Source organism: Petromyzon marinus, chromosome 28, assembly GCF_048934315.1.
Source record: "Petromyzon marinus isolate PM22_M1 ecotype Great Lakes invasive population chromosome 28, UKy_Petmar_22M1.pri1.0, whole genome shotgun sequence".
NCBI classification, from domain to species: Eukaryota; Metazoa; Chordata; class Hyperoartia; order Petromyzontiformes; family Petromyzontidae; genus Petromyzon; species Petromyzon marinus.
In genome coordinates, this window is record NC_133694.1 from 2,644,973 (window position 1) to 2,789,151 (window position 144,179).

At 48.9% G+C, this 144,179-nt stretch overlaps 3 protein-coding genes and 1 long non-coding RNA gene across 7 annotated transcripts; 2 read left to right on the top strand and 2 right to left on the bottom strand.

The window, feature by feature from the left end:
- The first annotated feature begins 1,856 nt into the window (after positions 1–1,856).
- P3H1 (prolyl 3-hydroxylase 1) lies at positions 1,857–26,696 on the top strand. The gene is made up of 16 exons (XM_032962143.2): positions 1,857–2,510; positions 7,238–7,440; positions 15,711–15,863; positions 16,212–16,401; positions 17,103–17,234; positions 17,786–17,925; positions 18,257–18,346; positions 19,053–19,105; positions 19,416–19,537; positions 19,929–20,056; positions 20,377–20,472; positions 21,404–21,554; positions 22,056–22,173; positions 22,652–22,727; positions 23,186–23,326; positions 23,807–26,696. The coding sequence occupies exons 1-16, from the start codon at positions 2,180–2,182 to the stop codon at positions 23,897–23,899; spliced, it is 2,217 nt and encodes a 738-aa protein (XP_032818034.2). The 5' UTR covers positions 1,857–2,179; the 3' UTR covers positions 23,900–26,696.
- A 2,191-nt stretch (positions 26,697–28,887) lies between these two features.
- LOC116946895 (myeloid leukemia factor 2-like) lies at positions 28,888–53,908 on the top strand. 4 transcript variants are annotated; one of them, XR_004403611.2, is made up of 8 exons: positions 28,888–29,133; positions 35,552–35,675; positions 39,387–39,434; positions 41,188–41,277; positions 42,173–42,319; positions 44,463–44,622; positions 46,509–46,812; positions 47,699–53,908. XR_004403611.2 is itself a non-coding variant. In XM_032962144.2 (8 exons), the coding sequence occupies exons 1-8, from the start codon at positions 29,093–29,095 to the stop codon at positions 47,715–47,717; spliced, it is 783 nt and encodes a 260-aa protein (XP_032818035.1). In that variant the 5' UTR covers positions 28,888–29,092; the 3' UTR covers positions 47,718–53,908. The 4 variants fall into 4 exon arrangements, 2 of the variants coding, with proteins under 2 accessions (XP_032818035.1, XP_032818036.1); XM_032962144.2 differs by having other exon boundaries at positions 46,509–46,662; XR_004403612.2 differs by having other exon boundaries at positions 28,890–29,133; positions 42,191–42,319.
- A 3,640-nt stretch (positions 53,909–57,548) lies between these two features.
- Positions 57,549–97,230, bottom strand: LOC116946896 (putative G-protein coupled receptor 162). The gene is made up of 5 exons (XM_032962146.2): positions 96,679–97,230; positions 87,481–88,453; positions 69,746–69,935; positions 63,048–63,208; positions 57,549–62,149 (listed from the first exon to the last, which is right to left on the bottom strand). Exons 2-5 carry the CDS (start codon positions 88,279–88,281, stop codon positions 61,439–61,441), a joined length of 1,863 nt encoding a protein of 620 aa, XP_032818037.2. The 5' UTR covers positions 88,282–88,453; positions 96,679–97,230; the 3' UTR covers positions 57,549–61,438.
- Positions 97,231–138,474: 41,244 nt separating this feature from the next.
- Positions 138,475–142,691, bottom strand: LOC116946825 (uncharacterized). Its single transcript, XR_004403607.2, has 3 exons — positions 142,236–142,691; positions 140,087–140,141; positions 138,475–138,780 (listed from the first exon to the last, which is right to left on the bottom strand). It is a non-coding gene; the product is annotated as an uncharacterized LOC116946825 (long non-coding RNA).
- Between the last annotated feature and the right edge of the window lie 1,488 nt (positions 142,692–144,179).

Consider the following 144,179-nt stretch of genomic DNA (forward strand, 5'->3'; position numbering starts at 1 on the left):
ACTGTCAGGCTTCCCGGCAAAGGGTCCTGAAGCGACCTTGTATCGAGAACTACTCCTTCCGAACACATATGCCCAAGTCCTACCCCCGTGGCACTGGCTCCCGGTAAGACACAGCTTCGATTTAAATATTTACTGAGTGAACCTTTAAAGAATTAAGAGGGCTCACACCGACCAATATTCGTGACCTATTGAAACTAAGATATTTTAAATAATATGTTATATTTTATCAGACAAGGCCCACTGAGCTGTATAGCTCTTTTCAAGAAGCGACCTGACCACAAATGATAGCTCAACGAAGTGGCGCATCACGTTGACATTTATAGCAGCCAAATACTCTCAACCCATTTTGCTAAATGTGGAGGTTAAAAACCCGAGGACCGAGAAAAATCCAAGTGACCACGGGGAGACACGCAAACTCGAAATATACAGGAGGCGTCTGGGTCGGGATCGAACCCACGACCATCCTGTATACCAGGCGAGGTAGTTAACGTCTCACCACGGTGAGAGAGGCACGCAAACTCCACATATACAGCGAGCGTCAGGGTCAGGATCGAACCCACGAGTTAATCTATTCTATACCGTGGCTCGCCGCCTGTGGGAAGCACTGATCTCACCCTCCGCTACTCGGGGGCCGTCCATAAATGACGTCACGCACCTTGGTTGGGGGGGGGGGTTATACATTTGTGACGATGTGTGACGAAGGGGGGGGGGGTTGAGAAATGTGACGTCACATCAAACTTCGCAACTTTAAATAAATATGAACACGTTCTACTTAATTAAACAGACTTTTTTAAAATAAATATTTTCTCCTACAACAGCAGAATTCAGCGCCACATTAAATACGCACTACAATGACAATAGTTTAAAGCGATTTGAAGCATGTTTTTTTTTTGGGGGGGCAGAGCTTTGTGACGTCATATTTGAGGGGGGGGGGGCTGACTCTTTGTGACGCCGTGTGACTGGGGGGGGGGGGTCAAAAATTGTCCAAAATCGCGTGACGTCATTTATGGACGGCCCCTAGGCCTTTATTGATACTTTCCAGGTATGCCTCAAAACTAATCATTTATCTTACTTTAGCCATGCTTTGGGGGGGTGGGGGGGGGCGCATTGACCTCACGGTGTGAGATGATTTGGCCCCGGAGCCCCGCACCCTCCCTATGGACGGGCCTGCTCGTACACTAAACGATGGCAGTCTGCACCCAAGCAGTGTAGGAGGAGGGACAGTGAAACTACACGAACTCTCTCTGCTGAAGCCCTCTGAGTTCGTGGCTGGCAAGACCTCGACATTGGCATTTGGCTCTTGAACCATATTGCTGCTGCTGCTGCCATCGCACACAGGAATGGAATACCCCTCATGTTTGTTATCGCTCCTACAAGTCTTTCTCTCTCTGACTGTCTGTCTGGCCAGGACAGCATTTCGTGTGGCCATAAATATTCCCGGGTCATTGTTCAGAGCTTTGTGCATTTGTCTTTGAAAGGCGCTTCATGAAAACAAATGTATTCTTAATTCGCTATTCTTATTAAACTAAGCCTCGGCGTGTCCACATCTCATCGGTCACAGCTCTTCCACACACAGTTCAGCATCCCCACGTCTTCACATCCTCCAGCCCACCGCGCCCAATTTTTTTTTTTAATGTGGGAGTCGCCCGTAGCAAAGAGGTCCATGGAAGGTTATGGAAAGCCGTGGAAAGTTCACAGCTTGCGTGGAACTTCTGTCGAATATTTTTGGTGTGGAGGGGAAGCGAAGGGCGGACGCGGAGGGGAGGAGCTGAGAGGAGTTTGTTGGGGTGGAAGTGGGAGGAGGAAGGGAGGCGGAGAGGGGTGTGGGGTGCACAGCAAGACGTAGATTGGGTAGTGGAGAAAGTGGGCGCACAAGGAGAGAGGAGAGAAGGGAACCGGAGGAGAGAGTGGGAGGAGGAGGAGTGGGAGGAGTACTGTATAGGAGGGGAGAGGGGGAGGCGGAGTGCACATTCTGTGGGACAGATCCAAGACCCCCTCCCCAACCCAGCCAATACCGCTCAGCCACCCGGCTAATTTTTAAGCAACGGGATTCCGAGGCGGGCAGTCCAGAAACGAGAAGCCGGAGCTAAGAAGCGGCCTTGGGGTCAGCCACCTCGTCCTCCCGGCTCGTCTCGCCGTCTCGCACGCTCGAGTGACTCGGGCCAGCCAAGCCCAGACCATGACCCGGACGGACAGCGCAAGCGCTCGGCGCTCGCCCCTGCTGCTTTTCACGACAACGACGACGACGATGGTGATGATGGTGGTGGTGGTGATGGTGGTGGTGACGCTGGCGCCGGTCTCCACCGTGGAAGTTGCGTCGACGGAGGACGCCAGAGCGTCCACCCTGCAGCCCTACGACCTGCTGTTCGACAGCGGCGTGGAGGCGTACCACAGGGGCGATTGGCGGGCCGTGGTGTCCACCATGGAGCAGGCGCTGCGCAACCACGCCGAGCGGCGCCGCCTCACTGTCGTCTGCGGGCAGCGCTGCACCAACCACAGCGCCTTCCATGGTACAGCTTTGTTGTTGTTGTCGCTGCTACAAGCGCGACCAGCTGAGGTTTTGTTGTTGTTATGTGATGGTGGTCGCGACACCAGGTGATTGATTGGCGGTGGTGATAGCGGTGTTGGATCATGATACTGCTGCTTTTGGCGATGGTGATGTTGATAGCGGTGTTGATGATGATGGTAGTGGCAATCCCAGGTGATGATTGCGGTGAAGATATCGATGGTGGTGACAGTTTTGGTGATGTTAATGGTAGAATGGTGATAGTGACTATGGTGGTCATAGTATTGATGGTGGCCGTGGTGACACCAATTTGTGGTGAAGATGGCCATGGCGATAACAGTTGTGAATGATAACGATGGCGCGATAGTGATATTGGTGGTTAGTGGTGATTATAACGGTAATATGAGTGAGGGTGGTGGTGATATCGCAATTGCGACGTTAGTGATGTTGACTGATGATGGTGGTCATGGCGAAGTGATGATGGCAGCGGTGATGATAACGGTGATGTGGATAATCCTTCGTGGCAATTGTGGTAATGACGGTGATGGTGATTGTGGAAGTGGCGGTGGTGGTGGTGATGGTGAGAGCCAACTTGTTGTTCCCGGAGCGAGGCGAACATTCGAGTGAAACTTTGGCGGGCGACGATGACGACTTTCTGTTGTGTCAACTCTGCCAAGTCGCCCTAAGGTCGCCCTCAACAGCAGTCCTGTACTAAGTGCACACAGTACACATATACCGTTGTTGTTGTTTGTTGTTGTGGTGTGTGTACTGTGTTGGTGTGGGGAGCGCCACGAACTCGGCGATCCCAAAGTTCGATTCCAGCTCACGGCCACCAACACCAGTGATAGATCACCTGAACCGGTGCTGGGCCTCCCCTGGGTCGACTCGGCCACAAATGAATACCTGGTGCGGTGTGTAGTATAAACGTCGCCACTGGGGGAGACAAAGGCGGCCGGGCGTGGTGTTGGCCTGCTACAAGCTGCTCGCTAACAGCACTTGCCCCGACAGTCTGTTCAGGCTACACGGGGGATCTTTGTCGTGTGCTTGTAACAGTGCGCACGTGCAGAGTGTAGTGTGCACAGTACAGTATATACTGTACGCGCGCAGGGTGTACAGTATGCTCGTGCAGTATGCTGACGTGCATACTGTACGCGCAAAGTACAGTCGCACACAGTGCGCCTGCATACAGTGCGTGTACAGTTTGCGCGTGCAGTATGCAGAGGGTGTACACGTGTGCGTACAGTATTGTACGTGCATACAGTGCGCACACGTGTGCATATTTGTAGCATATGAAGGCATGTTAAAAATACATAATTTATTTTGCGTTAGCGTGCAATTAACTGTATAACATAGAAATCTATGGCAATCACGACAACACAATGAGCAATCGCAATCAACCGTTTTTGTCACGATCGTAAGAAACCAAATTACGCGATTGTAGGAATCGAATAAATCGCAGGTTTCCGAAACCCCCAGGATATCGATCGGTTCCTTGTCTTCGAACACGACCACCGTGAAACCTCCCTCCCCGTGAGGCACTCGGCCAGAACTACTACCACCGACACCACCACCACCGCCACCACTACCACAACTACCGCCACCACCACCACCGCAACTACCGCCACCACCACCACCGCCACCACTACCACCACAACTACCGCCACCACCACAACTACCGCCACCACTACCGCCACAACTACCGCCACCACTACCACCACAACTACCGCCACCACCACCACCACAACTACCGCCACCACTACCACCACAACTACCGCCACCACTACCACCACAACTACCGCCACCACAACTACCGCCACCACCACCACAACTACCGCCACCACTACCACCACAACTACCGCCACCACTACCACCACAACTACCGCCACCACTACCACCGCGACTAACTCAGCCACATTCTCTCTCAGGAATGTCATCACTGTGTGTGTGTGGTTCCTGTGTTCATGAAACCCCACCACGCCAACATTTTCTCTTGCACCATTTTCATACATCTGCCATCGCCACACAGCAGCGGTGGGGAGTTTTTTTAAAAATCTCCTAATGCAGCCTCTGTCCACCCAGCAGTTGTGATGGGTTGGGTGGGCTAAAGTGTGGGTACTCCCCCGTCTCGTCTTCCAAGGGGCCGTCCATAAATGACGTCACGCACCTGGGGGGGGGGGGGGGTCAGATTTTTGTGACGAGGGGGGGTTTGGGAAATGTGACGTCACATCAAAATACGCAACTTTAAATAAATATAGAGTTATATTCTTGGTTCTTTCGGTAAAGTCACGTAGAAGGGAAACAATAAAATAATACTTTAAAAAACCGCGACTTTTTTCCAATTTTTCTTGTTGTGGTTTTCACACCTGATGATGATTGCTTGTGTTGCAGTCGAAACGTCGTGAGAATTTTATTGTTTTATATTTTTATAATTGTATTGTTTCCCTTGTACGTGACTTTACCGAAAGAACCAAGAATATGAATCCCTGCAGTCACGAAAGCTTTAAATCAAAATTTAAATATAGAATTGTTATAACAACACTCCTACAACATCAGAGTGCAGCGCCACATTAAATACGAACTACAATGACAATAGTTTAAAGAGATTTGAAGCATGTTTTATTTTCAAAATGGAAATATGGTTTTGGGGGGGGGGTGGGGGCAGAGCATTGTGACGTCATATTTGAGGTGGGGGGGGGGTCTGACTTTTTGTGACGCCGTGTGACGAGGAAGGGGGGGGGGTGTGGTCAAAAATCGTCCAAAATCGCGTGACGTCATTTATGGACGGGCCCCCCAAGCTGTCGTCCCAGTATGGAAGTATAGGCCTGAGAAACCCTTTTCCAGCAGACGGGCTCTCCGGAGCTCGTCCTAGTGGAGCCCCTGCCGCTATGGAGCGGCGTGCTGCGGTGGCGAGGAGATGTTAACTTCCTCGCCTGGTATGCAGGAGGTCGTGGGTTCGATCCCGATCCTTCATGTCCGTGTATTTGGAGTTCTCCCTGGTATCGTGTGGATTTCTTTTCTACAGGTCCTCGAGGTTTTTTTTCTCTCCACGTTTAGAAACATGTGTTTCGATTATTTGGCTGGTATACATTTCCACATGATACGTCACTTCGATGAGCTATCAATTTTATTTTTTATTTTACCAGGTAGAGGCCCACTGAGCTGTATAGCTCCTTTTACAGAAGCGACCTGGAAAAAGAGCTATACAGCAACAGCGCCCTCGACTGCGAAATTCCTGACAGGACCCTCCTGTAAAATTGTCTTGTGACTCGGTGAGGCGTTCCTGGATTTAACAAACGTAGCAGTAATAATAACAACAAACACGTTCCTTGTGTATGATGTCATCCACCACGGCTCTGGTTCTGCAATGGAAAAAAACCAAAGTGGTTATTTCCTGAGCCGTGCCGGTCTGGCTCGTGGTGGGCGTGGCTCGGGTGTAGAGTGAAATAAACTCCTTAAAAAAAGTAAAAAACAACGGTTTTATTTTAAAGTCCACTCAAAGTTAAAAATAAAAAAAATTCAGCCGTCACCAGCTGATCATAATATTTTTGGACATTTGTCACTAAAAAATAAAACCGTGGGGCGCTCCTTTAAAATTTGTATGCATAATGAGTTGCTTTAGAATGTTTTAGGTTGATAAAAGTGTATTTGTGTGAAGGGAAAATTTGATAATGATTTATTTTGACGATGAAGTGTAGTACATTTACGTGTGATATTGATTCTAAAATGCAGAGGGAAAAAACCCGAGGACCCAGAGAGAAACCCACGTGACCAGGTGGAGAGAGACACGTGCAAACTCCAAATATACAGGCGTTGGGGTGTGTAGTCGAACCCCCACGACCTTTGCGTACCAAGCGAGGGAGTTGACATCTCGCCACCGTGGCACCCTTGACTCTCCGCCGCCCACCGCCACCACCCTGGCAGCGGGCGCTGTGTGGAGAAATGTGTGGGCCATTAAGAAAACGAGACAGTGGGGCGTTGTGTGTTTGCTGTGGGATCGACGGGCAACTGGGGCGGAAGTGGGAGAGACTCGCTTGGTCTCGGGGATTTTCAGAACGGGATCTATGTACATATGTTGAATTTCTTTTCGCACCGTACGTAGCCAACCGTGCTAATCGGAGATCTGTGTAGTATGTTTGGCCAATTTATCTCTAACAACCGGGAGTGTTTTGTGTTTATTGAAGCGTTTTTCAATTTTAGAGAGACGGACACAGTCACACACCCACAACATCAGACTTGGTGTGTGCCTGTGATCACACAGTGCCATTTATTTACCCATTTTGAGTCTCCGGAAGATCCGGTATTGGCATATTTGGCTGATTCTCTTGCTGTTATATGAGCGTTTGGCATATGGGGTGAAACCAGAGTGCCCGGGAAACCCCCACCACGTGACCTCAAACGTTGCACGCAGAAGAAGTGTCCAAACGTTATTGTATCACAGCTGTGTGAAATAATTACGTTATAAGACTTAATTATAATTGACATTATTTTAATAGTTTTATTAGAGTGATGAGCTTTTTGTGTTATTATCAGAACTTGAACTGATATATATGTTTCTATCAATCCCATCAGCCACACGGCCTTCTGGGAGTGCATGATTTCAGCGGCATTGGTTCAGCACACGGCAAACGGCAGACCGGTTTTGACATTCGGTGTCTCGTCAGCAGTCATGCTTGCTCGAACCTATTTTGCTTAGCGATGCCACTGCCCACGTGCGCCTTCCCCCTTGCGTAGCCGTGCAGGCTGAGGGGGACCGCGGGGAGTGGAGGATGTGGGACCTGCGGCTGCTGGAGGCCGTGGTGCGACGCGCGCACTGCCTGCACTCGTGCCTCGAGCAGGCGCTGGGCCCCGCGTCGCTGCACCTTGTCTCCGAGGAGACGCAGCTGGAGTTCCGCAAGCGCAGCCCCTACAACTACCTGCAGCTCGCATACTTCAAGGTGCGTGCGCCCCCCCTGCCTACCCAAACAACCACCCAATCAAGCAACCAACCATCCACCCAACCATCCATGCACCCAACCATCCATGCACCCAACCATCCACCCACCCAACCATGCACCCAACCATCCACCCACCCAACCATGCACCCAACCATCCACCGACCCAACCATGCACCCAACCATGCACCCAACCATGCACCCAACCATCCAACCAACCATCCACCCAACCATCCACCCAACCATGCACCCAACCATACACCCAACCAAGCACCCAACCATCCACCCAACCATCCACCCACCCACACAATCACCCACCCAACCAACCACCCATCCAATCAACCACCCAACTGTTTCATTACCGTTTGCTTAATTGCTGCATTTTTATGGCCCAGGTCAAATCCTCTATCCTGGTCTCTTCTTAAATTCTCAGCTGGTTAAACAAATAACCCTGACTTGAACCAACCCATCACTGAGGCCCGCTGTGGGATTTCTCTCCCCATCTCTTTTCTACTTCAAGGTGCCATCCCCTGACCTGCCCTACCCTCCCCTAGTCCAGCCAACCCAACCCTACCCGACCCGACCAATCACGATCTCTTCTATATCGGTGACTCCCAACCGGTGGTCCATGGGCGGCCGGTGCTCCGCAACGCCATGGGAAGCGGCCCAGGGAAACCGTGGCAAATCCGACCTGCGAAAAACTGTCGGGGATTGACAGTTGTCCACTTGTCTCCAGGATGGTTAGAAACCACTGCCCTTTGTGATCTCGCATTGCTTATCTTGGCACTACAAGGTGCCACCCCTTAGTCTGTCCCACCCACTCACAAACCCATCAAACCACCCACCAATCCACCTATCCATGAACCCACCCATCACAATTCAATCTGTAGTGTCTCTCTCTATCTCTTTCCTGCCTCTCTGCCATCCCATCTGGAATTTCACCTCCTCAGGGAATTTGGGAGAATTCCAAAATTCCTTGGAGACCCAGGAACAAAAAATTGGGAATTGGGGAGAATTCCAAAATCCCTTGGAGACCCGGATTCCTGTCCATCTAATTCAATGTCACATTCGAGCCGCGCGTACGTCAGCCATGGCTGGGAATTGAACGCTGCCCCACTCCAATTGGATGTCGTCGATAAAGATGAGGATATTACATGCATATGCGTGGACTTATACGACGCTTTGAAACACGCGCTTGTCTTCGAAATGCAATTGTCTATTCTTGCGTAAGATTGCAGAAATGCATTAATGAGCAAAATGTCAAATGCCGACGTCTGCTGTTGGCCACGACTAGGGGTTTCAGCAGAGAGAGAGTTTGCGTCGTTTTGCTGTTTGTTGTTCCTCCTTCGTTGAAGGAGCGCAGACCACAGTGGGTTTACTGTGGTTTGCTATTTGTTCCATTTAATTAGCAAGTCCGGAAACTTGACGGGGAGCTGTCAGGGCAAAACGCCTTTGCATATTTGCACACAGCCCTCTTGGCTCTGGTTTTGTTTGTCTCCCAAGTTTTGGGCAAAGCCCTGGCCAGTTTGTCTGACTTTACAATCGGGTTAGTTCCTAATAGCAACACTCGTGTATACTAAGGTGTCATGCATAGTGCATGATCTCTATGAGAGTCCATCAGGCCCCCTTCATTATCAGAATCTTTAATTATACTGCAGGAGGAATCCAATGCACTATGAAGCTCTTTTTCACAGTTGTCCAGTATGGGCAGGCCAGCAAGTTATGGATAGGGCAGACGGACAGAGATGGTGTGTAAACGCTTTCCGCCTCGCTTGGAAAGTGTTAAAAACGTGGGAGCAACAGCTCAAGTTTAAAAGCTGAAAAACCCGGAACGATAGCATAGCGTTCCATGTTGCACGACGCTGTTCCGTAGCCTTGTGCCGCCACCGGGCCCTTCACCGCCCACGGGATGGCAGGTTCCCATCGTTCCCATCGTCATTCTCAACTACAAAAGTGTGCGGTCGTGCCGTTTGCCATTGGCTGCCTAGCATTTTTGGGCCCTTGCACCCGTGTTCAGTAACCGTGATGGATCATGCCATCGCAAGACTGTGAGGGGAGATGGCGATAGCTTGCGGATGCCTTTCTCTAGCAGCGGATAGACCAAGGCTGATGATGGCGATGATGATGTTGCCGACGATGAGTTGTGTGTTCCATCTCTCTCGAGGCCGTGCCGCTTGGCCCTCCCCACCCCTCTCCACTGGCGAGTGTCTCCGAAGGCTTCTTAAATATTTACTTGACAGTTGACGGCTCTTGTTTAGATTTTAGTTGCAGCCACCAACCCACCGCTCAACCCAACCCGTCACCCCCCCGAAAGTCTTTTAGGGGGAGCGCAGGCTGTCGGCGTGGATACCGTGCAGGATAAATTTATAATGTGCACGGGGAAACGTCGGTGTTGCACCGCGAAGACAACATACACTTATGGTCATCGTGAGACTATGACTTTACCAACACCGCGTGGACTAGAGTTGTGGACATGTGATCGCTCTCCCGCACACTGTGTGCTGTGGCCTTCATAACCTGGGTTAGTCGTAGGATGGGGGTGGGGTTAGGACCAGAGGTCTTGATTGGGTCGGCTGCCATACCATAAAGGGTTAGGGGACAGAGTTGATGTAAACCCCTAACCCTAGCTCACCCCCACAGCACTCATTCGATCGCCCGCTCGCTCACCCACTTGCCCTTCCCTAACCCGATCCGTCCCTCCCCTCCACATCGTGAACCCCCCCCCCCGCCGTGCCCTGGGGTCTCCTCTAACCTGGCTGTGTTTCAGATTAAGCAACGTCCATCGTCTGCCGCGCATTCCCGGCAGGGCAGGCGCGCGGTGGAATGTCCATTCATTCGCTCGCCCCGCGCGGCGCACACAGAGCCTAGAATGTTCGCAGCATCGCTACCGCCACCCTCTCTCATGTGCGTGGCAGCACCTGCATTGGCTGCAGGGGGTCACGTCCAGCAGTGGATTAACCATGGCTCGTGATGTCGCTGCTGCTGCTGCTCATGATGTCTGTGGTGTGTGTGGGGAGCAGTCGTGTCGCGGTTAGCACCCTGTGCTGCAAACCCGGCTACCTGAGTTCAATTTCCACCCACGGCCAACAACGCCGGTGACTATTATCTGAACCAGTCCTGGGACTCCCCTAGGTCGATTCAGCCTCAAATGAGTACCTGCCGCGATGTTTGAACATCGCCACTCGGGAGACAAAGGGGGTCGGGAGTGGTGCTGTCCACCCACCCCTTAGTGTGTCGTAACGGCCTTCATCGTAGGCGCTCGCCCCAACAGTCTTGTTAACGGTAATATGGGTGGGGGGGGGGGGATCTTTGTGTTTGTTTGACGGCGCCCATATTCATTCGCTGTGTAGCTCTTGGTTGTGGGATCGCTCGTGTTCAAATCCACGGCTGGCTTATTTCTGCGTGGATGCGAGCCGTTGAGGTTTTTTTAAAAAAAAAAATTGCCCCCCTCTCTGTTCGCGCGGTGAACGCGCCGAACCGACAGCGAGCGAGCGCGAGAGCGAGCGAACCGATGCTCGAAGTTCCAATGGTTTTCAAGAAGGAGGGTTGGAAAGTAGATTTTTGGCCTGAATGTAGCCAAATCTGGTCATTATCAGAATTATTTTTTGCACGTAAACACTTACTTACACTAGTACACTTTACCCATTGTCAGTGGACCGAGTAATGTGCCCCCACCCCCACCCCCCCCCCCATTGGCGCAGTTTGACGATGGTCGAGAATCGCTCGGCAGGTGCTGGGTGAATTGTAATCCCGCAGGACTGCGAGAGGTTTGGTGGGGAGGCCTTCATCCAGCAGTGGAATTATGGCTGGCGATGACGATGGTGGAGTGCGACGATGTAGCCGGTAGAAAGCGGGACCGCTCGACCTTCGCACGGAAAGGTCGCGAGTTCAAATCCCTTTATTATAATTTTAATTTAATACATTTGGGACGAGCGTTGGATAGTTACTTTCATTGTGTGTGTGTGTGTACACACAGTACGCGTCTGTTCCGTCTCGGGATTGAATTTCAGGATTAAAATTCCCCCCCCCACCCCAGCAGTGTAAGAGTCGACCACGGGTTGTCATCGGTAGGGGCGTGCTGGCGTGCGCCCTGGGCCGGCACGGTGCGGTTACCCGCCGGTAACACCGGCTCCTTTTGTGTTCCGGCCGCTTGCTTGCTCGGCCGGCCGATTGGCCGGCTAGCCGCAGGTATGGGCCCAGTGCGAGGAGAGAGTGTCTGTCTTGCCTGTGCGTCAAAGACGCAAGCAGGCTCTCTTATCCGCTGCTCCTTACTCATCGGGGGGCCAGCGACTCACTGCCCGCTGGACCGCAGACTCGTTGGCAAGTCAACGGCGATTTTGGTGGCAGTCTTCATCCAGCAGTGGCTGACGATCTCCCCACCCCCTCCACCACCCAATTTACATCTGCTTTGTATTCCCTGTGTTTGTTTTGATGTGGGCTTTGCCATTTCCCCACCGCGTTCCCCCAAGGTCAAAAATAAACTCCTCCTGCGTGAAAGACTACGCGTCACACGAGATTCCCGGGCCTCAATCTCCCGAGGAGATCATGGGCCACAACCCCTGAACCGCATCCACTGCACAAACCATGGGCCAGCACCAGCAGCAGGAGCAGATGTGGTCACTTCATGATGACAATAATTCACAAATAGAAAATAAAAAAAACTCTCCAGCCAGCGTGCAGAGACAGCCACGGGAAAATTACATGACGACTCAATGGCCCGATTTCACAAATACCAAGGAGGGAGGAGGAGGCATCATCACAGCCGTGACGCACCACCTCGCACACTACTGGTGTGCTTATCTGTATCGTTAACCACCTCGATGTAGAATCACGGCCATTGCTCTTCGTCGACGTCGGCCACACGATGATGAAGATGGCGAAGACCATGACCGTGGACAATTGAGCGTTGGCTCGGCTTTAAAAGTAGCGTTGGGGAAAAAAAAAGTAACGGTGCGTACGTGCGTGCGCGCGTGCGGGCGGGCGCATGACGTTATTAAGTCAGTGGAAAATATGACCTTACAAATCTACAAAGCGAAAATGCCAGACGGATGACATAGGTGCGGACGCTGACTATGAGCAGATTTTCGCGGGGGGTGGGGATGGTGGTCGGGGCAGTAGCCCAGCCTTAACAAAACCACATCTTCTCAGGCAGGCCTGACCGTTTTTTTTTTTGTTTAAAATCCCAGAAAATTCTCGCCGAGTCCCAAGACTCACGGACGTTAAACGGCTCTCTGCATCGGCTCTTTCCATCTGCCTGCCTGTCTGTCTGCCTGTCTGTAAAGGGGGTGTTTAATTTAGACTGTCCCTTGCACTGCCTGGCTCATCTGTAACGTCTGTCTCGTGTGCACAGCGAGTCTCGATTTGTCACTAAAGCTCGTCAAAGATGAGGCGTATGGCACGAATTACATTTTACCATTCAGTCGTGTTGCGAGTAGGGACTTGCCCTGTAAGACAACAACCGAAACTTAACGATTTAAAAAAAAAAACACTCCCACCGTTAAAATGGCAAGCCCTTGTCCCGCGGCGGCGACATCGGATGCCGTGCACGCACACCCCAATGACATCGTTAACATGTGACATCATCTCGCAACCATGCCATTTGGCCGTGATGACCTCTTGACCTGCACGCGACCTCTTGACCTGCACGCGACCTCTTGACCTGCACGCTGCAGAATTGTCTGCCATGTAACCCGCGGGCGGGGAATCTTCTCCTTGGCGAGGGACAAATCGTACATTCAGATACCTGTGGCGGACGACCACGTGCACCTCGTTCTCTTCCGTCACTGCAGAGAGAGAGGCCCTTCCAGCGATCGAAGTCGAGTCAATTTTATTTTTTGTTGAACACATGCCGCCATCTGTCTGGCACAAATCTGCCACTCGGGAACGCTATCACATTAAAACACTCGTAAAACATAAACATGGAGAAATCTGGACAATGAGACAAAATACGATTGATCGTTGTGACCAAACACTGTTAATTTTTGCCAGGTCAATAATATTCTCCCCCTCTAGTTCCCGATGAGTGCGGCTGAGATGCTCTTGCAGCGACTGATGAACATTACCGCCACGTAGGTTGTCGCGGTTGTGGCCGCGATGTGTTTTCGGGCGGTACCGCACGTTCAAGGGACTGGGATTCGGTTCCTCCTGAAGAGAGCTCCTGGCGGCGGCACGCGGAGCGAAACGTCGGACATCGTGTCGGAACGACGCGCGGGCACGATCTGACGAAGACAGCTCAGAGCTATACTACACAGCACGGCCGCGAAACCCCCCACGTGGGAGAACTAAATCACAGCACCCCAAGAAGCCACCGTAGAGCCGATAAATATTTATCGTTTGCAGGCCGCGTGTCGCGCCAAACGAGGTCGCGGGCCGTGCGAGGGCTCCCCTCCCTCCCCTCCGGACGTAACCCAACGCCCGAGTCGGTCTCGGCAAAAAGAATCTCAAATATCCCGACCGACGGAGCGTTTTCCTACGTCGACGTAATGTCCCCGTCCCCTGGGTGCCCCCACCCTTCCACCCCCCCACACGCCCTCCCCCCCCCCCGCGATTTAAGCATCGGTGGAAACTTTTCCCCGTTCTACCCCGCACCCGCGTTTCACTTTTGCCCCGAACTCTCCCGCTGACGCCCCAGGGGCAGCCAGTGAAGTGGGGCATATGTGTGTGTGTGTGCGCGCGTGCGTGCGTGCGATCGTGCGTGCGATCGTGCGTGCGATCGTGCAAGGGCGAGCAGAACGCGAGAGCGAGCACGTAGTCGTGGCGTGGGACGGGCGCTTGAAGGATTCCAGAAAAGATTTTGCACCGCTTGCATCAACCAAAATTGGCCGGTTGCCTTCCCTCCCACTCTCCTTCCCTGTCTGACTATCCGTCCGCCTGTCTGTTCATCCTTTGCCCTGTCTTGCTCATCTCTCCCGTCCCGTCTGTCCGTCTGTGTACCGAGGGCAACAGCCCAGGGGATGCCAGCTTGAAACGCTTGTCCAGCGTTTCCTGGAGCAGAATGAGAGATGGAGAGACAAATAAACAATGCGGCGCAGTCCCCCTTTTTTTAAAGAGCGTTCTGCGGGGTGGGGGAGGGGGTGTGGCTGGGGGGGGTGTGGGTGGGGGGGTGTGGGTGGGGGGGTGGGGGAGGGGGTGTGGGTGGGGGGGGGTGTGGGTGGGGGGGGGTGTGGGTGGGGGGGGTGTGGGTGGGGGGGGTATTTCAGATAAAGTGCACTTGGCCTGGCACGGGCGCCGTCGTGACGTCGTCACTTGGTGGCGAATGGCGGGTATTGGTATTTGAGATAATTTCTCCGTAAAGTGATTGCAGACCTTTGACAATCCTCGCAAGCAGCACGGTGTTAGACAATACACACGGACAAATGGGAACAAACAAGCTCGGTCGTTCATACGCAAGACGCACGCAAATGTGTCTTTAATTCTTTCTCAAACCGATGGTCTATGGGCACATGAACACTATTTCCGGGTAATCTGTTCCACAACTGTGGTGCAAAAACGGCACATGCGCTGTTCAGCGATTCCTCATCTCCCCCGCATTGCTTGTAGTAATAACAATAATAAAAGAGCTTTGACGTAGGATAATTTACGGTTGGAAAATAATATTTTTCTAATCGTTGTGCCAAAATACGGCGGCTCCGTGTTTTTTCGTGGCTGAAACGAGTTGTTACCGAACACTTTAAGTCATATCTTCTCCGGTTCTAACATAATCTGTTGTTTTACTTATGAGGAAGAGTTCTTGCCGTGGAATTCGGAACGCTTTGTAGCGGTGTGTTGCATTTTTTGGAATTACAGCGTACGTCCTTCGTCCCGTGTCTCCAGGTGTCCTGTGTCTCGTGTCCCACTTGCTGTCTCCCAGAGTCCCGTGTCTCCATTGTCTCCAGTGTCCCGTCATTTGTCCACTTACATTATTTAATGTCTTAAATCCCACGTCCTGATCCCCGTGGCTTACGTCCTGATCCCCGCGTCCCACGCACTGATCCCCAAGTCCCCGTGTCCCATAGCCTCATCCCCATGTCCCACGTCCTAATCCCCATGTCCCCATGTCCCACGCCCTGATCCCCGTTTCTCACGCTCTGATCCCCGCGACCCACGCACTGATCCCCATGTCCCCATGTCCCCATGTCCCACGGCCTGACGATCCCCGTTTCTCACGCTCTGATCCACGCGTCCCACGCACTGATCCCCATGTCCCCACGTCCCACGGCCTGATCCCCGTTTCTCACGCTCTGATCCCCGTCTCCCCATGCCGCACGTCGTGATCCCCCCGTGTACCGGCCCAGATGGACAACCTGGCGGCGGCGGCGGCAGCAGCGCACACGTTCTCGGTGTGGAACCCTGAGCACACGGAGATGAGGCAGAACCTGGAGTACTACCGCCAGGTGTACAATGTGGAGGCGCAGCACTTCGTCGACCGCGAGGCGCGGCCGCATCTCGTGAGTAGGGACACGCGGGAAGCAGAGGACATGGGAGGGGGACACGCGGGGACACGTGGGAGAAGGACACGCGGGACACGTGGGAGAAGGACACGTGGGAGAAGGACACGTGGGAGAAGGACACGCGGGAGGAGGACAGGCGGGAGGAGGACAGGCGGGACACGTGGGAGAGGGACATGTGGGGACGCGGGAGGGGGGAACATGCGGATACACGAGGGGAATCGCGCGCATGCGCAGACACAGCCGCGCAGACACGGACACGCACGAGTACATGTCTTTCGGAAGGCAGGACACTTTCCAGCAAGGCGTATGCGTGCGCGTGCGCATGACGGCGTGCGCGGGACACAGGACGCGTTCCAGCAGGGCGTGGAGCGCTACGCAGCGGAGGAGTTCCCGCTCGCCGTGGAGTACATGGAGCTGGCGGTGGACGAGTATTTCGCCGCGGACTCGGAGTGCCGCGCGCAGTGCGAGGGCCCCTTCGACTTCGACGGCTACGCCTACCTGGACTACAACTCGGACCTCTACCAGGCCATGGCCGGTGAGCGTTGGGAGCAGGCCGCGCGAGTTGAATGTGGGGGTGGGGAAAACGATCGATAACTCGAATGCGAAATCTCAGTAAACGTGATGGACCTCGATGGAAGCGGGAAGCCGTGGAAAATAGCAAAAGTGCAAAATATTATTTGAGCGAGTTGACTGTGAAAAGATTTGTACGTGTGCAGCCCGTGGTCAATCCACTGCTGGATTAGAGGGCCTCCACCACTCAATACAGTGATTAGCGTGCAGGTAAACGGTGAAATGTAAAATTTCGGCTACAATCCTCTTTGCAAGCTGTGACCCAAGTCTCTCCCAGTCCGCACCATCCCGTGCGATCTCGGAAGCTAGGCAGCGGGCCTTGAGACTGGATAGTGCTTGGATGGGCAGCCACCAATTCGTCTTTACATGTGGGCGGAAACCAGAGTGCCCGGTGTAAACCCAGACGGAAACAGGTGGAGTCCACATTTTTGCCGTTCCGCCTTCACCTGGCAGAGCCGGGGCTAGCGGGCTCCTCCTCGACGCCCACGGGGGACGGGAGTTTCTCAACAACGTCTGTGCGACGATCCGCCAACCCTCCCTCGCCTCCTTCCTCCACAATGCTGGATCGCGGGCCACGTGCCGCCGCCGCCGCCCGTCCTTTTACCCGAGAACACGGAATGCCGCGGCTGACTTGAGCCCCACGTTGCTGCCCTCCTCCCTTCGCAGACCACTACGTGCAGGTGCTGAATTGCCGGCATAACTGCGCCCGAGAGTTGTCCACCCGTCCCGGGCGCACGGCGCCCATCGAGGACTTCCTGCCGGCGCATTACAACTACCTGCAGTTCGCGTACTACAAGAGTGAGTTTGCGAGCCGGGCGCTCCCGGTGCAGGTCCCTGTCGATGCCCATGGCTTGGCAGCTGTTGTGAACGTGGCCCGCGTCCATTGTCGTCACCCCCCCCCGAGCACCGCCACTAGCGGCACCAACAGCAGCACCAATGCCATGAATACCACCACCGCCGCCGCCTCCGCCGCTGCTGCTGCTGCGCTGCCAGCACCTCCAGCACAACCAGCTTCATGACGAGCGCTATCAATAGCACCACCACTACCGCTGTTAGACAAGACCACCGCTATGACCAGCATCACCACGACTATCACCAGCATCACCAGCACTATCACCAGCATCACCACGACTATCGCCAGCATCACCACGACTATGACCAGCATCACCACGACTATCGCCAGCATCACCACGACTATGACCAGCATCACCACGACTATCACCAGCGTCACCACGACTATCACCAGCATAAATCACTGCCCCCCGACCCCCACCTCGCCCTGCGCCGTCGTGCTTGCGCCGCTCACCGGCGCGCCGTGCTCCCTGTCCCGCGTGCGACGCCGCCGGCAGTGGAGGAGCTGGAGAGCGCCATCGCGTGCACGCGCTCCTACCTGCTGTTCCGCCCGGACGACGAGATCATGCAGCAGAACGAGCGCTTCTACGTGGCCACGCTGGGGGAGGCGGAGAGCGCCGGAATCGAGCCCCGCAAGGTGAGCGCCGACATTCACACAACCACGAGCACCACCACTTGCACTACCACCATCATCACTTGTATTACCAGAAGCACCACTAGCACTACCAGCACTTGTATTACCAGCAGCACCACTAGCACTAGCACCACCACTAGCACTACCACCACATCCACTAGCACTTCCACCACCACTAGCACTAGAACTATTGCACCATCACCAGCACTACCACCAGCACTAGCACAATCACCAACAGCAGGACCACTACTACCACCACCACTTCTACCACCACAGAAATGACACCCACCACCACAGCCGACGGTGCTGACGGTAAAACGGTCGTGTGGTGCAGGAAGTGGCGAGCTACGTGCAGCGCTCGCTGCTCGAGAAGGAGATGCTGTTCTTCGCCAGCGAGGCCTTCGCCACCACCTTCCTGGATCCCGTGAGTGGCGTGGCTCGTTACTGCCGCGTAGACATTCACCATCGTAAAAGCACAACAACAACAACAATAATAATGAAATCATTAACAAAACTACATATGCCACGCACGCAAATTCGCAAACGGGCAATTCATCCATTCGTCCGACTTCCTATTTACAAAGCTTCGGCTCTGTCCGTCCGTCTGTGACGGCGAGGGTGGGGGGGGGAGCTTCTTGAAATGCATCGGGGCCTTGATAGTCGGGGAGCGGGGGGGCAGGTGGGGGGAGTGGGGGGGGCTACAATCGATACACCCTTAATGTGCACTTATCTGTTTTGATCATCTTCTGAAGCATTTGTCCATTCTTTCAGTTTTTGAACGTGCTAAGTTCACCTGTGAATTACCGCAACGTGCGTGTTGAGTCCGTTCAACCATTGCGTGCGAGGTGGCGCAACTGGAGATGTGTACACGGCAGGTGCCAATTACTCATTGGTTGGCTGATGAACTGGTGGATCGATTGGTTGACTGATTAACTGGTTGATGGATTGATTGATTGTTGGTTGGCTGATTGGTTGACTGATTATCAACTGGTGGAATGATTGACGGGATGATTGAAAGTCGGCTGAATAACTGGTTAACTGATCGGTTGACTGCTCGGTCGACTGCTTGAGTGATGAGCTGGGTTAACTTAGACCCTCGTGTCTCCCCTGCTGTACCTCCTGCTGCCCAGGACACCTGGACCCCTGACTCTGTGAAGCCTCAGAGCCTCCTGCAGCGACAGAGGTCAGCACTTTCGTTTGACCTCGCGTTCACTGTTCACTGTGGGCGACGCTGTGGGGGGGGGGGAATGGGGGGAATGGGGGGAAGGTGCTGGTGGCAGTAATACCTCACAGTGGACATTAAAGATCCCTGACGTAATTTGCAAGAGTAGGCCCACTTTGTGTGACGTTGTTCATGTTGATATCGGTGGTGACGATGGTCGTGATAATCAGTGATGGTGACGATGATGATGATGATGGTAATGATGGTGACGATGTCGATGATGATGGTGATGAATGGGAACGATGGCGACGACGGTGCCTGTGCGATGCAGGACGGAGCGGAGCGCAACGTCGCGCATCTCGGAGGAGATCGGGAGCCTGATGCGCGAGATCGAGGAGATGGTGGAGGAGAAGACGCGCGAGCACACGCAGCTGGAGTCGCTCTTCAAGGAAGGTACGGACCTCCCCACAACGCCACATCCCTCCCTCCGATTGACCAGGTTGTATTTGCCGCGTCGCTTGTGAGCACCGATTGGCTGGGTCGTTTCTCCAAAGCGGGACGATCGCCTACTGATTGGCTCGTTTGTTGCCCTGATGTGTATTGATTGTCCTGTTCTCAAACTGCGTGCCGATTGGATTGTTGACACCCTTTTCCGGTGTGTTTTCCACGGGTGTGCCGATTGGCTGTTAGTTGATATGTTCCCACCAAGGATCTCCTATAATGTGCGCATTGCTGATTGGCTGGGGGATATCGATTGGCCGCGGGGATCGCAAAGTGCCCCCCCCCCCGCCCCATCGTGAATGCCAAATACTGATTGGCCGCCGCGGCTGTTGTTGACGGACAGGTGGGCCGCTGCTGTACCCGGGCGTGGTGCTTACCATGGACTCGCGCGCTCTCAATGGATCGCAGCGCGCTCTGCTCGATGGTGTCATCACGGCCGAAGAGAGTAACGAGCTGCTGGAGCTCGTTAACGTGCGTCGTCGCCCCCCCCTCGCACCGTGCCCCCACACCCCCCTACCCCCAAATGTAATTAGATAATTTGCATAAAGCAGGAACTAGTCGATTCGTATGAGCGCTATGCTTTGCATGCCTCGTGAGTGTTAAGTCGAATTTATTTGTAGAATGCAACGTATCGGTTCCATTCTCGTGTTTTGGCTGCTGTCAGCTCCACGACTCGCTCGTCGAGGCTGGGATGATGATGATGATGACGACGATGGCGATGGTAACTTTGCCAGCGTGTTGCGATGTTTGACCCCCTAACCCCGGTTCCAACTCTTGACCCTAAACTTCAGACGGCGGGAGCCTCGGGTGACGGTTACCGCGGCAAGCCCTCTCCTCACACGCCCAACGAGAAGTTTGATGGCATCACCGTTTACAAGGCGCTGCGGGTTAGACAAAGATCCCCCATGTAGCCTTAACAGACTTATAGGGCAAGTGCTGTTAGCGAGCATCTATCAAATATTAACTATTTTTATTTTACCAGGTAAGGGCCCACTTTTTCAGAAACAACCTGGCCCACAAATGATAGCTCAACGAATTGGCTTATTATCATGTGCAAATTTATAGCACATTGATTTTAAATGTGGAAAAACCGGAGGACCCAGAAAAAAATCCACACGACCATTGGGAGAACATGCAAATTCCAAATAGAAAGGCGTCAAGCTCAGAATCAAACCCACGACTTCCTGTATACCAGGCGAGGTAGTTAACATCTCGCCACCGCGGTGCCCCATGAATACGAGGGGGTGGGTGACCAGAACCACGCTCAGCCACCTTTGTCTCCCCAGTAGTAATGTTTACACATCACTCCAGGTACACATTTAAGACCTAGGGGGAGGCGCAGGACCGGTTCAGATATTATCACCGATGTTGGCTGTGAGCGGGAATTGATCTGGGGACGACGCGTTTGTAACGCAGTGCGCTAGCCACAGTACCACCGCTCCCCATTACGGGTTCGACACATACACGGCTCGCACAAACGTAGGCAACGTTAGATTTAGGGTATTGATTCGCATTTGCATGGCGCTTAAATACCTTGGAAACTCGGAGCCCTACAGCATTTCTTATATCAACCATCACATTGTATTCGTGTCGCAGTCACAATTTGCCTTATTGAAAACTTACTCCGTAATTTAATCGATAAGGATTACACACAGAGCAACCATTGCCTCCTACTATGAAAAACTTGGTAGGACCCGCCTGAAAATAGTCATGAGACTCGGCAAGGCTTTCTTTCCTGGGTATAAAATCGTAATCACAATCATGATAATAAAAAAAATGTTCTCTGGCGAACGAACTGACCTTTCACCGTGGTTGCAGTTTGGACAGGAGGGGCGCATCGCACTGAAGACGGCGCGTCTGTTCTACGATGTGAGCGAGCGCGTGCGCAGCATCCTCGAGTCCTACTTCCGGCTTGAGGTGCCGCTCTACTTCTCCTACACGCACCTAGTGTGCCGCACGGCTATCGCAGGTACCCTCCCCTCCCCTCTCCTCCCGCTCGTGTGCGTGCGTGTGTGTCTTTGTGTGCCGTGCCGGCCTTAATGTGCTCGCTAACAGCACTTGCTGTTAGTCTGTTAAAGGCTACATGGGTGGTCTTTGTACAAACGCGCACATGTAGGTGCGTAGATATATTGAGATGTTTTCAGCCAATGAATGTTTTTATATATATACACACACATACACGCAGGAGTACGCTCCGAGTATGCAGTAATGCCATCTCTGACGATGGCAGTGGCGATCGCGACGACGATTGGTGGTAGATATGACAGTGATGATGAAGATGTTGCTACTGCTGGTGATGATGATAATCAAATTGATGATGACAACACCAGTGATGATGACTACGCTCATGACGGTGAAATGAGAATGATGATGGTGCTGATGACAAAGACAACGACGATTATGTTGTTGCTGCTGGTGATGATGATGATCATGACGATGTTTAATCTACGCGCCACGCCGTGCCCCCCAGGCCAACAGGACAACCGCTCAGACCTGAGCCACCCGATCCACGCCGACAACTGCGTTCTGGACCCCGAGAGCAAAAACTGCCTAAAGGAACCTCCGGCCTACTTCTACCGAGACTACAGGTGGCGTGGGGGACATAGCAGGGGACTCGCGGGGAGACTCGCAGAGGGAAGCTGTTGTGGGGTTGCCTGGAACTTAGGGGGTGTGTGTGTGTGAGAGCGAGTACCGTGGGGGAGCGGTGGTGTAGCGGTTAGCGCGCTGCACTACGAACCCGGCGACCCGAGTTCGATTCCTGCTTACAGCCACCAACACCAGTGATGATTATCTGAATCGGTCCTGGGCCTCCTCGAGGTCGACTCAGCCTCAAATAAGTGCCTGGTGCGGTGTGTAAACATCGCCACTCGGGAGACAAAGGTGGCAGGCCGTGGTGCTGGCCACCCACCCCCTCGTGTGCCATGTCGGCTTTCATAGGTGGTTGCCAACAGGACTTGCTCCAACAGTCTGTAAAGGCTATACGGGGGATCTTTGTCTGTATATCGTGCGGTGCATTTGATATGATATTATTTTGCACAACGAGTTTTACGCGTTTCCTCTCTGCAGCGCCATCTTGTACCTGAATGGAGGCTTCGAGGGTGGGAATTTTGTCTTCACGGAGTTGGATGCCGACACAGTCACGGTAAGGAGCTGCTCCTGCTACGTCTGTTGTTGTTGCTGCTGCGTGGGAGGGGAGTGTTGGGTGGGGAGGGTTGATGAGTCTTGACAGGCCTAATGGGTGGGTGATAAATAGTAACTTTTTTACTTGCAACGCGCAGATGTCGCTCAGTGTCCTCTCGCTCCCGAGCTGTGAGAATGACTGGAGGCGCGAGCCAGAACCACCAACGAGAGGGGGATGGGCAGCATCCGGGCAGTGAGCTGGCGCTAACAAATGCCCAGACTCTGCAGTCCTCTGTATATAAAAAATATATTTCCAGACATGAATGAGTCTTTATTATGCATGTGGGAGGGAAAATTAATGACGCTGGATAAAATTATTGCGAGATGAAGATGCTCGAGAAGATGACTGAATATGGCGGCGCTAACGGATGTTCCCCTAACCACCAAATCTCCCTCCTTGCGTCCCCACCCCCCCCCCAGGCGGAGGTGGTTCCGCAGGCGGGCAGGATGGTGGCCTTTTCGTCGGGAGGAGAGAACCCGCACGGTGTTCGCGCCGTCACCAAGGGCCAGCGCTGCGCCATGGCGCTGTGGTTCACGCTCAACCCCATCTTCCGCGAGAAGGTGCCCCACCCTACCCATCCATTCCTCCCTCCCTCTCTGCCTCCCTCCGTCTGAAGCGATATCCATCGTATTGCTAGGCTATATAATATTCCTTAAACAACGAGGTCCATTCCCCTTCACCCCCGGCGCCTTCCTTAGCCCTCGGTCTCAAGAGCCGAGCTGACCGATAGTTCAGACGTGCGTACGGACCCCGGAAATAACGGAACTCTCTCCTGCCCCCTCCCTCCGTCCTCCACCCCTCAAGAGTCCACAGGGGCCCCGCTATAGTCCTAAGTCATCCTGACAATGTAACTCTCGAGACAACCAAACACTTTACTTGTCTGGGAGTCCTTAAAATGGAAGAGGATGAAACCTGGGATGTTTTGTTTGCCATGAGTCTCAAACGGTGTGTGTGGGAATGGTTCATGCGTTTCGCTGGCTTTCACGCCCCCCTTACATTACGCTTGTGTGTCTTTTTAAATCCCCCTCCCCCCGCCACAGGAGCGAATCAAGGCCGACGACCTCATAAAGATGCTCTTCACGGAACAACAAAGCGAAAGTGATCTCTTCCCCAACGCGCGGGACGAACTTTGAGAAGTGACACATAAGCACGGCACGCCACACCCGCTGCACGCACCCATGAGCGTTCACCGTCTGGATCCTTCTTTGCGACGAGGACGTTTCTTCAGCCGCAGTGGTTACTCCCGCCTGTGCTACTTGACCTCGCGTCGTTGTAAATGAAGCTGATGTCAAAAGGTTGGAAAGTTAAAGAAAGTAAAAAAAAAACTGCTTCGCGTGGGGCATATGGCCCTGGTCACGTGACGCTTACCTGTCCATTAACGGTGAACGGGCAGTTTTGACGAAAACCGTCATGATAAAACACTGCCTTTTAACTCCAGAACGTGGTCTTCCAGTGTTTCAGGCCGATCGATGGATTATTGCAAACCCATTGCCCCGAAACCTAAGCTCATTTAATTTTTGTATTCTTCCTACGTTAATGTTGGGCACATGCACGTATCTGCCAGCGAGCATATTCTCCACGGCACGATCGCCATTGAGCTGCAGAGAATCTTGTTTTTCTGCATTATTGCGGGAATCTGCTAGTGGTGTTAGAGATTTTATGAGATAGCATTTCTTTTTTACTCGCCACTTCCAACGCACTCCACGAAATGTTTCAATCTAAAATGTTTTTGTATCTAATAATAATGATATGTAAATTAAAAAATAAGCAATTTTAATGATGTGCACCGTGGTGCTCGCACGCCTTGCCTTGTATTCGTATGCCGCGATGAATCTGCGATCACCGATCTGCTTTCGGGTTGAACCGCGGGATGTTCGTCACTGATGTCTGATGTAAGTCACGCTGCACGTGCTGTACTCGGGAGTTTCTCGGTGAAGTTTCTTCACGGAGCTCCCAGTACGTGGTGCGAAACGTCGGACGTTGCTCCCAACGACGTGCGGCGCGACCCACAAACACATCGGAGAGCTTTGCAGCGTAACCGCGGCAAACATACGTTGTGCTATCTGTGCTCTTGTTTTCCATGAGCACTGCAGCTTTGAGTGGTGATTGTGGAGTCCTTGTCTCCTCTTTTTAACCACCTCCCTCGACTCGTGATTCCCAAGCTATTTTTAAATTTGAACTCCGCTCAGAAGGGGCATCGACCCTCCGAGTTGTCCTCATGTTTTGGGTTTTTTATTCATTAATTTTAGCTGCAGTGATTGCTGTCCCCTCTTTGGGGGTCATGACCCACGGTTTGGAAATCCCTGCCCTTGGGAATTTCACGACTCGTGCCAAAAATACATCGAGAGACTGGCGTATCTTGTTTTACAAGAAGGGGAAAGTGCATGATTATGCCACGGCACTGTGGATCGGAACTCGGCAACAACTTTTCCGGCACGTGGTGATGTAATGGCTTCTTCACATGATCATGCGAGCAAAAGCGGCATCGGACGCCAGACGTGTCATTAAAATTGTCCGAATGAGGAAAAACGGAGCGAGTTGGTTTACATTCATTTCGGGACCATGGTTCTTCCCTGCAGAAGAAATGCGGGTGGGGAACTCATTGGGTCATTGCTTTGTTCTGTAAATGAAGAAAGCGGTTTTGTCCAGCTCTTATTCGTCTTGGGTAGAAAAAAACAATTGGCACGAGCAAGTGGCCCTTTTTCTGTCGACGCAGAAATTCGCCGGCCAACACGCACTGTCCCTCCGCAGCTGAAGTTGATGGCTGCCATTTGTCGTAAATTTAGTTTTCATAATCTCGAAAATTGGAGCGTACAAAACTGACACCCTTCTGTATGAGTCTTATCATTTCCACTCGAAAAAGGGCAAAATACCTGCCCATTCATTGCTGCCTTCCTGTGTTTTAAGTTTTAAATGTTTTTATTCGCTACGTATGGTGCTAATGATTTTAATGCGTTCTTGACAAGCCTAATCTTTTTTTACACTACTTTAAAGCCTATGATGTGTTGGTTGGGTTGTACCACGTGTTGTCCGCATTGATATCCGATATTTTGCTCCGCGTGCTAGATGATCAGTTTCTGAAGAAAGTTCTGGCATTTTTTTCGAGAAGCATGTGGAGCAAAACGTTGGACATCGTGCCAAACAACACATGATAAAAACCCAATAACCCCATCGGGAGCGCGCCACAGCACGACCTCCGCTGTACTATTACTCCTCACATTAAAACCACTGAGCCTTGGCAGAAGCTAAACGTTTTGAGGTTATAATTCATGAGAGTGATGGTAGGTAAACCCATTTGCTGGAACCTAGCACAAACCGCGAGCTGATGAACGTTTGCAAATGAAAATACTTCTCGTCGGCGTTGCCAGTAGTTTTCCGAATGCTTTATTTATACGCAATGGAATCACTTGGAAATGTTTTTTCGTGTTTTTATTGTACATATATATTTGTACGCGGGAGTTGTGATTCACGCGTTTTGTACGTTGTTGGTGAGGCGAGTGCAAACTACCGTATTCTCCGGATTGTGAGAATTCCCCGGAGAATGAGAGACTCGTAAAACGTGTGCCCGCTTTCAATAAAGGTAGACAGATCTGGTCGCGCGCACACACGCCTGCACACGGCCAGGTTGTAAGATGCACCACCAATGTTTACTTTAAAATTTGAAAATATGGGGGAGAAGTAGTGTGGAGTGTACAGTGTAGTCCAGAGAATACGGTACTTACATAACTATCAGGTCTAAGCAAACGGGTCAAGAGTTGACCTATTAACCTTTTGACCTAATTATGGCTGCTGATGTGTGCTTTTTAGAATTGCCCACGCTGAATTTGTCTGTTGGGTACCACCTACATTTTTTAAAAGTTTGTAAAAAGAATTTACAAATGGCATTGAATTGATGCAAAATGATCACGCAATAAAAAAAGTTTTAACGTCTGGTTTATGTTTTCTTACATCTACCCCACCACACTTTGATTCTATGTGAGGCCGGGTGTTCCCCGCAAACATGCAACGTTGGGCCAATGTTGGAATGTGGTTGGAATCTTTGGGTCAACGTTAGGTCAACGTTGCAACTATGTTGAGGCTTTGGTAGACTGTTGAGTGGTATTGTGCCAGATACAATCTTGAGATATAATTTTTGTTCAATTGAAGGACGTGGGTTTTTTTTTTCTCGCTTCAGGTTTGTGGCATAACGTGGAGTGAATTGTTGGAATGTCACTGAAATTCACTTCACTGAAACTCTTTTTCCATACTCGACCCGGTAAACATGGAACGTTGGGCCAACAGTTTTAACCACATGCCAACGTCGGGTCAACATGAGATGTGGCGTCACCCATATGCGTTTGACCCCGGACAGTCTTTGAATTGACATTACTGTGTTTGGGTGGTAAGAATTTATTTGTACCGAACTTTTATCACTGTAAACTGCAATGTTTTGATAGACAGGATGACAGAAATAAATCCTGGTTTGGTCTACAGTGGGAAAAGTGGCAGCCCTCTAAGGTCGAAACCGGGTCTAGATGAGGTTGCTTACTTAAATGCTGCTTGGTAAAGTAAAAAATGGTCTGAAAAGGAAATATACCGATGGACCAGACCACGTTTTAGTCGGAATGTGAAGGCACAACTGAGTTACGCTCATACACATTTACCTCAGAATCTAGACCTTAATCTGTCTCAAACACCTCTCGAGGAACAACTTCCCAACAAGGTAGAAAGCTGACATTTGGTACATGGGTAGCTTTTAGGACACAGCAAAACAGAAACATCTTTAAATCCAAGATTGATTATTTTAAGGCTCCAAAATCTTGATTTGAAGTGCCCCATCAACATGTTTGTGAGTGGTGTCATTCAGAAACCGCTCGAAATATAAGATAGCGGTTTTTTTTCGTTTGATAGAGCGTTAAACAGCAATTAAAATTCAATTGATAACCATTGTTCTTTTATTGTTTTTGAGATATTTCTGATTAAATCGGTTTTGAACGAAAAAATGCGCATTTTTTGATGTTCAAATCTGGGTAATTCGAAAACGGTAAAAGATAGGAGCTTCCCCTCAGAGTATTAAGTTCATAAAAATTTGTTCTTTCAAATAAAAAATAGAACGGAATTTTAACATTGAGCGGTTTCCGATGGATTACGTCTTTAAATATAAGTTGAATCACGTCAACATATTTAGGTTTTTTTGCGGTATTTTTTAAAAAAAGTAGTTGGCGCCTGATCGGAAAAAAATCATATCAGGTAAATTATATTTATTTAAAACTTTTGCCTGGCGAAGACAGCCTTTATGAACCAGCATAAGACGTACGCTTTGGTTCTTTCGGTAAAGTCACGTAGGTAGAAAAATAATAGATCACGACGTTTCGATCGCAACACAAGCAACCGTCATCAGGTGGGACAACCACAGCAAGAAAAAACCTACCTAACTTTACCGAAAAATTAAAGAGTATGGATTTCCCGCAGTAACGAAAGCTTCAAATCAAGATCAGCATGATAGGATTGTGCGCGTGTCTCTGCAATGCACCTGGATGACGTCACGCCAGATTGTGGTGAGGTGACAATGGAGGGTTGATGACATCATTAAGGCTGGGTTGAGAGCAGCAGTACCAACGTCACGCCAGCTGGAGGTGAGGTTGCGAGAAGACAATTCGATGACGTCAGACGCTGGGTTATTGAGAGGAGTATCGACGTCACACCATATTTGGGGGTGAGGTTGTGACAAGGGAGTTTATTGACGTCACGAGACGCGAGGTTGCGATGGGCGTGGTGACGTCATGATACATAATCTTTATATTGGAGGAATTCGATGAGCTTTCAAGCTCTTTTTCACAGACGTCCAGTAGGGGCAGGTCAGAACGTTACAACAAGAAACTAACAAAAAACACGACATGAGTGCAAAATATAGGAACGGTTATGAGGTGAAATCATCGGTTTATTAAAGCATCAGTCTCTGTACAGAATCGACATCCTTTTACCGCGGGGGGGGGGGGCTGCTAGTGTGTAAGGATCGCACCTTACAATGACTTTAAATTTCCCGCCAAATTTACGTTGGCGCTTGACGTCATCCTGGTCGGGAGGGGGGAGTGACGTAGTGGCGTGGTGACGTCACGACGTCATCCTGGTCGGGAGGGGTGACGTCGTGACGTGGTGACGTCACGAGCGGGTGTGGGGGGGGGAGTCGCTGAGCCGTTGTTAAATCGACGGCGACGTCGCCAGCAAAACAGCGTCCAAACCAACTCCACGCAAACACCTCCACCACTATAACAACAACAACCACCACCACCACTACAGCCGCCACCGCAACAACCACAGCCAGCACGAGGAGCTGAGAGAAGGCGATGTTCGGTCTCAGAGATCTGGACGACGATCCCTTCATGGCGTGAGCAAGCCCCGGTGTTAAATCGTCTCCCCCCCCCCCCACCACTCGCGTTTAAGTCGTCGTGTTTTTGCCGAGATTATCATTAATGTGTAATCATTCGTCACCCCCCTCTGCTCTCGTCGCGATGGCGATGTGGATGTTGACGTGTACGGTTCGTCTCGGTAAAGGGATACACGGATACCAGGCCGATATCGGCCTTCACCGACGCTTACCGCTCTTGCCTGAGTTCGCTGCCCGGCTTGACCGCTGTTGCTTGGCCGATGGAGCAAGCTGAGAGAGGGGGTGGAGGGGAGGGGGGTCTCCCCACCAGGCCGATACTACTCGCTGTCTAACGATGCGCGTTCTTTGTGTCTCTGTGTTCGTCTCCGTGTGTGTGTGTAGCTCTGCTATGCGTTCGTGTGCCTCTGTATCGGCCTTTTAATGATGCGCGATATGTATCTGTGTGGGACTTTGCGGGGCGTCTGCGTGTTTGCGTTGTCTCGGTGCCTCTTGGTGATTCGCGCTTTCTTGTCTTCCCCTCCGTTGTCTTGTTTTGTGCGTTCGTTTCTCCTCCGTGCGTTGCATCCGCGCGTTAAAGCAATTCGCGCTTCTCTTATCTCCGTGTCGGCGGGCGCCTCTGAGGCCGCGCGCGTCCTCTGATGCGTCTGCGGCGTCTCGAATGGCGCGGGCCCTTGGGGTGTCCGTGTCTTCTTTGTCTTTGCGCGTGCAATGCGTTGTCTCTGGCTCAAGTGACCCGCTCCCCGTGTGGTGTGTGTGTACTATATTGGTGTCTCTCGTGAGCATCCCTCGCTCTCTGGCTGTGTATTTGTGCGAGCCTGTCCGTGAGTTGTATCGCTATGTGTTGTGTGTGTCTTTCTCCCATAGTGTGTGTGTGTCTAGCTGTCTGTGCGGAGCGGCAGTGGTTAGCGCTACGCTGCACTGCGAACCCGACGACCCGAGTTCGATTCCCGTTCACGGCCAAAACCAGTGAAGATTATCTGAACCGGTCCTGGGCCTCCCCTAGGTCGACTCGGCCTCAAATTAGTACCTGGTGCGGTGTGTAAACATCGCCACTGGGGAGACGAAGGCGGCCGGGTGTGGTGCTGGCTAACAGCACTTGCCCCTAAGTTTGTTAAGGCTATACGGGGGACCTTTGTTTTTGTTGTCTTTAACTCTAGCGACTCAATCTGTGTCTGGCTGTATATATATTTTTATCCTTTTTTTTATCCGAGTGCCTGAAGTGCCTTGAATTCTCTGTCTCTATAACCGCGTGTGTACGTCTGTGTCACGTCGCTGGCTCTAGTAACCCTCGCTTTGTGTCAATAGTTTATGTGCGTTCTCTCGGTGTTATAACTTGCTCAGTGTTTGTGCCCTGCTGTGTTTGTTGTTGTTGTTGTCTGTGACTCGTGTGACTCGCGCTCTGTATGTTGTGGGTTTGCTGTATTATCGTCCCCTGTGAATTGCGCTATTTGTGATTATATATGTGTGTGTTAGAAGCGGTGGAGTAGCGGTTACGAACCTGGCTACCCGAGGGTTGATTCCCGCTCACGGCCAACACCCAGTGACGATTATCTGAACCGGTCCTGGGCCTCCCCTAGGTCGACTCAGCCTCAAATGAGTACCTGGTGCTGGCCACTTACCCCCACCCCCTCGTGTACCGTGCTTGCTAACAGCACTTGCCCCATCAGTCTATTAAGTCTATGCGGCGGATCTTTGTTTGTTCGTCATACTTTCGTTTATATAGTGACGTATACTATCTTAATCGCTCTGTTTTCATTCCGTCGGGTTATGGATTTATGTTATCTCTACCTGTCTCGCTGCGTATTATTACAGTATCTTAGCGCTTCTCTCCTGTCTCTGTCTCATTGTATGGACATGTCTTGTAGCATGGTTTATTTAAGTTTGTATGCGTCTCACCTCTCAATGTGACTTCTACGTCTCGCTTCCGTCTGAGCTATACTGTATACCGTATTGTTTTATCGAAGTCTTCATCTATGTCTTATGCATCTCTCAGTCTGCGTACCTTGGCAGCCTCCCAGTTTTTCTCTTATCGAACTCCTCCTGGTCTTTATATGTTTTATCTTTCACTGTCTGTCTTCATTCAGTCTCTTATTCACCTGTTCTCTCACTGTTCTTTTTTGCATGTTCACTCTGTCTCTCTATGTATATTTTCTCTTGTGTGATGTGCTGGTGTCTTATGTACAGTCTTTGTTTCACGTGTGTCTGTGTATCTTTGTTATTTATCCATCTTATTTTCTCACCGAGTCTTAGAACTTTCGCTATTGTCTCACGTGAGTCTGTATTTGCATCTAATTTCCCTCAAGATTCCAGTGTTTCTTCTTCTTTGGTTCTTTCGGTAAAGTCACGTAGAATAAGAATAAAATAAAACAATAAAATTCTCACGACGTTTCGGCCACAACACTAGTGGCCTTCTTCAGGTGAAAGGAACAAACCTGTCGGGTTTGTTCCTGAAGAAGGCCACTTGTGTTGTGGCCGAAACGTCGTGAGAATGTTATTGTTTTATTTTATTATTTTATTCTCATTCTACGTGACTTTACCGAAAGAACCAAAGAAGATGAATCCTTGCAGTCACGAAAACTTTAAATCGAAAAATTCCAGTGTTGTGTTTTTGTCGCGTCTCTTATCTTTCTCTGGGTGTCCGCCTATCCTGTGACCTTCCTTAATCCTGCTGTCGTTCGCTTCAACTTTGCCGTCTTCACGTCCCTCCCATCCCAACTCTTCTATCGCATCCTCAACTCCCTTCCAAGCTCAAACTCTTGCCATCTACCATCCCACCAAATCTAAACCCAATCTCCATGTCTGACTTTACTGATCCCACCTTGGCGTCATCGTCTCCTCTATGCGACTGATCGTTACGGAAGATTTCAACATCTATGTTGATGATTTTATTTGATTCCAGCAACCTTCCGGTCAGTTTTATAATGCACGGATCTCGCCCAACTGATCTCATACACCACTCCTAAACTGTAACATTATACAAGGAAATAGTGCAAAACCTTGGAGTTGGTGTAGATAGTACCTTTGCAGGAACTCATACCACCATCTGTACAACATTTTCCGCATCCACCTGCTATTATAACCCACATTCATGACTTTATCAAGGCCTCCCAAAATCTGTCATTTGCAAACTCGGTGTTGGTTCAAAATAATGCTGCCAAACATCTCGGCCACAAACGAGACCATTTTACCCCGAAACTACCATCCACCATCTTTGTGATCCTCCACGGACTTGCACCTGCCAATCACTTGAACCTTCTCATCCCACTCTACTCCCCTCCACACACTCCGCTCCAGCAACCAAGGCCTTCTGTCGGCCACGAGTCAACATTTGTTCCATGGGACATCGCTCATTCTTCCTCGGTTGCCCATGTTGCCTTGCACTCCCTTCCTCAGACATCCGTGCTGTCGTCTACCCATGGCTGTTTCAAGTCCAAGCTCAAAACATTTTCCTTCTGCCCCTCACGAAAAAATAATCACGCGCACCGTTTCTGTGGAGTATCTGCAGATGCAATCGCATTCAGACACATTATGTTCATTGACTGATTGTATAGCACATTTTATGTAACAGGTTTTGAAATTCAGGGCATTCCATTAAAAACAGCCGAGGTGTATGGAAGATTGTATTGTAAAGTTCCCTGAGATGCTCTGCTATTACGAGCGCTATATAAAAAAATGCTATATAAAAAATAATGCGTTGTATTGTACGGGTTGTGGGGCTGCTTTTTAAATGTCAGCTTTCATTGGAGAGCAGGTAATGGATAAATGTTTATTAATGTCTAATTGGTGTTGCCCATCGGCTGTTGAGTGCTCTGCAACCAGTTTTATAATTTTGTTTTCCAGACCCAGGTATTAAAAAAAAGGAATTCATGTAGAGGGCATATTTGAACAGGTGTGAGAGCCTTTTGTGATTGTTTACCTGGAGGGGGGGGTCGTTAAGAGTGGTGGTAAGGTTAGGGTCAGGGTTGGTATTCAGTGAAGTGACTCAACATCAAAAAAGTAAATAAGCTGATAATAAGCCTCCTTCACTTGTCTGTCCCTCCACATAAAATACTAATTTTGATGCATCCCATCAGCCACACTGCTGTGTACTGGCATCGTTCATGCCCTCTGGGTCAGAAGAGGGAATAATGCAATGTGCTGTTTATTGCATGGTATGCCGTGGTTATGTAAATAATTTACATATTAATTTACAAATACAAAAGTTATTCCGTATGGCATTATTTATGAATGTGGCAAATGCGGTGTTAAAAGCACTTATTAAGCCTGGCACAGCACACAAAAGGGGTTGGTGATGCTAGCATCATGCCTGGTCCCCTTTGACTCCCTCGTCCTGATGTTTACACACCACACCAGGTTGAGTCTTGAGTCCACATAGGGAAGGGCCAGATTAATTTTTGAGACCGCTTGCCATAAATCTTCGTGGTGACAGATTCGAAGCCATGTTTTTGGGTTTGGAGTGCAGTTTGTAAATCAGTGCACCTCTGCTCCCTACAATGCATTTACACACTCAACCAGACTCTTGCGAGAGTCATAAACTACTAGATGCTAAAAATCCGCACACTCCCAATCCAGTTTTTTTTAGTGTAGTCGCCCTTTAATATCAAATGTATGCTTTGTTTTACATGGTAAACAAAGTTACGTGTATCAGCACATATTTTGGTTGATAAAAATACTGTATTAGCATCTCTTTGGTCAACTATTATGTGTGCGTGGGAGTCTGCGAATCTGTGAGAAGATGCCTATGTGCTGTTCCGTGAGTGAGTTTTTGTGCGTGTGTTTATGCATTTGTGTGTTTGTTTTTGTGCTCCTGCACTGCACATACACAAAAGGCTGGGCAATCGTGCTGCTGCGGCTGTAGCGGGTTGAGTTTTTGGCTTTATAAGGCAGTTGCCCACATTGCACGTGTAAGCTTTCATGGTGGATATGAACTTGTGATTAGGAAAGAAGGAACATGTAAATTTAACTCAATACATTTGTGTTTTTTTTACTCCCAACGTCTGCATCATGTGAATACATTATTCCAAGACTTTTAAACCATATCTTGGTGCATTGAATCCAGCCTTAAAAGCAGTCACGAAAGCTTCAAATCAAGATTGATAACTGTTTTGAGTTTGATTTTAGAACACTGTAACAACCCAGAGAGCTAAAACTTTGCCTATGATTTCCAAGTTGGGGTGTGATGGTGCACGTCTCTGATCTAGCATTTTTGAGGCAAGGGTTGGTGGATTGCCCAGGTTTCGTGAAATTCCCAAAACTTTTGGAGATGACCAGAAAGATGCCAGTTACATGTTATATTTTTTCTGTTAACCCATCTGTTATCCCCTTGTATGCACAGTCAGCTTTTCTGGCCACTAGATTTCTTTCCACAAGAAAAAAACTCTGATAAAAAAAACATTCGCAAAAAGTCCCTATGCAGCACCCTGATCATAAAGAATCATTCTGAGGAACAATACATGAACAACAACAAAATACTGAAATTACAGTGTCAATAAATAACGTACAGCCCTTTGTCAATCCACTGCTTAGATAAAGGCCTTCTCCACGCTGTGCTGGTAATGAGTGGTGTTTGGCCATAATTCACCACTCTGGTCAGTGAAGGTTGTGCAAGGGTGGGGCATCCAGACCGAGTTCAGATCATTATCGCCACCGATGTTTGTCATGACCGGGAATCGGCCTGAATGCTACTAACCACTGCACCACTGCTCCCACCCTTAGATTAATGGAAGGAAGCTATTAACTACGTAAAATCTAAATGACATTTGATTGAAGTTGGGTAAAATGGCGGAATGGAATGAGCATGGAGTCACCAAAAAGTGCCTTGAGGTAATTTTTTTAAAAATAATCCTCGGCCCACATCGTGTTAAGAGAACCTCATTCAGCATATATGGCTGTATTACTATTATACGCATAAATTAGAGAAACCTATGGCTATAAAAAAAACATTGGCCAAGTGGCTCAGGGTAGATTGAGCAGCTCACAATCGGAAAGTTGTAAGTTAAAATCCTGGTTGGGGGGGGGGGGTTGACTCGGCCCACCATCCCTCCGGGGTCCATAAAATAAAGACAACTCTGTGGGAAGTCAACAGTGATTGTTGTATGCATAGATTCATCCAGCTGAAGGCATGTAGTATTTTCACGACAAGCTCAGGACTGTAAACAATGCATTAATGCTCAATCGAGCAGGAAATGTCTGACTGGTAAAGACTACATGGAATAAGGATGTGTACATGACCTAAAAGTGTAGCTCAGTATAACAGCGATGGCAACACTTTAATCTGTGCACCCGTTCCTCCCCCGTGCGCGGTCTCTTTTGCTCTCTCTCCCCATCTCTCGAACCCATCTCCCCCCACCCCCACAAATTCCTGGACCCTACCGGTCCCCGCAAACACGACTGGTGGCGCCGTCTCTCTCCCAAGCAGCGACCCGTTCCGGGCACATCACGAGCGCGTGCGGCGCGCAATGCAGGGCTTCCCAGCGCCGATGCCCCTCGCTCTGCCCGACGCCCGTGCCCCCATGGGCCTCTTTGCTCCGTTCCCGAGATTGGTGAGGCTGACGTCGGCGTTTCTCGTTTCGACCTCCGCACTGTAAAAGTTGCAGCCCCGCAATTGATTTGTTGTGCCACTGCTGGTGGAGGGGCCTCCACTAAAGGGAGCTCTGGAGAGCCACCCCACAGGGTATTATTGGCCTGCTCTTCAACACTGGTTATACATCTTTGAAGAGATCGGAGTATGTAAACTTTATCCCACCATTCGCAACTTGCTGATTATTAACTGTGGTTGTACCCATTTATATTCCTGGGTCGATAGCGGTGGGCGATTTTAAGAAACTTGCCCAATGAACCTGTGACCTGGATTGCAAGTCCAGTGTGCTAACCACGATGAGATGGCAGCATATCCCCTCACTGGTTGGATTAATCATCATGATTAGGAATCGTTTGATTCAAGATTTGTTGTTTATTTTTGTTAGTATTCTGCAGGGATTCCTTTCTCACCCCGGCAAAGCGCACTCTGTGAGTGGCTACAAAGAGCCTCCAGTCCTTCAGATTATGGAGGGAGGTACTGAATTAATAAATTAACATTTCTAATCACAGTTTATGCTGGAGATGTTGCCACTTACAGGTGTTGAAATGTTGAGCTATGAGCCTCGTGGCTGAATTTGAAAAAATATATTTTGCGTCTGGGTCGATTTGCTGAAGCCCATGGCCACCTGTGTCACTGGTTTTTATTTTTACGCAGCCGTGTTTTGTTTCACACTCTAAAGCGTTACACGCGTCATTTAAGGCTGAGTGTTAAAACGGGCACTCGTCGCCGAGAGTGAGGAGTCTGGGCAGTGCGCCTATCCTCCCCCAAGTGTCTCCTTAGCTTTTAAATCGAACGTTTAACAAGTCGCGTTGCCGCACACCCAGCTGTGCCGTGTTAACGGCGAGGCGCCCGCACTGTTTGAGTGTCCAATGAGTGCTGTAGTTTGGACCTTGTTGAGTTGATTTGGCCACACGTGCACTGTATCACTAACGGCGGTCTAAGTTGTTGCAAAACAATTATTTAAGGTGTTTGTCATTTTAGCTGTGTTATTTGTTGCACTTTTTTATGCTTGGCTATGCCACTAAGCAAATTCTCTGTTGGAATTATTGTAGGATTAACGGTAATGGTGTAGCCCTGTAATTGCTTGCTTATTCTGCTTTTGGTGGAGGGGCGTCCACTTGAGGGAGCGCTGGACTCCCCTCTTGAGTGTCTTTATGGCCGCCTCTATCACGCCGTTCAGATGTCTTGGAAGAGGTTGGAGTACCCACACTCTACCCCACCATTATATACGTCCTGCCTGTCAAGGAACTGTGGTGAACCCATTCATACTGTGAGTGGATAGAGGCAGGGGGATTTGAGAAACTTGCTACACTGTTTCAAATGCTGTTTGAAAAAGAGCTTCGTAGCTCATCGGATTCCTCCAGTCTAAATAAAGGTTTTGATTCTGATGTCAGATTGAATTGATGACCTCTGAATTGCAGGTCCATTGTGCTAACCATTATATCATGGCAACATCTGTGGAATTCAAGGAGATTAACTGTATAATATTAATACAGTAATTAATTCAGGAAAGCCACCGTCGTGATCAAGACTGCGTTTCAGGAGGGTATTGCATTGAGATATTTTGCCATCTCCTTACTGATGAGTGCTTTGCGCAGAACACGAGATTAGAGAACCGTATAAAACCCACGCCTAAGGAGGGATAATTTATTATGCTAAAGAACCGTCTTCAGGAAGATGGTTCCGAACAACTAGATTAAAGTACTTTTTCTGGAAGACATTTACCATATTCTCTGGATTATAAGACACTGTAAAATAAGACACACCGCAAGCTTGTGCCCTGTGTCGATAAAGTTATACAAATCTGGACTCGCACACAAACACACAACTTTTTCTTTAGAATACAGAGGGGAAAAAAGTATCTTATAATCCACAGAATAGGGTAAGTGTAAATGGACGAGTGGGACTCTGAACAGCCACAACAGCCCTCTTCGTGCTGTGCTTCAATGTGGTCTGTTAGTGAGCAGGGCCAAAAGTTTGAGCTGCTGGCTTCTGAACTCTTGAGGCCTTGGTTATACGGCTGTGGCGAGGGAGCAGCAACATTTCTAAGGTTGCCGAATAAGGCGCTGAGTAAAAACATTAATAATTCAGCATTCTGTTTGGGGCAGTGATGGAGGCGTGCGTTGTCCTGTGGGTGGCACGATATGCTGTGTGTGCGATTTGTGCTTGTTTACGCTCGAGTTGGAAACGTCAATAATCCCACGCGAGCCTTCGTGCCTCGCTTGTGACCTCATCGCGGGTCGATATAAAACCCAAGACCGTGGCAGGAAATGCCGGTGACAGGTCGCCAAGAGAAAACGGTTTTGAAACGTATTGTTCTGGTGTTGAGTTCTTTGGTGTGAAGAGGCTGATGCGTCACGATTGATCCCTGGCGCCACGGAATTTGATGAATCGTTACAATTCTGGGTCACAGTTTGGTCTTGAGAATTCATGCACGTGCTCATTATGCGTTGCCGTGAAGCATTATGGGTGAAAATAAATTATACGCAGGATTCCGTTCCGTGAAAAGAATACCGAGACCATCAGCCCAGAAACCATGAAGCAGCATTTGTTTGAGCAGAAATTGGTTGTATTGGGATGTGTTTGTGTCGTCTCAAATGCCTTGTCTCGTTCTCTCGTTTATTTCATTAGCTTTAATGCAACATGTGCTGCTTTATTTTAAATGTCATAAATAATATCTGACGCGCATATTTCAATACGTATTGCATAAGGCTAAGAATATATTTATTTATAAATCATGATACTCCTTTAAGCAACTCTGTAATTTCCTTTGTCTTTTTGGTCCAGACATTAACTTCAGTGGGTTGTTTGTAATTTTGTGTTGTCGGGATTTTAATTACATGATTTGTGTGTCCCAGTGACTAAACGCTATTGGCTGTTCCCTGCCTAACCGTCTTTGTATCTCACTGGGTCGTGACCAAGCAGCATCTGCCACATTTTTGTTAACCTGTCGCCCTTTATAAATAAACCTCATGAGCCGTGCCAGTGTTAAAGGAATACATCACCCCAAAATAACAAGTAGCTCGTCGCTTTTAGTTACATATTTGGTTGTGTGCTTCAGGATATATAGCGTGAGATTTTTTAAACAAATTAAAAATACGTCAAAAACGTTGATAATCTGCGCCATTGTAATGGTCTAGCTGTATTGTTGCATTGACGTTAAGTTACAATTACTGGGAGTGAGGTCTATGGCAGCGGGTTAAACCGTGAAAGCCTTCCCACACCAAATTAGTCCCGGAGGTTGTTTGACCACTCCTCACTTTGCTAGTCATATATTTATGTTGAACTTCTTTTGCACCGTACTTGGCCAACTATGCTCATCGGAGGTGCGGGTCAGGGGAGAGCCCAGGACAGGTCCAGATATCTCTCGTTGCAGATGTTAGCCGTGGTCAGGAATTTAACTCGGTTCATGTTGCAGTGCAAACTCATCACTGCGTCTCCGCAGAGCTTCAAACTTGTGTGGGCAACGGATGTGGACACACGGGATATGTGTGGCCAAGTAGTAAGGGTTGTTTTCTATTTGTCGGGTATTCCTTCAAGCCAAGCTGGCAGTAGTTTTTGGTTTCAGGAGCATCTGCATTAATCACTGCCCCATTTTATGCGTTTGATATGTGACGTGGGCTAATTGTGGTGTTGGCGCTTCCTCAACTTGGGTCTCTCGTCTGCTTCGCAGGGTTTCGGAATGCAGCTCTCTCCGTTCGGCGCCTTCGGAAACCCGATGGTGAGAGCTTCATGTTTTATTTTTAAGAGCTTATTGTCTGTTCGTTTTTTTGCCTATTTTGTATTGCATTTCGTCAAGAAACCTCACGCCATCAAGTATACAAACCGATCTGAGCGAAAACATTTTTTGGATGGTTATGCTTGCTTTGTATCCTTGCTGCATAGTAACTGAATCATGTTATTTTGTATTCCTTTAACATTTTATCCTAGATGTGGTCGAGTGGTAATACCGTGTTGGAGCACTGAACTGGTACCTCTGACAACTTGAGTTACAAATTGGCAATCTGGGATTAAATTGGCTTCTCAAATGTATTGAGTTGTTTGTCTCAGCCTTGTGGCCATAAATTACCGTGATTACCATAACTGCATACATTACCATGATATAAAACTTGGTTTTTGCTTCGTTTGGCATATTTCAAGACTGAGGATATTTTGTTTTTGTTTTGACTGTTATGTAACAAACACATCTTCAGTTGTGCTTGTGGTAAGGTGCACCACCTCTTGTCTTTAAGGGGCAATTCAAGAGACTCAGAAGTAGTTCTATGACATCTCCTTCCAGAGGCAAATCTCTAGTTGCGAGAGTTCCGAATGTAAATATCCTCGCCTCGTGACATGGTGCTAATAAACGCAATTGGAATGTTAAGCGCGAAAAAAACATACCAACTAAAAATATTCGAAGGAAAAAAACCTCCCACGTAATCCTAAAAATAAGAAATCCTGCTGTGGAGGATCGGCCGTGCTTGCGAGACGTGACGTGGGGGCGCCGAGGCTGGCCGAGGTGCCGTGAAGGAAGAATTAGTCGCTCCAAAAATAGCTCCCGCGGATGCTGATTGCATGTCGTCTAGCCAACGTATGACTTAACATCAACGTTGGTCCCCTGAGCCGCCCCTGCCACCTGTACAGCATGAGGGTTTTACATTTATTAGAAATCATGGAAATGCAAGCAACTCTTGGTTATCCGCAGTGGAATAGGGAAGGATGGCCCGGATATGAGAACAATGCAAACACGGATAATGCAAAATAAATACGTGGGACAAAATTCTGTATTTATTACTTAACTACATAAGTTTAGGGGTGAAGATTTATAATGTGTTTTTTTTTTGCTTCTTAAAGTAATCCTTTTACTTGCCGACATGTTAGAAGTCATGAGGCAGCTAATAATTTAACCAGCGCGTGTGTAAATGACAAAAAAATTCCGCACGCACGCTTATTTCGTAAACTCGAATGATACTCCGGTAAATAATCCAGAGTTGGTTGTGGCTTCAAAAATGTAACTGCTAACCAACATAACAAATACTCTTGTCTTATAGATTGGTACATTAGGATGCTCGTCCTGCGCTGTCTAAAATCGGTTTAAGCTGCTTTTGTGAGAGAAAATGTAATTTTAAATGGCCATCATTGTGTGCTCCAGTGATGCTGTAAAGTGCAATGCTTGCTGGGAGCCGGCACTACAATTGTGGCACTTTGCACAATGCATGTTGTGCTTGGTTCCTTTGTTTGTGTAACATGGACTCGGGAGGAAAAATCTATTTTTTTCATTGTCAGCAGGCAAAATATACTGGCGCTACTGTGCATTGCCGCTGCTATTGATGAATAAATTGCAACAATTTAACTTGTTCATTTGGGAGCTTCTTCATCCTTCAAGTGAAAATAAGAAACGGCCGTCACGTGTGGGTGTCGCTCGCTGAGTCTTTTTTTGCCATGCTGCGTGCCGTCGCTCCTCCCTGTCTCTTCCCTCCGGTCGCTGTGTGCAGTCGGGTGTCATGATGAATCCGTTCCAGATGATGGACAGCATGATCAGCAACATGCACAGCATGATGTCGTCTGATATGCACGGAAATTATGTGAGTACCGGGTGAACACGCACTGCTGACTCCAGAGTCGCTTGGGTATCAGCAATTGTTTTAATTGAAATGTGTTTTTTATGCGTTTAAACTAAAGTTGAAAGCATTAAAGCGTTATGCATTAATTAACTCTGTAGATTGGATAACTTTCGTAAAGATGCTCGAATATAAATATAATTTTTGTATAAAGTTGTGTTACCCTCTAGAAACCCAAACAAATTGATGAAAGGGTTGCTAAAAACTTGGCAGTAAAATACCAGCGTTAGATATGTCAGCCTTTTCGGCCAGTGCGTTGACATCACACGCCGTTGTGCGTGCGTCGCTTCCCCATGATGTGTACTGGATTTTCACGAGGTCCATGCCTCGTGCGCGGTATACGCATCATCTCGTTGTGCGGCTCGAAGGGTAACGTTATCAGTGCCAAATTAATATTACAGAGGACAAACGCACGTTATAAATCGTGAAGAGAGTCCATGCCTGTATGCATGATTTAAAATATTATTGTTCGAACAAGTGGCGGTCAACCGTAGATTTAGTTGAATAGTTTGCATTCTTACCTCCTGGTTTCTGGCATGGGGATTCTGGATGCAGTTTCAAGCGAAGTGTTGTGTTGAAGTGCTTCATTTAGTTACGAGAATTGTTCTTCGATTTACCGGTGAGCTGAGACAACAATAATTGGCGCGTAAAATACTTGTACGCACGACTTTTTTTTTGTTGGTCTGTCAGGTGGTGAAGGGTTACACGATAACAATTTGGCTAGATCATTACGTGGCCATTCCGAAAAAATATATTCTGAATCTGTTTTGTAATTGTTTTAATATAGTTTTTTTTTTAAGTCGGAGCGACGTCAAGCCCAGGGTGATTTTCAAGCGCCGCAGAGTTGATGCAGGCACAGTGCACGTTGTGTCCCCAGGAGACAATCAGCCCCAACCCGAACGGGCACTCCTTCTCGTCCACCACCGTCATGTCCTACAGCAACATGGGTGACGGGCCTCCCCGTGTCTACCAGGCGAGCAGCCAGACCCACCAAGTGCCCGGGGGGGTAAGCGTCGCACCGCCATGCGTTGCACCGAATCGCACCGCCATGAGTCGCACCGCATCATGTGCCGCGCACGGCGGTAGCGGCACGCTCCACATCCTGCACATCAAGGCGTGCTGTCCACAGTCGTGGCAAATCCCGCGGCGGATTCGCGCATCGCAGTAAATATCCTTCACTTGGATAATGCACGGAACACAGACTAGGGATGCCTGGTTAAACTAAATAAATAGGAACACACGGCAGAGATAATACACAACACACCACAAATACGGAACACACCACGGGAAATTCCCTGCAGTGAAGGTACATACCACAGTGAAGGTAAACACAACAGTGAATCCATACATCACGGATTATACACAACCACGAAACACACCGTGACATGTACACACACCATTAGAACGCCACCAGATATACCATAGAAACGGCATACATGAAAAGAGTCTTGAGTTTGAGGCTTTCACGGAGGGAGAAAAAGGGTATAAATTTGATGTAAGGTCACGTATCACAGCAAATACGCACAACATGGATAATACACGCGGAACACATCACAATAAGAGCCTTGAGACTCGGTGAGGCTTTGTGGATGAATGAAGGGATTAGTATTATAAATACACATACACCACAACAAATTGACAGCATGGATAATGCACACTTGTGCACACGGCGGTCATGGAATAGACTTATAAATATATGCATCACGACATTACTCACAGTATGCAGAGTCAAAACGCAGTGCACGAAATATCCACGCTGTGGAGAATACACCACTACACGCAGCATACACATACACTATTCAATTACACAGAGCAGAAAAAATATGTACTCGAACAAATACACTCCACAGAATACACATAACATCCTACAGCACCAGAAAAAATACACGTAATCAATTACACATACCACAACAATTACAACACACTAGCAAAGAAAAAACAACAAATGCACTCCACAGAAAACACACAAACAAACACTTAATGGAATACACATACTACAAGAAATGGACACAACACAAACTTGCGCCTTCACAGTCACTTCGCGTGCCGACCCCTTGGTTGCGGCTCTGCGATCTACCATTAACTTGCTAATCTCTCTTTAACATGCAAATTTTCACCTGGCAGCCCTTTGATTGGTGGAAAACCAACCACCGTCTGGTTGGCTGCCCACCACTTACATTACCATTGGCTGCTGACATTTGGGCTATACGCCCATTTCAAACCCTTATAAACAGTTTGACTTGGAAGCTAACCCCCCCCCCCCCCTTTGCCTGAAGATGACCGCTTGTGTTGCGATCGAAACGTCGTAGTTTTTTGTTATTTTTTGTTCTTTTCTTTGAACCTATCTACGTGACTTTACCGAAAGACCCAAGAATATGCAGTCGCGAAAGCTTTAAGTCAAGATACAAAACACACTTGCAAATGCATAACATTTACACTCCACAGCAAACATGTACACAATTCGACAAATGCACACACTACAGTGAAATACGAAATGAACACATAGCAACAACATGCACCACTCAATTAACACGCAGTACACAATTATCATTCGGTGACAACCTACTATTCCGACACATGCCATCTGACGACCACACGAGGAGACATGCCAAGAAACGTATTGTTTAATGGGATCAATCCCTAATTAAAAAATCATCACAGTGAAATGTGGGTATGAAGCTATGGCAGATTGCTCTTACTCAGTTTAACATGGTTTAACAAAACATTCATATTTTTGTGATCTAACCCTATAGAGAGACCGGTCCTCACCATAGAAACCGCCGGCTCAGTGCCGCCAATGGAGTGTAGAGACATGTTAATTCGTTAGAAAACTTAAAGCTATTAACAACTGTTCCTTTGTAACATCGGTTAAGATGTGGCTTCTCTGGTCTACACGTCGGTTGGACCCCGGGGTTTAAACTGTGTTAGAGCACTGAGCAGGTACCCATTGTGGTACTCAATTTGAATTTGGGGTAAAAAAAAAACAAAATGAGAACCCACGGTTGCCCGCAAACCATGAGTGGGCTGATAAACGGCAGTTGGGCCATTGTCAGCTTGAGCCGAGGGTGGCGGTGAGCGGTCAGCGTTGAGCAGCGAGCGATGCCGAGCTGATGGTGGGGCGGGGTCTCCGTGGTGTCGGGCGTGAGCAGGTGCGGGAGGTGCGGCGGTCGGTGCGCGACTCGGAGAGCGGCTTCGAGAAGATGTCCATCGGCCACCACATTGGCGAGCGCGCCCACATCATTGAGCGCTCGCGCAACCATCGCACGGGCAACCGCGAGGAGAACCAGGACTTCATCAACCTGGAGGAGAGTGAGTAAAACTAAACTAAACATATTTTTTATCTCACCAGGTGAGACCCACTGAGCTATATAGGTCTTTTTCAGAAGTGACCCGGTCACAAATGATAGCCCCAGAAAGTAGCTTATCATGTGGAAATGTATAGCAGTCAAATACTCTGAACGCACATTGAATTTGAATGTGGAGGGACAACCCGGAGGACCTGGAGAAAAATCCACGCGGCCACAGTAAGAAAGTGCAAACTTCAGATGTACAAGCGTCAGGGTCGGGATTGAACCCACAACCTCCTGTCGTACCGCTAGAGCCAGGACGATCGGTTGATTAAGTTTGGTTAGGCGAAGATCCATCGTTGGCATTAATTGCACACGCCACTGCTGGTAGCAGCGCCTTCGCTAGAGGGAGCTCAAGAGAGGCCCCCTAAGAAGGGTATTTGGCCTGCCAGCCATCATGGAACGAGGTCATAGTACCCACAAAGACAAAATATCCCCCGTATAGCCAATAACAGACTGTTGGGGCAAGTGCTGTTAGCCACACTTGCCTCACCCGCACCCAACCTGCCTATCTGTAGTTTACCCATTTATACAGCTGTGTGGAAGGAGGCACAGCAGGAGACGGATTCAAGCCAGCGTCCTCTGGATTGCAAGGCCAGTGTGCTAACCATTATGCCAGGTGGCATCCCTTGCTAATTATTTGACCAAAAAATTTGAACAGACTACTTTATTTTTGAAGGACTGTCATGCAAAACGTCAGACTAGTGTTTAGTTTATTTTATAGGGCAGTGTTAATGACGAATGTGGTGAGGTTTACTACATTTGTGCTTCTGCACCTTACCAAGCGTTCCTGTAATGTTAATATTTAAATACGTATACCAGTGTCAAGTCCGTAGCCTATAAATTATCTGCAACCCTGTTGTAAACAGGTTTATCGCTGTCTATAAAGTATCTATGGTTACGCACACCCATTTTTTCATTATCATTTGACAGAGTGCAAACTTAGTTTTGTTTACAAGTAATGTTATTTTAAGCTCGGGGACTTGGAAGCCTTTGGCCAAGATGCTCACTCTGGTATCTGAGTTCTCGCCACTGTGTCTGAATGTCACAAACCCGACACCAGCCCCACTTACAGCCCCCTTACCAGCTGCTAAGCCTGGCCTGGCATGTTGGCACTGCGCCCTTGATCTAGCGCTTCGGAGGCAAGAGTTGACGGATCATGGCAGATTTTCTAACACTATCAAACCTGCTGGGCTGTGAAGGTAGCTGACTAATGGCAATTCCAGCTAATTTTTCTTGTGACTCATCTCGGTGTTCTCTCTTGGAGTGTGGGTTTTCCCCTGGGTATTTTTGGGTTTCCTCCCACACGCGAACCCCTCCTCGAAAGGCAGCTGCCTCCTGATGCATTGTCTTGAAACTTGGTGAAGCTCTTCTGGACAAATGAATCACCTACATCTACGGCCCTTTTGTCAGTTGACTGCTTCATGAGGGGGCCCTTGCCATGCCAGTCATGGGTGTTATCTGACCATAATAATAATTCAAGCGATTTGTTAATCGACTGCTATATGAATATTCTTTGACCATACTTCACGCTTGTCAGTGTGGGTTGGTCAAGGTGGACCCAGAACCGTTTCAGATAACATTTGCTGCTATTGTTAGACCGGCAATCATATTAATGTCACCAGTTTCACCGTGTGTGTCAAACTACTGTGCCGCCGCTCCACCAATTTGACCATTCTCCACCGCTTAAAATACAATTCGTTTCCCTCAGCCTGGCCGGTCATTTTTCAGAAATTAACGCTCCAGATGTGGTGCTGTGAGGGCTGCTGGTTTGAAGTTGGCGCCAATTTATCCCATGCCCTAACCCTGGCTCCCCCCTCTGCCCCCCCCCCCCCCCCCCCCCTCTAGCTGAAGCACCGGCGTTTGACGCAGAGTTCCGCTCCCGCACCTCCCAGTACGCGGGCGGCGGAGGTGGGGACCGTCGCGTTGACTACCGTCGCCGTGCCGACCGCACCCCTGCTATCATGCCAGCCGGGGCTAACAGTGAGGTGCCGGTGAGGAGGTACGACTGGTGAGGGCGGGGGGGGCGGCGGTGGTGGCTGGGGTGGCCGGGGTGGGGGCTCACGCTTCCTCCTCCTCACCCCCGCACCCCCCACCCCCGCTCCCTCCCTCGCCGTCGCCTCGGAGACGGAGCCGCGCACGATGCTGTATGGTACGTGGACAGAGCGGGTGCTCGCCGTACTGCGGTACACTGCACCGCACAGTGTTATGCAGTAAGGCCTCAAGAGTACCGCGGGGGTTGGGTTCTGTGTACCCCCGCGTAAGCTGGGGTTCGCCTATACGAGTGTGGTATATGAAATGTTAGAGTGGATATAAAATGTATATAAATGTACAGAAATGTTTAATAGAGTACAGTAAATGATTCACTAATCTTCAGTAGCATCCAGGTCAGATAGAACACGAGATATTTTTTGGACTCGTTTCTTGCGCAGGCGATACAGTTATACGGCCTCAAATCCATGTTCGCGCGTTGGCGGGGTGGGTGATTTGACTCTCTTCCCGCTCCATGGGTGTAGCGAAAGTACGAGTCACAAGTATAAGTATGAATCGGGGTCGATCGCGTTTGAGTGGGTCCGCGTACTCTTGAGACCTTACTGTACTGCACTGTGTTATACCACGCTTCGCTGCGGTACACCGAATAAGCACTGCACTGCAGTACACTGCAATGAACTGCACTGCATTGCTTTACACTGCATCGCACTGCTCCGTGGCACTGCACTATAGTACACCGCATTGCGCTGCGCTTTGATAAAACTCGCTGGACTGTGCGACACACCACTGCACTATTCCACACGATACCGCACTGTGCTCGATACCACTGCACTACGCTACTGAACATTTCACTGCACTACACAGTACTGCACTGCAGAACGTCATACCACACTGCACCACAGTATGCCATACCAGATGAACAAACCCACACTGCCCTTCACAACGCACCACACGGGTGCACTCCACCACACTGGACCACGCTGAACTGTCACTCGTTGCGTAGTTCTGAGGTTTCTCGTGTGCGTGTGTTTATTTTCTCTTTTCAGGGGTGTAAGTCACGTGTAGGCCTGGTCTCCAGTGAAAGTGTGACCTCTCAGCCCCGCTACGACCTCGCCTCACCTGACCTCCTCCCCCCACCCTCACCCCACCCGACCCTGTGTGGGACGATGACGGTCGTTTGTGTTCACGAGCACCGGAAACAAAAATATCACATGTTATGCCAGCACAACGAAGGGGAGAAAGGTCCAGCCCCATAATGCCCGGGAGAGGGTGGGAGAGGGTTCGAGAGGGCCCCCCCCCCCACCACACTCCCCCCCCCCCTTCCTTCTAAATTGATACTCAAGTCTAAAAATATTGGTACAATATTTAACACCAATTGTGGTTTTCTTCAAAGTTTGTACACACAGGGGGTGAGAGCTAGAGCAGAATGCACGATAGGCAAGAAAAGATCATATCGTTGTTACCCTTGTTTAGCGTTTTCACGTTTTCTGAAAGTTTAACGTTCACCGTGTTATTCCCCCCTCCTGAATTTTTGTCTATCACCTTCAACCCCACTATTGAAACAAGTCGCGCGGCAGGGGCTGGAGTGATCTTTGCGGGTGGTACAGCAGCAGCCCTAGGACATGTCAACCGTCCGTCCCGTTCTGTTCATCTTATTGTTGTTCTTTCTCCCTTCCCTCACTTGACCGTCTCTTTTTACCGTCACCTCTCCTTCTGTTGTTTGTTGTTTTTTTGTCCACCGACGCCGCGGCTTAGACGGACGGCGGTTTTCCACGTGGTCGCCCGGCGTTGACGACAGAGCCCGGGGCGGGGGGGGCGGTCTGTGTGGGCTGCATGGGGGCGGCGTGCATCTTCCCGTGCGGCTCCGCGTCGCCACCTCGTGGTTTCACGTCGCTTTCGCACGGGGGGTGCGGGGGATAGATTTGGGTCGTTAACGATTGAATATCGTTCAAGGTCATAGAGACCTCGGAACACTTTGCCATGCACTACACCTGCATTTGCGTCCAGAAGCGAGTTGCTCCGTTAAAGCAAAATATGAAGCCGGATGTGGTGTGATGCGCACGCATGCTGTAAGTTCGTATGATAGTTCGAGCCTGATTGTCCACTGTTGGATGAGGATCACCCTTTGTGGTGCTGCTCATGAGGACTATTTGACCATACTGTCCCACGCTGGTCAGTCCGGACTGGTGACAGGGCGGTATAGCACACACAACAGTGGCTGCACTGCCATTTGCTGCCCCAATGCCTATAACACCTGTTGTTATATGCATGGCGGTCACCCATCCACGCACTGTCGAGATTCAACCCTGCTTAGCTTGTGATTTGATCCGTAGGTTAGACAGCTGCAATTGCAGTGGGGGATGGTGCATTAAGGAGGGAAGAGCTCATTACTCCAATCCGATCAGCAAAATTAGTCGTGCAGGAATGAGAGGAATTGTACCTTGTGACTGCTAACAGCCACTACTCTAGATTGCAAATGGGTCAAGGATTCGGCACATCATGCCTGACTGCTGCCTTTAGGCGTGTCTCTGGTTCCTTGGTGATTGTTTAATGCAATTTCCCTGAACGACGATGCTATATGAAACAAATAATGTTTCTAGAATAAATAAAAGTTTTAAACTGCTAGAAATGAGCTCTGTGACGATTCACCAAATTTTAATTTAAAATATTTTTCCAATTGCAACGCTCACATCAATGTGTGCATGTGAGAATACATTATTTTCGATTCGTGCATATGTCATAGGATTTTTTACTTTAATTGTAATGGTTACGGTTCAAAACGAGATGGTATACAACGCAAATGAGAATAATATTGCGTATCGAATCGTGACCTTCAACCTTAACTGGAACATCAAATTGAAGGGCAGCGGGAGATGGGTTGGTTGAATTGGCACTTGCCTATAAATAACACTTTCATTGCAGGTGGCAAACGCGCTTCTGTACACATGCAGCTGACATGGCCAGCTTAGTGTTCTGCAGTCTTCATAAGGGTTGGGGAACACCCTTAACACAGTTCTCTCTTAAAGGCCATGATCCCACTAGGGCAGGCGTCGACAACGTTTGCTGCAGGCGTTTCCTCTTGTAAAAATGTAGTTGCCCAAAATGTGAACTAAACCTCGTCACAGCTCCTATTAGTTGGCAAATCGAGATGGCAACTTCCTAAAAGGTGATAGATGAGAGGTCACGTGACTTGCCTGAAGTCAAGCTAAAGTCTTCGTTTGAGAGATGGTGGCTTTACGTCGGTGCATGACTGGGATCTGGATAGATGAAAGAGAGAGAGCCTTCTGATTGATTTTCCTTTTCATCAAAGCGTATTAACACAAGCGCTTTGGACTAAGGTGCGATATAAATCTATGTAAGATAAGATGTATGCATCGACCAAGTGACTGGTAAGAATGGATCGCATCAAGAATTGTCACTGTTCAGTTGCCATCATCGCTCATTCTTCAAGAGTTGCTGGTGACGGTTGCTGGCGTAGATTTATCCAAAACTGCCCCTGTGGATCATGGCCTTAAGGGTCTCGGTTAATTCTTGCCAGAGATTCCTATTTAAAATTCTGTCCCCGTGAGGCTCTGTCGGTTGTTAAGTGGCATTGGGAATGGCTTTACAGTTGTTTTTTGTGAAGCCATTCTTCTTGGGGTTACAAGGCATAGCGCAGCCGTCGCTTATTTAACTTGTTATGGAAACTAACATAGTAATATCCTCCCTTAAGCAACTACGATTTCCCAGGTCTCCTTTTTGAAACGCAGATGGCTTGCGCCTGGTTTAATAAAGGACGATGAATCGAATCGGACTTGTCACTGTCCCTCTGCTGCAGTCTGTACCAATCACACACTTTTCTTTGGTGTACTGAATTTCCAAAAACAACTTGCCAACAAAGCACATTGTTGTACAGCGTCTAATAACGAGGCTCTGTGAAAACTCTTTAATGAAGTACTGAGCAGTCAGTACAGTAGTTAAAAATGTCAAAATTACTGGAACAATGTTTGACTTAGGAATCGAAAAGACATTTTATGCAGGGTACTCTGGAATTAAATGTTTTCTGTTGATGAATTCTTCTGAGCCATTGTATAGTCGTCGCATTTGCTAAAGCAGGGTAAATTAAAAGGGTATCTTTGAAAAATGTAACAACCCATAAAACTCGGCCTAGAAAGTAATATTTTGTTGAGAGTATACTCTGAATTTACTCAAACGACTAATTGAGGTGTACCCTGAAGCGACTTGGGTAACCCACAAAAACTCATTGTCCATTTGATAGAGGTTTGTAGAGAGTAGGGAGGTGATGCAACAATAATTTCCAAAATTGGGTTTTCATTTAATCAAGCTATTGTATCGGATTGTATCCGCTGTACCTCTTGATTGTATAATCGGTTGTTTTCACAGAGTCTCCAGCATTTGTTGAGCAGATGGTGCTGAATGGTAATCCATTGTAATGGTCCAAGAGCCATCCATGAAAACAAGGGGTGCCCATATACAAGTATGTAGGGTGCAAAAAAAAAAACAAGGAAGGGCCCGACCCGGTCATAAGATGCCATACGTCATACAGGGTTTTCAGTTGAGATATTCACGATGGGGTTTGTTGGCTGGCAGTGTGTACAGGCAGGGAGCCGGTTAGTTCCAGGCTGTGGAGGCTGCAGAGGAGCAGGAGCGACCTGCTGCTATATGTGGGTGTACCGTACCACCTCATACTGTGCTGATGGGGAATGGAGCCCCCCCCCCACCCCACCCCTGTAGGGTTTTGGAATGAGCAGTAGGGTCGTGAGCAATCTGTTAACTGGGCGAAGACGTGACCTTGGTGGGCAATGCTGTGCTCGCCTCAAGAAAATTATCCACAGCCTCTGCTGTGTTCTTGTTTAAGAGTGTGTAACCGTGCACGCGGCCTGCACCCGAAATCTCTGGTGTGTTGGTGAGACGTGTCGATTTCGCAGATTTATCAATTCAAATGGATGTGATAATTTAAAAATCAAACAGGATGTCAATTTTGAAGTCCATAAAAAAAAGATTTGTTCGGTTCTATGAAAGTGTCCAATTGAAGTTTGATGTCTACTTTAAGAGATACATTCCTTTATAAAATGTTCAAATATGCATGACATTTTGCAGTGGGAGAGGAGAGTGGAAGTGTGTAGAGTCCTGGTCGATGTGTTCACTCTCTAAGTGTAAAACAAGGGATTGAGCTCACATTTTGTATATTAAAGAAAAACTGTTCCCCTAGTAATCTGTAGTTAACACCATCTGTATGTAATTAAAATAGTAGCCAAAAGGATATGTAATTCATCCATCAGCCTATGCACCTTCTGAACCTTAAAAATTAAAGAACAAAAATAAGGTGATTAAAAGCAATTAGTCAAGATAATGACGATGTTTTAGCCAAATCCGCATTTGTTCTAAGCTAAATTTACATCGATTTTGACTTAATTGAAGTGCATTGGAAATGTGTGACCGGTTGCCAATAGGCCGATGGATAACTTGTTCCCCTTCTGTCCTTTAAACTGACTTCGTCCACGGTGTGGTTTGTGTTCACCCTGGATAATTATCTTCCATCAGCAACCATTCGGTGGCGCTGTGCCAACTTACCATTCATTTGGCCAGGTAAACACTTAGTCCGGGTCCAGTGTTGCCAACTCAGCGATTTTTTTCCTAGATCTAGCCCCTCTTCGGGTTGCCCTGTCAACAACTTGCTGTTCAAAGTAGCTAGCAACAACTAGCGACCTTCGCTGCATAGTAAATGGTACAGATTTTGGAACGATTCAATTTGTGTTTTAATGATTCTGTATCAGTTTACCGTTCAGTCTTTTGTAAATTGGCTCATGACACTGTTGGCAACTTTACACGGTCTATGGAGCAACTTCTTTGCGGTTTATTTGGCGACTTTGCGCGTTGAGGAGTTGGCAAGATTGGGGTTCGGATAATTTACTCCCGAGTCTTCAGACTTGAGGAGCGTCCTGCCCTGGGATTCTTGACAACATAGTTTATTTAAACTGGCACTTACAAAAAGCAAAGTTCAGATTTAAATTCATTGTACATTTAGTCGATAGTTTAATACTCTGTTTAATACAGGGCCTATATTAGCAATATAACAAACGAAACAGGATAACCCCCCCCCCTCCCAATTAACCTTTTGAAAATGTAAACCTGTCTGTGAAGTTGTAGATTGTAGATGTTATAGACCATAGAATGTTGAATAATCTTTTTTTCGTTTTCGGTTTTAACTTTGTTCATGAGTCATTTTGAATTGTGTCCATGCGTAGTAGAGTGGCATACTGTCTGTAATGTTTGACAAGGCACATTAAGGGTAATATTAAGAGGTGAGAATGGTATCATCCAAGTCAGTGGTGGGGAACCTTTTACAGAGGGCCGAATACCTTTAGTGGGAAACATACATTAGTACACACGAAACCTTGATGGACTAAACATATTTGCTACGACGAACGTCCATTGCCCAAAACATCACCTATGATGTATATGTTTAATTAGAAGGCAGTGTTATTGACCAATTGTTAGTTTGTCTGGTTAATTGTGCTTTTCCATCACTGCCAAGGCAGCAGAAACATCACCACATTTTTTATTAGGCTGGGGCTGGATTGGCCTTTTTCTTACAACTTTATAGACAGCCAGTGTTTCTGAGCGTGCTAAAATCGGAAGCACAGTGCAGTCAGGTTGGAACATTCCCTCCCAGTACCCAATGACTGCAGCTGAGAAGCTGATGGAATATCGTTTGCGGGCTGTTTAGAAGTTAGTAGCCCTGGTGTAAGCTACGCGTTTTAGGAAATGAAGCCACGGGTCGTATCTGGCCCCGCGGGGCCCATAGGTTCCCCACCTCTGCCAGAAGTCATTTGCTGTATGTTGCGCGGAAATGTTAACAATAAAACCAAACGTTGATTACGATATGAAAATACACTTGTCACTCGTATAATAAACTGTCGACAGCAACTTGAGCCACCCGTCACAAATGAACACAGGGGTGGCTGGCAATCAGCTACCTTGAGTCGTTGATGGAATTTCCACATTCCCTGTGGCCGGGAGTCGGTTTATCCACAGGACAGCTGTTAATATTCGTGTATAAATGCTAATATTGTAGTGTCAAATATATAGTGCTGACTGTCTAGTTATAACGTACCACGAACTCTTTTCGGGTTTTGCATAAAAAAGAGAGTGATTAGCAAATTTGATACGAAATAAATGAAACCTAAACTACAATTAGGGCGTTTGTTGGCGTTGTATAATTTTTATTCCAATACAACCTTGCGTGGACTCTGTGCCTCGTCATTGTTTGTGCTGTTCAATTGTTTATTCCAACTTTGTAAACCAGGGTCAATCGTAAGGCACAGAAAATACGTTACATAAAGACACACTCATAACACTACCTTCCTTTGTACGGCTGATGTAGATGCAGAGCACGAACTACAATTTCACATTCAGATGGTCAAGCCAGATTTCCGTGTCAGGAGCAGCTTAGTGCATCGCTATGATGTCTTGGTTATTTGCGGGTCGGGCATTGTGTCGTTATAGCCGCTAGAGGGAGCACGAGTAGAGGGCATTTGGACAAACCTCCACTTACCAGATGTGTCTAAAGAGGTTGGAGTAATATTCTTGGTTCTTTCGGTAAAGTCACGTAGAAGGGAAACAATAAAATAAAAATATAAAACAATAAAATTCTCACGACGTTTCGACTGCAACACAAGCAATCATCAGGTGTGAAAATGTTCGGAAAAGAGGGGGGAGAGGAAGATAATTGAGTACACCCACAATTTTTTATCGTCACGTGCAACTTGCCGATCGGCTGATGTAGCCCATTTATGCTGTTGAGTGGAAAGATTCGGGTGGGGGGGGGACGATTTAAGATAGTTGCCCATCAGCTGCTACGCCGGGAGTTCGAAGCACCAGCGTGTGGTCCCGTAGTGTCTCGTCATAAAAGGGCCAGTCAATATGATCAAATGACTCGGAATGTGCCAACATCTCGGCACGCTGATAATTTGTTTTGATGGAGCGCGCCTTTAATCCGGGACGTTCTTAGAACGCGTCACACAGCGATAAGCAACTTGCATCTCATCTCAAGCAATTGAAAGGGTGTTTCTCTGTGGACGCTGTCCCTGTGCGGCACAGAGTGACTGGAAGTGTGCACGAGTCCGGCAGTTAGAGGGCGATGGTTGCTGTGCGTTTGCTCAGTTAAATAATTTTTGGTGTCTTTTTGTTTGTTGCGAAATTGGACTGACGCCCGTGATGCAATGGCATACTCTGGACATCTGTGAAAAAGAGATTCATAGCTTTATTGGATTCCTCCAGTATAAATTAACATTCGGATTCTTGCGAATTACGTTAGTGGGATGCTTTGATGTGAACTGTGAAGCAATTAACACGCCCGCAGTAATAACTAGGGCGGCCGTCGCAATCGAAACCGTGAACATCTAACAAGCGGCGAGTTCGCTATTCCTGGGTCACGTCGCCACCCCACCACCGCTCAGCAGAGTCGAGCGTGGATCGTGTGTGGATGGGCAGCATGAGGGGATAGCGGCAACATCTGCATTCGATCGGCACTGACCAGAGTGGTGAAGTATGTTCTTGGGTTCTTTCGGTAAAGTCACGTAGAATGAGAATAAAATAATAAATTTGGTTCTTTCGGACTTTACCGAAAGAACCAAAGAAGATGAATCATTGCAGTCACGAAAGCTTTAAATCGGAATGGTGAAGTATGGTCTAATGTCTCTCACGGAAATGGGGAAGGGGTCTTAACGTTACAGCCTGTCTGAGATTGACCCGAAAATACGTGAAATGGCATGTGTCCGCGTCTTATGAATTGATTTGTAACACGATTTGCTACCAGTACTGTGTTGTGAAGTGTTCCGACAGACGCAGGCTGATTGACAAATGTCTATCTATCAGTGGAATAATATGGATACAAAACGACCTGTACGTGTCCAAAAGAGGTGGATGTAGGCCCCAAGGAAAATTTCACCATATAAAAAATCATTACAGGCATATAATGTTGTCTGTTAGCTCAAGTCACCCCCACGTAAGATGGCGTTAAACGTTCAGCACTCAAGACGTCCCCACGTAAGATAGCCGTCAAATGTTCAACATGCTCAAGACAATCGAGGTTTTTTGGGTTAGATCGCGTACATATATAAATGTGTCGTTAAACCCGCCACCACCCGACACAGCCAATATGGTAAGGTTTGTCACGTAAGCAGAACATGCCAATTCGTTACGAGTACAGCACATCGGTGTGATGGAGAGTAAATCCACAACATTTCCAATCTGAGTACGATGTTTCGGCAGTAATTACAATGAGCAGCATCAGGCAACAGCCAGATTTGTGAAGAAATCCTCCTGTTTCGCTCCTGAAATAGAGGGGTAGATGTGACGTCGTCACTTGTGAGCCTTTCACGTGCGAAGTCCAGAGAGAGGGGCGGGGGGGGTGTTAATGAATGTATATACATTACAATGAGTCGTCATTACCGTTTGGGATAGTCATATGGTAATCAGCGTACATGATGCATGCACATTGTTCCTGTACATCAGCAGCAATATCAAACGAGCGGACAATTCGTCTGACTCGCATGTGCACTTGTTCCTCCACACAATAACTTATTCGAAGTCTTTTTTTTTACACATTCCATCAGTCACACGGTCCCCTCTGGGGGCTGCATAATTTCGGGAGCATTGGTTTAACAACAACAACAACAAAACTCTGGTTCCGATTATTAAGTGGGGCTCATCAGCGGAGCTCGAGTGAACCAATGATGGTGAACTGCCAGATGCTTATAGACGAGGACCCTCTCGATTAGATACGGGTCCTAGATAGCTCGGCGCTAAATTTTTCAATACATAACGATGGTACAATTTTTCTTCTTATTATTATGTTGTGTTATATTTGCATACCCGTAAACCCATACGGTTTACCAGTATTCTTTTGTACAAGAAATTTGAGTTTTCAGGTCGATACGGCGTACAGCCGTTTCAATACGGGCAAAAAACACGTTTTGTTTATATGTTTGTGTGTTCTCCCTTGTGATGGGACTTAAAGGATGAACGTTGAGATTTATTAGGGCACGAGGTGACCAATAAGGTTTGAATTGGTCTGTAATAAGGTAGGCCACTGATAAGGGGTTGATAGATCTGTATTTAACACGTGGGCTTTCGCGACCAATATCATCCATGATGAAACTAGTTGTAATTACTGGTGAAACGTCGTACTCCGATTGTAAATGTTGTGGCTTGTCTCTCCAACACACCGGTGTTGCTGTACTAGCGACGAATTGGCCACGTTCTGTTTACGTGACAACCCTTACTAGTTGGCTGTGTCGGGTGGTGGCGGGTTTGAATGACACATTTATATATTTACGCGATCTAACCCCCAAAAAAACTCTTAGGTATGTATTTGATGGCGACGTCTGCTGCCCCACCAACAAAGCAAATTTCTTACGGTATCTATAATTAACAAAAAAATAAACACATTGGTGATGGCGGCGTTGGGGGTTATATTTTACGCGCACGCTTTTACGACGACGATGCCGAAGGTGTTAATTCCTGCTCAATTGCTGCTCGATTAGCCAGTGCACGTGTCGTCTCAGCGGAACACATTGCAAGCGGCGCATCAGTGCCGTGCTTCATGAATTACTTTCGTCCGTCAGTTTTCGGTGGCTCGCCCCGCGTTTAATTTGTCTTTGTGCGGTAAGTAAACATTCAATCTTGGAGCGACGGCATCAGCGTGCGAGGCCAAAACACGCCTCACGAATGCAAAGCCGCACATATTTGTTTTTGTGCAGCGTTTGTCTTCTTCTTCTTAACACAGAGAGACACGCATTACATAAATGAGCCACTGATTTGCCATGCAAAGTTTTAACAGGGTCATCATTGCAAAACTGGACTCGAGTAAGAACACAACGATTGATGCTGTTGAGAGCAGAAACGGGCATACTTTTTTTATTCGTTTGAAGGAGAGAGGGGGAAAAAAAGTGTTTTAAAATATTGTTTTCTGCTGCAAAAAGAGACGAGCACGTTGACCCAATGTACAGTCATCCAACCCACGTTATAACAACAACAAAAAACAACAAATTAAAATAACGACGATGATATTGATCATAATAGGAACGAATTTTGGATTCACAAGACAAGGCAGTTGTTGATTTCAGAAGGAAAGATAGCGGAATTTTTTTTTTCATTTCAAGTTGGCAATCCACCAATACAATTAACACAATACGGGACGTCAACTTAAAGCACATAATGGTATTTAAAACGTTTATTATCAAAGCACACAACCTTCAGCTACAGAACACCTGAAACATCGGTAACATATCAATAGGACCAGTCACAAATAGTAACCGTCGCAGCCGCTTGCACGCATGCCCCCCCCACCCCCCGAGACACGAGCCATCATCGCTTGAACCGACGCCCCGAAAAGCCAAACTTCACAAGCGCACAGGCGAAAGGACGCGGGTATCGGGGCAAAAACACGAAACACGTGCGGAACGTCGTTGCAGGTGGAAGTGCACGGGATAAGACACTGGATTTGGCCTCGGATCGTGAACCGAAAGGATTATCGTGGACCAATTGCGGAGCGCTATCACAGAACTCCATCGTTTAAGGTCGCAAGAACAAGTCACTGGGGTTTTCATGGAGTGCACCGATGTTATGAGATCGACGTCACAATCTGTTGCGGGTTATATTTGTGTCGCTTGGTGTTTTCTTCCTGCACGGCGTTGCATTGCTGTGTCAGGAAGACGACAGGGACGCGGGGAACTGAAATGTATGCCTCGTGTGCTTGAACGGCCTTGTGCGTCTTGTACGCTCGTGGGATAACGGAGTCTCCAGTCTCTTTAGTGGTGTTGTGTGACCCGAGTGTGGAAGAAAGAGAGCACAGCGGCAGTGGTGCTCACACAAGTGGTCAGTGCGTGACCAAACTTCCTGACCTTCCGAACCAAAATATTCACGCGACCGATCGCCACAAAACAACAACGGTGGTCACAGCCAGTTCGCTAGTGCGCTGGTTGGCTGTGGAGTTTTTAATTTTTAAAAAATCGACAGTAGCACCCCACAAGTACTCATCATGTCTGGCTCCGCCGCCACAGGCACAAGTGCCTCGGGCTAGTCACAATTCGGCAGATGTTTCCCGTTTCAAATGAAGTAAAATTGAAAAGTCAAAAATATATATAAACGTCTCCATCGAGCAGCACTTGGAACTGCCCAGCCGCGGTTTGGCCATCCCTGGCCATGTGTAGATCTGACCCCTGGTCATAAGGTGCCAGTAACGTGGGCTTGTTAATGAACGTGTAACAATTCACTCATAACGTAGATTCGGGATCATTATTTAACCAAATGAAGTATTTTTTGTCTCGTTTTTACTGCCTCGTTTGTATTATTTGAAATGTTTTCTGTCTTCAAACAGTTTTGTTCACTCAGCCTTGATGTAACACCATGTAGTAATACATAAATGATCAACAATGGAGTCACACAAGTAGGAATCTGTGCACGTGTTGTGAGCACAATGTGACATTGAAAGTAATTGATGCATCGTTACTTTCCCAATCGTTAAGCTTTTATCAGAGTACTTCATTGCAGTGTTTAACCCATATTTTTAAATTGCGCTCTTTTGTATCAGATAATACAATTGACTAACCACTTAAGTATAATTTATGTAATGTTTTTTTCTTGGCTGCAGTACTCTGCAATTAATTCATGAATACGAGTACATTTCCCATTAGATTATAAATGTGTTAAGGTATCATATTTTAAAACCGCATTCCGACAAATGCCCATCTCCATATATCCATACCACATTTGTAAATAAATCCTGGTCTTTTTAGAATTAATATAGTAATAAAGTCATTGACAATAATACTTTTCAGCTCTTTGTAAATCCACTGTTTGGATGAAGGCCTTCCCACACAGTGTTAGTCATGAGGGGTCGTTTAACCATACTTCACCACGGTGGTCAGTGCGGATTGGTGAAGGGGGGCTTGGTTAGCAGGGGAGGATTGCTACGTCTGCTTCAGATATTCAGATATAAATCACCACGATGTTATCTGTAGCTGGGAACTAAACCGGAGTACTCGTGTAGCAGGATTTATAGCGGTACGTTGTGCTAACCACTGCAACCGCGGTCCCCCAGAGAGGAAATATAATACAGTACAAGGAGATGGAACGATTTTTTTCGTGACATTTAAGTGTAGCTCGGGTTGAATTGCAGAGCTGCGCCTAATGGTTGTGGCCACCATGAACATGTTTGCCAATCGTTTGAATATTTACAGTCAGCTAAAAAACCGGCAAAATTAACCCTTTCATAATACAAGGTCAAAATCACCCTTTCAAATGCTTCCAATCATCAGATCTCAACAGCTAAGCAGGACTGAGCCAGTGTTTAGTACTTGGATGGACGAGAGACTGCCTTGGAATACCAAGTGTTGTATGCTGGTGTTGAGAGGTGGCCAGGAAATGGCAGTGCAGAAATGGATGCTTTAATCTGCGAGGTGTTATCCGCTTGAAAAATATGCGTGGGGTTATTCTGGGGGAATTGGGTTTCCTCCCACACGAAGCCAACCCCTTTCATGGAGTTGGCCAAAACATCTCAATGTATCAGGACCCTCCCAAGAAGAGTCTTGAGACTCAGTGAGGCTCTCTTGGTGAAGTCAAGGGCATTGTTATTATTAATATAATAAACGTAACCCAAAATTCGCTCTGCACAAAATCGACCAACGTGCTTCGCAATATTTCGCCTTCATGACATTTAACATCATGTCCATATAGAGAAAGTGCTTCCTTCGGAAAATAAAATCAATTAACGATGTACTTAAATAAAAAAAATCAAATGTGAATATCGGCAACCTTTGACAAATGGACGACTGTTTTAATGGACTATTAAAGTAAGGCTGCCCTAGTGACTCTTCACCACCACTAGATGGAGACTCGCTTGTATCGAAGGAAACATCTGGCCTTTGTTTTTCTTTGCAAATCATCACAGCTCAACTATGAAATGGTTCCCTTCTTGATATTCAGCACATCAGCACCTGTGGCTGCAAAATACACGCAACATGCTTCATGCAAGTAAAAAAAGTCCTCGCAGCAACACGAGCCTTGTTACGCGTTCATATCAAACCTCAAACCCCGCCACTTCTGTACAAGAAGGCGCAAGACAACTGTGAAATAATTTTGCACTGCGCTTAACCCAACAGTGATCAAAAGATGGCTCATGCCTATAACACCAGACAACCCGGGAGCATCTGTTATGCAGGACATACCCTGCTAATAAGCATCAACAAAGTCAAAACCAGTCCAGGCTTATGCCCCTTTAAACAAATACTGCTGCAAAACATTGGTCCTTCATGCCCATTGGTGATGGACTTACTAAGTGCGATTCTGTTCCGGTGATGAAACAGACCCTTTCCTCTTCTTCATGTGTTTGTTATATTTTATTATTCTCTGTTGTTGAATGCGTCTTACTTGTCATGCGTATTTTTTATTGTCCTGATCTGTATTCAGGGCTTGTTTTCTCTCATCACCATCCATGGTTTTTAATTACAGTCACAGTCGTAGTAGTATCGTGAGTACTGCAATCTTATCAATCTGTAAAGATACACATTTATTCAATGGCTTATCAATAAACGCTCAAGACTGGGTTTTCCAAAAAAGCTGTTACGTTTCAACAGTCCAATCTGCCTCCACAGTCACAATCTCGGTGGAAAATCTCACGTGAGCCCATGAAGGGACCTCGGAGCTCCACCCCGAGAGCTTGATCTTGGAAAACCAAGTGCATTTCTCAGTGGCCACGCGTGCAATTCCATCGCACATTGTCACTGAGTTACGCCGTTCTGCGTGGAAATATTGATTCTTCTCGTCGTCGAGCATTTGTCCCAGCAGCAGCCGTCCGCGGCACCATGGTCTCCGCACTTCATCTGCGCCCCCACCATCTCCGCGTCCTCCGCATCCCGGTTACCACCATCGCCACCGATGTCAAAGGTCCCTCCAGACACAACAAACAGTTCGCAGTCGGGCAGGCCGCGCGCGCCCTTGGACGGCGTGCCGTGCCTTGGCACAGGCGTGCTGGTGCGTGGGCCGCCGCCCCTTGGCGTGGAGGAGCGGGCCGGGCTCGGGCAGGGGCTCACCATGGGCGTCTCGTCGATGTAGCTGATGATCTCGTCGAGCGTGAAGAAGCGGCTGCTGCCGCTGTCGCCATCGCCTTCGTCCAGGCTCATGGTCTTGACGACGACGGGGCGTAGCGTGGCCGTCACGCCGCCCTCTGAGCGCCGCCGACGCCCTGCGTAGTTGGCGGGGCGCCCGTCTGAAGCCGATCCCGAGGTCGAGATCTGCCCGGCGCTGCTGCTTACTCCGATGCCGCCGCCGCCGCCGCCGCTTAATCTCTTGCGATAGTGCTTGGGCGAGGCGTGCTGCTGCAGCCCGGTGGAGGAGTCGTCTGTGGGCCCGCGAAGCTTGCCGCCGCTGGACGACCCCACGGGCCAGCACATGTCCGCGTCGTCGTGCGAACAGCGCCTCGTGTGTGGCAGCTGGAAGAGAAAATCGCACACGAGGCAAGAAACGAGCGATCGCACCCCTGAGCTGATCCGTGGCAGCGATGGGCCGAGTCGTCGAGCTAATAAAAAAAAGATTACAATTAAAAAAAAAGAAATTAAAGATGCTGGGCACAGGCCCAAAAGTCCAAGTGCCAAGCAGCGAGTGACAAACGACACTCTTGCATGTGTAACTGTAACGGTTAATCCGCTTCTTGAATTGAGCAAGGTAATTGTAAGAGATTTGGAAGAGAGGCGATGGGAAGAAATTCTGAAGTGGAGCGCTGCGAGGAAAGATGCAGAAATAGGAGTGTTTGGACCTACAGTTTGGTGAGTGTGTGAGTGAGTGAATGGGTGAGTGTATTGTTTTTACCTGCAGTGTGGTGGTTAATCACAGTACAAATGAGACGAAATCGTCAGTGTGCTCGACCGATTCCACGTAATTGGGTGGAGGAATCAATGAGTGAAGTTCATGGGAACGAAAAAAGTGATAACGAGGCGACTGATTTAATCGGTGAGTGCTGGATCGTTAATCAGCCTGACTGCTTGATGTTTAATTCACATTGGAATTGTATTTGTACCTTTGAGTGAGTAGGACATCGCAGTGGGTTGAGTACAAACGGGTTTGCTCGTTTGATATTTTCCCTGGTTATATATTGGAGTGATGTCATCATGGGAACAGACATTTTCAGTCGGACGTAGATGAGTCAACACATTCTGTACCACCTTCTCCTTGGCAGGCCAGGGCATTAAGCACCTCCTCGATGTCCATGGTAAGGGAGTTTCGCAACATTTGTGTGATCCACCAACCCTCGCTGCCTAAACAGTGCTGCATTATAGGCGTACTAGCCACTCCCTCCCGACTATGAATGTTTAACCGCTCTGCCAGAGGTACCTGGAGAAAGTGCTTGCCTTCCACGAGCAACTGGTGCAGATCACGCAGCTGATACCCCTCCAGTGGTATGCGGTTGAGAGCGATGCTCTCTTTGCTGGCGCTCAGCTCGACATCCCCCTCGGCCGGCAAATCACGAACGCATCCCCCGTTGGTTTTCATGCCTGTCGATATACACACACATCAATGCAAGGAAGAGGCGAGCGTTGCCATGCAGCATAACGTCGCGTATCCGTCCATCGCAAAACCTGACCTGTAAACCAGCGACTGCAGAAGCGAGGGTTGCTGGATCACACAAATGTCGTGACGCTTCTTTACCGTGGGCGGCAAGGTGCCATACGCTGGCTTGACAAGAAGGCAGTACAGACAAAATATGGACCCCACCTTGTCTACCTGTGTGGGATAGTGTGTTGCCCCCTCGCGCGTGTGCGTTTGCTCCGTTTTCTCCCCACATGTAAACACTCATTAATTGGCCGATAACACCTTCGTATATTGGGGACTGTAGAACTTGGGCAACTGTTGGTAGCGCCGGCTCACACCGTGGATGTCGCTTTCCCCCCGCCCCCCCCCCCCCCGATTGTGATTCGTCGCGCCTCTTCCCCGTGCTCTCTCGTTTTCGAGAGTGAGCGTATCGTGTGTGGTGCCGCGCTTCGAGTTTAATTCGTCATCATTAAAGTATCCAACGCTGTGATTAGCAGGTCAGGCTACCTCCTGTGTGCAATGGGGCCAGGTTGCCAGGTGTTCATATGATGGAGCCTTCTGCGGACAGCCACTGTGCAAATGAGTAACGGTTGCGTCAGTCACAAGGCTGTGAATGTGGCATTGTTAATAGTACGGTACAACGTTGCACACGCAACCATCACATATCTTCCCTGACCAATTAACCATCCATACCTAGTGTGGTTTAGTATTTTTTTTTATATGCCTGCTGTAATTAGTCTCTGTATGTAAAGGTGCAAACCCCTGCAGTTGAACCTTCGACAACCGCACCAGGAAATCGTTCGACCGACCTCGATTGTAAGTCCCATGTGCTCACCGTTACATCATCGATATGACCTTTTCAGACAGTAATGTATTCCTAATCATCCGCCTCGAAAGCACAGTGGAGCATATTCCCACGTGTAAAGCAGTTTTCATTATTTATTTCCAGTACCTCATTTGTGCGTGGCGTATCTGTAATTTTCTACAGATGTTCACATTTATGACCTTTCACATATCCGTCTCCGGCGAGTGGGGTGTTGTGACGTTGCGTACATTAGTGTTAGACTATTCCTGCTGTGTTCTCTGGGCGTATGCGTGTTGAACTTCTTTCGCGCACTACGTAATCAACCGCGCTAATCAGAGGTGCGGGGGGAAGGACAACAAACTAAACACAGAAAGCAGTTCTAGAGAAATTAGTTTTCTCTATTTAGATTTAAGAGTGCATAGCTCCAATGGCTTCATCACACAATTCCCATGTAAAAAAAATATCCCATTCAATGAAATCAGACTTTAACAGGTGTTATAATTATCCACCTAAGTCCCATTCCTTTGAATTGGGATGCGGGAATCACCCCTGAAATGAATGGGATTCTAGGAATCATCCGGTAGGATTTACTCGTAGATCATCGATTATCCGGCGGCTTCGGGGGGAACGGGGGGCCGGATCATGTTGGAATCGATGATCAACTGTATTTGTGATTGCACTGCCCCCTGTTGACCATATAACCCCACAGCATCCTATAACACCTGCTATACATGGTGGTCACACCTTTAAGCAATATCGATATTTAAACTTGTTTGGCTGCCGTGTTGCGTCAAAATCAGGAGCATTCCGGTTTATTTGGTTAAAGGTGTGGATAATGCATTGTGCATTAATTATTACGCATTCAGTGGGGTGGAGTAGTGACGTAGTGGTTAGCACAATGCGCTATGCACCTTGGTGATCCGGAATTGATTCCGGAATTGATTCCGGATAACCAAGCTTGGTGACTGACCAGTTTACTGGACATCTGTAAAAATACTGAATATCTGTGAAAAAGAGCTTCAGAACTCATCGAATTCCTCCAGTGTAAGTGAAAGGTTTTGATTCTGTTTGATGTATGGTCTAACTGCACCCATGACCGACACATTGTGGAGAGGCCTTCATCCAGCAGTGAATTGACTAATGGATGTAAAATGTATGCAGTGATGTATTATGGTAAGGTTATGTTGGGTGTTTGCAAGATGGGATACTACTGATAGAGTCCATGATAGAGTCGGCGCCCGGGCAGCGTGCTGTCATTCATTCGAAAGCATTGTCACAGCGTGCTGTCATTCATTCGAAGGCATCGTCACATCGATCACAACCTGCCACAGTAATCTCTTACACGCACCTCTCCGATTCTGCACGAGCCATTACTCCAAAGATAATATTTTCGTCACGTTCGTCAAAATTGAACGCAAATTAAATGGATTAAGTTGAAAGTGGATTACAGACTTAATGCTCTTGTAATAAAAAAATAGCTTAGCACAATATAATATTTTAACTGCGACCTTGAGTTTAATTGAGTAATCCTTAATGTTTAACACGGAACTAATAATTACACATCATTGTAGAGAATATTAAGCAGGGCATAGCCTGGATAGGTGAAAAGAATAAAACGGACTTAATGCTCATGTAGTAAAATGGCTGGTAACATGAAATCTATTTTTTTTTATTCCCACCTTAGGTTTTGTGCAGTCATTTTTTATGGACAACACAAAGTGGTAATTCCCTATTGTTGTGGAGAAAGTTCATATCAATACTCGATTGCTGTTACCAAGTTTCTCTTGTGTAAGCATATCTAAAAAAAAAGTGTGGGTGTTTACCCTTGCCAAAATAAACTCACAAAATGCATAATGTCACCTTACCATATTTGTCAATCCACATTTAACATAAAGTCTTTTTTTGTACACAATCCATCAGCCATATGGTCTTCTTGGAGTGTATTTTAGCAGTATTGCTTCGTTGTAATCAAACCCTGATACGGATTTTGACAGTCTCCCATCAGCAGAGTCAGGCTTGTGTGAACCAATGCTGGCGAACTGCCTGATGTTTATAGACAAGGACCCTTTCTGTTAGACATGGTTCCTAGTTTGAGGGACGTGAGCTTAGATGGAAAGCATACCTTGGTCGATCGATACATTGTAACGGGCCAGACTTTGAAGGCAGCCTTTGTGGTGAATATTGTTCGGTGGCTGAAGGGACATCCTCCGGGTTTCACGTCGCTCATCGCTCGTCCCTCACTGCTCTGTGTTTAGCCGCCTTCCTCAAAGCCGGGATGCATGAGAAATGATGAAGGCCAATTTTTGTTTTGTTAAAGACAAACTGGCATTGTTAGGCGATGCAGTCAACCCAGTAACGCTGGGATTTCCTGTCATTCGTTCAGAATTCTGCCCGTAGACCGGCCTGAGGATCAATTATCCCCTCTGAGTTTTTCTCTGTCCTCCGCTGGTCTCTTTCTCTGTACGTCCTTCCTTGTTGAACATCGCGTAGCATCGCTGTTCTTTTCCTTCCGCTGGGCCTTTCCCAAAGAATATTCTTTCGATCACCTCCTTCCGCTCATTCCCTCTCACCACCACCTGTCCAATCACCTCCTTCAGGTCATTCCCTCTTACTATTACTGCCTAATCACAAAATTCAGCTCATTCCCTTTCACTACTGCCTGCCCAATCCAGCTTTCCTTCCTCCTCCTGATCGATTGAATGAGTCCACATTCTCTCTACCTGATGCAGGATCTTCAGATTCCGGAGCTAAGCTGGTAGAGCCTGGACAGTGATTGGATGAAGCAGATGTACAACACATTTCATCGTTGTGCTAGTCTTCTACACTTCCACATCTGCACCCCACCTTCACCAATCCGCACTGACCAACGTGGAGAAGTATGGTCAAGTAACACCCCCCCCCCATAACTTGCGCAACATAGGGAAGTCTTCATCCGGCAGTGTATTGATGAAGGCCTGTTGCACGTACAAGTGAAGAACCCCCAAGTGGGTCAACAAACCCACTTGCTGCACTGACTTCCACTCAGTGGTGGCTCGATGTGAGCGGTCAGTAGGGCCGGGCACTGCTCGACAAAAGTCACAATAATAATAATACTTGCTTGCTCATGAAGAGAAGAACTGCGTATGCCATCTCCCACACCATGCTTCTCTTGCCGATCCCACCCCCCCACCCCCCACCGCAGGGATCTGTGCCTCCATCAAAATATTTACCCACCAACCATCACTGCAGCTGCAAGAACCACCTTGCATGCGTGCGCGCGTGCGCACACACAGCCGAAGCAACTCCCAACAACATCTAAGTCTCAGGCTTTACACGCATGAGTCACTGGCAATGCCCAGCCACGCGCTCCACGTGACGCCGAGCTGAAACTCACTCGCTCGTCTCTATTGAAGGACGTGTCTGGGTCAAAGTGCGGCCACCGGCCAATGCAGACGCAGCGCATCGAGCGGCTGAGCAGAGTTCTAGATACGCAGTCAGCCCCCAGGGCAGCACTCTGTGTACCCATTTGCCAGCGGGGGCGGGGGGGGCGGAGGGGGGGGGGCGAGGGGGCCGACGGGGGGCGGACGAATTTGCAATCCAAAGCTTTTGTACATGCCATGCGCACATGCCTGTGTGTTGCTTAATCTAGTCCAGAGGCCAGAGATTGCTCGTGCTGTTTGATCTGCTGGGTGGCACGTGGCTCGCCACCTTGCATGCCGGGTCTCTCTCACGCACGATCTCCACGCCACCCACAAACTCGCAGGGGGGGGATCATACGCCAAGACGGTACCACGTAGCGACGTGCCTCCTCCCACGCCAACCCCTTGGGTCTCTCTTGGAAAAAAAAACCCTCAAACGGGGGTCCCTTCCAAGGGGTCCCTCCTAGCAAAGCCCCCAAGCAAGCAGCCCCCCCTTCTATCCACAAGTGTCGGCAGTAAAATTCGATCTGATAGAGCTGCCGTGGCGTCATGGTCACCTCAGCTGGACGTGCAATCCAAAGGATGCCAGTTCTCAGCGCTCTCTTGGCGTGGGAGTTGAAAACAATGGGGACAGTCCTCTTAAATCGCCTCACTTCTGTTCACGCTTACGGTGACTTTCAGACCGCATTTCATTCTCCTTCTCTCCCCCCTCCTCCGTTCCGAGCATAGATGGACTCGTCCGTCTGAACAACCGCCAGTCGCTGTCCGTGGTGCTAACGTTAAGACAAAACCGCCACTTTTTTCTAAAAAAATATTGCTGTGGTTTTCACACCTGATGATGATGATTGCTTGTGTTGCAATCGAAACGTCGTGAGAATTTTATAGATTTTTACATTATTTTTTTATTTCCTTTCTACGTGACTTTACCGAAAGAACAAAGAATACGCCTCACTTCTGTCCACCGAGCACTATGAATGGGTACACCATGGTCAGTTGATTGGCAGGTCACTTGTGATGGGAAGCATTGTGGGTACTCCCACCTTGTCCACGATATCTGGCCAACATTTGAAGAGTAAGCCAAATACCTTTCCATCAGCAGTTCCATGGGCAAGTAATTGGATAGGCTCTTCCTTTCACAGTCAATTACCATATTTGTTATTCAGTGTACTGCTTTCTCTAATGACGTTACAAAATTAACTTAGTCTGCCCCTTCAATCGGGATAATTAATTTTGTCTCAATCAGCCGAGCTTTGTTCTTTGGAGGGCAGTTTTCGTCCCCATCACTCATGATGATTCTCATCCAATCGGTGAATATTGACTACCATTAAAACAAATAAAACACTCGCTGCTGAACAATTTTTCATTATTCATTTCGTTAACAACATTGACGCTGCTATGTTACGTTTGCGTTTAATTACGGATGATTCCTTCCCCTTAGCGAGAGCACCCACCCCCAGCCCGCTGCCCTTTACCGCGAGCGGCTGTGAGTGAAATCCACGCTGCACTCGTGGCTTTGGCGGCCAGGCCATTTGCTCGGGGTGCCTGCGACCCCACGTGGGCAGACGTCGCTCGCGGCGAGCCGCCGGTGTTGTTTCTAATCCGGGAGGATGCGGCAACCGTCGGCCAAATTCGTACACGCGAGCATCCTCCGATGCTGAAAAGTGTACCTGCGAATTACTCAGCTGGGATTACACGTGGCAACGTCGCCCCCCCCCCCCCACCCCCCAACTGCAAACACTTGGCAGGACCCTGCTGACAAAGTGTCTTTGACTCAATAAACAATAATAGCAAATAACACAATGTGAAGTCCCAAAACCTCTGGCAGATGTCCCTGCACGGTTTTTTGTTCTACACCCTCCACTTGACCGCCTTCTCTGCAGCCGTGCAAACGAACGAGTGATTTAACAAATGTCTTCATGGATGAAGCCATATCAGCTGGCTAGACTGATTTAACTGTGTCATAGGCTGGCCATTTGTGACAAGACGGAGACCATTAAGAGCCTAGAGACATGATACTCTGCTTAAATATTTGATGGGAATCTTGCGTTTGTCACTGGTGTTGCCAGCGGCGTAGCATGGTTGGCATGGGCCCTGGCGCAAAGAACGAAATGGGGCCCCTTGTCTATTTTTGCCCACTCTTTGTAGCCCAGGAACCAGCCTATGGTTGCCACCTCTCCTGGTTTTACCAAGATCGCCCGCTGTTTGTGGTAACTGCCATCGATTCATTGATGAGTGTATGAATAGATATCTGAATCGATGGATGTATGACCCACGGACAACCACCGTCACCCACCCACCGTCATCGAGCTCCTCGGCCGCCATTAGGGTGGCACAGTGCTCCCAGATGGTGGGGCAGTCGGCGCGGTAGCGCTCGCATGTGCACAGGAACAGCGGCAGCAGCAGCGTCTGCACCACGGAGCACCAGAGCAGCGCCAGCACCATCCAGAAGGACTGTGCGTCGTAGCGCAGGCTCACGAAGCTGATCACCTGCGGGTGGGTGGGTGTGTGTGAGAGGGGAGAGGAGCGCACGGGTTGTTAGCGGGAAAGATATCACATTTCTGGGAGACTCAACCGGGACCTCTGGTCGATGAACTGGCAGCACCGCCCACTTCACAGGTCACGCAGCCCCTGCCTGCGTAATGAGTCCAGCGTGAAGCTAGGCAATTTTAAACCGGGGACAAAATGGGATATTCACAAATAGTAGCAGAGATGACCGTTCTGACACCGGGATTGTCTCAGCCAAACCAGGACATTTGGGAGCTTTGACCTTAAGTTGAGCCCTGTACAAATGAGGGGAGGGATGCCCTAGATACGGATAAGGGAGACAGAGAGAGAGATACAGGCTTTCACGTGAGCCCAGATGGGCATGGTGGTTATACACACACACACCACTACACCAGCACTTTGGGGGCAAGGGTTGGTGGATTTTGCATTTTTGTGCAACTCCCAAATGTTCTGCGCTGTGAGGTGGCCAGAAGATGACTGCACTGAAAGTGGATGCATTCGTGAGCTTATTTGTACAGAACATTGAACATTATTCCCTCAGGCGTGAGGCTTTGAAGTACATTGGAATTGTTCAGACATGCAAAACACTCAATTAATGGTATCGGCCAAAACATCCCTCATGCAGGACTCTCTGGATTCTTACATCACGGGATTGTACAGGATGACGATGGCTTTTATACAGCATTCATCCAGTGGTGAATTGATCATGGATAATGCCTATTTGTGTTATGGATAAGAAAAAGATGTAGCTTGTGCAACTGCTGGGGGAGGGGGGGGGGAAGGCCTCGGCTAGTGCGTACTATAGAATGGCATTTGGTCTATTTTTCCTCATGGACCAGACATGTTGGGAAGGGTGGGTAAACCCAGAATTGTACCTATCCACACACGACCTGCCGATGGACTGACTGCGTTGATGAAGCTATTTATTCTGCTACGTGAACAGTGGCCGGGGTGGGGGGGAGTTGATTTTAGAGACCTGCATCATTGTTTCAACTGCCGTGTGCCGGAAGGTGGAATCGAACCTGCGACCTCTCGATTGCAAGTCCGGTGAACTAACCATTACATCGCCCTGGCAGCTCCGAATCGTGCATCTAAACACTGAGAATTGGGTTTTCCCTATGCCCCCTCCTCCCACCCTTGCACATGGTATTGGATGGGCGTTGTGTCGCTGTACACACAGAATAAAGATAAGATAAGGCGCAGGTGCCGTTGTGTTGGAGGGGGGGGGGGGTCCACGGTTTGTGCATTCACGAGGCTGGGATGACCTTTTCACACAGAGCCCCACCGTGCCACCCAATGGGATGCTTGGAGCTGTCGGCATTCGCTCGCAAAAAAAAAATCCCCTTGCTCGGAAAGTTCCTGGTCAGAGGCCAGGGCCACTACGAGCGACAAAGTCACAGTCTGTTGTGCCATAATGCACAGAGCAGACAGAGAGGGCAGTGGCTGAGAAGCACCGTAAACAAATAACAATGAAAACAAACAATTCGCCCAGAGTAACTGGTAACATTTAATGTAAACGCAGTTACACAGGTAATGGAGGAAATGTTCCTCTGAAATATGTTTTTATTTCAAATATAACATTTCCCCTTCACTTGTATTCCAATTGTGCTCTCAGCGCCACGTCACGAGATGAAAAATCTCTTCAGATGTCTCGAGGAGCAGCGCATCCCTTCGTTTTGGAGAACGCATCACGGAAGTGGATATCCCAGAGCTAGCTCTTCAGACCTCTTCAAGTTACGAATGGTTCACACAGCAATGGCCAGCACGTGTCCCCAATGGCTCTGCATGTCACAGTAATGTTCATCACGTTCTGATTGTGCTCATGATGGGACATTTAAATCACACGCTAACGCACGAGCAGGAGGCGAAGCAGTGAGTCGGTGGCCAATAGCTCCGTAGATTGATGATAGAACAAACGCTAAATAGGGCTTGTCAGTACTACACGTAGCGTGGCAACAGTAATTAACGATCACATTACCAAATAACCGGTCACTTTTGCATTTGTGATACAACTAATAACCACCAGCCACCATTCACTCCCAGGACACCTCCAATTTTCACAGCGTGGCTCTGCCCCTGCATAGAGATCTGTAGGCCAAAGCGGCCTCAACTCACTGCCATAGAGATGCCTTAGCTAAAGCAAGCTCATTCAATCTCACAGAGATCAAGTGGCTCGCACAAACTCATTCACACTCGTAGAGATGCGTGTTAGCGTGAGAAAGTAACTGGTCTGCGCGCATCTGTAATCTAAGCGATAACCACCGGAAATCCAACTTCCCCAGTACGGCTGGCAGCTGCTTGCATTGACGTCGTCAAGCGTCGTCAAGCGACGTGTGCACGACGTGTACACGTCGTCAAGCGTCGTCAAGTGACGTGTACACGTCGTCAAGCGTCGTCAAGTGACGTGTACATGTCGTCAAGCGTCGTCAAGTGACGTGTACACGTCGTCAAGCGTCGTCAAGCGACGTGTACACGTCGTCAAGCGTCGTCAAGTGACGTGTACACGTCGTGTATACGTCGTCAAGTGACGTGTACACGTCGTGTATACGTCGTCAAGTGACGTGTACACGTCGTGTATACGTCGTCAAGCGACGTGTACACGTCGTAAAGCGTCGTCAAGTGACGTGTACACGGACGGCGGCGCACGTGGGTTGCACGTGCAGATGTTTTCCCGCGTCCCATCGTTCCCGAGAGGAAGACGAAGCCTGGTTTGTCTGGAAGGATTAATGAGGCGAGTTGTGAATCCACACGGCGCCTCTGGATTTTGGCACTGCCGTGTAAACACACGCACCCCTCAATCTTTTTTGGGTTAGGCCACGTGGTAGCTTTATGCCTGTCATTAACCCTTCACCACCCGAAAAGATTGTCACGCTTACAAGATTGTCACGGTTATTTACACAATGCCAACAAATTCTGGCCGATGAGGCTCCTCCTCACTGGTGGCTTCAGATAAAACTATTGGCCAGGAAAAACACGTGTTTTAATTATACGCACGCTTGGCAAACATCATCTGTGAGCGTTGACGCGGGTGTCCCGGCAAAGCGCGCGATATTTGTTGATGCCGACGCCGGATTGATTGAATTTGCCACTTAGTGATGCATTATTTCGTCTTTAATTGAACACTTTATCTGAGCATACTGGGTGGAGTGGGGTTGGTGGCGGGGGGGTAGTTGTCGGACTATCCTGGTGACCTGGTGGCCTGGTGACCTGGTGGCCTGATGACCTGGTGACCTGGTGGCCTGGTGGCCTGGTGACCTGGTGGCCTGGTGACCTGGTGACCTGGCCATGGCTCGCATTAGCGGCGAGTGATCTCTCAACCGGCCCCCACCTCTGCCAGTCCACACTGGCCAGCAGAGTGAAGTGGACAAAAAGGGCTGTTTATGATTATCCAAGCCCGCTCGGACAACAAATTCCTCTTGTGTTACATTCCAACGGGCTCTTATAGCGTTTTAGTCAAAATCGGAATTACAATATGTATTCATACTGGAGGAATCCAATGAGCTATGAAGCTCGTTTTCACAGATCTCCAGTCATCACCGACACACAAAAGGTTTGGATTCCTGCTCGCGATGTGTGGCCAGTTGTTACGCGCGGAGTTTTGGTGCGTGAGATGAGTTTGGAGCGCCTGGATAAAAACCCACACACAGAGCCCACGATAAGAAGTGGCTCTCAAAGCTGTGCACGCGTGGGGGCGTCAGAAGACACCCTACATGCATTGCTTCCGACAGGCAACTCGCCACCTTACAAGCGGGCCTCTCGTGGACACAATCTCAGCGCCATCCACAGGCCGCTTGGAGGTCAAGGGGGAAATGTTACCGCTTTTAAAGAAGATATTCAGTCGGGTCTCGTTGTTTAACACAGCGAGATGACTGCAGGTCCAATTTTTTTTTAATGGATGGGCATTAAAAGTCGTTTCTTTTTTAATAGAGCCAAAAAGATCGGTATCGATGGATTCGATAGACCATGTGTTTTATGGTTTCATTAAACATGAAAACACGACGTGAGATAATATTTAATTGCAGGCGTGTGTCACCGCAGGCCAAGTTAAATGTGATAGCGTAAGACACTTTTCAGCATATTCCCCTTGGCATCAACCCCGAGTGTACCTCCTGGCAAACCCGCCAAGCCAGCTCCCTTCCTCGGGGTCCCTGCAGGCAAAGACCCAAGCGAGCCCCCCTTCACATCCCCCACGTCTCGACAGTAACAGTCGATCTGATATATATGGGATGCGCCACTGTGGTGTAATGGTCTAGGACACCGGACTCGCAATCCAGAGGTCACCGGTTCAAATTCATCTCCCAGCGTGGCAGCTGAAACAATGGGTCGGGTTTCTAAAACATCCCCCCCACCACCACCACAACCACCCCTGTTCACCCAACAGCATAAATGGATTCCTCCACAGTTGATAGACGGGTTGCTTTCAATGGGATAAAGTGTGGTTACAGTAGTTCTACCCCTTCCAAGGCACCTGGCCAACATTGGGAAGTAGGCCAAAACGCACTATACATTGGGGGCTCTCTACAGTGTATGTTGACCTCCTCTTTCACAAGCAATGGTATGAGCAGGATATTTAAGGGCTACACTTTTAGCTGATAGAGCCGAGAGGCCTGTGGCTGACCCCATGGCCATTCCTCCTCCTCCTACACCCACGAGATTCTCTCTAGCACAGAGGACCAGGGTGTGCCACTGCATGTGGTGGATAAATAATTGATGTGTACCCATGGCTGTGTGAGTGCAGTTACGTGGTGTGGGACGGGGGGCGGGGAATTGCCTCTTTGCTAGGTGCAGAAGCGACACAGAAAATCAAATCCCAGTCGCTCCCCACGAGATTGCTATGAAGTCTGCCAGTGTAGTGTGCCCCAGTATCTATCCAATTAATCTGCCTTCCATGTTCATTTCAAGGAAATTGATTGGGCACATCACATCTGTTTTGCAATGAATAGCTCAAGTGAAGACTGTGTACTTTCCAAAAAAATGATGGTTAAATTACTTGATAGAGTTAGATGACAGGAGGGAAAAAAATGTGCGATGGGCGAATATGGAATGTGTTGTTTTAATAGAGTCACGAAGATTGATATCGGATAAATATGCCACAATATAAAACGCGTCTCGCGGTTTAATTAATCATTGAACATATAATGTGAAATGTAAGTAATATACGCTTTAAAAACAAAGAGCACGGAGGAGAATATTAAAATGCTGGCTATTACCCCTGCCCAACCACCTGATCACCCACCGTCATTATTCAAATGCGAGTGGTGTCCTAGGATGTGGCACCACACTCTCTCATACACCAGCACGCGGATGACTTCCACGTGTGATGGTGAGCACATTGACCTTGCGATCCAGAGGTCGCCGGTTGGATTCGAGCTTCCGGCGCTGCAGCTAAGACCAACGGTGCAGCTTTTCTCAACCTCCCTCACCCTCTCCGGCCCACAGACTCTATCTACCCAGCAGTATAAACAACGACGCAGTTAGTTTACAATTTACAGGTCGTGTGTGTGTGTGCTGGGGTAAAGTGGAAGTACTTCCACCTTTTCCAAGACGTTCTGGCCAAGGTGAAATAAGTAGACCAAATGCGCTTCAGAGGGGGACTGTTTTGAGTGGCCTCTATTGGAAATCTGTGAAAAAGAGCTTTAAAGCTCATTGGATTCCTCCAGTATGAATACATATTCTGATTCTGGAAGGCCTTCCCACCAGCAGTGGCGTGAGTTGGTAATTGCCGGGCTGCACCTTCTACACAAGTCTCGGTACGGCCCTCTGCTCGTTGCGTATCTCGATGCTGGAGATGTAAGAAATTCACTTTCTTTGCGACTCAACTAACAGTCGCGATACGATTCAACAGTCGGTTCACGTTTTAAAACCGTGTTGGGAATGTGGCGACATCTCGCGGTTGGAGGGGCTCGCATTAACACCGTCACAACATGCGAATACAACCACGTACATTGATCCACACCGACGTCGTTGAACGCTAACCGGAAACCATTTAGAAAATTCCGCGTAATCGCTTTCAGTGGAATTTCAGCAGGAAGAGGCGTGCGTACCCGAACTGTACCCCACCATATGCGAACTGCCGATCCAATTACTGCGGTGTTATCCATTTATACTACTGGGTGGACAGAGTTCTTGGGGGATTTGTCTGTATGTTGAACTTCTTTCGCACCGTACGTAGCCAACCGTGCTCATCGGAGGTGCGGGGGATGGGCAACAAACTAAAAACAAAACGCAGTTCTGTTAGAAATTAGTTTTTTTGCCGTATAGATTTAAGAAACTTGCCCCATTGTTTGACCTGCCGTGCAAAAATATGGGATGGAACGTCTGACCTTTGCATTGTATGTCCATTGCGCTCATAACCGTTACACCACTGTGGCAGCATCCTTCTTGTTTCCCCTCTCAGTTAAAAAAAAAACGTGATGTTCGTCATTCTCGACGTGTCTGTGTGTTTACGCTCAATTCAGAGGATGGATTTACAGACCGAGAACATTAAACAAAAAACCCCCACCACAACCGTTCAATGTGAATTGCACATCGATAGTAGACAACTGCCCTTGAGAAGAGGACGAGGGCACGCTATTAACTAATTAATATATCCAATTAGTGGGAAAGAACAATTGATACGGGCTGAAATATAGGACTGCAGCGAAACGTAAACACAGGAAGAGAGAGAGAGAGAGAGATAATTCAGGCTTTTGCCTTGGTAACTGTTTTACCGCTGAAATAGGGATAGGAAAATCGGACCCAGATATAATATTCCTGAATGTGCGTGATTAAAAATGTAAACGGGAGAAACAGACGGAGCCGAGTGAAAAAGTGAAACCACTTGTTTTCAGGGTCAGTGATTTGAAACTCTAAACTCCCAGGATGCTCGCCGGTGTGTTTTCGGGTTGTACCGCATGTTGTTTTTTTGCGTGGTGTCCGACGTTTTGCATCCACATGCTGCGAGCTTCTGCAGGAACTGAATTAAATACATTTTCAGCACCACACGACGGCGCGTTGTTCGGCACGATGTCCGATGTTTCAGAAACTGATTTGAATTGATGACATTTGTTAAGTTTTTGAAGAAGCTCCCGGCACGTGGAGCGAAACTTCGGACACCGTGCCGAACAACGCGCGGTAACCCCGAAAACACATCGGAGAGCTAAAGGATGGAGGGCTCTTGAACCAGGGTCCTACCCTAGGGGTCGATAACTTTCAGAAGAGAAGTTAATATTACAATGTACACGTGTTGGTTCAAGTAAGCCCCACTCACCCCGTCTCTCTTACCACTCAGCAGTGGTAACATTTGTCGATGTGAGGAGCGAGCCGCGCATTTGGAGAGGAGCCCCGGGGGTGCAAGAGGAATGATTGCAAACCATGTGGCGGGTGGGAAAGACGTTGTCTGTATCAGAGCCGCTGCTAGACGTTGGGGCAACGTGCCAACCTCCGACTAAATTCTGATATTCATTTTTCTGTGGCTGGTAAAAGCTCATTTAATTGGAGGTGCCGGTCACGGAACGTCTGTTTGTCTGAAGCATGCGCTGTGGAGGACTTTGTCAGGGGATGTCCACTGCTGGACATTTGTACCCCATGCAGGGAAACCCTTTGGCTGTGGGGCCAGGATATGAGAGACGAGCGCTTAATTGCATTCTTTTCGGATGGTTCTGAGTGGATTTGTTGTTTGTGTTATTTGCCTCTGTGATGACCTCTTGACCTTTGCCGTGAACACTAACGATCCTCAATGTAAAACTCTCACGAAACATAATACCGGTGAACTCTCGTCGATTGAGTATTCAATCACCGCATCGCAAGACGTGCGGTCCAATCTCGCGAGACTTCATGCAGACTGCGCGCCGCGGTTTTGAGTTTCACGGGGGACCTTGAGCCATGGACGTTGACTTTAGGCATAGAACTTGAAAACAAAGAGAGAGAACACGAAAGGTCTGTCAGGGTAGCTGCTGCAATAAATTCGGTGGATTTTCCATTGCACCATGAAAAGCTGAAGTTTGGACAGGTTTCATGAAATGCAGCACCTAAAATAACTCAAGGCGGGCCGCGATCAAAATGAACGTGGTGGTGATGCCGCTGTATGTTTATTTTATTATGAATCCAGAGTGCGCGCAGGAAACATTTTTGAAAGCACATTTCAAAGACTGCGGGCGACCGCCGTTGCACTTGAATCTCCGTAAGCCACGAGGACATTCAACAATAACATGGCTTGTTTGTGAGCCGGCTGAACAGTCGCCACAAAGACGCCGTCCCCGCCGTGGAAGTTCCTCGCTTTGATATGAGGCCGCCCATTAAACCAAATTTCAATCTGTAAAGTGGCTCACCGCTCCTTCAGCTTAACGCACATCTCTGCGAGCTGAATATAAGCGGAAATACTGCGTAGGTTTGCCGCGGTATAATGGTTAGCAAGTTGGACTCTCTAGTGGACGCTGGTTCGATTCTACTTATCGGAGCAGCAGATGGAACAATGGGACGAATTTATGCAGGCCCAAACACATCAATTTATGCTTCTTCGCTCGCACGAATGGACTCTGGAATTTGGTCCCATCGTCTGTTTTCCCAGCTGATACCAGCTTCCTATCACCGTGCTTAATTCAAGACGAGTGAAATTTTGATTTAAAGCTTTCGTGACTGCAGTAATTCATATTCTTAGCTCTTTCGGTAAGGTCACGTTTACCGAAAGAGCTAAGAATATCAAGACGAGTGTTTATCTACCGAATGTTCTACAACTTTAAGAACGCTGTTTGTTGCTGGACGCTTGGCGTTGTGGGTGGGGTAGAGGGTGTGACTACTCGCACATCTTAGACGACGTCTGGCCAGCATTGAAGAGTCGGCCAACATACACTTAGAAGTGAGGGGCTCTCTCGAGCTCCCTCTAGAGGAAGGTTCATCTACCAGCAGTGGCTAAAGCAAATAATTTTAGGGCTGCACTTGTAGATCACAATATTTTGTTGCTGCTGCATAATGCAAGCATCCGTTGTGTTTTTGGAGGTTGGAAAAAAAAAAAACTAATTTCACGAATGACAGTCCAATTAGCCTTGCATCCGCAGAGAGCAAATCATGGGAGTCTATTTTAGTAGATAATGTTGAGTTCAGCTAGGCTGGAGGTGAAAGGCAGCAGCAGTGAAGTAAGGGGTTGACGGTGCCACGCTAATACGGCCCGCTGATCTCTCGTGTGGCCAATGCTAAAACGTTTGGCGATGAAAATCTTCTGTTAGCGCTGCCTCCCGGCACAGTGCTATTTGCATGGAGACGTTTAACAAACGTTTCGGAGAGAATGCCGCACAAATAGATCGGGACCCTACGATGCGTCACCGCTGGACGGGATATCTTTGGGACGGTGACGAAGGCCGGCGATCAGCGTAAGACACTCCAGGTGGAAGTTACACTTCACCAGTAGCAATAATTATAAAAGATGAAGGTGCAGCCGTTTCAATTTCTTGTTCATGCCACTGCTGGTGTAAGGACCTCCATTAGTGGGAGCTGCAAGGAACCCTTCTAGAGGATATTTTTGCCTTCTCATCCACACTAGCCACTCGTCTCAGAAGAGGCGGTCGTACCCACACTTTACACCACCGCACGTGGCCTGCCGACCGACTGATTGTGGCCTACCCATATATGCCGCTGCTTGGTCGGAGGAGTGGGCATTTAAGAAACTTGCGTATTGTTTCAACTGCAGCGCCGGCAGATGAAGCCAGCACATTGTGTTGATTTGTGTGCTCAAAATCAAACCTTTTAATTGTTGCATTTTTATAAAAATGCACATTGGCGGGCAAATTAAGGTTAATTCACGACGGCATGCGCAATCACGGCCACAGCAGAGACTGCACCTCCCATGCGGAGTAAAGCCACATCGACAGGTGTGCACTTTTGCATAGAATCAATATCGAAAATGTCTCGCGGCCTTTCAGCGTGATTAACGTCCTTTCAGCCGACGAACTCCTCCTGCCTCCCCCTTGCCGTCATTTGTCACCAGGCAATAAAGGTACATGTCCTCGTATGCACGAACGTTAAATAATATTTTGAACGTCGGCGAGTGGATTTTACCGACCGTTCTCTGCATCGTACTCGAGGCTTGGGCGAGCGTACATCACCAGCGCAAGCAGATTTATCTCCATATCTCGCAGCTACAAATCTCGGTGTGCGTACAGCTCACGGCGCGGTGACATCTGCTCTGCCAAATTTACACTCAGCCACAGGTTTAGTGATAGACACGAAACAAAGCTGGCAAATCATCCTGATTATTTTTTTGGCAAAAAAACATGTCCAACAGTGATTACAATACATCACATAGAAAACTGGCACGATGCGAATTACTTTAAATATTAGTCTGATTATTTGGTACGGTGGCAGGGCATTGTGACGCGTATGCAGTTTTCAGAACTGCAATAAATATTACCGTAGTAATTACATTTCCCTCCCGCCCTCCCTCCTCCCAGCTGTGGACCATTGCTCAAATGTCATCTGTCACATTTTGATGACACGGTTGAAGCACGCATCATCTTGGCAATGCGCCGCACTGCCTGTAATTGACACTTTCCCATCGGATGTCATGGCAAGGCAAGCTCTGCGATGCTCAAGTCTGGAAGAGAACATGGCAGGTAAGGGTTTTTAGCTATCAATTGGCAAAAATAAATGTCGCGCTGGGTTGCACATGTGCGCAGGACAGAGGGAGGGCAGGTTGCCGTGACGGTGGCATTTGGCGTATTCTCCACGAGTCTGGCGACCAAAGGGGAAGAGGTGACCTCAGAGCAGATGGCGCTAAACTGTTTGGGCAGATCGTGGAAGTCGGGTATCTACTGTGCAGCAGGTGTTGGATTTTGGCAGAGGGACGAAAGGGTAGTCGCATCAGCGGTTTTATTCTTGAAGATGTCTTGATCTCGATATTTTAAAAATGTTCGCCAAGAAATGAATGGAACCCTAGCGAGTGCCGTCGAGGATCTCTGCGTGGGCCATGCTCACAAAGTAAAACTTCACTCGCGCCGCTTGGCGTGACATTCACCGTTACTTGACGACTGTCACACGCGGTTGTGGGGTGCGGCGACCAGGGGATGGCAGTGCTGAGTACCGCCGCTCTCACGTGTGTTTTCTCCGGGCACTCTGGTTTCTTCCCACATGAAGCCAAACACTCAATAATAGTATTGGGCAGACATCCCAATGCAGCACTCTCTTATCAAGAGAATCCTGAGATTCGGCGACGCTTTCCTGTGGGTAAATACTTGATAATGTTATTACTATCAGAACTGATGATGGTGGTAGCGGTGGCACTGCACGTCTGTAATCCAGCACTGCGAAGGCAAGGTTTTTGTGTACCTTATAAATATTGTGAGAGTCCATTCCCATGGGCGTCGAGAAGCTATGCCTTGGCGCGCCACCAGCAGCCGGTGAAGCAAGTTTGGACAAACCTCCATCAAATCAATATTTAAATCTCCATCTGTTCCATCTTGTATCGCATGTTGCCCCCTCGCATGCGTGGGGCTTCTCCGAGTGCTCCAGTCTGCTCCCACGTGTATAAACACTCATTAGTTGGCTGAAAGCCTCTGAATATATTTTATATTAATGCACCTGCGTGTTGTTTAATGTGCAAGCGGTGTGAGATGCAGTTTGTAATTAATGACGCTACTGAATAAAAACTGAATATTATTACGATTAATCGACCGAAAGTTGTAATCAACTACATTTTTGTGTTCGGTTACTCAGACACCTTTAAACCTGACACCTGCCCCTAAAATCCAGGCTTAGCGTGATGCGACTGATAATTTAAATAATTTCAACAAGTTTAACACGTATTATGAATTTCAACAAGGCCCGTCTATCACCTCCCGTCCAGCGGCACACATGGGAACAACACAGTTGGGACGATTTCCCCTCAAATATTTTCGTTTCATCCACTTAGTCAAGTTAATTGTACGATAATCGGTAGAGCGATCGATTACTTAAATAAACATATGGCAGTTGAGATTATTCCTCCATATCGCTTTTGTCCTCCAGTAGCCAGCTGGCATGCCTGTCAATGTAAATTGCACTGGATGAACATCGTGTAATGTGTTTGAAAGGCGATGAAAAAAATGAAGTGTGCTTTGGCTTGCAGATGCTAGAAGCCATCATAATAACACAAACGTAAGCCGTTGCATGTTCGTACCAGCGTAAACATGACTCGGCCATTATTAGTCCAGGTGTTATAAATCTCTCCCAATGTCCTCGTGGTGATGGTGCTCTCTGTATGAGCCGTATCACAATACAAACACAGCACCACCACAGCACTACGATATCACAGCAGTGCACCTAGTGGGACGAGGGGTGGGGAGGTCTCGTGATAACTCTCGTCAAGATGATCCATTATGAACGAAACTGTGGTGTAAAGTTGTGCTGCTATTTGGGAGTTGCTCGATTTGAAAACGGGCCACGTTGACGAGACGCTTGCCAGCGTATGTCGCCCGTTTTGCCCGGGGTCACCTTACAAAAAGCGCTTCCCATCTCAACGGGCCTCCCTCACAATAAACTGAGCGACAAAACTTGGGAGGCACAGACCATAGCCGAAAGGGCTGTTGCAGAATATGCAAATTCATTTTATGCCCTGACAGCTTCCCGTCGGTTTACCCGACCGCTAATTAAAGACAAACCGCGGGTTGGAAAGTGCTGCATAAGCACGCCATGCATAAGCGCGATTTTTCACGACTTGTTTGTTTTTCATTATTTTATGAGTCTGACAAGGCTTCTGACTGTTAGTATTGCTAACAGCCGCTCACAGGCATTCCTGCCCTTCCTGTCTGCACTACTGGCCTTGCACACTCATCCTTGCATCATAGCAGTGCAATTCAACTCAATGACTCTTGACGAATGCTCCCGTTTTACGACGCGTTTGTGGAAGCCGTATGCCCTAACCTGCAGCGCAAGCACAATTTTTATACTCGTGTTTTAACGAAGGACGGTAATACAAGATATCACGGGGAGCGTTAAAGTGCGGTACAACGGTGCATCTCTGCTGCACTGTCCTCTGCTGTGCCACCCCACGTGGCCCCACAGCGTGTTGGCACGTGTTCAATGCGCTGTGGATCACCCATCGAAGCCACTGTCCGGGCTTAAAATCAGCTCGAGATTCTGGGTGATTTGGTCACGATAATAATATTATTTTACACCCCTTTGCAAATCCACTGCTGGACAAAGGCCTCTCCATGCCTTGTAATCATGTTTTTTTTTTCCCAACCATACTTTACCACACTGGTCAATGTCGGTTGGTGAAAGCAAGGGCCCACAGTTGGGTTGGGCCATCGCATGCAGTTTGAGACTAGCCACTCAATACGGTTATAAGGGCATGTGCTTGGTCACGAAGCTATTACTGTGTGTGTGAGAGCAATGTCTGCTCTTGGCAGGCAAAGGCACATGCTTGATAATGGCACAAGTGCTCATCGGTGTGTGTATGTATACATGGGTATGTATGGCACGAGAGCGCATGCCTAACCTTAAAGAAACGTGTTGGAGCAAGAGGGCATTTACTGGAGCATAAAACCACCTTTCGTAGTTGAAGGCGTGGGGGGGGGGGGCAAATATCAGCGAGCAGCACTAATGCCCTTTAGAATCCGTGACACCTGCACAGGTCTTGGAAGAAACGAGCTGAGACTTAATGGCTTGGGTGACTCAGTCCGCCGGGTGAAAGTCAACTCCGGAAAGTCCCGATTATCTGCGGCGTAACGGATCTGTTGTCACGGAGGCAACTTTCCGCTTCTTTCACGCCCGCTAAATGCGGTGTACGCGTGGAGCGCCGTGAATTGTGATCAGCCCTCCGTGCCACACAGCTCGAAACGCCGTTCCAGTGGCCGAATTTTTCTCGTTTACAAAGTCAGCCCCGTCACGTGTGCGCCACATGACCCCGGTCACGGAGTACATCACGGAATCGTTAAAACGTTCCGTTTCAAGGCTTGCCGGATCGCGGCAAGATGTGGTTAAGGCCCCGCGGAATTACGTCTCGCGGCATTGTTTACGGGGAGCGGCAAAACGGATAGCTGTTCGCGCTTGGGCAATGCCGTGAATATTCATCTTGTGCGTTTAAAAAAATGGAATCAAATGAATGTATTTAGCTAATTGAGAGAGTTTCCACTGCGTGGGCTTATTGCGGTCGTGCCGGAAGGCTCTCCGATGCGTTTTCAGATTTTATTGAGCGCGGTCTGGCACTTCATGACCCGCTTTAGAGTTCCGTTCCTGAATTAAAATCCAACTGCACTGGAATTATTATTTTAAGAGAAGTTCCCAGCAGTTGGAGCGAAACGTCGGACACGATGCCGAACAACACGCTGTGCAATCACGAAACGCACGTCGGAGAGCTACGCAGGATCTAACTGCGGTTATCCGTGTTGCACTTTGTGAGTCTCTCTTAGTGGGGGGGGGGGGGGGCTCTCCACCGCACCATCTCGTAGAGGCCCTTCCGACAGCAGTGGCCTGAAGCAAGAGACGGCAGGGCTGAACCCTTAACGTGTAACTTTTTTTTTGCTATAATTGCATCGCGCGCAGTGTGTTATTTTTTTAACGGAGCTTTTGCCCCGCGCGGCGCACCGGACGAAGCGACTCGTGCCCCCCCCCCCCTCACGCCGGCATCCACGGCATCCGCGTCACGTCAACTTGGCCGTTTCCCCGGGCGGACGTCCGCACGCGACTCATGGAGCTTGCCCCGGGGTTCGTCGCTCGCGCCGCGCCGGGGAGGCTCCACGCGGTACGCGACGCCCCGGACCTCGCCGCGACCCGCCGGGCGCTGCGGCGTGCAAACCCCTCGCGGTGCGTGGAATAGTGCGACGTCCTCGGAGCAACGTGGTTGGTGGAGGTGATGGGCTACATGGTGAGGTGAAGGTGCGACCCTGCAATTCCTTGCTCACGCCACTGCTGGTCGAAGGGCCTCTAAGCTCGAGTAAGCTCTGTTCAGCCGCTGTCAAGGACGAGGGTGTTTTGGGATGCTCAACCATGCCGGCCGGATATCTTAGAAGAGTTTGGTACGCGCACACTTTACCCCGCCGCGCGCGACATGCCGATGGCTTGATTGGGTTGGTGGAAGCCATCCCCTAATGCATTTGCAGCAGAAGGCAACAGCCCACGAACTTCATTACGACTTGCGCACAGCCAAATGTGCGCCGCTTCGTCATTTTAATTTCGGAGCCCATTAAAAGCCATTGTGTGGAAAGCGCCTTCCAGCGGCGCGCCGATTATATCGTGCCGAGTTTAATTCCTTTTGTGCTCGGCATTGGAGTCTTGCGGGGGAGTTCACGTGTCGTGGTGCTTGCCAAATGAAAAAAGAAACAAAGACAGAGATCGCCCCCCCCCTCCCCCCGCCGTGTAGCCTTCACAAGCAGTTGGGGCAAGTGCTCTTAGCGAGCACTGTCGATAGCCGGCACGGCGCACGAGGCGGACGGTGTTGTGACCAGCGCCACGCCTGGCCGCCTTTCTATCCCCAGTGCTGATACTTTACACGCCGAGGCGAGTTTCTAGTTAAAGGCCTGAAGCGCGTCGTGATAGTGATCGACCGAGGGGAGGCTCAGGACCGGTTCAGACATTCTCCACTGATGTTGGCCGTCAGCGGGAATCGAATCCGGGTTCTCATGTTTGTCGCGCGGCACGCTAACTCCTTCACCACAGCTCCCTACATAACAGAATAGGCTGCATAAATGCACGCGTAGCCTCGGCAAAACAGAGAGTCATCTTAATTCAGTGCATGTGCCAGGCACTTTAGGCCCACGCAGGGGGTAATGTCAAACCAGTGATCTGCATCTGAGAATAAAATAAATAAAGAAATAAATGCGTGCTCTCCTGAACGCGATTTTACAATTATCTCTCCGATGCGTTTTCGGGTTTTGCCGCATGTTGTTTGCCACGACGTCCGACGTTTCTCTCAATGGGTCGGGAACTTCGTCAGGAAACGGCATTGTTGTCCGGATGGATTTTTCGGTGCAATTCCTAAAGATGCTGTCGACACTGGGAGCGAAACGTCGGACATGGTGCCGGACGACAGGCCAGGCAACCCAAAAAACCACATGGGGCAGCCGTACAGCATCACGACCGCGCAAAACCCTACACAGTGGATTCTACGATTCCTGCGTGAGATTTTATGCAGGATGAATGCAACGAACAGACTTTTGATGTTGAACTCTGTTGGAGTCCCCAGTGAATGGATGCACATTGGGTTTCTGTGGATGTAAGACGGTTTGAGCTGCAGTGGCATTTAAGCGCCAAATAAATGCAAATCCCTATTTTATACGCCCGCAGGCATAGCCTTGATTATTCCGTTAAAAAAAAGACTCGCAAAGCCTGCAGAGAAGAATTTTGGGTAATTGGTAGGAAGGCAAAGGGGCAGCAGTGCAACTGCTTGCTCATGCCGCTGCTGGCAGTAGGGCCTCAATTCGAGGGAGGTTGAGAGAGAGCTCCACTCGGTCGCTATTCTTGGCCGACTTCCACGCGGGCCACGTGTGTGGAAGCACCAACACTTTACCCCACCGTGCCACGGCCTGCCCATCGACGACACTGTGGTGTTGCACGTGAATACCGCTGACGTGGTTGGTGGGGGGCGATTTAAGAAACTTGCGTCATTGTTTCAACTGCCGTGCCGGCAGATCGAATCGGACCTGACGACCTCTCGTTTACACGTCCGGTGTGCTGACCGTTCACCGTGGCGGCCACCCTGAAACATTTTGGGTAAAACAATAAAATAGATAAATCTGTATCGTCGTAACGATCCAGTGCTGACTGCGTTATTTTTTTTGGCGTGAGAAATAACCGAGCAAAAGAATGCCGTCTCGTTCTGAGACTCAGCCCGACCGAGAGCAAAAACGCCTGCGGTAGGTCGCATGAAATATCTTAAGTTATGTTAAATATGTTTTAACCCCGAGTGTAAATTGTTGCGATCTACGATATAAAAAAATATTCACAGCGAATACTGCGAGTGGCCAGTTGGGAAATTTTAAATTAATAATGAAACTGTTTACATAATGCACCACCTCCTGTCCACGCAATCGAAGGGTCGCGTGTACTCATCAGTAACTCGTGCAGGCCGTCTCAATGACAAATGGCTATTGATTTTGGTGATAACGTATCATGCTGTGCCAGAGGCTATGCATATGGCCCTCTTTACAAGTCGCCTGTCTTCACGTCCACACGGAAGCCACGTGATTTACAGGAGGCTCGAGTTGATTGAGATGTGGAGATGGAGCGATATATCGATGAACGGGGAGGGATTCAGAGTGGTGGGGTGCACACAGATTGAGGAGGCTTGAGCTGCTCTAGATGTAGAGATATCTGTATCAAAAATGATTAAAAATAAGAAGAGGTTTTACCCTTTCTGGCAAATAAAACAGGAGGTATTAAGATGTTCAAACACCAAATAAATACATTTTGCAAGGCATGTATTGACCACATATACAGACACATACACGCAGGTGCCTATTCAACAAGAGGGATGGCGATTCTGGGGATAATTTAGGACGGGTGGTAACCTTACCACCTCCTCTGCCCCCATCGCCACCACCACTAACCACCAACCACCACCCTTACCGCCCAAACTCACCAGCGTGGGGATGCCGGTGAGACAGTCGTAGAAGAACACGATGACACTAATCAGGTAGGTGGTCTTGAGGGACGTCTGCACCGGCTCGGAGCCGTCGATGGACGACTTGCGCTTGCCCGTGGTGTCCTCCACCACGATGGTGGGCACCGTGATGGTGACCTTCTCGGGCGCGCGGCGGGCCTGGTGTACGCGGCACGCGGTCTGGTAGAGGGTGATGCCCGTGCACGCGATGCCCATGGCTAGGCTGCCGCCCTGCAGCGTGAGGAAGCAGGCGCCGAAGCCGAGGCCGATCTTGGTGATGAGGAAGTGGCACTCGCGCGCGTAGTAGCGCTCGGTCGTGTCGTGCCAGCCGACGGCGGGCAGCGTGGACAGGATGAAGGACACGGTCCAGATGCCCATGATGGCCTGCACCGCCTGCTTGCGCGTGTTGCTCAGCCGGTAGTTGACGGGCCAGCGCACCATCCACATGCGGTGGTAGGCGAGCGACGACACGGTGAAGCAGGTGGCGAGCGCCAGGGTGTAGAAGCTGGACACGAACACCTTGCAGAGGCCCTCGGTCCACTCGTAGTCCGATGAGCTGCGTCGCATGTTCACCACGGCGTACATGAGCAGGGGGATGGTGGCGGTGAGGGCGTGCGTGCCGGCCAGGGTGCACAGGAGGAACTCGAGCGCCTTCCATTTCTGCTGCTTGGCCGACACGCTGAGGATGCCCCAGACGTTGGCGACGAGGGCCGCCAGCGAGCAGACGAGCCACGCCAGGGAGTTCTCGCGCAGGAAGAGCGCCTCGCCATCGCCGCTCATCGTTCACGCGCCCGCCGCGTGCGGCTCCCGGGCCCTCGTGCCACCGCGCCACGCGCTCGGGCGGTCGCTGGGCCGGAGGTGCTGCCGGGCCCCCGGCCGCATGGTCCACGGGCGACGCCGGATCAAAGGGCCCCCCTCCCCCCCTGCCTGGAGCGGTGCGGCCGCTGGCGAGCTGCGGGAAAACACAGAAGGCGGCGTCGCAATGCGAGGCAGCGCGCGGGGGACACATTTAACGCGGCTCAGCGGTCAAAGTTCATTTGAATTAACGAGTGATTTTTAAGGGGTTCGCGGCCACGTTCTCCGTTATGTCAGCGTGCTGGGAGCTATGTTGGGTTTCAGTTCCCCGAGAAGGTTCCCTGAGCGGCTCCGAGCAAACGGGAGCGAAGCCGAGCTTCGTCAGAAATGGAATGCGGCTCCGGGCGCGTGGAGCGAAACGTCGGACGTCGTGCCGAGCAACACGCGGTAACGATCAGAAAACGCACCGGAGAGCTGGTAAGGCACGACCGAGCATCTTTATGCAGATTTATAATTGTCATATTTAGTAAGACTGGAGGAATCCGATGAGCTATGCAACTTTTTTTCGCAGATGTCCGGTAGATTTAATAATATTAGTATTTTATTTGTTCACAAAAGCTTCAAGGAGTCTCGAGACCGGAGGGTCCCGGCATATTGGGATGTTGGCCTATTCCTTTGAAGAGTGTGAAATGTTACAGAAAGTATTTGATTTTAAAAACGAAACACTTTATTGTGAATTAAATCAATGATATAAAGTGGTTGGCTTCCTGTGGAAGGAAACTGGGGAAACCGGAGAAAACCCAATGCATACAAGGAGGTAACGAAAGTACGTCGAACTCAAAAGCCCCCCACACTCATCGATTCAAGAATACATTTTCTGTACCACCAACTCCTGGTCACACATCGCAACCTCGATCTTACACAACCTGGTACTAACCAGGCAGTCTCCCATTCAAAACACAAACCAGGCTCAGCACAACAGCTGAGCCTTCACACCGATCTGCTGAGATCGAGTGCGTTCATGGTGCTCCGGTCATATGTAATATTCATGTTTATTATATTTATTGCAGCATACCTTTATACTTACATTCTCAACGCAGCACTTGTACGTGGCTGGAGAGAGTTACAATGGTAAAGTAACTCGTCGTTTATATCTTTTGAAGACTCTGAACGCCATGCGCATAGAGTACGTTAATGACTCTGTAGGGCACATCGAGCGGTAGGGCTCACGTTGTTTTACAATCGCTCTGAACCCGACCTCCGACGGCCGGCTCCGTTATCCGACGGTGACTCACTCACTCTTAATGGCGGATAAATTATAATGGTGATGATGCCGCCGTCGCCGAGGAGGAGGATGAGGAGGATGAGGAGGCAAAACTAAATTCTGATCGCCCTCGTGGCAGGAGAGCCCACGAGCGTGTTGCGTGCGCTGCAACAGGCGATTCCGGCGAGGGTTTGGGCGAATAGGGGTTCTGTTAACGCGTGGGCCCCAGTAGATGCCACGAATAGACGGCGCACGAATGTGTGTTTTGCTTTTACGAGTGACCCCATTGCGAAGTCCTTTTTGTGCGATGCCGAGGCTGAGCCGAGAATGGGGGGGGGGGGGGGGGGGGGGTAGGTCACACGGCAGAGTCGATTTTATTTGGCATTCGTTCATCGTGCAGGAATTATCGTCAGTCAGTCATGTTCGATCTATTGCTGAGTTGACCCCGATCTCCGCCCCCCCCCCCCGAAGTTGCCGTTATCTCTCGCGGTCTTGCCGCAAAGAGTTACGGTCCACCTTAGCGCGTGCACGCGAGGCTGTTTTCACGATAGCTCCATCCCTGTGGTGGACGTCCTGCCCTGGCGCCTTCGCCCAACCTTGGCTGCCCGCCCGTCGTCATGTTTCACCATCGGCCGTCATTCTTTCGAGCCACGAAGCGTCCTGCCCAATCCCACTTTTATATTTTTTTGCAAGCCACCATCGATGCGTTTCACGCCTGTGTACGGCCTCAAAATTCTGCTTCACCGAACACGAAACATGTGGATTCAAAACCATTTTCACCGAGATTATAAATGAAGGTGTGGCATGACACGCGTGGGACTGCATTCTGAGCAGAGCGATGCTTTTCACTTTCTAAAAAGGATCAACCCGCACTAACCAGCGTGGAGAAGTATGGTCAGATAAATGGACATGACGTGGGGAGACCTTCACCCTGCAACACACTTACACAACATACTCTTTGGTTCTATTCGGTAAAGTCACGTAAAAAAAACAACAATAAATCACGACGTTTCGGCCACAACACAAGTGGCCTTCATCAGGTGAAGGGACCGGACTGTCCAGAGGACAGCGTTGGAGTGAAGACACAAGCCTGTACATTATTGCATTATTATTTCAATCTAGCAGCACTTATGCAGTCCAGTATATACCTTACCGTGTGTCTGTGTGGACCAAATCGCTCATAATGCGTGCGATCTCATCACATGATAATAGGGTTTTCCCCTTTTTGTTCTGGCAACAAAACAGGTGTTAAGATGTTAAAACACCAAACTGAAACCTTTAACAAGGAATCATGTCTGCATTAACCACAATGCTTGTGGTCAGAATGCAAACAAAAACATACTCTGATAATATATGTGGCATTGTCCTTGAAACTGATTGGTCCACACCAGAGACAGCTTTCTTTGTTGCCAGAAAAAAAGGGGAAAAACCCTCTTATCATATTTGGTCCCGTGATGTAGATCTCATCACATCTCGTGCAATTGCGAAGCTAAAGTGTGGGTAGTGCTTGGATGGCCGACCACCGTGCAGAAACAGGGTTTCCATCGTCTCTTGCTATGCGGTGGGCAGCAGATACTCAGTTGTGGTCAAATCCATTTTTATGTTGTACTGTACTTCTCTGCACCCGCGTTTATATTCCTTGCCTTCACCAACTCGCCATGACCAGTGTGGTGAAACATGATCACTCGAATAGCACGGGGCGTGAAAGGGGCCTCCATCCAGCAGTAGATTAACACCAGGGCTGTGCGTCACGTGTTAGATATGCATGATTGATAACGCAGCGTGCACTGCACCCACAGCCTAGGGATATGTGGAAGCATGATGATGATGAAAGAAGGTTTTCTTACATCTTGGATAATTATTGAGTCGAACGGCCACCGTCAGCCAAATTAGCCGCCTTTCAGATTGCCATTAGAGAAACATTTCCGAAGTGCCCTTGAGAACATTAACGATGGTTATTAATTGGAGAAAAATAAAAACGGCGAAACAAATAAAGGTGATGTTGAGGGCCAGGAGGCGTCACGTGAACCTTCCGAACGGCGAGAGACGGAATTAACTCCCTTGGAGTGGAGACTGAGAGAGGGGGAGCGGAGAGACGGTGGAGAGAGACAGAGAGATAGAGAGACAGAGATAGAGAGACAGAGACACAGAGACAGAGACGACGCCACGGAGGTCACGGCTGGATAGGTGCGCCTCGCCCGAGGAGGGAATGGAAGCGATTTGCACTGGGGGTAGAGGCGTTATGTCCCCTTCCGGCAGTTGGAAGTTAAAGGCCGACGGTAACAGCAAGAGGTAGTTAATTAATCATCATCATTATCATCATTATTATTGTTGTTATTATGTACAGCTTTGTTGTCAGTCTACGGCTGGATCGAGGGTCTCCTGCGCACGCTGTGTGTGGCTCGTCGGGGCTCGTTGTGTGGCGGTCAGCGGGAGGAGAGGAGCCTCGCGGATCGGCTCGGATTTCACTCCTGGTAGCTGCGGCCGTGCATCGTGCTGGGGTTCACCGCCGGGTTCATATTGCAGCACGCTAACCACTGCACCACCGCTTCACCATCCACCCCCCCCCCCCCAAGTCATTACTGTTTTTGTATGTATTCGATTAAACTAATACGCAGTACACACTGATAAAATGGATGTTGGGAATGTCTCTAAGGAGAGGGAGCATGAATGAAGAAGATCGAGTCTTCAGCGGGGATTGATCATCTTCTCAAGTTCGCGGAGGCGAGGCTCGGATGGTCCGGGCACGTGTTGACGAGAGAACAAGAAGATGCAGTGCTCGCAGGCTCTGGAGATTAGAGACCCGTAGACAAATACAGAGACTCATAGACTCGCATAGAGAACCGTAGACTTGACAAAAGACCATAGACTCACGCAGCGACCCATGGACTCACGCAGAGAGCCATAGACTTTACACAGAGTCCCATATATTCAAGAGAGCCGTAGACTCACGCAGAGATGCATAGACTCACGCAGTGACACGTAGACTCACGCAGAGACCCATGGACTCACGCAGAGAGCCATAGACTCACACAGAGTCCCATAGACTCAAGATAGCCATAGACTCACGCAGAGACCCATGGACTCACGCAGAGAGCCATAGACTCACACAGAGTCCCATAGACTCAAGAGAGCCATAGACTCACGCAGAGACCCATGGACTCACGCAGAGAGCCATAGACTCACACAGAGTCCCATAGACTCAAGAGAGCCATAGACTCACACAGAGTCCCATAGACTCAAGAGAGCCATAGACTCACACAGAGTCCCATAGACTCAAGAGAGCCATCGACTCACGCAGAGACCCATGGACCCACGCAGAGATTCGTAGATTAGAAGGGCTGTGGAGGCGCCACTCGTGCAACGCACAAAGGAGTGGAGGGTGACCGAGGGGGGATGGGAACGAGGTACGAGGATCGTCGTGGATGTGACGAGGGAAGAGGCATCGAAATGAAGCTCGTGGAGAAATACAATCTAAGACGCCGAACCCACGAGGGATTCATGGAACTTTTGAATAATAATAATAACCATAGTACTGTACGCGTGCTGCGCAATAGTAAAAATTGATTGTACTGCGGTGACCACGTGCACGGGCTCCGCTCTCTCTCTCTCTCTCTCCCTCGAGTGTCCTTAGCATTGGCTGCGAGACGCTCGCTATTGACATGCAGCGCTCTCGGCCAGAAAGGCTGTCTTGTCAGTGTGTTGTGTGTGTGTCTGTGCGTGTGTCTGTGCGTGCGTCTGTGCGTGTGTTGTGTGTGTGTGTCTGTGTGTGTGTGTCTATGTGTGTGTCTGTGCGTGTGTGTGCGTGCGGTGGTGGAGCGGTTAGCGCTACGCTGCGCTATGAACGTGGCGACCCGGGTTCGATTCCCGCTCACGGCCAACACCAGTGACGATTATCTGAACCAGTCCTGGGCCTCCCCTAGGTCGGCTCAGCCTCAAATGAGTACCTGCTGCGGTGTGTAAACATCGCCACTGGGGAGACAAAGGCGGTCGAGCGTGGTGCTGGCTACCCACGCCCTCGTGTACCGTTCCGACCTTCAAAGGTGCTTGCTAGCAGCACTTGCCCACTGCAGTCTGTTACAGCCTATACGGGGGATCTTTGCCTTCATTACAGGGTGGGGAGCGGTAGTGTAGCGGTTAGCGCGCTGCGCTACGAACTCGGCAGAGACCCGAATTTATTTCCCACTCAAGGCCACCAACACCAGTGACGATTATATGAACTGGTCCTGGGCCTGCCCTAGGTCGACTCGGCCTCAAATTAGTACCTGGTGCGCTTTGTAAACATCGGAACGGGGGAGATAAAGGCGGCTGGCCGTGGTGCTGGCCACCCACCCCCTTTTGTGCCGTGCCGGCCTTCATAGGTGCTCGCTAGCTAACAGCACTTGCTCCAAAAGTCTGTTTAGGCTATAGGGGGATCTTTGTCTTTGTGTGTTACAGGAGGTGCCGTGGTCATCATACTCAACCCGGCGAACCGAGCTCGATTTCCGCACACAAACCAGGACCCAAGATCGGTTTGGACCGATCTTTGGCCGTCCCCTAGGTCGACTCGGCCTCAAATGGGTAGTTGGGTGTGGTGAGATATATAAAACGTCGGGACTTGGGAGACAGCATTTGCCCAACAGCCTTTTAAATGCCATGGGGGGAGGGGGGGTGTTTGTCTATGTGTCGTGTGCAGGGTGGGTTAGGAGGTTGCTGAATTCATCAGGTGCAGCAACAGCTGCGCGTTTGAGTTCCGCTTGCAGTGTTTACCCACAACGGATATTTTTAGATTCGCATTACTCAGTGCGGTGATGGTTTAGCTCCATAACGCTCGGGGCACTCGCAGCTTGTTGTCCACCCAACAGCATAGATGGACAAAGCACAGCCGATCGGTGCGGTGGGGGTAAAATGTGGGTACTCCCACCCCTTACAATACGTCTGGCCATCGTGGATGAGTCCGCCAAACGACGACGACTCGTGTGTGGGTGGCCCTTCCACCAGCGCCGGCGTGAGCAAGTCATTGCAGGGCTGCGCATTTGACTTCCACTGCACTCGCCGCGCATAGGATGCGCACCACTGATTAACACGACGGAATAAGCGAGACGCGAGCGTGCGCTCGATTATGCAGCACACACTGAATGTGAGACGGCCCGCGGCTGCGTCTCAGCAGGGTCTGTCTGGGTCGGTAACCAGTCAAGTGTCACTCACCGACTACTCCCGGGCTACTGGCACCTCGGCACACCACGTTCAGTATACCTCTCGCTCTGGCTGCGGCTTCTGGCCAGGTGCTAATGACTGCAGTGGACTAGCGACCCTGATCATATGGAGCAATAGCCTTGAATGTAGCTAGCACGTGTAATGTACTACTTTGTAATATTTAAAGTACTGCATTGTGTGTATTGTAAACTCAAACGTACCATATACACATGCACAATTATAATATAATGATTCAATTATTTTAATTAGGTATTTAATTACGACTTACCTTTGGCCTATGTGCTGTAAAGGAGGGCCATTGCCCGAAACGTCACCTATTATACATTTTTTTACATTTTAAAAGCACAGTGTTATTGACGAATATGTTTAGGTTGTTTTAGTTGTAACGTACAAATGTATACTCTACATTATTGCAATGCATGATATTACGGTATAAATTATATGGGTGTAAGAATACACAAGAATGGTTACAATGCATCGCTTCCATGTGCATGCAAAGACACAGATCCCCCATACAGCCTTTTAACAGACTGTTGGGGCAAGTGCTGTTCGCGAGCACCTATGAAGGCCGGCAGGGTGCACAAATGTGCGGGGTGGAGGTGGTTGGCCAGCACCACGCCCGACCGCCTTTGTCTTCCCAGTGGCAATGTTTACACCAGATATTCATTTGAGGCATGCATACACACACGTATGTATCCTGTGTATGTGTGTGTGCGTGCAATGCGTTAATGTACATTCTATACACACATTCTCTACATGCACGCAGTCCTATACAGATTGAATAGTGTAAGTGAATACCACCAAGTGGCGTCTCACTTCACAGCTGCACGTCGGCAACCATGCACGCCTCTGTACAATAAAGAATCATATGGCAATGCTGCGATGATTAACGCTCACCATTCTTGCAGAGTATACACACACAGACGCGCATGTAAAACTGTGGGAGTGAGACATCCTCGCAGTTTATACGCGCATGACCACACACACATACACATCTCTGTGGAATAAAAATCACATTGGCTGTCATGGTTACACTGATAACCATTCTTGCGGGCTATTGGGCATCTCACGTGCAACCTTGCAGACAAAGGTAAAGATCCCGCTTGTATAGCCTCAACAAACTGTAGGGGCAAGTACTGTTAGCGAGTACCTCTATGAATGCCGGCACGGCACACGAAGGAGTGGCTGGCCGCCTTTGTCTCCCTAGTGCAGATGTTCACACATCTGCACCAGGTACTCATTTGAGGCTGAGTCGACCTAGGGGAGGCCCAGGACCGGTTCAGACAATCGTCGCTGGTGTTGGCCGTGAGCGTGAGTCGAACTCGGGAGGCCGGGTTCTTATCAGCGCTCCCCGACATTGCAGACACACAGACGCGGATACACAGAGCAACAGAAAATAATTATAATTTGAATTCCACCACTCATCCCCTTGGCTACCATGCAGCGGGTACTATTAATACACCAACCCAGTGCAACAAAGGTGTGAACTGCTTGGCAGCAAATAAGCCACACACACCGCCCCTTATTACGAGCAGCGATGTTGCACTGCAAAGACAAAGATCCCCCGTATAGCCTCCAAAGGCGGTCGGGGGGCAAGTGCTGTTAGCGGGTAGCACCTATGAAAGCCGACCCGGCGCACGACAGGCGATTTGGCGTGGATCAGTAGTGCCTTTGTCTTCCCAGTGCCGATGTTCACGCACATAGCACTGAGGTGTTCGTTTTAGGCTAAGTCGACCCGGGGGAGGCCCAGTACCGTTTCAGATAGAATCATCACCGCTGTTGGCCGTGAGCAGGAATCGAACTCGCGTCGCCGGTTTCGTACGGTCAGCGCGCTAACCACTGCGCCACCGCTCCCCACCACGTGCACGGGGATTGACCAGGCTTCTCGCCTGCTTAGGCTCGTGGTGACCGTATCACCTTACCTTCAGCAGGAGCGGTCCTGCGCCTCCTGTTGTCCCTCTTTGCTGAACCTTCCACGAGACAGAGGCATCTGCCGTGAACTGTCACTGACAGCAACCCCACGACCAAGCGCCGATGCTGCTGCTGCTGCTATTCTAGCTGCTGAACATAACGCTGATAATGATTGTTTCAACTGCTGATTATGATGATGGTGTTGCTGATGGTTGCTGCTACTGCTGCTGCTGATACCCCTGCTTCTTGTATTGCCGCTGCTGCTGATGATGCTGCTGCTGATGCTGCCGATGGCGTGGATGATATCACTGCTGTCACAGCTTCAGCTGATATTGCTGCGGCTGCTGCAGATGAAAACAGTGATAACTGCTGCTACTGCTTCTACAGCTGATCAGTGTGGATCAATGCATTAAGCTTCACTCGAGTGTGCGTGTCTCTGTATATTTGTGTGTGTGAGAGAGAGCGCTGCAAGAAGCTTCCATCAGTAGAGGCGTCTGGGTTCTTCTCTCGCACATCACAATGAGCCCGTGTTTCTCTCTCTCTCTATCTCGCTCTCCCCCGATCGCTCTCCCCCCTCCCACTCTCTCTCTCTCTCTCGCTCTCATTTCCCTTCTTATTTTTATTCTGACGCTGCCTCCATCTCTTACTACAGGGGGCAGCGCAGTCATGTCTACGATCGCGCGAACCCAGGCGCGGTGGTTCAAAGCTGAGTACCAGAAAATATTCCGCCCCAACTGTCGAGGAGGAGGAGGAGGAGATAGGGTCACGGTTGGTTTGTGGCCACCCCGGAAAATATTCCACGAGGAATTAAACTCCCCCTACGGTTATGATAGTCACATATGCGCCTGTATTTATGTATATACTTTAACCGTGTCAAAATCCGCTTCAGAAGCGTTACTGCTCTAGCTGTGCCCATCTGCCTATAAAGAGGGGGGGCGGGCGGGGGAGGGGCGCAAAAAGGGGGGGGGGTCACGTTAACTCGTAAAGATGACCCAGTTTTTTTTTTAAATCGATTTTAATACGACGTGTTGCTGCTATTCGGGACTTTGCTCAATACAAATCCGATGATTTGGTGATGCTGCTGCTGCGTTGGCAGCGGAGCACAAAGCAGAATTAACAATTTAACTCATTTTTAAATAACAACGCTGTGTGTGGTCTTAAAAGGGAAACAGTGTATAGTTGTGACCTGACGTTTTGGCTAATGAGACGTGACGAAATCAGATCTGACACATTCCATTGGATTTTGCTACCGCGAAAATATTTAAGTATTCGTACTTATCTTGCATACATCTGAAGTGTGGATGTTGTGATATACTGCGTATATATAAATAAATATATCAGTTCGTCAATAAATACATTCAAAAATTCAAAACGGATGCACACAATCATATTTGAATATTTTTACGGACATTTTTGCTGCAGAAACAAAATACTCTCAATTTACAAAACAAAAAACCTTGTAGGAGCCGCTTTACTTGAAGCGCGCAGATCCTCCGCATGTCGCCCTCCCCTCCCCTCCCCACCCCCCGTAAAGTAAAGAAGAAAACGACGAGATACGTGCCATGCCGTGTCGTGCCATGCCGTGCCACGCCGTGCCACACCGTTTCATGCCGTGCCGTGCCACGCCGTGCCGTACTATGCCGTGCCATGCCGTGCCATGCCATGCCGTGCCATTCCGTGCCATGCCGTGCCACGCGTGCCATGCCGTACCACGCCATGTCGTGCCGTTCCGTGCCATGCCGTGCCACGCCGTGTCGTGTCGTTCCGTGCCATGCCGTGTCATGCCGTTCCGTGCCATGCCGTGCCGGCTGAACGATGACTCAGAGCTACGGCGGTGACAATGGAAGGAGCACAACAAGTGGGTTCTAATTTTATCGACGATGTGTAATTATAATTATACGCACCCAATTTTTGTTCAATTCAAAATGGGCGCCTACTTTTTATACATAAAAAAAATGAAAATAACACATCAGTGGGCGTGGATAATTATTTATATAGATATAAACATACATACGTACAGTGTCACAATTATCCAAAACCGTACGGGGCCTTCATGAAACCTGCATGCCACAAGCAAAGAAACATCACTGATGCGATAACTCTGGAACATTACCGGCGATTTTTTTTTCACTCGCATCGTTCCTCATTTTTATTCAGCATCGTTTTTGTCTGTACAAGCAGAGCAAAGGTGCGACCCTGCAACCGCGTGCTGTTCGCCACTGCAGGAGGAAGGGATGAAGTTATAGAGAACTCTCCTACCAAGATTTCATTTGGGCCTCCTTCTGGAACATCACGATAATGGACATCAGCCGGCCGTGTGCGTGTTAAATGTAATGCAGTGATCCGGATTAACTTTTGGGGCATTTTTAGTAATTCACCCTCCAGTTTTAACACGATATGAGTAAAAAAAAAGTATTTCCAGAGGATAAGAAAAAACATCCCACACAAATTCTGAAAATTCCTGAATAATTTCGATAAACATTGTGCGACTCTTTAATGCCAACTTAACGTGAGTACGCATTAATAGCTCCGAGCTCCATATTTTAGCTGCAGTGTTACTTTGAACTTACTGTCGTGGCCAACTCAAGCTGTGCACCTATATTGATACGCCTATTTTTCCGCATAATATTTTTAAAGTAATGCGTAATTCATGTCGAATGCGTATAATGCCCGGTTGGCAGCTTATCTCTCGGGCCGTGTGTGTGCCAGGATTAGTCACATGGCAGTCAGTAAGAGTACTGCAGTCCTTTTTTAAATCAAGGTTTCTGAGCCACAGGCCCAACAATGCCAAGCAGCCAGCAACCATCAGCACTGTCGAAGGTGTAGTAGGTAAGAGTCATTGTAGTAGCTTTCTGGATTTACGCAAGGTGGGGGGGAGGCAGGGAGGAGAGAGACGATGGGATGGGATTCTACAGTCGAGCAGTGCGAGAGAAGAAGCATAAAGAATAGTTTATTTTATTCATACGTGACTTTACCGAAAGAACCAAAGAGTATAACGAATAGTGTTGAGACCTGTGGTGTGGCGAGTGGGTGGGTGGCTGAGTGAGTGGCTGAGTAAGTGGGCGTGTGAGTGGGTGAGTTAGTGAGCAGTTGTGATCTGCAGTGTGGTAAATCTTCATTCGTTTGGCTGATGTAGATGCAGAACAACAACTGCGGTCTGTTCTGGATGATCACAGTCGCACACTGGAGAGTTTTTAATCTTCCATTTGTGCATCAGGCATCTACTGCCATGGTTTGTGCGGACGCAGTTTAGGGTGCCCACTTTGATCTCCGTGGAAGATCAAACCCAGGGATGTGGTAAATGAACAGAGTATACGGTTTAAACGAAGCAAACATTCTGATAGATAGACCGAGTCCTCGACGTGGGTGGAGGAATCTGTAACGTTGACGGGAATAGCAACCATGGTGGCAGCGATAGAAGAATGAGAAGGCGGTGGGCGAACGGTCGTCAGTGAGCCAACTCCTGGCGTGAATCGGTAAGCGCTGGGACCACCGAGGGGTAAAGTGCGCGCACTCCCAACACATTCAAAGACATGCTGGCACGTTTGGAAGAGTAGGCCAAATTCCCTCTGTAGCACTCAAGCACCTTACGCCAGCAGTCACGTGAGCAAGTGATTGCAGGACCGCGCCTTTGTCTCTGAGTGAACGAGCAACCCTTGGGCAAGAGTTAAATAAATGAAAAACGCTCTGAGAATAGATTAACTTCTAATGATCACGGCTGGAAGACCCCCCTCCCCAATCATTTGAAGGAGGAGGTGAGACTCGATGCTAGCCGAGCATTTTTCAGCTGTGAGCTTCACAATTTACAGAGGCGAGTTGAGTTTATTACTGCCAGAGGAGTCCCGGTGAGCTATGCAGCTATAAACGTGGGATTCCTGCGTTTATCAGTCGATGTTACGTCAAGCAAACATCGTTTCAAAACGTTGTTTGCTTGACGTTCCACCTGTTCCGTCAACCAACGTGTCGTACTTACGGTTAAGTCTACGATTTGTGTCTCGGTACTTTTTTTTGGGACTAAATTTCACAGTTGAGGTGCGTGGAAAAAAAACCCAACTCACCAACAATTCACGGGAAAGGTCACGGAACAAGGTAGGGCATTCCCCACCACACCCGGCCGCCTTTGTCTCCCCTAGTGGTAATGTTTACAGACCGCACCAGGTCCTCATTTGAGGCTGAGTCCACCTAGGGGAGACACAGGAACCCGTTCAGATAATCGTCACCGGTGTTTGCCGTGAGCGGAAATCGAACCCGGGGCGCCCGGGTTCGTAGCGGCTAACCGCTGCGCCACCGCTCCCCGCGCCACCGTAGACTCGCGCGCGCGCACAGCAGCACACACGCAGACAAGACCGCTTATCTCACTGTACCTGGACACGGAGGTGGCTAATAATATAAAACCGTGCCACGGTTCTTTCCCCCCCACCCTTCCCCCCACTTTTTTTTTTCACCGTCGCTGAAGCGCGGACAAAATGAATCCGAGAAGCGTCCGGGCGATAAGAGGTGGGGGTGGTGGGAGGGGGGGGGGTTCTTTTTTGTTGCTGAGACTCTAATGAACCCGTCACGTGCTATCGCTCGCGCCGCGTGTGCAATCGTATTTTGGAAGCTCCTCGCGTGCGTGGAATCGCAACCTGGGGTGGGTGGGTGGGGGGTGGTGGCCACGTCGCCCTGCGGATTAAAACTCCTTCCGTGGATATTTGCCCGCGAGAAACGGCGGAGCGAGTGGGGGGGGGGTGGCGGGAATTTTCGCCTCCTCGCGTTTCCATTTGTTTTTGTTTTCCCTTGTTCGCGGGAATCGTTACCGTCATCATCGTCGACATTGTCAGCGGCCATGGTCGATCCACTGCTGGATGAAGAACACCCTCCCACCCCGCGGTGCTGCGATGAATAAGGAAGACAAAGCATGCATATGCGTGGGTTCTGTTTAAGGGTCGACAGCGTGCGTTTGTGTTACAGAACTCGGTAAGCCGATGGGCCGGCGATAAGTGGATTATTATCCAAGCGTGAGGTGTTTTTATATCGCAACAGAGAGAATGTAAATTAGTCGTGGCCTTGTCTACGTTACACCTGCACGCGCGCCCTTCATTAATCCTGCAAAAGCCTCGCTGGCTCGGCGCGAAACGTTGGCGAAGGACTCTGACATCACTCGCCACTAATGTTAGCCGTGGCCGGGATTCAAACTCGGGTTCGTATCACAGCGCGATAACAACTCCACCACCACCACCGAGACGACCAGGATGTCATTCCGCTTGGAGTAGGTCTTCTGAAAAACTTGGACTCCCTGCATTGTTGAGGGATGCGTGAGCCCCACGGTGGCGACGTGTTAATTAAACGTTTTGAATTTTGATTTAAAGCTTTCGTGACTGCAGGGATTCATATTATTGGTTCTTTCGGAAAAGTCACGTAGAAGGGAAACATTAAAATAATAAAAATATGAAACAATAAAATGATCACGGCGTTTCGACTGCAACACAAGCAATCATCATCAGGTGTGAAAACCACAACAAGACATTTTGAAAAAAACGTTTTGGTTTAGCCATATTTGTTTGTTGTAGTACAGAGTGAGACTGATAACTCTAATCTAAATTGTCTTATGCTTGTTATTGTTTGACTTGCATCCCACTGGAATTTTTGCACACAGCGTTGATACACGGTGCTTTTTCTGGAAGACTTTGCTGTTTTTTTCCTGGATTTTTCTGTTGCGCGTAGTCACTTTAAGAAGTTTCTTGTTCATGTTTTTGTTTGTCGCGGTTGCACCCGATTCAAGAGCCACATGGCTCACAGGGCTATACCTAATAAATGAAACTGAAACACAGGAGGGCATGGGTTCGATCCCGACCCCGACGCCTGCTGTATGTTTGAAGTTTGCGTGTCTCTCTGCTCGTGGTCGCGTGGATTTGCCTTCGGGTCCCCCGGTTTTTCCCCCTCCACGTTTGGAATCAACATCACGCGTTTCGACTATTTGGTTACTGCTACGAAGATCCGCATGATGATAAGCGCCACTTCGTTGGGCTACCATTTGAGGCCAGGTCGCTTCTGAAAAAGAGCTATACGGCTCAGTGGAGTCTTACCTGGTCAAACACAAAATAGTTAATAGTTTAAAAATAATTTACATTCTACGTTTCGTGACGTCGTAACCCCCCCCCCCCCCACCCTCCTCACAACATCGCCTCAATCTTGTGTGACGTCGCTTCTCTTCCTCTCCCCAACAGCCCAGTGCGTCTGAGGTCATCAGCCCCTTTACCCTGCACATCACCAGCGTGGCGGCATAACCCCCCCCCCCCCCCCCCTGCCTAATTCTTCCCACCCGGTCAGAGTTACAGACAGGCAAACAAGCGTAGCGTTGTTATTATTATTACTATTACTATATAGATGAATACTGAGCTAAGTAATGGACGGGCATTCTGAATTTGAGACGGCTTGACGTTACGAGGCTTAATGTTTTTTTTTCCCTGGCAGGGTCACTTTTTAATGGAGCTGCGGTGATCTGGGGGGGGGGAGGTTTGCTATCAAAAAGGTGCGAATTACAGTCCTAATTACAGCCTCGCATTTAAAATGCTCTCAAGCATAAACACCCAGAGGTATGGAACCACATTCACATTGTTCAACCCATTTTTTTGCGAGTGTGGTAAAATTCTTGAACAAAGACCGGGCCCGATTTTTCAGCTCGCACACGTGTGCGCGTCCAAGGCGAATGTCCCTTGAAGAAAACAAAACATGAATTCAATCTTTTATGGTATTTCATCTTCATGCGGTAACCTTGGCGATGCGGATTTGTGATGCAAATGTGTCACGTGACAGGCACATTTGAAACGAGCCCCGCCGATTGCGTCGTCACCGCCTTCCTCCGCTCGCCGCAAGTCCGCAAAATGAGATGCCGCGCATTTATCGATACATAATCAACAAACAACAACAGCCCATGCAGCGCAAATCTTTAGCTCGCAGTGGAATCTTGGGTCGCGGTTACGAGTTGCCCTGCTGAGCACCTCCGATGACAAAGGTCGGTTACGTGCGGTGCGACGATTCCATACATTATAATGCATTATCAGAGCACGTTTGTTTGCATGTTCACCACAAAGTACCTTGCGTGGCTCATGCAGTACCTGATTCCTTGCGAGAGGTTTTTATTTGGTGTTTGAACATCTCAACGCCTTCTTTTTATGGCCAGAAATGGTTAAAACCAATTATAAATTTTCATACTTTGATTCTGGCAAAAAAGGCCCCCGTGATACGGCACATATCTTACGTACCATCTCGCCGCGGATTAGATCCGCAAAACTTCCAACGCGCTTTGCTCAAACAGCGCTCTCTCTTCTCCAAGGTGAACCCCTCCACCCCCCCTCCCAAGCCACGTGCCGCGCAATCGACGCATTTTTGTGCCCCCTCTCGCCGCGGGGGGAACGATTTCCCCTCAAACACCAAACCCGCCGGAGTCGGGGTCTGAATGGGCACAGGCCACCTCGCTCTGGCTGGCATGCGATCGAGTCGGGCTGGCAGACTTGCTGCTGTTTTGCGACCAGTAGGGACACGTGGCCGTGAAGGGCGTCGCGGTGTCGAGAAGTTATCTCCCGCGCCTGGCATGCAGGAGGCCGTGGTTTAGATCTCAATCCCGACCTTGATGCCTGCTGTATATTTTGAGTTTGCGTGTCTCTCCCCCCCCCGTGGATTTTTCTCCGGGTCTTCCTGTTTTTTTTTTATCTCCACAATTCGAATGAACGTTCTTTCAAGAGTGTTTGACTGCTATATATTTCTACGCGATAAGCCACTTCGTTGAGCTATCATTTGTGGCCAGGTCACTTGCGAAGGAAAGCTACACAGCTCAGTGGGCCTCACCTGGTAAAATGTAACTTTGTTTAGTGTGTCGTTCAACGTTGGCAAAGGCGCAGCGCTACAAATTGCTTTTCCACGCCAGTGCTGATGGAAGCAACATAACAAATCCAACACATCCGTAAGCAACACGCTTCGCGGAGTGGTTCGTCGTAACTGCTGCAATGGAAGGGCCACTTCCTGAATCATCGCCTCTGTATCCGTGTCGCCCACCCTGGGGCAGCGAGTGTTGATTTTTTTGCACTTTCTCCGCGAGATAAAGCTGCAGAGAGCCCCTCTAGATTATATCTGGCCTACTCTTCCACGATGGCCAGACGTCTTGGAAGGGGCGGGAGCATCCACTCCTGCCCTACCACATGCGGCCAGCTGTGAGCGAGTTATTCTGGGGTACTGTCACTGTTTATATGTCTGTGGTTGGCAGAGGCACGGGTTGTGCATTATAAGAACCTTGCCCAAGTGTAGAACTCTCCTGAAACGTAGACTCGGTGAGGGTTTCCTAGATAACTACATTATCATCTGTGGCAAGTCATATACAAGCCAACATGATGAAAGACTAATAATAGGTTCTATATGTACAACCAAGTCTTGGACTAGGGTTGCCACCCTGTCCCGCGTATGATGCCAACGATCCGATAATTGGCAACTGTGTTCGGATTGGCAGCAAATTGATTTTGTACCGAGATCTGATATTTCTGTGTTAAAAATGTATTACAATTTACTGGCGCACAGTTTTAATAGACGTGGGATGACCGAGAGAGAGAGAGATATATCCGGGTTTGGTCTTTACAGGGGAAAAGGTGGCAGCTCGAGGTTGGTGATGAACGGTCGCACAAACCCACAGGACCAACACGGTGTGTGTACGGTTGGAGGAGACCTGGGAGTGAATTTATGAAAGGGCTGTAAATCATTATTTTATATTATAACCACGTAAGGAATGACAACTGGAATCACGACCAGTAGCATTGTTAAAGAATTAAAGCTTTCGTGACTGCATAAATTACTCATTGTTTTTTTCGGAAACGTCACGTATGTAGAAATACCATAAAATTATTTTTATATTGTGTTTTCACCAGTCTACATAAAGATTCTGACTTGGCCACTCTTGTTCTGTAAGAGGCGAGGAAGCCACGTGCCTTTGTATTAAATCGCACTCAAACGTATGTGTGTGGACAGTATGTTTTTTCGCACCGCATGTAGCCAACTGTGCTAATCCGAGGTGCTCGACAGCCTCACCACTACTTCCAGCTTGACATTCTTTATTAACCTCCATACGCGCCAGTTGTGGGCGCACACTACACAAAGATCCCCCGTATAGCTTGAACAGATTGTTCGGGCAAGTGCTGTTAGCGAGCACCTATGAAGGCCGGCACAGAACACGAGGGGGTGGGTGGCCAGCGCCACACCCGACCGCATTTGTAACCCCAGCGGCGATGTTTTTACACACCGCACCAGGTACTAAATTGAGGCTGAGTCGACCTAGGGGAGGCCCAGGACCGCTTCAGATAACCTTCACCGATGTTAGCCGTGAGCGGAAATCGAACTCGGGGTCTTACGTGTCCGTAGCACAGCACGGCGCTAACCGCTACACGACCGCTCCCCGCAGCGCGTGACATTACTCTTCCTGCACGCACGCACCCACCCCTCTACTCCTCTCGTCGTGCCCAAAACGATCGCGTTGCCTCTCGCGAGCCGCCTTGTGAAAACCCCCCAACGGGTAACGAACTTGGTCATTCCTCGCTCAACGCGGGTTAGATGCCTACCTCGAGTGAATGCGACGAAACAGCCCCCTTTCGATGTCGAACTCTCGCGTCGGTCGGTTGTGCCCCAGGTGAATGGGGGTGCACATTTCGTTTCTGCGGATGTAAGGCGCTTAAGAGATGCCGTGGCGTTATATGGGCCATATAAATGCAAATCCTTATCCTTATTTTTACACGCCTGCAGACGTAGCCTTCGTTATTTCGTAAAAACAAAAAACAAAAAAAACCCCAACTCACCAAGCCGGCGGAGGAGCGTTGTGGGTAATGTGTAGCGAAAGGTGCAGGCCACCAATTGCTCGCTTACGCCGCTGCTGTCAGAAGGGTCTCAATTCGAGGGACGCTCTCGACAAGAGAAGCTATTTTTGGCCTACTCTTCCACGCTGGCCAGACGTTTCGGAGGAAGTGGGAGTAACCCACACTTTACCCACCACCCCAGCACCCCGATAATGACTGTGCTTGTGCCACTTTGAAGGCACACAGGAAATTCAGCGCGGCGATGTGTGTAGTTACAGGCACTTAAAAGAGATGCACGCGTGATAGTTTGCGCTTAGTGGTTCTGCCGTAATTCACACGTTTGAGCTGTCGCTTGTACTTCTCGTACTCCTGGGCCTACGCTGGCTGCCCTCCCTCGCTTCCTCGTGGTGTTGGAATCTCCGCTCAGGTGGCTGGGAAGTCAGAGCGCCGAGCTGGCGTGGCGGTAGAGTCGGGTGTTCGGATTCAGGTTTCAGCCACAGCCCGTTATTAAACCGGGCTCTCAAGTGTAGGGAGTTGATGCTCTCAGTCTGCTCACCAATGGCTGCACACATTATAATTTTTTTATCGTGGGTTTTTTGCTTTAATTATTTCAACTCTTTTTTTCATTATTTTAATTCTTAATGTTTTCTCTACGTACGTGACTTTACCGAAAGAACCAAGAATATGAACACATCCCATGTTAAAATCGCTTCTGTATTTAACGTGGTCAAATGTCAGCATCCTGAGGCTTAAAATGTCGATTTAACTGTTCATGCGACGAAAAGTCTTCTCACGAGCGTGAGAGGGCTCTCAGAGGTAACTCTGTGATATTTAAAACATAAACCCTGCTATTTCAGCTATGAAATGTAACTTTCAAAACACATACATACCTATAAAAAAACATTTTGGAGAATTGTGTGTGCCCTTTTAAGATACATTGGACAGGATAAACCGCTTCCTGATATTCGTCAAAACGCGTAGTTTAGTATTCTCTGGATTATACGGCGCACTTTCCCCTGCTTACAATCCAGAGCCAGTCGTGGAAATGACACATTGCTATGCCGAGGGCGAATATCCGGACGGCAATTGACTGGACATCTGTGATAAAGAGCTTCATAACTCATCGGATTCCTCCAGTCTAAATACATATTCTGATGCTGACTTCCTTACAAAGTGGTCATCATTTTATCGGCTCCAAAGGGATGATTGGATTCGGTCAACCCCCCCCCACCTCAACCAGGATTTGAACTCCCAACCTTCCGCTCGCTCTACTGCTGAGCCACGTGACTTGTAAAACAACAATCAAATTACACAAATTAGGCAAGGATTATCCAAAATCTTTGGAAAGAAAAAAATCATCCTAATAAACTCCTCGTAAGATGAATAAGGATCGGGTCAGGAAACTTTGTTTGTGAAGGGCTGTAAATAACGCGATCCCATTGTCATCATTTCCATCCGCGCATCTTAACTGCTGGTAAATTTAAAAAGTCAAGTTTTTTTTTTAATTGGTATAGCCCTGTGAGCCATTCGGCTCTTGAATCGGGTGCAACCGCAACAAACAAAAAACAAAAACACGAATAAGAAAACATCTTAAAGTGACTATGTGACTGCAAATAGAAAATATATGGGAAAAAACAGCAAAATATTCCTGAAAAAAGCACCTTACACCAACGCTGTGTGCAAAAATCCCAGTGGGATGCAAATCAAGCAATAACAACAACCACAAGAAAACTTAGATTAAGGCCATCAGTCTAACTCCGTACTACAACAAACATATCCAAACCAAAAAACTTTTCGAAATCACCAAAAAATAAAACCATAATTGCAAAGTGGGGGAAGGGGGGGAGGGGAAAATGGATTGGCCTTTTAAAACGACAGGCCCGCAGTTCATTAAACCTTCGCCAGATTTGAGACGCGTTGTTGTGCTGCGTACATTGATTAAACTGCACGCGGGAGTAAATCTGTACGTTTGAATCTGTCTGCACCACGATGACATGGAAACAGACTCAACTAAAAAATGTTTAGGGTTATTTTACCAAGTAAGACCCACTGAGCTACATAGCTCTTTTTTTCAGAAGCGATCTGGTCACAAAAATAGCTCAACGAAGTGGTTTATCATCACGTGGAAATTGAAAGCAGTAGCCAAATTCTCTAAACGCGTGATTTTTATTCTAAATGCAGACGGGAAAATACCGGAAGACCCGGAGAATAATCCATGCGACCACGGCGAGAGAGACGCAAACTCCAAATATACAGCAGCAGGCGTCAGGGTCAGGATCGAACCCGCGAACCTCCTGTACACCAGGCGAGAGAATTCACATCTCGCCACCTTGACACACGGCGGACGGTGGAAGCAGAGAGGGCGAAAGCGGCAAATTTTGCCCCGGGCTGTCTCGCAAAAAGGAGGGCCCCACAATGATTCGGCTGGGCCACATTTGGCATTCTGTGCCAGGCCTCCCAGTCCTGGAGACATTCTGAAATCTCCGTGCAAGCCCTAGACGGAGGCCCTACGATGGGAAGCGAAATACGCAGAAGATCGGAGAACATCTTTTGGGATCGAGCAGAAGGAAGGAAGCGATGGCGAGGCAACCTAACGGCATTGACCTTGATGATAAGCCACTTCGTTGAGCTATCGTTTGTGGCCGGGTCGCTTCTGAAAAATAAACTAATAGCTCAGTTGACTTGAATTGGTAAGGTAAAAAAAAGAGTTTCGTTTTATTTGTATATATTTTTTGTAAAGTGATTTGTTTACCTTTCCTATATGTTGCACTCCGATCGTGGGTTTGTATTGTTTGTAGGTTCTACCGTTCTTACCCTGTGCCCCTACTGGACATCTGTGAAAAAGAGCGTTATAGCTCATGAGATTCCTCCGGTATGAATAAATATTCCGATTCCGTTCCTGACCCCCTGATCTTGAACCGTGGACGCTGCGATCCAGAATCACAGCGTTGTCACGGAGACTCCGCGGCGCTGACGATGCCTGCTCAGGAGTCGGCGTGTTTAAGAAACTCCTGCTTCTGACTTCATCGACAAAGCTCTCCCGTGTCTCTTTCCGCGTCTGGGGGGGGGGGGGGGGGATTGGGGTGGTTCACGACGCGTATGAAACTGCTCCTTTCGATTGGAAATGTTGAGGCTCGCCAGCCGCAGCGCAAAGCCGGAGAGACAGAAATATTCCCCGGTGTTTTAGGACAGCCACTGCTACTACATTCTGCACTGAAATAAATAAAAATAACAACCCCCCCCCACCACCCCACACACACACCGAGGAGCAGATGAAAAGTTATAATCATAAGTTTACACATTTCGCAGCTCGGTGTGAGGTCCCCGTTCTTTCCCTCGCTCCATTTTTATTTTTCTGAAATAGATTGAAGGGGGGAGGGGAGGAGGTGAGATGTACGGGTGTAAGCGTTGCGAGCTGCTGTTGGGTGAGCAGTGCGAGTGGTGGATGCTTTATCGTGTGCTGTCGCTCACACCCACCAGTAGGTTTTAAGAGGATAGGAGGCGAGTGCTCGTGATTGCTTCGTCTCTTCATTACTGAAAATTGACACGTGGCTCGCTGCGTGTGTTCTCTTTCTGTGTTCGTGGGGCTATAAAGGGGAGCGGCATTGTCGTGGTTAGCGCTACGCTGCGCTACGAACCTGGCGACCTGGGTTCGTTTCCGGCTGACGGCCAACGCCGGTGACGATTATCTCAACCGGTCCTGGGCCTCCCCTAGGTTGACTCGGCCTCAAATGAGTACCTGGTGCGGTGTATAAACATCGCCACTAGGGAGACAAAGGCGGCCGGGCGTTGTGTCGGCCTTCACAGTTGCTCGCTAACAGAACTCGCCCCAACAGTCTGTTACAGGCTACACAGGGGATCTTTGTTTTGTGCTGCTATAAATGGATAAATGGTGAATCCCCGCGTGGGGAAAAAGGATGCCGTTCCCTGCCGTGATGGTGTGCGGGATCGCTAAAGTGGGCCAGGTTCGAGTTATTCGGCTTTGGCCTGTGGCGAACGGCGACACCACCCAGAGATGACATTTTCAGCCGCGTCTGTGCGCGTCGGCAACCCGCCCAAAAAAAATGTTATCCTCCCGGCACACCACATCCAGTATACACATCTCGCTATGGCTGTGGCTGCTGGTCACGTGGCCACCGACTCCATTCTACCGGCAACGTCGAACGTATGAAACTAAGCAATACTAAAACTCAATTTTTTTATTTTTTTTATTTTACCAGGTAAGGCCCGCTGAGCCGTAGAGCAATTTTTTTCAGAAGCGACCTGACCACAAATGAAAGTTCAACGAAGCGGCTTATCATAGTGTGGAAATTTATAGCAGACAAATACTCGAAACACGTGATGTTTATTTTAAATGTGGAGGCAAAAATTCGGAGGACCCGGTGAAAAATCCACGGAACCACGAGGAGAGGGACACACCGCCAACTGCAAATATACAGCAGGCGTCAGCGTCGGGTTGAACACACAACCTCCTGTATACCAGGCGAGGGAGTTAACATCTCGCCACCGTGGTGAGATATTTCTGCTCCCGGCACACCATAACCAGTATGGCTGTGACTACTCTGGTCACGTGGCCACCTATTCCAGGCAAACGGCGACCCGGAAAATATTCAGCGAGGAATTAAGCCGCGGGCGGTACCGCTGACGATGAATGACAGAAAAGTTATTCCACGAGATTATAGGTTTCGTGATGACAGGAAATTAATTGGCAATGCACGCTATCTTGACGACCCCTTAGCCTGCCATGCAGAATTGGAAATCATTTTTTTCTTACTGCAGGCTCATTTTTTTTTAGCTTCTGCCGATCAACAAACTGCGTTGTTACCGATTTGCGCTGTTTGGTGGACAGAGGGACCATGGTGGTGGTGGTGGGGGCGGAGGAGGAGGAGAAGGAGGATTTTAAGAAACCTACTACCCCATTATGTCCAAAGCCGTGCCAGGAGGTTGAATGGGTCCGTCGACCTCTCCGGATCGCAAGTCGAGCGTGGGAATTATTACAGACACTCCTGCAGCGCCATTTGCGGTGTTTTTGTTACCGGCAGTCAGAGCCGTCCAAATCACAGCGCGTGGGCCCCCCGACGCCTTCAAACTAATCCGGAAGTATTACATCTGACACCGTGATGTCGAAGCGTGCCCCCCTCCCCCCAAATCGCGGGGCCCGGGGCGATCGCCCCGATTTCTCCGTACCCTAGGGAGGGCTCTGCCTGCAGTGTTAACTCTGGCGCGAAGATGCAATCATCTTGGCTCTACGCACTGTACCGTTATCGGAGACGCAGGGACACTGCCATTTGTGTTCATTGCATGAACAAATAAAGTGTCGGCTGCGTCCGAAGATAACATCGAAGAAGGCCAAAGTGTCGCAGCGTCTTCCCCCATTACACCGTTATGGTCCAAAGTTAATAAATTACAGGGGATGTGATGGCGATGCCTCCAAAGCAACCCACCATCACCCCCGTTCTGCTGGTATGCCGATGCTGTCGTCGAGTTGACGTTCATTTCATGACATCTGTTCTTGCAGGGCTCCATCGTCCGTTTTTGGGGTCTTCTCTTCCCTTTGGGGTTGCCGCTGTAAATGTTCCTCTCGGTCACCGGACCTCCTCCGCTGACGGTTTCTGAAACTCCGCTGTGGGCTGGCTCGGGGTTGTGATTGTCGCGACAAGGAACAAGCACAGAAGCACCTGGCGTGCCTTCCCATCAATAATCCGATATTATTGTCCCATATATTCTCATAACCATATATATATAAAGGTCTATAAGCAACATGATGACAAAATAGGGCGAGAAGGATTTGATTTGGCAAAATAATTGTCGGATCAGTGCTCCGGACTGTTCCGGCTGGAATGGTGAAGCACTTATTGAATGCATCAATAATAACAATAATAATTTATGTTTATTTATGAAAGCTCTATACCATAAAAGTCCCACCCAATGGGCTCACAAGTCCGTTGTTTATCGGACACTCCCGCTTTGGGATGTTCGGCAAAAAGCAAAAGGAGGCACGGAACAATCTCGTAAATGCACATGAACGTCTCAAAACAGAGAGCGAAGATGTGTAAGCATCTATCCTCCACATTTCACGATCCAAGGTCAAGAGATCGTCCACGGCCAATGTCGTTGATGTCACCAGCAACCTCCCCCCGCGCCTCTCCACCACTTCCTCTCGCTGCGCCATGGCCGCTCTCTCGCAACAAAATTGATGTCCACCCTTCGAGCTCCCCTCCGATAGCATCCCAGCCATCGATCGAGCAGAGGGAAGCGATGCTGCTTAGAATTCCAGGATTTTTTTTTTATTCTGCTCAGGGTGGAGGCGGGCGGGCGGGCGGGATGGGGAGGTTTAGGACTGGGAGGTGACCAGGATATGGTGGTACAGCAAGTGGGTTTGTGTACCAATATATAATGATCATTGATTGGTGTCTCCTCTCCAGTGTGCGGGTTACCAAATGCGTATTCATGGAATTCGCCAAATATTCAACTGGAAGAGCTCCCTTGAAAAACGTCTGGAGATTCAAGGTTTCTTTGGATAAATTGGTGGCATCATCTTGATTGTCCCTGTGGGCTCAATAAAATAGTACCGTTACCCCTCTTCTCCCCTGCATGAGGCACCCACGCCCTTCTGGCCCTGTCGCCTGCAATTAGTTCAGTCGCGCGCGCACGGGTTGCGTGTGCGCGGTTGCTATACGTGGTTGCTCTATTTGGGTGATTGCTCTGTATGTCTGGTTGCTCTGTGTGTGTGGTTGCTCTGTGTGTGTGATTGCTCTGTGTGTGTGGTTGCTCTCTTTGGGTGATTGCTCTGTGTGTGTGGTTGCTCTGTGTGGTTGCTCTGTGTGGTTGCTCTGTGTGTGTGTGGTTGCTCTGTGTGTCTGGTTGCTCTGTGTGTGTGTGGTTGCTCTCTGTGTGATTGTTCTCTGTGTGATTGCTCTGTGTGTCTGGTTGCTCTCTGTGTGATTGCTCTGTGTGTGTGTGGTTGCTCTGTGTGATTGCTCTGTGTGTGTGTGGTTGCTCTCTGTGTGATTGTTCTCCGTGTGATTGCTCTGTGTGTGTGATTGCTCTGTGTGTGTGGTTGCTCTGTGTGTCTGGTTGCCCTCTATGCGTGGTTGCTATGCGTGGTTACTATGTGCGGTTGATTGACTCCAGTTGAAGACAGGCACTTCGCGCGTGTGTGTTCACGTCTGTACGCGCGCGTTCGCGCGTGTGTGTGTGTGTGTACACGTGTGTACGCGCGCGTGCGCGTGTGTATGTACACGCGCGCATTTAACATTCTCGGCCGCATTAATGAATTAACCCAGTGAGGTTGCATAGTTCATTAATTAATGGGGTCCGGTGGTGGGCCGTGGGAGACAGGGGGTGGGGGCATTTTGACGTATCGTATTTTGTAAGACAAACGTCCCGAATCAATTACACTCGCTCACCTCAATTGAGCCGCTGCAGAAGCTGCCCTTGCAGTGCATGCCGCGGCTGTAGAAAACAGAGGGCCACGTGTCTTCAAATGCACCGCAAATGTGTGAATCGGCGGGTCGCGCGTGCGTGGTGGGGCCAAGTGCGGGTGCTTCCACCTCTTTCCGGGACATCTGGACAGCGTGGAGGAGTGGGCGAAATGCCCTCTTGGAGGCTCGCTCTCGTGGAGAGGTTCTTCCGCCAGCAGTGGCGTGAGCTGGCAATTGCAGGGCCGCGCCCGTACCCTGATGTTGAACTTCTTTCGTACTGTATGTAGCCAACCCAGGATGCTCCTCTAAAGGCTCGGTGAGTTTGTATGGAATTGTCCAGGATGGGCATCCTGCGGGCACGGAAAATAAAACAAAATCGGGATTTGTATTTTGAAAACCTAAGACAAAGAGCCCCCGTATAACCTGACCAGACTGTTGGGGCAAGTGCTGGTAGCGAGTAGCGCGTATGAAGGCTGGCACGGTGGCACAGAAGGAGGTGGGTGGCGCACACACACACACATTTCTCAGTTTTTAGAGTGCCTGCTGTTTTTCGTTTTCACATTTTGGATCGATACTGCGCTCACAGAATGCACCATACAGTTTTGTAAATCGGCAGTGCGTGCGATTTCCCCTCCCTTCTCCCAGCGCTTCCTATGATAACACCCTAATGAGGTGACATTTAGAGTCAGATAGTCGTCCATGCAGTAACATAAATACATTAATATCGCCAATAAAAGTGCATTACTGGATAACCCCCACTCAGGTACACACGATTTCCACATAGTTCCTCGTTTATTGGCCACGTGAAAAAAATGTGGATCCTCAAAGGTGATGCCACCGCAGGTGGTACAGGACAAGGGATAGTGATGTGGTGAGATGAGAGAGGTGTCGACACAAAGTAGAGGTAGCTTGCTGTGTGCTGAGCTCAGACCCAATGTCCACAACATTAATCGGCCAACAACCAACTAGAAGAACCGAGAAGATTTGTTTTATTTTTACTTTAGCAGGAAAGGCCCACTTTAGCAATATTGCTTTTTTTCAAGAAGCGACCTGGCTATCACAAATGATAGTTCAACGAAGTGGCTTGTCACGTGGACATTTATAGCAGCCAAATACTCTAAACGCGTGATGTTGATTCTAAATGTGGATGGAAAACCAGAGGACCTGGAGAAGAATCCACGCGACCACGGGGGGAGAGACGCAAACTACAAATATACAGCAGCAGGCGTCAGGGTCGGCATCGAACCCGCGACCCCCTGTATACCAGGCGAGGTAGTTAACATCTCGTGGCGCCCCATACCGCAGCATGAAAGTCATCATAGATGAGAGTGTAACGCGTTTCTTGCATTCCGGCAAGGTGATGGTGGTAAGAGAAAGAGAGGCGATGCGGGGAAGGAATTCCACAGTGGAGCAGTGCGAGGGGAGTAGCAGGAAGAGGAGTGGAGGTGACCTGCAGTGTGGTGAGTGGGTGAGTGACTGAGTCAGTGGGTGTGTTGTTGTAACCTGCAGTGTGGTGAGTGGATGAGTGAGTGAGTGAGTCAGTGGGTGTGTTGTTGTGACCTGCGAGTGTGGTTGGTGAACAACTAAAATATAAACTAAACGTTTTTATTTTTTATTTTACCAGGTAAGGCCCATTGAGCAATGTAGCTCACATTTCAGAAGCGACCTGGCCACAAATGATAGCTCAACGAAATGGCGTATTGCGTGTAAATGTGTAGCAGCCAAATACTCTAAATACCACCGTGTGAATTAAACGAAAAAGAGTCAGTGTCTGGTAGACCCGAGTCCCCAACAAAGGTGAATGAATGGCCAAGTGACGTTCACGGGAACAGGAACAACCACGGTGGTAGCAGCGATAAAAGAGTGACAAGGAGGCGGCTGATCGCCGGGTGAGCCAGCGAGTGAGTTGAGTGAATCTGTGAGCGCTTGGTCATCGATCATCCCCGCGACTGCTGCTTCATTCTGAATTCTATCAAGCGCAGGATCATGTGAAGCCTCCGATGACGGTTTTCTTTGGCGTCTCCTTTTGCTCGTGACACGGAGAATGTATTGAGACCCGTTCGTCATCCACCCGGGGGTCCTGAGCACGCGCCCCCTCCACCTCCCCGACCACTCCGCACCACTCCCCCACATCGCCCCCTATGAACTCTAATTAGAATGTAAATTACAATTCTTATCCCGCGGCCAGCTCAACCATTCGAACCGTTGATATAAAGACCCTTCATCATTGCCATTACGATGATTATTGTTACTACTACTACTAGTGTATGCCCAGGAAAGCCTCGCCGAGTCTCGTGACTATTTTCGCATGAGGGTCCTGCCATGTTTATTTTTTCAGTACGGGGCTGCGATGATCGCTTTGCATAATTTGCGGTGTAATATATATTAAAAAAAACATTTTAAAATAATTATTTGTGTAAAAAGTTGGACCCTGACGCCGGCACACAACTGGTTCACACTCTTGCGAATGACGCAAGAGTGTGAACCAATTGTGGATGATTGGTTTAATGTCCACTCGCGAATCAGACGGCGCGTAGTAGCATTACTATTACTACTACGTACGGTCAGTGTGCACCGCGGAAATAACCAGGGCGGCCGCCTGACTAGAACCGTGCCCCAGCCGAGAGCCGCTGTCCACCTCCGTTTGTATGTTGAACTTCTTTCGTATCGTACGTAGCCAACCGTTAATGGATGAGTGAGTGTATGTCTGTTGAACTTCTTTCACGCCGTACGTAGCCAACCGCGAGTAGGTGAGTGTATATATGTATGTCTGTCTGTTGAACTTCTTTCGCACCGTGCGTAGCCAACCGTGCATTGGCAGCTACATTCCCTACGATCTGGGCCGATGGCGGCGTTTATCGCAGGGGCCAGGGAACGCTAATTGATTTTTTTTAAGCGTCTCGTCCGTGTTGGTCTGTCGATGCGTCTTGGCTGAGCCTTTGTAATTCGTTATTCAGAGAAGTGTCCGCAACAGAAACGTTCTAACAACAACAACAACAACAACCGCTACAATCTGACTCGTCGAGTGACAGCAGAGGGGGGATGTCATGCCACAGAGTAATGATCAATGATTGTGATGAAAACATTTTCTCTGGGTTTTGCCTTCATGCAGGTGGGAGATGGTCACATCTCGACCTGAAGAAATGATTGCATTTTTTTTTTTTACAAATTACAGCACTTTGCAGGGCTGGGGGAAGCGGACACGTTGGAATTATGATCTGCTTCCCCGGGGATTTACGGCAATCGATGTGTATTCATCCTTCTAACACTGTGGCCTCAATGTAAATAAATAATATATAATCGGCGACGTTTCCGATAATAGCAATGGCCGTTCTTTGTAGCACCTTAAAGACAAAAACGCTATGAAGAAGGGCACTGCCAAAGTCCCAGATGTTGCCGATTGTATATATTTTCATTTATTTAAGTGCCACGATGTTCTTGACGATAGTGTTGAGTTGTTTGTTGTTGACAGTGCCTGTGCACCACTGACAAATCAGCAGCAGCATCAGCAAATAAATTGTTTTAAATTTCTATTTGAATGGCTCGAGAAAACCGTTTCACCTTTGGTGATCTACGAATGCCATTGTACTGAATAGTACACCAGTTCCAAACTATAACAACAACAACATGCAAAGACTTGTAAAACCAAAACATTTTTAGCTTTAAAAAAAAGTATCAGCAGCTCCATGAAGAAGGGCACTCTCGCAGGACTCCTTGTCTTTTGTGATTATCAAAATGAGTTTAGGCAAATGTTGTGACTCAACAACTGACAGCACCAGCAGTGACGCGGTGATGGGCAACTGTCGATCGGTCTCGTCCTTGCTGGGACTCATCCGTAGAGTACAGTCACCAATGCTGGAGGCACGCCGGTGAAAACCTTACACCAGTGGGATATACAAACTCAAACAAATTCGTCACGAACACTGTGGGCCTGCACACTTATGTCTACAGAGACTTCTCTACGTACGAACGGGTTAGGTTCCAGAGGTTTGTCTGTAAGTCGATTCGTTCGTAAGTAGAGGAGTCGCTGTGTACTTGCTGACGTTTCGGACAGTGGTCCTTCTTCACAGCAGAGAGATCGAACCCAAACATTATTTATGAATCATAATATTGGCCGCGAGAAGCTACGCGTCAAGCGTTGCTTGCATGAGGATTGTGCCAAATGTAAGTTGCAATGAAGAAGGGCTGTTCGCCTTTTGGCATCCTCTGGTGTTTGAGACGAGGCTCTAAAGAAAGCTGTCTCTGGTGTGGACCAATCAGTTTCGACGACAATGCATCATCATATACAACTAGAGCATGTTTTATTTTTGTTTGCATGTTCACCACAAGTATGTGTGGTTAATACAGACATTATTCCTTGCAAAAGGTTTCAGTTTGGTGTTTTAACATCTTAACACAACTGTTTTATTGTCAGAAAGGGTAAAAAACATATTCTTATAAGAAGGGCAAATGCCTGAAACGTCGCCGCTTATATATATTTATTTTAGGACAGCGTTATTGGCAAATGCGTCGAGTTATGTTTTTGGTTGTGCTCCGCCATCAACTGCAGTCATCAGATGAACGGTTGCTCGTCATAGTCGCTCGGCGTGCACTTGCTATCTGCCAGTCCGCACGAACGCACGGATCTCGTTTAACCGGTGCCCGTGGAAGGTGTCTGTGCGTCCCACCGAGCGTCGTGCTGTTCAAGCGAAACCACTCGTGCAGTGGTGCCGAACCCTTACTGCAGCCTTGCACCCCTTTGGTTCTCAAGCGTAAAAAAAATACCGTGTACAATGTTGATAAACACGTAGGGTTTCACGAAACAAAGTAAGTTGTACGTACGTGGCCGTGCTTAATTTGTGTTTCGATTATTTATCTTCTTAAACAAAATATCTGGCCATGTCTCACCTCCCCCCCCCCCGGGGGTGGCGTGCACCCCCCAGGAGTTTTTTTCTCTCCGCCTGATGAAGGCCGCTTGTGTTGCGATCGAAACGTCGTGGATTTTTTGCTTGATTATTTCAAATCTTTTTTTTATCTATCTGACTTTACCGAAAGTACCAACAAAATGAATAAGAAGAACCACGGCATGAGTCCGTCTGCTAGTGGCGCTATCGTTCGTGGAGCGCCGGGGGGCTATCTCCAGGAAGGAAAGGGGCCGTCTGCGCTTCACAGACGAACAGACGAGTCGAGTCGGCAGCGGTGATTTGCGATTTTATTTTTTTTCAATTTTGGCACGAAGTTTGGGTCTGTCTTCTGAGCACGGCCCGATGCTCGTGAAGATCAACAGCTGTTACTTTTACAGTGAGCTGGCTGTTGGGCCGGCAGTAGAGGGGGGTGCATCGATATGATAACGCCTCCCTTGGTATTTGTGAATGGGGCATTGAGTCGTTGTGTGTCCCGTGGTCCGTCCTTGGTCTGTGTCCACAGTCTCCGCGCGCCGTGACGCCGGTACGCGCACGCGCACGTGGTTGACTTATCTGACGTCACAGGATCCTGAACGTCCAACGTCGACCAACAGCAACAACTCTCTCTCTCTGGGGGTCCTCTCTCTCCTCTCTCTCCCCTCTCTCTCTGGGGGGCCCGCTCTCTCTGGGGGGCCCTCTCTATCCCCTCTCTCTCCTCTCTCTCCCCTCTCTCTCTCTGGGGGGCTCTCTCCTCTCTCTCCCTTCTCTCTCTCTGGGGGGCCCTCTCTCTCTCTGGGGGGGTCCTCTCTCTCCTCTCTCTCCCCTTTCTCTCTCTGGGGGCCCTCTCTCTCTGGGGTGGCTTCTCTATCCCCTCTCTCTCCTCTCTCTCCCCTCTCTCTCTGGGGGGCCCCCTCTCTCTCTCTCTGGGGGGATCCTCTCTCTCCTCTCTCTCCCCTCTCTCTCTGGGGGGCCCTCTCTCTCTCTGGGGGGCCCTCTCTATCCCCTCTCTCTCCTCTATCTCCCCTCTCTCTCTCTGGGGGGCCCTCTCTCTCTGGGGGGCCCTCTCTCTCCTCTCTCTCGAGCTCCCCTTTCAGTGGAGGAAAGAAGATGCACGGCTGAAGATTTTTCACCTCTCACTTTTACCGTCTAGTATAGACCGTCTCATCCCGCACGTTTCGTTAAAATAAATCTGCTGCGTATTTTGTTTGGCAGAATTTCGTTACTTTCCACTGGGATTTTGGAATCTGCGCATCTCCCCCCCCCCCCTCTCTCCCCCCGTAAAGATCACAGCAGGGCTGCAATCTTTAACCCGTCACGGTCCACCAACAGAACCGCAGTTTTGCGATTGAATCACCATCGCGGATGGGTGGTGGATGAGAGGGGGGGGGGGGGTGACGAAGGACACACTTTGATGCGCAGTGCCCTTGCGCTGTCCTGGGTACCGCATCTGCGTTTAGAAAAGTGCCTCCTCCTGCCCCCCATCCCCCCTTCGTGCCGTATGAGGCAAGGCGAGGCGCGTGGCTCACATTCTAAAATTGTCCTCCTTGCTCGCGAATTGGGTGAACGAGTGAAACCAGCGAGTGAACCAGGGAGCGAGCGCATTTCCGTGAGTTTTAGTTGCCCCTGACGCCCCCCCCCCCCGGAATTTCAGTGAGGCTCTGTGCGCGTCATCGCACGCGGGCGCCCACGGAAGAATTCCCGAGACGAGATTCGCCCCCCCCCCCCAACTCGAGCCGCAGACGGCGAAATGGTGGGTTCCCTTTTAAAAACGGCGTGTCCTTCACTTTAAACGCCGGGTCAGGTTAATACCGGGGGGGGATGGAGGGGAGCTGTAATTAATGTTATAAATATCTCCGGGGGCGATATTGGGGGAGGGGGAGGGTGTGTGGGGGGCGCCGTGTGGGTGTGTGTTGCTTCTTGCGCAACGCGATGCGTGTGAATCACAGGTGCGTGGGGGGTGCGTGGGTGAATCACAGGTGCGTGGGGTGTGCGTGGGTGAATCACAGGTGCGTGGGGTGTGCGTGGGTGAATCACAGGTGCGTGGGGGGTGCGTGGGTGAATCACAGGTGCGTGGGGTGTGCGTGGGTGAATCACAGGTGCGTGGGGTGTGCGTGGGTGAATCACAGGTGCGTAGGGTGTGCGTGGGTGAATCACAGGTGCGTGGGGTGTGCGTGGGTGAATCACAGGTGCGTGGGGTGTGCGTGGGTGAATCACAGGTGCGTGGGGTGTGCGTGGGTGAATCACAGGTGCGTGGGATGTACGTGGGTGAATCACAGGTGCGTGGGGTGTGCGTGGGTGAATCACAGGTGCGTGGGGTGTGCGTGGGTGAATCACAGGTGCGTTGGGTGTGCGTGGGTGAATCACAGGTGCGTGGGGTGTGCGTGGGTGAATCACAGGTGCGTGGGGGGTGCGTGGGTGAATCACAGGTGCGTGGGGTGTGCGTGGGTGAATTACAGGTGCGTGGGGGGTGCGTGGGTGAATCACAGGTGCGTGGGGTGTGCGTGGGTCTGCGCGCCGTGTGGCCAAGATGCTTCGCGCGTCTGCTGCCTCTTTGTGTCCCAATCTGCAGAACATCTGTGAAACCACACATATACAGTATATATAAAATAGGTCTGCGGTTTAAGCTCGGCGGCCGCTCGAGGTTAAACACTGGGCGGTGTACTAACAGCAGATGCAACAACAACAACTCAATGCGCGACCTATTTCACAGTGGGCATTAGAGACCCTGTGAGTTGTCGGCCGTTTGTGGCAGCGTCACGGTCCAAACCGGCAAGATTTACGTAATTACCGGCAAATCAGATAACTGAGTGAACCACGCAGCAACAGCAACAACCCCCCTGTCCACTACTCTGAAACCAATACAGACCGTAGCTTTGCGCCATAACAGAATCAGAATCTTTATTTATACTGCAAGAATACGATGCGCTATGAAGCTCTTTTTCACAGATGTCCAGTAAGGCAGGGGTCTAAAAGTTACAAAAAACACGATAGAAGCGCAAAGTATAGGAAAGGGAAATAAATCACTTTAAAAATATACAAGTTAAACTAAACTATGTTTTTTTTCTCTTACCAGGTAAAGCACACTAAGATATTATCTTCTCTTTTTCAGAAGTGACCAGGCCACAATTGATAGCTCAACTGAGTGGCTTATCATCACGTAGAAATTTAAAGCGGCAAAATAAATCCTAACGCATAACGATGGCACGACCACCAACTCTGGTGATCACATCCGAAACGGAACCAAATGCTTCCCCCCCCCCCCCACCGACCTCTTTTCACGACAGCCCCGACGTGAGTGGCGTGACAATTTATTTTCTCTGCGTAAAAAAATTCCGCTTCTGCGCTGTCGGGCCGCGAGCAACTGCAAGGACGCCACAATTTTTTTTTATTTTCCTCCCCCCCCCCTCCCAAACCCAACAGGCATCCGAACGGAGGCTCCTCCTAAAAGAGGCGATGAATGGCGGGCTTCCTGGTCTGTTATTGGAATGTCCTTCGCCATAAATTCTGGTCGCCGTTTGCCATGCGGAGCCACGGGTTTTATTTTATTTTATTTTTGGCGAGCAATGACGCTTGACTTTCGGGGGTTGGGGTGGGGGGTGATTGGGTCTCGATCGTCATTACACCGTTTATCATCTTCATCACCATCCATCATAACGATGTTATGAATGTGCCGCGTGGCCAAATGGTGCGTGGCGGGGTGCTGGGTCGTGGTGGGTGTGGAGGTAGGACGCGCGGTTCCGATGTTTCAGACACCGCGCTGCTGTGATCGCAGTCTTCCGTGGCGGCAAAGGTTGCCGGTTTTTGGGGCTGAAGCGCAGCGAGGTCACGCAAACATTGTTGGAGCTCTCCCCGAGGCGCCGAACGCATTACTTTATATTCTTAACGCTCTCCACAGTCAGGTTGTGAGCCTGAATGCATGAGCCCTCTCTCTCTCTCTGTGCCCGTCTCTCGCTCCGTACCATTTGATCACGATAACTCCTGTAAAGGTGATCCAATATAGATACAATGATAGTTGAAAAGTTGCGTTTGCTTTTAGAATCTTACCTCAATATATATAAAGCTGGCTACAATTGATAACAATTATTGCCCACAACTTGCAGACACGAAGCAGGGACAATAAGCAAATATGCAAATGCGTCTAGCCCCAACAGCTGCCCGTACTACTAACAAATACTTGCAAGGGCAAGGGCATGTTGGAACGCCTTACAGAGTGCCATGGATATGCTGCAGTTTCTTCCTTGATTTAATAACAGTGACTTGCAGGGCTTAAATTGATAGTTTAATATTTTCCATGTAGCTGGTAGGCTGGAGTAGATGGCACGTGACTATTGGTATCCACAGCCGTAACGAGAGAGTGGTATACTGGGCGTGGTGTGCTGGGTGCAAACGTGTATCCCAGCTCGCCAACTCGGACACACCCGGCTGAAGTTAAATGCCTGATTTCTTGTGTGGCGTTCAGAAATAATAACAAGTATAATAACGATTGTTTAGAGCATTTGGTATTTCCCCCATTCTTATAGCACAAGGCCATTACGAAGGTAAGGTGTTGTTATGTTCGACAATCAGCTATAGTCTGATAGTAGGGAGCAATTTCGCTTTGTGGGTTTTCCAAATTAACGTAATGTTTTTCTTTCTCTCTTCAAATCTGAACCGCGCCACGGGCACGCGTGGCCCACCGTGTACGCACCCCCGCGGAATTTACCAGGGCGGCCAATGGGATAGAACCGCGAACCTCTGCAGCGAGCGGCAAATGCTCAGCCGCTCGGCCACGTCGCTCAGGCAAGAGGCTGCGCGGTCCGTCCTTCCATCCACGCAGGAGCTGGGCAGGTGTTGCGAATCACCGTGGAGGGCATATTAACGTCCACCGGTGACCTTTTCCGTTTGTATTTTGTTTACCCCCTCGACCCTCGTCCACCACCCCACCCGCTGCAGTCATCGTTGCCCGTTCCACCGATCCCAACGACCAAACGTTCAAACGGGGGCGACGTTAATTTCACAGATCGCTCTGCAGCGACAATTGCTACACAGATCTGTTCTTCACAAGGGAGTAGAGCGGGGGGGGGGTGGGAGATATTTTTGTATTTATCTACCCGCGGCATCATCGCCGCCACGTAAATTCCCCCCGAGGAACATTAAAGCGTCATTATTAAAAAAAAAACGCATTTATTTTTTTTAAGTTGCCGGGCAATTATTTCCCTCCACCTATGTTTGTCTGTTTGTTTGTTTTTGTTTTTGTTCTAACATAGCGGCCGGTTCATCGAGCCGGTGACGTTGGCCTCGCGTTGCTCCGCTCCTGCACGGCGGCCTGGTCGATGTTGCCGGCAACGCGTCGCCGTCCACCTTCGTCAGGGTCTCTCTCGCCAGCTACGCGGCAGCGTTTGTGCACCGACAGGGGCCGTCCATGAATGACGTCACGCACCTAGGGAGAGGTGGGGGGGGGTGCAGATATTTGTGACGATGTGTGTGTGTGTGGGGGGGTGGGGTTTGAGAAATGTGACGTCACATCAAAATTCGCAATTTTAAATAAATATAGACAACACGTTCTAATTAATTAAATATACTTTTTTATAAATGTTTTCTCCTACAATGACACAAGTTTAAAGCGATTTGAAGCATGTTTTATTTTTGTGGGGGGGGGGGGGCAGAGCTTTGTGACGTCATTGTTGAGGGGGGTCTGACTTTTTGTGACGCCGTGTGACGAAGGGGGGGGGGGTCAAAAATCGTCCAAAATCGCGTGACGTCATATACGGACGGCCCATTGGTGTACTGCACTTCGATGCTCCCCGCGTTTATAAAAAAAAAACCGGCACCGAACAATTGTGAAGTATGGTCAATTTGACCACGTGGCGCGTGGTCAAATTTACGACGTGCCACGTGGCGAAGCGCTACGTCCAGCAGTGGATAGACGATGTCGGCACGGGCTGCCCGCGTGGCGTGCGAAGGGCAATATTTCATAACCCCACGGCTCAACCTTAAGCATAACCTTGAGCTGCAACCATAATGCATACGCCGGGTCTACAGAAGCAGTTGTTTGTTTTTCTTATTTTTCTTCTGTAAACGTTATTTGCCCTGAAGAATCACGAGTGAATAAATTTGTGTAATGACCGACAAAGGACCCCAAGCCATATGCAGCCTAAACGCCTATTTAAGAATAAACAACGGTCTCTGATTGGAGGAAAGAGGCCTCCACGGTGGTTGGTCGGGAAGGCAGACTTTTAAAGGGATTGGAGAATAAGGGGGTTGAACGGGAACACAGAAAGGATCCATTAAAGGGAAAGGACGGGGATTGGCTAGAGGTAAAAACAAGGACGAGAAGGTTCGAGAAAGGGGGCTGAGGGAGATATAAGGGGGAGAGTACGAGGAGTGGAGAGGTTTGGAGGAAGATACAAGCTGGAAGACAGTGCAGAAGCCTCGAGTGCCTTATGGTGTAACTAATAAAAGTGGATCTTCTAATATTCTTGTCGTCGGAATCATTACATAAGTAAAGGCGGTGCATTGCACGGGGCAAATGAATGGGTGGATGGACGAATGCGTCCGGACCCTCTCTAGGTGTGTCAACGCTGAAATCACCCACGACGCTCCTCCTGCTCTCATCAGATACCCGATAAGCTAAGCGGGATCTACGCCGCCTGCGGTAGTTAACACGAGGATGGGTGACCCAACACCGGGACCAGGGCTCGCCAGGTGTTGTAGGCACGGGGGCTGCCAGGTGTGGCCACGTGATGGCAATGGCCGAGTGTTGGCAATCCCCCTCGTGTTGGGCGGCGCGTTGCTGCGTTCTCTCTGGGTTCAGCATCGACGGAAAACCCGGGCCAGTCCGGACGTCACGCAGACAGAGGCTACTGGGGCAAGAGTAAAGTGCAACCTTTGCTTTAAACGCCGTGGGGAAATACGTTACTGTGCTTCAGAACGTGAGCGGATGTGCGCGAATATTAATCGTAAAACGGAACTCGTTATAGTTTATTACGTTTGTTGAGCCAGCTGGCCAGGATTGGGCCAGGCCCACTTTTCACCCGGGACACTTGGACAGCAAGTGTTACTTTGCTAATATTAAAACTAACAACAATACATGTGAGATTCACAGTTAAGAGACAAACGATCAGTACGAATAAAAAGAAGAGGCACATTAAAAAAAAACTGTAACTTCAAATATCGAGTACTGCGTGTGAAGAGGAACACCTCTAGAAGAGGGCGACCTCCACCACACACGCAGAGCCGTCCCCTGGGGTAACGGCGAATCGGGGCGTTCGCCCCGGGCCCCGCGCTTTGGGGGAGGAGGGGTTGGTGGCCCGCGCTTCCACGTCAAGGCGTCAGATGTAATAACTTCCGGTTCGATTTGAAGGCGTCGTGGGTGCCCACACGGTGGGATTTGCCCCGCATCCCCCACCCACCCACACACCCGTCTGGACGGTTCCACACGCGCGGACTGCCCCGCGCCCCGTGCAGCGTTCTGTGGGGGGCGTTCCTTGGCCAGGGCGGATATTTAGGTGGTCGGGTATGCGACGGTCACACCACACGCGTAAACCTGTGCAATGGAGCTGTTTAACGCTCAATGCGACGTTGGCTCGATGCATCTCGATGCATCTCTCACCAAATTCCCGCCCCCCTCACCCCCAATAAAACGGCCCCCTGCGCTGAGCCAGTTGGTAATTTCGGGTTCTCAGCAATTCCCCCGCCCCCCCCCCGTCTCGTGGAATCATGACACGATAATAGCGGCAGATATGAGAACGATTTTATCTCGGTAGACTGCTCACGCTTATGGGCGACTGCGCGCGGAATCCAATAAATTGTTTTTTTTTATCGTTGGCGGTGGTGGTGGCGTAGGAAGAGCAATAGGAATGCATTCAGAGTGTCCTTTCCCCAGGGGATGGGATCTAACTCAACGCCCAAGTGTCCAATTCAGCCTCCCAGCCACCGTTCACTTGCCTAACATTGCCACGAATTGGGCTAACTCCTCTGCGTTTTTTGAACTGTCGGGGAGTTGATCCGCCGCGACTTATACGTTGTGCGTATGCACGTTGGGCGTCTTTCGCACCGTACGTAGGCAACCGACGTGTCGGGGTTGGTGCTAGTCGTGCGCATGATGGCACGGACATGTGCAGGAGCTGAATGCTAATGTCCGAGGTTGGCTAGCCGCGAGAGGGGTTGGCGAGTGAGCAAGCCAGTGGGGCGGTTTCAGGGGTAGTCTGGTGACGTATTCACATAGAGACCCATAGACTTACATAGAGACCCGCAGACTCACGTAGAGACCCATAGACTTACATAGAGACCCGCAGACTCACGTAGAGACCTATAGACTTGCATAGAGACCCACAGACTCACATAGAGACCCGCAGACTCACATAGAGACTCACAGAGTTGCATAGAGACCCGCAGACTCACATAGAGACCCATAGACTTACATAAAGACCCATAGACTTACATAGAGACCCGCAGACTCACATAGAGACCCATAGACTTACATAGAGACCCGCAGACTCACATAGAGACCCACAGACTTGCATAGAGACCCGCAGACTCACGCAAAGATACCTGCAGACTCACATAGAGACCCATAGACTTACATAGAGACCCGCAGACTCACATAGAGACCCACAGACTTACATAGAGACCCGCAGACTCACATAGAGACTCACAGACTCACATAGAGACCCACAGAGTTGAATAGAGACCCGCAGACTCACGCAGAGACCCGCAGCCTCACATAGAGACCCGCAGACTCACATAGAAACTCATAGACTTGCATAGAGACCCGCAGACTCACGCAGAGATACCTGCAGACTCACATAGAGACCCATAGACTTGCATAGAGACCCGCAGACTCACATAGAGACCCACAGACTTGCATAGAGACCCGCAGACTCACGCAGAGATACCTGCAGACTCACATAGAGACCCATCGGCTTACATAGAGACCCGCAGACTCACATAGAAACCCGCAGACTCACATAGAGACCCACAGAGTTGCATAGAGACCCGCAGACTCACGCAGAGACCCGCAGACTCACATAGAGTCCCGCAGACTCACATAGAAACTCATAGACTTGCATAGAGACCCGCAGACTCACATAGAGACCCACAGACTCACATAGAGACCCATATACTTACATAGAGACCCGCAGACTCACGCAGACACCCACAGACGTACATAGAAACTCACAGCTGCACAAAGAGACCCACAAACTCGCATAGTATGTCCTAACGCATCATTATTATTATTATTTTGTGTGTAGTGAGGAGTTGATAAGCCACGCTCACGTGCTCGTGTGGAGCGTGGTGAGTGAGCCAGTCGACAGTTCCAGGACTGCCCTGGTGACTGAGGTGTGTAAACATCGCCACTGGGGAGACAAAGGCGGCCGGGCGTGGTGCTTGCCACACACCCCCTCCTGTGCCGTGCCAGCCTTCATAGGTGTTCGCTAACAGCACTTGTTCTAACAGTCTGTTGAGGCTATGTGGGGGATCTTTGTCTTGCGTGTGGAGTGGTAGTGTAGTGGTTAGCAAGCCACGCTAAGAAACCCACTACCTGGGTTCCATTCCTACTCACGGCCACCACCAGTGACGATGATCTGAACCGGTCCTGGGCCTCCCCTAGGTCAATTCAGCCTCAATTGATTACCTGGTGCGGTGTGTAAACATCGCCACTGGGGGGACAAAGGCGGCCGGGCGTGGTTGCTTGCCACCCACCCGCTATCGTGTGGCGTGCCGGCCTTCATAGGTGCTGCTCGCTAACAGCACTTGCCCCAACCGTCTGTTACAGGCTACACGGGGGGGACCTTTGTCTTTTTATGTGTGCGCGCACGCGATTTGTGCGGGTCACGCGAGCGTATCGAGTGCGCGCTCCGGGATCTTTTTTATATATATAAAAAACAAAAAAATTGAAATGCCTCCAATGCGCTCGCCTTTGGTGGAAGGGGTTATTTTTTTTCTTCCATCACCCTCCTATTTCCCTGCCGTGGTAATGGCACGGTGATATTAAATCACATCCAGCCGCGTGACCTTATAGTTTATATTGGCTGGGTCAATATTATAGCGGCGTAGTCGGGACAATGCTCGCTACCCACAAGGGAGTTAACATGATTTTCCAAAGTCAATCATTCACAGTCAACAAGTGACCTGGGTAGGGTTAAATAGCTTTTTTTAACAGCCAAGGGTTATGCCCATATAGTTTTAAGAAAGTGGACAGGGGAGGTTTCGGGATTTACCGAAGGAAGCCTCGCTGAGTCTCGAGCCTCCTTTTGAAGAGGGTCCTGCTACATCGGGACCTTCGGTAAATGCCATCAATGAGCGTTCCGTGTTCAATTAGAAGCACGTGCTGGAGGAATGGGGCTTTCACGTGGCTCTGTGGCTACGTGAGATGACGTGCACTCGCATATAACATCGACATACATATGTATTTATATACATTCATTATGTTTCTTGTATATCTTGTGCTCTGTGTAAAGGTCACGTGTAAAAGCTATAACTCGTTAAATACAATTAGAAGCTGTATCCCCTGGCATATTAGTTATATATTTAAATTATCATGTTCAGCTCTTGAAAAGCTCTGCTTGAATGTTATCATGTCACGTTAAAATATATTTTATTTTTCGTTGTTCAAGGTATATTCCTTCAATATTCCCTTTTTGTATACATGTTTAATACGTTATCTTATCCCCCTCACCATAATTAGTATTAGAAGTGTGATATCGGGCCGATAAAAAAGAGACCTGATGGTTCAATGAGCCACTGTCTACAGGAAAGCTACCCATACGGATGCTTACCTGAAAACGGATTCCCACCACCATCCATCCCAAAAGAATTCCCTCATCAAGACTCTGCACCATAGAGCCCAATGCATATTCTACCAGGAACACATAGCCAGTGAACTCAAGCACGTACACCAAGCTCTTAAGGCTAATAGTTACTCCAACTACACAATCCGCAAAGCTATCACTCCAACCATGAAGAAGGACCCTCTTGAGGAGCCTTTCAAAACCATCACTTTACCCTACATTGCAGGGATCACAAAAAAGATCTCCAAAATCTTGAAAAAACACAAGATCCAGGTCCGATTCAACACATTACATACAATCCGTGATCTGGTTCCGTCTGTAAAAGATGTGATTCCGGACATACAGTACCCTGGCGTCTACAAACTAAGTTGCCTCTGTGGTAGTAGTTACATTGGAGAAACCAAACGCCATGTCTAGGACCGCATTCGTGAACACAAAGCAGACCTAAAACACGGTAGGACCAATGTCTCGGCCGTGGCAGATCACTGTTATTATTCAGTATGCTCACATGACATCGACTTCTCCAAGACAGAGGTTCTTTCAAAGCCATCTGGCTACCATGAGAGATTCGTTCATGATGCTATCCACATATGCAAACAGAGACAATTTCAACCGAGAAGATGGACTCTGGCTTAGCAATCATTGGAAGGATTTGATAAACCATTTCGGGTCTTAATTGATTGTTCACGCTTACGGTTGCTTTCAGACCACATCCATTATTTTCGTCTCCCCCCTCCTCTTTTCCGAACATAGATGGACTCGTCCATCTGAACAAACTGTCAAATCGCTATCCGTGGTGCTAACGTTAAAAATAACCGCCACTTTTTCAAGATTTCTTGCTGTGGTTTTCACACCTGATGATGATTGCTTGTGTTGCAGTCGAAACGTCGTGAGAATTTTATTGTTTTATATATTTATTTTATTTTATTGTTTCCCTTCTACGTGACTTTACCGAAAGAACCAATAATATAGAAACATCAATTTGGAACTGTTCCAGCTCGCAGTGCATCACGCTGTGTCAGAGAACAAGCTGAAAAGGATGGTAGATAAGTAAGTTATATATTGCTTGAATAGATCTATTTAACCCTGGACATCTGTGACATCCTGTGAAATACTTGACTTCTGTGAAAAGAGCTTCACAACTCATCAGATTCCTCCAATATAAATAAAGATTCTGATTCTGATCATTCAGGTTAGGGACACGCATTTCATTTGCCCTGTGAAGCGTGTTCCTCACATGCGGGAGCAGATCTAGAAACTTCCAAAGGTAGGTGGGGGGTGAGGGGGGGCAATCTCTCTTTAATGATCCCCGCCACCCGAATCTGCCACTGGTCACTTGCCAATCAAACCAAAATGTTTAAATCTCAGAGCTGGAATAAGCCAAATTAAGTGGAAACCTCGGATCAATGGGATGGCTCTTTTGTGCAGTGATTAGTGACCAGGCTGAGACCATCAATTCGCTCCACTTGAGAACGCAGTTTAATCGCGGGCAGGTGAAACCCCAATTCAAACGTGTCTCCCCCCATTCAATCCCAGTTTTTGCTATCGGCCTCGCGTCACGAGCAATCTATTCAGCGCTGGTAGAGCAAGTGTATCCTCCTGTGTTGGACGACGATCGGTTGAAACGGATATCATGAAACTGCTTCGAGATCCTTTCAAGTGACCTATTGTATCCACACTAGAGGGTACACTCTCCCATGCACCCTGCGGCAGAGATGTCCCGTCGCATGAGAGTCAAACGAAAATGTTTATCGTTGGACTTTAGAGACGGAAGTTGTAAACGTTAGCGCAACAACAACAAAAACTCGCCAACTTTAACGCGAGGGTTGTGTGTGGTTTTTTTTCTGGCGTCGTCATTGGAGATTGGGCTGACGCCATCGACTCTCTGAGCTCGAGAACCCCTGGTTTAATCACGGACGGGCTGACGCCATCGACTCTCTGAGCTCGAGAACCCCTGGTTTAATCACGGACGGGCGAAACCTGGGTTCAAACCCAGGAGCTTGGAAGTGGCGGCTCAGTGCTTGCATTCCCTTGAGCCTGCTGGGCCACCTCGCCTCCGTGGCGTCATTGAGCGACGTTAAGATTATGATGTGAACAGCACTCTCTTTTTTTTTCGTTTCTCATCTCCAATTAAAAACAAATTTCCACGCGCAGCGTAATGAGTCTGCCTCTATTTGCTGAACAAACAGAACAGGTCCCTGCAGGGTGGGCTGGTAGGAACATTGGAATTTTGCGCAATTTTATGACATTGTTACTTAAAATTGTGCAAATTGAGAGCGTCTTCCCACCTTTCTGCCCTCAAAATCGTTGAGAGTTCTTCGGACAAATTAACCTCTGTAGAGGAATGGAATGGTGAAATCCTTATTGACTGAAATCTGCTAATTTTGGAGCAGTGTATCATAAAATCGTTAAGGGCTGGGCCTAAAAATTACAACAATTGCATTTTAAAATGAGGAATTGTTTCCCGGTATACGGTAGTATGGGGCTTTTGAAAGGGGACGGACGGACGGACACATTAATCTATTGCAGGCTGGTACACTCAGTTTACAACTTCGTTCCTACCAGTATAATGCTCCCCCCCCTCCCACCACCCCACCCAATCGCCCCGGCACGTTTGTGCCATCGTGTTCCACCGCAGTCTGTTCATCACATGATGAGCAGGAGAGCCTTCTAGCTGTAATTTGCCTAGCGACGCAGGCGCCAATCAAGGAACTGCACGGCGAGAAGGGGAGCGCGTTGCTCTTCGTGAATGACCCAACGTGGCCGGGAAGTCCCTGCATCTCCTGAGAGCCCAGGCATGAAACGGGAGCAACAAGAAGCTATGTACAAGCGGACTCTAATCTCCCACGCGGAAACATTAATCTCGCGAAAGAGAACGAGAGGGACTTTTGACTGTGCCACTCTTCATCGTCAGCGTCAATCAAAGGGCCAATCCGCTTTGTGGATGAAGGCTTCCCCAAGGCGCCGCCGCCACCTCTGAAGATACGTCACCATGTGTGGACCAGAGATCACTCGAAGGGATCTCAGAGGTAGCTCGTGATATCTGCTTCTGTAGGCTTAAAGTAACGGCGTTATGTGTGCGGTCATTGGTGACCGGGTGGAGACCATCACTCACCACACGGGAGGGCCCGGTTCAATCACAGGCTGGCTGGCTGGCTCAATTCGAACCCAGGAGGACCTGATCACATTTGAATAATCTAACGATGAAACGTGTTCTTTTGTGGGCCTATTCACAAAGCAATTTTTAGGACATCTATTTTAGGCATGTCATCATGTTAATTTTAAATCTCCACAATATTTTGTGCGCCTTTTTAAATGTGTCGCTCGGTAAATTGAGGCTCATTATGGGATTCGGGAAGAAATTTTCGTTTTCACGCCATGCCAAGTCGTGATAAATATGATGGCTTTTTTGCGTGTGTATTGGTGGTGGTTGGTGGTGAATATGTGGACTTTGAAATGTGTGCGTCTTTTATTTCATTATTATTATTAAGATTAACCATTTCACTTATCGTTGCACGCGGTTCGATTTCTAGCAGCCAGCTATCGCTCAAACGCGCTCATAAAATGTAGTGTTACGCACCTAGCACTCATCCCTTGGAGAAAAAAACTGCGCTCCTATTGTTCACGCGTACACAAGCGAGGCACGGACGGTGCCCGTTTGTGCGAATGTTGCACTTGACGGGGCAGACTTTCGGAAGAGGTATCGTCACGATATTATTTGAACGTGAGCAATTATGAACCTAAAAAACTGAGATGGGAGAAAACCTCAACACACACCAAAAATGAGGACAGGCTAAAAATAAAATGGTAAAAAAATCGCGTGTTTCATTATGCTGGAATATATTTCAGCTGTCCGTTGACTCTCTCTCGCTCACTCGCCCTTTTGTCAGGGATTTGAAACCATGGAAGGTTGGAGGAATCTTTGGTATTTTCCGTGATGTTCTTCTTCTTCCTCTTCTTCCTCTTCTTCCTCTTCTTCTTCCTCTTCTTCTTCCTCTTCTTCTTCCTCTTCTTCTTCTTCTTCTTCTTCTTCTTCTTCTTCTTCTTCTTCCTCCTCCTCTTCTTCCTCTTCCTCTTCTTCCTCTTCTTCTTCTTCCTCTTCTTCTTCCTCTTCTTCGTCTTCTTCTTCTTCCTCTTCTTCTTCACGTCTGGTGATTTGCAAATTTTATTTGAAACCCACCGTAATTTGTCACTCGTCATCCTTGTCGAAAGTAATAGATGGTAGTGAATTAATTATATATTGTTGCAGGCTAGCGTGCCCAATTTGACAGTCGTTTCATTAATTAAAAATCGACCGGAATGTCTCGTGTTTCATTGACATTGTTAAGAATCATTGCGATTTTATTTGTTTCCGTCTTTCCTTCTTTCTTTCCGATTGGATTGATCTACAAAGTGCCACAGCTACTTGGGCGCTGCCGTACCACGATGCCACGCGCCTGCTGCCGCATTGCGTTGGGGCGCCGCTGTGGCGAGATGTTAACTACCTCGCCTGATGGACAGGAGGTCGTGGGTTCGATCCAGACCCTGGCAATGCCTGTATATTTGGAGTTTGCATGTCTCTCTCCCCGTGGTCTGCGTGGATTTATCTCTGGGTCCTCCGGTCGTTCCCTCCGCATTTAGAATAAACATCACGCATTTAGAGTATTTAGCTGCTGATAAAAATGTCCACCTGATGATAAGCCACTTCGTTGGGCTATCATTTGTGATATAGCCAGGTCGCTTCTGAAAAAAAAGAGATATGTAGCTCGGTGGGGCCTCATCTTGTAAAATAAAAAAAAATGTCTTTAGTAACAGCCACGTGACCGGATCGCATCGGCACTGCCAACTTGCTCCGACCTCAGCTGCTTTCCTTTAGAACCAGAGTCGCAGAATCTGATGCCCCCGGCCTCCTCCCCCCTTCTACTCTAATTTATTTCTGTTGCCCGTGCCCTAGATCCCCTCCCACCCAAACGCACCGTCACAATCGCAGACGCTAAGCCAAGTCGAGCCTGCTTAGTGCTCAGAAGGGTTGGCCTCTTCTGCCTCTCAGCGGGGGACCCAAGGATGCAATCGGGAGGACCCACATATCAGCCCCGCTGCACGTGACCTGCCGATGGACTGTGGTGTACCCATTTTATATCGCTTGCTGGACAGCGGCTTGGAGGGATTTTTGAAGCTGGCACCAACTGTTTTAATTGCTCACCGTGAATAATGATTCGTGTTTCGGTGAAGCGCCTCGGTGCCCTTTAAACATTCGCGTCAAACATTTGAAAAAGCGACCTATTTGAAACTATTTAAATACAGACAAGGCCCACTGAGTGATATAGCTACATTTTCAGAAGCGACCTGGCTGTCAAAAATGATAGCTCAACGAAGTGGCTGGTCATGTGGAAATGTATAGCAGACAAATAGTTTGAACGCGTGATGTTTATTCTAAATGTGCATGGGAAAAAACGGAGGACCCGAAGATAAATCCACGCGACCACGGGAAAAGAGACACCGCAAACTCCAAATATTCAGCAGGTGTCAGGGTCGGGATCGAACCCATGCCCTCCTGCATACCAGGCAAAGGAGATAACATCTCGAATGACGTCATGAGATCTTTAACGTCCACTGTGAAACAGACGTAAGTATTTTTGTTTACGATTTAATATTCCCCCCGGTGATAACCGGGGCGGCCAGCCTGATTCGAACCACATACCTCTGCAAAGAGAGACAAAGGCACTTCCGCTGGGCCACGCCATAAACCCATTATATCACGGTGGCACTCCCTACACAAAACGGCACATAACGCACGTATCTATCGATCTATCTATTTGTGCAGACTGACAGGCCACGGTGTATTTTGCTTTCACACCATCCAGCAGCACCTATTTGTTAAGCTGTCTTAACCCGTCATTCCTAGCCACAGCAGCCAGATTGGGAGCAAATGAGGGCTCTTGCATTCCTCGGTGGCTCAGTGGTATTCGGAATACCGCACATTCTGTGATTTTTTTGTGTGGTTGGAATGTGTTTTTGAAAGGAAGGGGAGAAAAAAAATCCTCATTTATGTCGCGTATTCAGAAAATAATGTTTGAGGTCATACATATACGTTTTCAGTCGCATGTACCACATGCAATCACACGAAATATTAGTTTGACGATAAAAACATGTTAAACATTCGTCAATGACAATATGGCCTTAAAAAAAACTATATGTAACAGGCGACGTTTTAGGCATTGGCCTTTCTTCATATCACTTAAAAGGTAATTGCCTGAAACGTCGCCTGTAATGTTTTCCCGTGTTGTTGCTGACAAGGGTGTTGTTGTCGTCGTTGTTGTTGTTCACTGTGCTTGTGCACCACTGCCAACGCAGGAGGCAGTGGCTAGGAGTTGTTAACTACCTCGCCTGATGTGCAGGAGGTCGTGGGTTCGATCCCAACGCCTGTTGTATATTTGGAGTGTGGCATATCTTTCTTCCCGTGGTCGCGTGGATTTTTCTCCGGGTCCTCCGAGTTTTCACCTCCGCGCGTTTGGAGTATTTGGCAGCTATACATTGCCACGCGATAAACCACTTCGTTGGACTATAATTTGTGATAGCAAGGACGCTTCTGAAAAAAGAGCTATAGCTCAAGAGTGTTTTTTTTTTTGTAACATCACCAAATAATGTGTCTAACATATTCTTTGGGTCTTTCGGTAAAGTCACGTAGATCGGTTCAAAGAAAATACCAATAAACTACGACGTTTCGATCGCAACACAAGCGGTCGTGATCAGGACCCAAATAATACGAATTCCTTTAAGTCAAGATTTAATGTGTCTAATAGACCGTGATATCATGCTTGATGAGGTTTAACAACAGTGTCGTTACCTCCGTTCGAATTGACGGTGAATATTCGCGGCGAGCGGTGGCGCCGGGGTGGTTAGGGCGGTGCCCTCTGCGTCACGGCTAACGTCAGTGGCGCAGTGAAAGCTGAATCTTGAACTTTCCACCGACCGCACACTGACCAGAGTGGTGAAGTATGGTCAAACATCCCCCTCCTCCCCCCCCCCCCCTCCTCCCCCCGCCACGACCAGAAAGCACTAAATAAATACGATAATACTGATTATTTCATCCATCAGTTGATTTAGCAGGAGTAGTAATTAGTAAGAGTCAAAAACGTATGATCAAGATGCAATCACGGCCGCTGATGGCATAAATGACAGGGAGCGGTGGTGCAGCGGTTAGCAACAACAACAGCGCAAATAATAATTTTATATTTGTTTCATGAAAGGGTACCGACTCGTTGCCTGCAGTCGTTGGTTTTATTTTAAATTGTAAATGTTTTTTTTGTCATTATCCTGTCCAAATTCGCGAGGGCAAATCGGTGGCTTAGCCAGTCGCAGTGGCAGCCGGCCCAGCGCTGTTGCTATGGAAACAGAGCCGGTAACCAGGCGGCACGGCCAGCCGAAGAGTTACCCGCGGGTACCACCACAGTCAGTCGCGTGTGGTGGGGTAAAGTGTGGGTACTGACCGCCCCCGTCCCTCTTCTAAGACGGCCGTGCCAGTGTGGCAGAGGAGGCCAAAAAAACCCTCCCTGGCCAGTGCCGTGAGCAATTAAGCCATTGCAGGACTGTGCCTTCGTCGTTAACGCGAAGGGACCCACAACAACGCGTTGATTGAACATTTTCTCTGAACGCTCATTGGGGGGAGAAACATCGTCATATGTATGGGACTGCAGAGCTTGGATAGTCGTTGGTGGGTGCCGGCTTTGTCTGTGTTTCCTCGGCGATTGCGAGATGCGATTTGCATACACGACTCAACATACAAAACGAACACGTTAATTTTTTTAGCAACAAACATAATTTGCACTCTTGCCTACAACCGACCGTCTTGAATGCGCCCCGATCTCGTCAGATCTCGTAAGCTCAGCATGCTTGAGCCTGGTTAAAATCCTAAATACTAGAAACTAAAACTAAACTATTTTTTTTTTATTTTACAAGGCATAATGCCCACTGAGCAATGTAGCTCTTTCTCAGAAGCGACCTGGCCACAAACGATTGCTCAACGAAGTGGCTTATCGCGTGGAAATGTATAGCAGCCAAATACTCGAGACGCACGTGTTTAAATGTGGAGGGCCAAATAGTCTGAACGCGTGGTGATGTCCGTTCTAAATGTGGAGGGAAAATGCGGAGGACCCAGAGAAAAATCCACGCGACCACCACGGGCTGAGAGAGACACGCAAACTCCAAATATACAGCAGGCGTCAGGGTCGGGGTCGAACTTACGATCCTCCTCTATACCAGGCGAGGTGGTTAACATCTCCTAGCCACCGTGGCCCTCTGCATCACAGGGGCTTGCCAGGAGTTGTAGACGTGGGCCTACCGAGGTGTGGCCAGGAGATGGCAGTTCTGAGTGTCCCCCCCACCCACCCACCACCACCACCACCTCGTATGCTCCAAAGGCGTTCCTCAGTTTGCTCTCAAGTCACGGCCATTCGTGATATTAACCAAACGTGCCGATTGCTGGACTCTCCTGCGAAGGATTCTCGAGACTTGGTGAGAAGCCCAGCACCGAGGGGAGAGTGGAGAGCCTCTGGTCATTGCCGTCTCTCTGGGGGCACCTCACAGCGACACGCGAGACGCGTCATCGGCAATTCACGTCACTCTGCCGCACGATCTTTGTCCAAATTTTTTTTTACGGTTTCTCTTGCATACGCACGATGCATGTTGAACTTCTTTCGCACCGTACGTAGCCAACCGTGGTAATCGTAGGCGCGGGATAACGACAACAAACTATAAACACCACACACACACACACACCAAGCCACGTCTTAGCCATCTCTAACCATGTTGGCGCGGCGTCGGGATCCTGAACACAACACCCACCAGTGCCTGCTCTCCACCGCTCTCAACGCGTCTGGGATTGCGAGGGTGTAGGGGGGGGGGGTGGGGGTTTGGGGGGGTTCGAACTCTGGGGGCTGGCTGGGGTAGCGGGGCGTGAACGCGTGAGCACTCGCTGCTGGGCAACTGCGTAATTACAACCCGTGGCATCGCAGCGCACGACTGGAGCAATTCGCGTCCGCGGGGTTCGTGAGACCTTCATTAAGTGACGTTTGTGCAGGCGCTGCTTGACCTCTGTGACCGCGCTAGAAAGAAACAAAAAAAAATTTGCGGAAAAATAAAATCGTCATTGAAAGGAGCAGCAGCAAGCAAGCATTGCATCTCATGCCTGAGAGTCGTGATCCTGGGTAGGTGGCAGGTCTTGACACAGACTCTTGTGGCAAACTGCGGAATCGCAACGGTGCAGAGGAAACCGCAACAGAAGAGTCACTCTGTAAAATGAACACATTTTTTTTTAAACCAAATAAGGCCCATTGAGCTATATAGCTATTCTTTTTTTTTAAAGCGACCTGGCCACTAATGATAGCTCAACGAAGTGGCTTATCATGTGGACATGCATCGCAGCCAAATACTCTCAAAGCGTGATCTTGATTCTAAATGTGGAGGAAAAAACCGGAGAATCCGGAGAAAAAAATCTACACGACCACGGAGAGAGAGAGAGAGAGACACACACACACTCCAAATTTATAGGGGTCAAGGTCAGGATCGTAACCCACGACCTCCTGTATACCAGGTGAGGGAGTTAACATCTCGGCACCGCAGCGCCCTAGAGACCAAAGAAGACAACCGAACGAAAGCCTCGTCTGGCTGTCCAAAGTACAACAACAACATCTTATTATACTCTTTGGTTCTTTCGGTCAAAGTCCCATACGTATAAAATAAAATAAATCAAGACATTTCGGGCGCAACGCAAGCGTTCGTCACCTGATGACGGACGCTTTTGACGGACGTTTGTGTTGCGCCCGAAACGTCTTGATTTATTTTATTTTATACCTACGTGACTTTGCCGAAAGAACCAAAGAGTATGGATTCCTGCAGTCACGAAAGCTTCAAATCAAGATTCAACATCTTATTCTTTGGGTCTTTCGGTAAAGTTACGTAGATAGGTTCAAATAAAATAATTTTCTCTGAACCTATCTACGTGACTTTACCGAAAGACCCAAAGAATACTAATTCCTGCAGTCACGAAAGCTATAAGTCAAGATTTAATAAAATCTTACTCTCAAGTTCAAGTAAATTTTAGTTTAATTAGGTGAGAACTCAAGGGACCAGGATGGATCTCATTTGGGAGTGTGCGCCTGGGTCACCAAAATGACGAAGCGATTTAATTCAAAACAGAGCAGTGAAGGAGAGAAATCAGAGCAAAGGCAACAGCGTGACAGACGCAATCGAAGACACTGCAACATAATTAAATGTTAAATAAAAATGCAATACCCGTAACTAAGTTGACTCGAACAAGTCACTTGTCAACCGCTCGGAGTCGTTAATTTACGGATAAGCAATAGATGTAGGGTGATAATTGCACTGGTATGTAAACAATAAAAAAACAAGACGACGTCAAATACATTTGCGAGTGAACGTGTCATGCACAGAAGAGAAGAACGCTCGAGACAGCGTCATTGCGTGATGAGGGCATCTTATACCCGTGTACATATTTACTAAAAAGGTCCGATAATGTTGTTCCAACAACCTTGTCCCTGGCTTCTCTGATGGTGTCCACGGTTGTGCCATCAGCTCCAGGAGGTCTTACCTCGGTGGGGGGCGGAGGGGGAGGGTTGGAGGCAAAGAGAGATACGATCCAATGCAAACGCAACTTTAATCTCCACATATATAAAAGGCAAAGTTGTGAATGTGTGTCTGTTCAAAATGTTTAGTGTACTTCCCGACATGCAACAAACTGGAAATTTGCCATGTGGGTACTTTACAGACTGTACACCATGCAAAAATTATAAAAAAATACACTTTTTTTTTAGGGGGGGGGGGAGCTCAATAATGAATTTATTTTTTGCACGGCAAGTGAGCTGTGACGTCAAATCTGTCATGTGACCCGGGCACGTGGAAGCGTAACGCATTGTAGTGTAGTGGTTAGCGCGCTGCGCTACGAACCCAGCGATCCGAGTTCGATTCCCGCTCACGGCCACCATCGGTGACGATTATTTGAACCAGCCCTGGACCTCTCCTATGTCGACTCAGCCTCAAACAATTGACTGGTGTGGTGTGTGAACATCGCCACTGGGGAGACAAAGGCGGCCGGGCGTGGGGAATCCAAGTCCCGAGCGAAGCCGGGTAGTAAAGCTACTAATGTATACATCATGTCGCTATTAGAGACTTCCCCTTTTGAATACCGGCCGAATTGATCAAAAGCTCGCCTCACATCTTGGAGAGAGAGAGAAAAAACAGCACTAAAATAATTCGTCTCATCGACTGCGACCCGGCAGCCAGGGCAAGCACAGACCCCATCCTCTCCCTTTCCGACAACATCGTTGCGTGCGACGCACCTCTATATATATGCGTGTGTGTGTCTGCATGCTGAACTTCTTTCGCACCGTACGTAGCCAACCGTGATAATCGGAGGTGCGAAATGGGGTATTGCTATAATTCTCCACAGGAGCACGTGTCACCACCAGCCGTGCATAATCATCGTCCAGAAGAATTCAACCTCCCTCCCCTCCCTCCCTCCCACCCATTGTAAAGCAGCGCATTCATGACCATCTGCAGGATGATGGCTCTCCATACTGCGAGATTAATTATCTTCCGGCATCTCATCGTGTGGCTTGAAACTTCTCGTCATAATCTCGGGGACGAAAACAAAAATCCACGCACCTGCATGATTTGTCTTCCTTGCTCCACAGAGCAGTGGCATCTACAGAGTTCCGGACGGATGCTTTTTAATCTCACGACTCGACGCCTGTATTACAAGTGTTAGATGTGTTGGTTTTATTGTTGTTACTAGATATGCGTTCATGGAATAGGCCACGTAATTATCAGACCAAAAGTTGTGTCGTTAAGACCCTCCACTACCTGACGACGGCAAACCAATTAAATTGTCACGTGGTGCACAAGCGTTTAGAGGCTCACCGCTTAATATTGCTTTAGCTCAACCGCCTGGCAAGTTGAAGCACAATTCTCACAACCAAATTAAGCAGCGATTGTAATTTGCGACGTTTCGCTTGAAAACTGCGCCAAACATCATCGGTTAAAAAACCAGGAAGTCAGAATAACAATCCAGTGGAATAGAATTCAGCAAAAATCAAGAGCACAACATTTATAACACAACTCACACATTCCCGACCACATCGACAAAGCGAATGGGTAAAACATTTTACTGGAGGGGCAAACAGTAATTGGATTTTAAACGGATTTTATGTCTGACGTCTTGACGGCAATGTCCACGTATTGACGTGTTAGCACACTTTATAAATCAAACTTCACCCATTAGAGCCAGGACATATCGTGTCTGAGTCAGCCACTGTGTGAGTTTTAGTTCGGATCAAAGTGTCAGCTGAACACGTTACAATATGTCACCAGACTATTTGTGTCATTAATAACAAAAAAATGTAACCCGGTAACATTCCAGAGTTTGCCTCGCAGAAATCCTAATAGGACGTTGGGTTCTTCGTGATTCACAGGACCCCAGCGTGAGTCACAGCGGTAGGACGGCGAACCAAACGTTTGAGCAAACGAAGATTACGCGCCACGTTGCAGAGGCGGCGAGCCAGGAACGTCCTCATTAATAGCTCCTCCGTGTGCGGAATCCATTCCGCTCGTTCTCAAATAACGCCCGCACGCCCGCCCGCCCTCCCTCTCTCCCGACAATGTGCCAGAGCCACCACACTTACGAAGCGCACTGCTCATTTTTGTGTGAACTCGTTGTACAACGTCGCTGGCATTTCGCAAAGACGGTCGGAAATTGGTGATCCCGGCCACCACTGCCCGCAAACCCCCACCCCTCTCATCCTCCTTCTCCTGTCGCTGGATTACGATCGGGAGTTTCGGAGCTTGATAAATGTTCGGGTTAAATCTTAACTTAAAGCTTTCGTGACTGCAGGAATTCATATTCTTTGGGTCTTTAGGTAGAGTCCACGTAGAGAGGTTCAAAGAAAATAACAAAACAACTCCGACGTTTCGATCGCAACCCAAGCCGTCGTCATCAGGAAAGAAAAAAAACGTCGTCGTTTTTTTGTTATTTTCTTTGAACCTATCTACGTGACTTTACCGAAAGACCCAAAGAATATGAATGGTTGGGTTGTTCCGGTTTCGTTTTATATTGGGTGACGATGACAATGACGACGATGATGTAGGCACATGCGTCTGGCTTGTAATAACGTACTGAGGGGGGGGGGCGGTGGAGGGGGCAGAGGGTGTGCGGGTTGGCAGGGGGAGGGGTCCTGGACCCTTTTAGATATCACTTGCCACTGATGTTAGCCGTAGCTAGAAATGGAACCGAGGTCGTTAGGTTCATGCTGCAGCACGAGAACCAATGCACCGCTGTCTCCGCGCTGGTTTACATCATCATCATCAGCCGTCGTCAATATAACGATAGATTAAAGCATTATCATCGCCACCTCTCAAGGTCCTTTGATATATAACTTTCTATTACCTTGTTACCTGTACGTACAATAATGAAATCGCCTCGGTGGATGCACTACATATGTCTGTCCACGTGATGATAAGCCACTTCGTTGAGCTATCATTTGTGGCCAGGTTGCTCCTGAAAACGAAGCAAATGGTTCAGTGGGCTTTGCCTGGCAAACAAAAAGATTGTTCAGTTTTGATAATAGGTTTTTCCCCTTTTTTCTGGCAACAAAACAGGTGTTAAGATGTTAAAACACCAAACTGAAACCTTTTACAAGGAATCATGTCTGCATTAACCACAATGCTTGTGGTCAGAATGCAAACAAAAAACACATACTCTGATAATATATGTGGCATTGTCCTTGAAACTGATTGGTCCACACCAGAGACAGCTTTCTTTTTGAGCCTCATCTCAAACGGTGTTAGACCAGAGGACGCCAAAAGGCGTCTCTTTACGAACTGCTTTGTGACGTCGTTTATTAAGGACCACCGTCTCGCGTTCAGCCACAGTGGAGTGCGGCTCTTGAAACAGTGAGCTTCTTACGGAATTCGAAACAAACCAAAAAGGGCTCTTCTTTGCTATTTTGGTTGCCGACCCGCTGAGTTACACTCTCCGCCACCCTGCAGAGGAGATCAAAAAAGTTGCCGCCTCATGGGAAAACAACGGGCCAATTAATTCTGCTTTTCAGCAAAACGACACGGGCAACTGGTGCTTTTATTTGCTGAAAAGGATAAAACCAATTTTTCATACTTCGATACTGGCAAAAAAGGCCCCATTTTGAACACGGGAGAGTCGAAAAGAAAGGGCACATGCACATTTTGACAATTGGCATAATAGCTACACGATAACAGAACCCTCAAAGTAACCGGTCATTAATCATAGCATTGGTCGTGAAAGCCTTCGTGTGAGGTTAGCTCTTCGTGCCTCTTTGCGAATTTTTAACATGTTTGGTCCTTTTGTTTCACGAGTTCGTGTTTCTGAACCACGAGTCACAGTAGGAGGCATGCACTGATTAAAGAAAGTAGCACTTCACCGGCCTCTTCGTTGTATATTTTTTTTATCTCAGCTCGCCTTTAATCGATGTCATGGTCGTAGATACTCTGATGTGTCCTTTCAGTTGTGTTCCTCCTGTACAGATATATGTATGTTGAACACGTGGGCTTTCGTTGACCAATATTATCCATAATAGAGGTCTGTGTTGTGGGTG

Excerpts from the sequence above, each read along its gene's own strand:
- LOC116946895 (XM_032962144.2), top strand. The coding sequence starts at position 29,093 with ATGTTCGGTCTCAGAGATCTGGACGACGATCCCTTCATGGC. Across the intron at positions 41,278-42,172 it reads CTGATATGCACGGAAATTAT|TGCACGTTGTGTCCCCAGGA; the intron begins GTGAGTACCGGG and ends ATGCAGGCACAG. Across the intron at positions 44,623-46,508 it reads CTTCATCAACCTGGAGGAGA|CTGAAGCACCGGCGTTTGAC; the intron begins GTGAGTAAAACT and ends CCCCCCCTCTAG.
- LOC116946896 (XM_032962146.2), bottom strand. The coding sequence starts at position 88,281 with ATGAGCGGCGATGGCGAGGCGCTCTTCCTGCGCGAGAACTCCCTGGCG. Across the intron at positions 69,936-87,480 it reads TCACCGGCATCCCCACGCTG|GTGATCAGCTTCGTGAGCCT; the intron begins GTGAGTTTGGGC and ends ACCCACCCGCAG. Across the intron at positions 62,150-63,047 it reads AAGGCAAGCACTTTCTCCAG|CTGCCACACACGAGGCGCTG; the intron begins GTACCTCTGGCA and ends TTTCTCTTCCAG.
- P3H1 (XM_032962143.2), top strand. The coding sequence starts at position 2,180 with ATGACCCGGACGGACAGCGCAAGCGCTCGGCGCTCGCCCCTGCTGCTT. Across the intron at positions 17,235-17,785 it reads GCAGTTCGCGTACTACAAGA|TGGAGGAGCTGGAGAGCGCC; the intron begins GTGAGTTTGCGA and ends CGCCGCCGGCAG. Across the intron at positions 22,728-23,185 it reads TGGATGCCGACACAGTCACG|GCGGAGGTGGTTCCGCAGGC; the intron begins GTAAGGAGCTGC and ends CCCCCCCCCCAG.